The 141884-nt window shown below is 47.0% G+C and overlaps 5 protein-coding genes across 9 annotated transcripts in view; 1 reads left to right on the forward strand and 4 right to left on the reverse strand.

Moving 5' to 3' along the window:
* GLUL (glutamate-ammonia ligase) overlaps positions 1-9147 on the reverse strand; it is a 9235-nt gene extending 88 nt beyond the window's left edge. Inside the window, exons 1-7 of the mRNA XM_077824969.1 lie at positions 9029-9147; positions 6681-6871; positions 5149-5310; positions 4066-4212; positions 3413-3540; positions 2987-3186; positions 1-1544 (exon numbers count right to left, since the gene is read on the reverse strand). The exon at positions 1-1544 is cut by the window's left edge and continues 88 nt beyond it. Of these exons, the coding sequence (XP_077681095.1) occupies positions 1226-1544; positions 2987-3186; positions 3413-3540; positions 4066-4212; positions 5149-5310; positions 6681-6871; positions 9029-9147 (1266 nt within the window). The 3' untranslated portion in view covers positions 1-1225. The remainder of the gene's footprint in view (positions 1545-2986; positions 3187-3412; positions 3541-4065; positions 4213-5148; positions 5311-6680; positions 6872-9028) is intronic.
* A 17416-nt stretch (positions 9148-26563) lies between these two features.
* Positions 26564-60118, forward strand: RGSL1 (regulator of G protein signaling like 1). The gene is made up of 23 exons (XM_077825347.1): positions 26564-26624; positions 30392-30474; positions 32675-32749; positions 33539-33668; positions 36537-36641; positions 36915-37076; positions 38845-39845; positions 41012-41074; positions 43535-43766; positions 44250-44318; positions 45136-45243; positions 45715-45823; positions 46848-47041; positions 48179-48296; positions 49617-49713; positions 50258-50387; positions 51376-51556; positions 53630-53768; positions 54488-54612; positions 54795-54907; positions 58512-58607; positions 58938-59001; positions 60082-60118. Exons 1-23 carry the CDS (start codon positions 26564-26566, stop codon positions 60116-60118), a joined length of 3492 nt encoding a protein of 1163 aa, XP_077681473.1.
* A 5871-nt stretch (positions 60119-65989) lies between these two features.
* Positions 65990-71222, reverse strand: LOC144268676 (2-5A-dependent ribonuclease-like). The gene is made up of 4 exons (XM_077823795.1): positions 71015-71222; positions 70711-70843; positions 66388-66503; positions 65990-66178 (listed from the first exon to the last, which is right to left on the reverse strand). Exons 1-4 carry the CDS (start codon positions 71116-71118, stop codon positions 66172-66174), a joined length of 360 nt encoding a protein of 119 aa, XP_077679921.1. The 5' UTR covers positions 71119-71222; the 3' UTR covers positions 65990-66171.
* A 7828-nt stretch (positions 71223-79050) lies between these two features.
* Positions 79051-102729, reverse strand: RNASEL (ribonuclease L). Of its 5 annotated transcripts, none has more exons than XR_013346831.1 (8): positions 101800-102015; positions 84844-86506; positions 84426-84514; positions 83747-83964; positions 83499-83634; positions 81815-81981; positions 79722-80213; positions 79051-79402 (listed from the first exon to the last, which is right to left on the reverse strand). XR_013346831.1 is itself a non-coding variant. In XM_077823792.1 (8 exons), the coding sequence occupies exons 3-8, from the start codon at positions 86291-86293 to the stop codon at positions 80075-80077; spliced, it is 2199 nt and encodes a 732-aa protein (XP_077679918.1). In that variant the 5' UTR covers positions 86294-86506; positions 90402-90561; positions 102550-102729; the 3' UTR covers positions 79051-80074. The 5 variants fall into 5 exon arrangements, 4 of the variants coding, with proteins under 4 accessions (XP_077679918.1, XP_077679919.1, XP_077679916.1 ...); XM_077823792.1 differs by lacking the exon at positions 101800-102015 and adding exons at positions 90402-90561; positions 102550-102729 and having other exon boundaries at positions 79051-80213; XM_077823793.1 differs by adding an exon at positions 90402-90561 and having other exon boundaries at positions 79051-80213.
* An 18334-nt stretch (positions 102730-121063) lies between these two features.
* On the reverse strand, positions 121064-125746 carry RGS16 (regulator of G protein signaling 16). Its single transcript, XM_077824383.1, has 5 exons — positions 125706-125746; positions 124216-124317; positions 123225-123286; positions 121562-121728; positions 121064-121264 (listed from the first exon to the last, which is right to left on the reverse strand). The coding sequence occupies exons 1-5, from the start codon at positions 125744-125746 to the stop codon at positions 121064-121066; spliced, it is 573 nt and encodes a 190-aa protein (XP_077680509.1).
* Positions 125747-141884: the final 16138 nt, after the last annotated feature.

Below are 141884 nucleotides of genomic sequence, written 5' to 3' on the forward strand. Positions count from 1 at the left end.
AACATTTGAACCCACTAGGCATCCCCCTGAGAGAACTTCGGGGCAGCCTGGGGACAGCAGGGGAACAGAGCCCCTTCCTTAGAGTAGTCCTGGCTAGGTGGCAGGCAGTTTGTGTGCCAGGACATACCAACAGTTAACACTAATGGTCTCTGTAAACTGTACAACTTTAGAAACCCTAAAACATTATTAAAATCTAAAACTTGTTTCTTTTTATCAAAAGCTCTGCTTTAGTGATCTGCTAATCCCACTGGAAAATAAAACACTCATGACCCCATTGCTAACACAATTAAGTTGACCAGCCAACTCATAATTTAGAACATCCTCCTTGTGTTTCAGCCACGCTACGCGCTCACATCAGCTTGAGTTTAATTTACGATAGTTACCGCTAGCTTCCAAGTGCTGAAACGATGTCCTGCCAGGAATGGCAAAGCCACACTCCAAACCCTCCCCTCCTGGACACCCCGCCCCCCATTCTACCCTCTGCTCTAGCCCATGCTGGAGTTCTACCTCCAACAGTACCTTCAGGAACCCTGCCTGCTCTAGCTGGCCGAGTTATTGGAACGTCATTTTTTTTTTTAAAAAAAATGTATATATATAGCTTTCGTTTTTACATTTAAATATAAAAAAATACTACCCACTCTGTGTTATACACAGGAGATAGAGTGGCTTCCAATGACAGAGCAGGGAGGAATTTTGCTACCAGCTCCCACATTTAGCTGTGACAGTAGAACGCAAGAAGACGCCCAAAAGTCTTATCAAAGCCAGAGAAAGGAAATTTCCCACCACATGTAAGTGTGCAAAGGGGTGAGAATCTATCATAGCTGCTTTACTCCTTTCTCCCCTAATAACCCTAATCCGAGGGCAATTGGTCTATGGAGAGCTTAGTTATGTATGTTATCATGGGAGTTACTCTCTTGGGCAAAACCCATTACAGCCTCTTGTCCATTCACCTTCCTTCAGCCTATCACCCTGTGTCCATGGAAGCCACTGGGTCCTGTCAGACATACAGATGAATTAGACAAAACAGTGGTTAAAATTCTTCTCTAAAGCACACTCCTCCTCTCAAGCATCAACAATAAAGAGACATCGACAAGAACTAAATGCTCCCTCCCCCCCAACACAACACGAGTTACTGGGACACAAAGAAAGTGGTAACTTGTGCCCTCAGAATTACATCTAAAAGGGATGTTTGGGGGGTAGGTGGTGTCTGTCAGGGGCAGTTCATTTAGTTCTTGTACTCAAAGGGCTCATCCCCGGTCTCGCTGAGAAGACACGTACGGATTAGTGCCTCTGTCACAGCATAAGGGTCGCAGTTGGCAGAGGGACGGCGGTCCTCGAAGTAGCCTCTCTTTTCTTGGCCCACGTTTCTGGGGATACGTATACTGGCCCCACGGTTGGCCACGCCAGCAGAGAATTCATGGATGCTGGATGTCTCGTGGAAGCCAGTCAGGCGCCTGGCGTTGTCCAGCCCCCCTTTTGGGTCGTAAGCACGGATGTGGTACTGGTGCCGCTTGCCGAGCTTCTCAATGGCCTCTTCTATATGCCTGGAGACAGGTGGGAGGTTGTGAGCCTTTGGCAAGAACACGGGCTGTGCTGCTCTTCACTTGGCCATGGATAACGTTAGCCAAGTGGGAGAGTTCCTGCCTTCTCCCACGACCCACCCAAAACCACACAAACCCCATGTTTCAGTCCCTTATCTGCAAGCATTCCCATTCATGCTAGTACCAGCCATGGGCCCCTTCCTCTCATTGCTAGTGAGCTACAGTGGATTCAGGTTCCTAAAGTATCACTTGGTTACATGGTTCAAATCTTACTTCCCTACAGCCAGTTCCCCTGCATGTGGAGTTGGGTTTTCCCCCCTCCTTGCCTATTCTGGCCAGTGAGGCTCTCAGAATTTTTTTTTTGGGGGGTGGGGGGGGGGTGGTGAGAGGAGATCCCAAAGGCAGGCAAGACTCACTGACTGAAGTCAAAGAACATTACAGCTTGTGGGGGTGCCAGTTAGAACCAATAATTTGGCTGAGTTGCATTTCCATTAAGTATGCCTGGTACAGCTTCCTTTATTCTTGGGAAGAGAGGTTGTGCTTTGACACGTTTTATTATTTCAGGAACTTATGAGTTCTGCAGGTGTGGTGATAATCTGAATGCACCAACTGAAGTTACGGGAGAGGAGTGGGCAGAGAAATGCCCAAATTGATCCTTAACAGAATTCCATTGTACTTGAGAGTACAACCTGGTCCCTGAAAGTCCCAGACTCTCAAGTACAGTGGAATCTGTAAGCCAGTGGTCTAAGAATAGTCCAATCAGAATCTACTTTCAATATTCGGCCTTGTTTACAGTGAGGCAGAAATTCTCCCTCCTTTGGACTAGCACCAGAAATGCTTACTATAGACGGAATACAGGCCTTTTTACAGAGGTGAGTAATCCAGTGCTAGACAGTGGTAAGAATGGCTGCCCCTTGTTTATTAGCACTTCCACCATTGCTAGTGTTGGTGGAACTGTACCAGTGTTAGACCACTACTGGGGGGAATTTCCTCAAATCTTCAGTGCAGACAACCTCTGAGTGCAACAGCTACAGTGGGAAGGGAGTTCAGTACCCGTAAAAATCTATAATCTCTGGGGTATTCAAGCCAAAAATCTTTTGCATGGAGCAAGAGATGTTGCTATTCCTCTGGAAGCCAACTAGTGCCTCAAGTGCAGTCTCAGCTCTGTAGAAATCTTGCTGCTGTTGGTAAAGCCCACTTTCCCTCGATGAGCTTGCCAGACGGAGCATAGAATCCTAGAATATCAGGGCTGGAAGGGACCTCAGGAGGTCATCTAGTCCAACCCTCTTGCTCAACGCAGGACTGATCCCCAATTTTTGCCCCCGATCCCTAAATGGCCCCCTCAAGGATTGAACTCACAACCCTGGGTTTAACAGGTCAATGCTCAAACCACTGAGCTATCCCTCCCCCCTAAATGCAACTAGCCCAGCTGCAGAGAAACTTACTTGAGGCCTCCTTCCTCCCTCATGGATTTGGTGCTGAAGTTGGTGTGGCAACCGGCTCCATTCCAATTCCCAGAGATGGGTTTGGGATCGAAGGACACGATTACCCCAAAGTCTTCACACACCCGATGTAGGATGAAGCGTGCAATCCAGAGGTGATCCCCCATCTCAATCCCTTCGCATGGGCCCACCTGGAATTCCCACTAGAGAGCAGAGAAAAAAAACCACAGAAATCATTGGCTGTTTGGTGAGGAACCATTTGCTGCAAGGTGCCATTCACCCCCTCTGCACCCTCCTGCACACTCAACGTTTGCAAAGCCCCAGGGTACATACTGACTGTAGCAGCAGGATTTAGCATCGTGAGCTTCTGCATTGCATTGTTGGCCGGGGCCAGCTGACTGCAATGGCTGGTAAAACCAAAAGAGTTACCTGTGCGGGCATCACTTCTGCATTTGTTCCTCCAATTTTAACACCAGCATAGAGACATGCACGATAATGCGCTTCCACAATGTCTCTGCCATAGGCTTTGTCTGCTCCTACGCCGCAGTAATATGGACCTGCAGTGGCAGAGAGCACAAGAAAGGTGAACATAGTCTTCAGTGAACTCAATCACAAGCTATTTGAAGAGCACAGAGTATAGTTAGGAAAGGATTGTCAGAAGGCACAGGTCACAAGAAAGTCTCTATACCGCTTTCGTTTGGGGTAGCGGAAGAACAAAATGCCTTCAGAGTGTGACTCCATTCAGAGTCGGTGGGTTTTGGGCTCCTGCTTCTGAAAACCCTGCCCAACTGGTCATATTTAAATGAATTGCAGACTAATGGAACTATCACTGGATATGAATCTGGTCTATATGTCATAAGATTACCATACAGTCTCTAAAAAGATTACTTTTGTTGCTTAGTTTTGGTCATTGTCAGCATAGCTTTTGGTGATCCAGTTTTAGCAACTCCTTGAATCTTTCGTCTCACTTTAAACATTTCCACTTAATCCCATTCATTAATGATCTATAACATTATGATTTGGGGTTAAATATTCATGAGAGCTCTCATTACTAGTTCAGACATTAGCTCTTGAAAGCTTACCCTGGGGCCCAGGGAAGCCATTGGAAGGCCAGCCAAATGGATGTCCATCCGTCCCAAGAAGAGTGTATTCCTGCTCCATCCCAAACCAGGGGATCTGGTTAGACACCATATCCATAATCCGTTTACAGGTGTGCCTTAGGTTTGTCTCTAGAATGAGAGAGAAGCACAAAGCTTATTAGCTCAGCAATGTTCTCGCCACTGGGCATCCCACTGGTTTAAAAAAAAAAAAAAGTCCGGTGAGCTGCTCTGGTGGAACAGCCCAGATCCTTATCCCACTATGGAAGCTATGACTTGCCAATGTATTGCGGACAAAGCCACTACCATACAGGCTGTCTGGGGGAAATCATTTCCCCACCCATACCTCTAGGGAAGCCCAGAAATTCAGACCCAAAGAGACTGCTCTGTCCCCACCATCATTAGCCAATGTAAGATCTAAGTGGTAGGTAGGACCGCTGGCCTTAAATATTGGGTGCTCCTATTGGTTGGTGGTGCCATCTTATGGACTTCCTTGTACTGTTCCAAAATGTTCTTAGTCTCCTGAACCATATGCTGGCAATCATGTGCCCAGAAGCTACTCATCCATGACCAGGCCTGCATCTCACACGTCAGAGGTTTTTGTTCCCTCAGGTTCACATTATCCCCTCCAATCAGTGATACCACTCAATTCACATTTCCCCACTCCCTTCCATGCTGCCCCATGAAATGATTTCCCAGTCCCCAGATCTCTCCCAGCATTGGAGTTCCTCTTGAAGAGTCCTTCAGTATTTCCAAGCACTGACCCATGTCATACTCCCATCTACGCGTTGCCAGTGACAACAGGGGCTAGACCAGAACAGATAAACATCTAAGTTTCTCCCTTGGTATTGCCTACTGCATCTTGTTTTCTTTATATCTAAGCTCTTCATGGCAGGATTATTTGTAGGTCTTGTACAGTGTTAATGCCTTAATGGTGCTTGGTAAAGTCTTCCATTAACTACTTTTTTACAGTTAGCCCTCCACCCTCCTCTACGCCAAGAGGCAGCAGACCTTCTCACCCCTCCCAGAACTATTGCAGCCGCTCTTGGGGGAGGCACTGCACCATACCTGCTGACTTGCGGTTGTATTTTAAGACCTCACAAAGAACCAGCTTGTTGGGGTCCTTGCGGAAAGGGTCCCGGAACATGGCAGCAGGGAGAAGGTACATGTCACTGTTTGAACCCTCAGACTGGAAGGTGCTCGAGCCATCAAAGTTCCACTCAGGCAGATCTAGAGCAGGAGAAAAAAAAAATTCACCCCTTTATGTTAGCAGCTTTCCAAAACTGAGAGGAGTTCACCAGCAGATTCAGCACAACCATTGTGCAAAAAAAGATTGCTCGTTAAAGGACACTGGTGCACACACACTGTACTTTTTGCTGATTTTGCTCCCACTGAAAGATGGGTGAGGAAATTGCTCTTTGACACCCTGTGGAAAAACAAAAAGCTGGGACATCAGCAAAGTCCAATTCAGCTAACTGCACTGCAGACGTCCTTGACGAACACTTCCTATCTTGTACCCAACACGCTATGGTAAGATGAAGACCCAGATGGGTTTCCCTAGCCAAAACAAAGGAAGTCAGGGAGATGCTATAAGACAAAAGCAATGAGAAAGAGGGAATCCGGTGTCCTCAGTTGTCTCCAGAGTCCTGGACGGCCCTGAAACATGCTCCTCCACATTGATGCAACTGCACAGAGCTGGTGAAGGGAACCTTGGGAGAATGCACAAGGCCTAGAGCTGCCTGAAGGGGGAACATCTTCAGTTTTTGTGGGGAGTGAACATCCCTTTCACACTACCTATGCCCCTCCAGTTGAGCATGGCTTAGGCCCCACCATCGAATACTGCTTTTGCAGGGTGACCACATTTAATTCCTTCACAGCTGCTTCAACTCTGCCCCCATTGTTATCCCCTTCCATGTGCTGTGGGTGCCAAACAAGCTGTGCCAGCCACTTCCTCGGTGGGCGGGGAGATAATTCTGATTGCTCATGCACAGTGCTTTGGTTTTATAACTGTCCTGGCCAGTGCCATGGCAACAAGTGAAGAAATCCAAATGCTATTATGTCAGTCGGGGCTGTTTGTTCTGAGACACACAAGCTCTTAATTACACTGGATAGATTATCTCCCCAGGGCCAAAAGAGATTTACAGGTAAAGAGCCAGCAGGCTGGTAATACCCTGCAGACAGACACCCCTTTTTAGCAGATGGGGACACGTCACCGATTCCCAGCTCTACTTACACTCGGCCCCACAAGGAAAGGAGTGGTCTCCCAGATCTCCTTCCGCATCAGGAGATTATGAAGTGCATCTTGCTCAGCCTGTCCCCTTTCCCAAACACACGCTGGAGTGAGATGGGAGCTATGCACTCAATACAAAGAACTCGAGGGGTGGAATGCACTGACTGTCTCTGGTCCAGATTTCCCCCCCGTGGGAGAGGCACCCTAACTCAGAAAGGAGCTTTGCCTTCCAACTGCACAGCAGTGTTTTGCAGCTCTGGGGTCAGATGCTCGACCCCAAGCCAAGCCCTATATTGCTGCAAACCCACTGGGTGCAACTGCTTGTAGTCCCAGCATTCGCTTTGCGTCAGTCACACACCTGCCCTCTTACCTTCAATGCTCTTGGGCTCTTGGTCCAGTGTCCGGGTTTTACAGCGCAGGTGCTCCCCAGTCCCATCAATCCAGATGTACATAGCTTGCACCTTTTCACCTTGAGGCAGCTTCATGTACATCTGCTTTATAGCTTTGCTCAGGTGGGAACTTGCGGAGGTGGCCATGGCTGCGGGGTGCGTTACTGGGGTCCTGCCAGGAGGGGAGGGAAAAGCCAACCATGAATATTTCTGTGCTCCAAGTGGGTTCTCACACCCATGTACAAGAAAAGGACCACCTGGGAGATCTTCACAGCTCAGCAACAGGAGAGAGATGTGTGTACTGAGTGTCCCCTAGACACTTATGCTAGAATATCCCAGACAGTGTCATAGCTGATTACACCAGTTGTGAATCTGAATACAGTAGATTACACTACAGGAAACAGACAGTGGATCAATACAGCAGTTCAACAACATGGTTTGGGACCAGCTACAATAATCATTTGGCTTCAAAGATTTCCTGTGATCTCAGGATATCCGAGAACTCATCTACTGAGGGGTTGGGTCCTGCCCTGGCAGCTGATGGACTTGTTCTTTTCCCTCTCTAGCTCTATGAGCATTAAAAGATCAACAGCCCCTCAGAAGGGCTCCTTGACTCCACCGTGAACTCTGCACTCACAAAATGCAATTTCAGAACATACATTTTCCACCACTGCACAGAGGTTTTGCCCACTTTAGCTTAGACAGGGCCTTCTGCGGTCCTTCCCATTCCAGTAAGGACCATTTGCCAGAGACAGCCCATTTCCAGACCATGTGATCTGAAGATATACAATACTGTTATCTAAGGAAGATGAGGGGCCCCTAACTACAGCCCAAGGCAAAGTAAGTAACCTTTGAACAGCAGAGACTCAAGAGGCCCCTCAGCCATGGAGCATCTGGAGGCAGGGAGAGCTGTAGCAGATTCAGAGGATGCAAGCTGAGGTCACTGGGGATCTTTTACAGCCCCCTGGCTCTGCATATTCGGGGAAAAAGCCCCTAACTCTGAGAAGTAGCTGCTTTGGCTGAAGACACTGTACTCCCTTGTCCCATATGAGGAATGCAGATTTGCCTCTGTCACACCAACAGCTGTGCTGGGGGTCATGGAGCCCTGCTGGCCCTCGCCAATGCTATTCCAGCCTTCCCAGCAGGCCACCAAGTCGAGCCCTCTCTGGTGCTCTCAGAAGCAGCCACCCCTCTGACCGGCACAGACAAGATTTTGTTCAGCCCCTTCCCTGCCTTTATTTATTTCTTGGCAATAAAAGCAGCACTGCTTTGACTCCAGCCTGGAACCAGCTAGGGTCTCGGAACCAGCCTGCCTCTCCCCTACAACTGGCCAGAAGGCAGACCACCCCCCAAGATACAAACCTCTCTGGATTCTCCTTCCCCCTCCACACTCCCCTCGCTGTCACTTCATTTACTGGCCATTTGATTGCATGCCTCTACCGTGGCAGTCCAGGTTTGGCCCTGTAAAAGCTTCCAACTGAAGGACCCACTGCTGCCCCCCACGGCTTCTCTTTATGGTCAGCAAGAAATTTGGTCTATGGCTTTTTCCTCTCTTCACGCAAATCCCTCCTCTCCGGTTCTCCTTCTTTCGGAGCCTGCACTCCCAGTTTTTTAAGGAAACTGCTAAGGAGCCTTGTGCAGAGCAACTGCAAGGAGATCTTCTGCCTCAGGAAGCTCAGAGCAAAGAGAAGCCCCTTAGAAGATGTAGAACGACCTAGTTTCCTCCTCCCCTTTACAGAGCTAAATCGGAGCTGCCCCCTGGAGTGGCTGCTTCTGGGGCATAAAGCAGCTAAACACAGCAGCCTGGAAAGGGGAGCTATGCCGGTGTACCTGCCCCAGACACCATCAGGAATACAGGTACCACACACCCAGCCGTCCCTTTGTCGTCAGGGCAGGAATCTCCCTGCTCGAGGAATCGGAGACTGACTGGAAGCAAGACAATGAAATAGGGACAGACACTGAGAGGCATTTCAGAAAATGAAGCACAAGATCCATCCTTTTAATACAGCATTGCAGACCCGAGCCCCGTGGGGGACCCAGCCCTGCGGCATATCTCTGCCGCTGTACGAGCGGCCTGCCAGACGCAGGGTGCACGGGTTTAAGAGGAGCGGGGCCACCCTCTAAGGGAAAGCAGCAAAACCCCACATTAAGCAGAGCGTCCTCCCAGCCCACCCCACTGCCTGCGAACAGCGCCAAAGCAGCCCGGAGCACCCCCCAGGCGCGGGGCGACAGCGCATTCCCAGGCCACCTCCCCCGCAAACCCAACCTGACCCAATCCATGGGAGAGCGCGGGCCGACATCCACCCCCCGCCCGTGCTACCTCGCCTACCGAGCAGGGGGCGGCGATGCGGAGGAGAGGCCGGCTGGGTGGACGGACGGGCGAGTGCTCACTTCCCCCAAGACGCTCCCATGCTCGGCTCTGGCGGCGCCGGCTCCCTGCCGGCCCATTTATCGGCTGCCCGTGCCGGCCCCCGGGCTGTCCGATTGGCTTCCTCCAGACACGAGCACGACACGATCAGCTGATGGGCGGCCCCTGGATCCCAGCCATTGGGCCGGCGAAGCCAGGGCGAAGGGGGCGGGAGGGAGAGAGGCGGGCCGGGCCGGCAGAGAGGAAAACAAGAGCGAGCTCCTGCTGGGCTGGGGACTCCGCCTTCTCCAGCGGGGAGAGGAAAACAAGCTCAGGGCGGCAGCGGGCGGAGAATGAGCCGCCTGCTCCTGCAGCCGCACACTGGCTCCTTTGTGCAAGCCTTGGCCCCTCTGCCGGAGCCTGCTCCCCCGGCAGCGCCTGCTGGAGCCCCGCGGGGCGATCCCGGGAGCGGTGTGGGCCGGGCCTCCCTGTGCCCGGTTTCAAAACGAAGGAGGCACCCCAGAGTCAGCGGCCCTGGGCCTCTGCTGGCGCTGCCGCCCAAGGAAGGTGCGGCTCGGGATTTGCATCGTAATTGTGGTAACAATAAAACTCTGTTTAGGGTGAAGTGTCCCCCCCCCCCCCCCCCCGCTTCTCCCACTGGATTCCCAGCATTGCAAATCTCTGGTTGTCTGTTTACACACCCTGTGCCGCTCTTTTCTGGCAAGCAAGAACTCTCCCCAGTCACTTGGTGCCCCTGGGGAGGGAAAGGCCAAGCCGGGTTTAGAAAGCAGGGGGAGGGGGTTATTTTTTCCCTCTGACGGTTCTTGGAAAGTGGGGACAGGATCAACTCTCCCTTCTTTCCAAAGCGTTTATGTTAACAGCTGCCCTTTCTTTATATAACTGCATGCACAAAAACAAGCCCTGCTCGCTAAGCAGGGCAGAGAGGGGAAAGCTGCCAAACTAGGGCACCCATAGTTGGCAGGGGTAGGGGGTGCCAGCTGAGTACCCAGCTTTCCCCCCTGGCTATACAAAAACAACGGAGCTTTGAGCACATTTAATTTAATTTCATATCCTGGCTAGGCAGGGAGGAGGGGAAATGGAGTCAGCAGCGACCAGGAATTCAGGGAGGCTGACATCCTAGGACTCGGGATGGCAGGGAAGCACACAGTGGTCGGTATGGCCTGCTAGAAGGGCTGGCCAGTATTTTTCCATCCTGCGAATGGTCTCTTCTCCCACTTCTGCTCTGCCCTCCTCACTTTCCAGCACATTCATAAGAATCAGGATTCAGAGGCCACTGCAGTGCACCATTTGCATTCAATTTGCCTGACCTCCCCCATCACAAGAGGCACTGGGGCTGCTCCCTGGATTGCTTTAGAATAATCTCAGAATGTGGGGGGAGAGGAGAATGAATTTCTCAGCCCTTAGAAATCCAAACCCTGCAAGTACAAAGGCTCAGAGACCTGAACTTCACCAAGATTCTCGCCTCCAACCGTCCCCGGAAATGAGCTTTTCAGCACAAACACTGCTCTCACTTCTCTCAGCTCCTACCTATTTCAAAGAGGAAATCTGATTGCCACTGCTCCCTGCTCTCTGGGCATCCAGGGGGCACTCTCAGCAAGGTGGTGGCAGATAAGATGGCACTGCACATCCCTAGTGCTTGTTGTAGTCAGAGGGGACCAGATCCTTGGTGGGTACGAAGTGAGACAGTATCACTGAAATTTATGGAGCTGCATCAATTCACAGGTAGTGTGTCCCCCTTAACAGCCCAAATTCCTCCTTGGAAAAGGGGCGGCAGCATTTACACAGGGAGCCAATTATTTTGCACATCAGCTCACACGGAGGGCAATACAAGCATGTTACTTCCCCAGGGTTAGTCCCAAGGCTGATGTCTATATACCCTCCCCATCAGCTGAGTAAGAAATAGGTACACATCATGTTTCTTTAGCATTTTGGAGGAAGAGTCAAGGGACATGCCCCCAGACCTGACCTCCTCTCCTGTCCCCCAACATGCAATTTCCTGCAGCCTAGAAAGCCCAGGTTTAAATGTAGATACAAAAGCAAAGGGATGCATTAAATCCAGCATACCTGTAACCAACTGGCTTGATAACAGGATTTGAACCCAGACCTTTCAGCACTAGCCTGTACTGCTTAGCTATAGCACAACAATAGCCCGCTGCAGCCAATCAAAGCTCTGACGCAGTGCAGTCATTATAGAAGAAAGATTCCACCCCCCTTCTATTATGGGTTAAGCAGGTACTAATTAATACCTGCTACCAGACATATGAGAGAGGTAGTGAGGCTATGACTTGCATTGCCTCAACTCTCCTTTGGTTTTTGTTTCCTCGTCCTTTCTGACGGGTCCATTTCACTCCTCATCCTGCGCATGCATTGTTGCTCTTCACATCCACTACTCAGAAGTTGATGCTGAGTGACCTCTTTTATTCCTGACCCAAACCGTGGACAGATAAACTGGCACGTTATACTGAACTAGAGGCCAGGTCAGATTTGGTCATTTGAGAAAACAGACTAAGTATCAGTTGTTGTGTAGAGACCAGGTCAGTCCACGCCTGAGCCAGCATTCCTGCTGTATAACTGGACTCTGGAGACTGCAGCAGAAAGATCAACCCAGCAAATTTTGTAATTAAAGGTACATTGGACCTGGGTTATATTCAAGTCTGTTTTTCTCAGCTCTGCAGTGAAGGTGCATCAGAAAAATACTAGCTTGGATGGCTAAAGCTTCTCTGAAATAGACAAGTAGTAAGTTGCAAATGAGCTCAGTTTATTGATGCAATTAACCCTCCCCCCCCCACTTCAATCTATTTTAAATCTCATTGTTTTCTAGATTTTAGTTCAAGAGTCCTGGTGTTTGATTAGAGTGATCGGAAGATTCCAGGGTATTAAAAACCTCTTCATGCATTACCTGGCATTTGTCAGTTGATTTCTTCCCCCTGGGGAAATTCCAGAAGAGATTTTCCCCCATTTCTGTTTCCAAGACTCTCTCTGTTATTCAACGCCTGTTGTTTCACATTGGAACAGAGACATTTTCAGTGCAAATAGCCCTGTGCTATGCTGTATTCTGCACATTCTGTTCTGTTCAGTATTCATTACACCTCCCAGGCACTCTTCTCTTATTCAGGAATTGTTTACAAGGAATAGAGAGAAAGGCCTAGCCTGGCAGGTGTAAGGACAGTGCCTCTAGTGAGACCTCAGGGGGAATTACACATTTCCTTAGCCAGCTCCATTTCACTTGTTTACATGCTTGCGTTCCCCTCCTCAGTTACAGTTTATTTTTGTGGGTGCACAGATCACTCATTCCTGATTCCCTCTTGTGTGCTCCACTGACCCTCATTCTAGTCAGAGTTTAATTTTAGAGAAAAAGCCTGTCCAAGAACTGAGAAGATGAGGACAACCGCCATGCCCCACTTAGAAGGGGTATATATCAGCATAGCTCCCCATGTTATGTTTATGTAATGCCTTTGAAAGACAATGTAGCATTTAGGGGGTGGGAAAAACATGCACATTTTTATTCTTTCTTCCTACCCATTTGTAATCTTTGGGGGAATGTTTGTCTTTATCTCCTGCCTCTATCCCCTCACTTACCCAAGCTGTTACTTTGGGCATCTTAAAATATTTTCAGAACAGAGGCTTTGCCATGGCAGGGATGAGACTGGAAAGGACTGGTAATGGCTGGTACATGGAGCCTTTCATCTCTAGGACAGCAATTCCAGTACTGACAATCCCAAGCATTCAAAAAATGACAAGTCAGGCCCCATCATGAGATTGGCCTAAAAATCACAAGAGTTTAAAGATAAGTAGTGTTGGGTTCTTTGTGTATGTCTTCCCGTATTAGAAACTTCACTGTTCATGTTTCCAGGCTTTTCTCTGCAGCCAAGTTAGAAACTTACTGTTTTTGCAATGAAAACTGAGTTTCGTAGGTAATAACGTGACTCCAGAAGTTGGGGGCTTTACGAAAAAAACCTCAAAATCACAAGCTCCACAATGAAATCACGAGAGTTGGCAACACAGCAATGAATTCAAATCTAGCCCAGAGTGGCAAGTGTACAAAGGTAGTCCTGATGCTAAAGCTGAATCCATCAGCACCTGGGCCAAACCCCATTGACTATAGCAGGACCCTGGGCAGGATTAAGTGTCTGCATATAGTACTGGGGCCTTTGTTACCATCTAATGCTGGTTTGGTGCCCTATGAAATGGTGTACTCCCCCTAGTTCTTTTAATACATAAATGGCCATATCTCAGAAGTCATCCCCTCCTTCAGCACCACTCAGCAGCCTGCTTGGTAGTTCTAGCTGAGAAGTCAAGGATCAAAACAGCGTGAAAAGAACATTCTTTTCTTTACTAGTGGCCATAGTTAAGGCTCATTGGCAGGGCAGCTTGCACAGCTACTGCTCATGCTGTAACTATTCACTGGTTAAACAGAGAACCTCAGGCTCCAGGACTATTTAGACTGTAAACTCTGTATGGCAGGGCAGGGGTTTGTCTATTTATTCTGTTTGTACAGCACCTAGCACAATGGGGCCCCAATCCTGGCTGGAGCCTCTAGGCACTAATACAATACAAAGAAATAAGGACAATCTCTGGTATCTTTCACCAGCTCTAAGGTCACTTTTAATAAAAAGATATATTTTTAAATGGAGATACTGCATTAGAGGAAAAAATGGCCCACCTAGCTCAGTGTCATGTCTCAGCCTGTGACCAATCCCAGATGCTTCAGAAGAAGGCAGAACACATCCATAATGCAACTACCTGTTCAATACCATAGTGGAGGGAGGTGAGAACTTTCTTCCTGACCCAGCTGATTACATTAGGTTACATCCTGAAGCATGAAGATTGATAGTTCTTATAATTTGCAATCCTCACCAATGTAACTGCAGATGCAATTCTTAATACACAAAAAACTTAGCCAGGAAGCATTTGGGGCTGCTGTAGATATAACACAAACCCACATAAGCATATCCTCTACTTACAGGCACCTCTACCTGCAGCACCCATTTGTCTCTTGACCAGCCTTTAGATTATTCAGCTAGTCACGCTGTAAATCCCATACCACCAGGGACATGGCTGCCCTGTGCATTTGATTAAGTAATCCAGGGAGGTGGAAGGTCACTGGTTGCTCTCAGTGACTTAAACAGGTGCAGCAGGCACTGACCTTGCATATCTTGCAGCAGATTTTTATCCCTTTGATTTCCGTATCAGGCTGATGACATTCCCAGAAGCAGGTTTTTGATTCCTAGGCACCCAATTTACTTTATAATGAATAAATATTGAAAGAGAGGTGCCGGGCTTGCTTTGAAGAAGCTGCCAGGTCAAGGGTACATGACTGCTGGTTTTGAAGTGATTTTCAAAAGCAGCGAAGGCTAGCAGTTATCTCTGGGTTGCACTGCAAGGCAGGTTCTTGGGGGGTTGGTTTTTTTAAATCCCTCACCTGGCACTGAAAGGCTTAATCAGTGGTTCTCAAACTTCATTGCCCCGCCACCCCCTTCTGACAACAAATCCTACATGACTCAGCCCAGGATGGGGCTGGGGCCAGAGCCCAAGCCCGAGCCCTGCAGCTACACCGCCCCAGGTGGGGGCAGAGCCCGAGCCCTGCCACGCTAGGCTGAAGCCCTCGGGCTTTGGCTTCAGCCCTGGGTCGCAGCAAGTTTAACGCTGGCCCTGACAACCCCATTAAAATGGGGTTGTGACCCACAGTTTGAGAACTGTTGGCTTAGTTGCTATGTTGTGAATGATGCATTTAGGATAGTGGGGAACTGGTGATCTCTGAGAGCAGAGAGGGGAATGTGGGGCCAGATGGGGCCAGGAAAAATGTATGTTTCCTGCACATCCCCTCACTCTTAACTCTTCATCTTGACAGCCCAGTTGCAACTCCCTTTGCTGGTGCATCAGCCTGTGAGGTTGGTTTTCTGCCCCACTCACTTAGGTTCCCCAAAGTTCAATGAGGCAAACAGAAAGGATCACAGCTACTCTATCTTGCCCCAGTTCTGTAGGCCAGCAAAGCCTCAGCACAAAGTCTCTTCTTCCAGGTTGGCATCTCTTCCCAGGCCTCAGAGTTTGAAACTCCCTTCTCTACGCTTTGCAAAAAAAGGGAATTACAACATAAACTTCCTACGCCCCTGAAGCACTCCTGCCTATGGGAGACCCAGGTTTCTAAGGCTCAGGCTGGCCTGAATGCAGGCCTTTAAAAGAGGCAGAACATCAGCGGTGAGCTAGAGTCACTGCTGACAAGAAGCACATGGTTCTTAGGAAGGTGGGGCATGGCAGGAAGATAAAGATCTAGCTCTAAGGGTTGAGGACTCAACTTTGATTTCTTTGGTACATGTGCAAGTGCAAAACATTCCATGTTAGTGTAGCATTAAGGCTGAGAAATTAAACAGACAGTTTGTAAATGCTGAAGGGTTTGCCTAGCAGCGTTAACTTGGTCACACTGTGTATCTTGTATTTCTTCCATTACTGTTCATGTTGCTAAATGTATTCCTCATTGCAGCAGAACCTCACTACTAGTGGCTGTAAGACTAACACACCTTGTAGATTGGCAAGTAAGAGAAAACCCAAAGGCTGGCCTGAATGGATCCAACTGTAGCATCTTGTAGGACCTTGAGTTGTAGATTAACAAAGAGAGAATTAGCAGCATTCTGTTGTGTCTATCTATAATATGACTGAATTAGGCCCGCATGCTGCAAACACTAAGGCCCTGATCCTGCAAGCACTCAAACACATGCTTAACTTTAGGCTTATGAATAGTCCCTTTATAGTCAATGGAACTACCCAGGTACATAAAGTTGCATACATAAGCCAGTCTTTGCAGGATCAGAGCCTTAAGCACATGTGTAATGTAATCCACATAAGTAGCCTCTTATTTGACAGGGTATATGATGTAGTGGCTAACACCTTAGCATGCTTAGACTGAGACTCAAGAGACCTGTGTTCTAGTCCCACACAAAAATATCTCCATTAAGATGGAAGTTTCTATCAGTAACTTAAGAGTAAGACAGGTTTCAGAGCAGCAGCCATGTTAGTCTATATCCGCAAAAGGAAAAGGAGTACTTGTGGCACCTGAGAGACTAACAAATTTATTTGAGCATAAGCTTTCATGAGCTACAGCTCACTTCATCAGATGCATGCAGTGGAAAATACAGTGGGGAGATTTTATATACACAGAGAACATGAAACAATGGGTGTTACCATACACACTGTAAGGAGAGTGATCAGGTAAGGTGAGCTATTACCAGCAGGAGAGAAAAACAACAAAAAAACCTTTTGTAGTGATAATCAAGGTGGGCTATTTCCAGCAGTTGACAAGAACATGTGAGGAACAGCAGGGGGGGAAATAAACATGGGGAAATAGTTTTACTTTGTGCAATGACACATCCACTCCTGGTCTTTATTCAAGCCTAATGTAATCGTGTCCAGTTTGCAAATTAATTCCAATTCAGCAGTCTCTCATTGGAGTCTGGTTTTGAAGTTTTTTTGTTGAAGAATTGCTACTTTTAGGTCTGTAATCGAGTGACTAGGGAGATTGAAGTGTTCTCTGACTGGTTTTTGAATGTGATAATTCTTGACGTCTGATTTGTGTCCATTTATTCTTTTACATAGAGACTGTCCAGTTTGGCCAATGTACATGGCATAGAAGCTGTGTTGTGCTGGCTTGGTAATCTAAATATTGGAATATCCACCAGTGTTTGGGGTTTGTTTGCCCCATTCTGTTTGTAGTTCACCCTGATTGAGTGACCTCAGCTGGCTCCCACAGGCCGCACCGTCACACACCCAAACAACCTTAACTCTGCCCTGAAGTAACACTATGCAGTAACCTTGTGATTAAGACATTTCAGTGCTTGTGGTCCCAGATTAAATTAAACTGATTTTTAAGGACACATTCACTTTTTTCCATATGTTTTAAATTCCTTGTGACCTCACTTATGTCCTTAATTATTGGTATTACAGGACCAGGCTTTTGGCTGTGTAAAAATCAGACTTTACTGCTGTTGTCTTTTTAATTCCAGTGAAAACAAGTTTCATGCAACCCAAACATGGCAGCCATGGCTTGTGCATGAGAACTAGAAGCAAAAATGAAAGGGACTGGTCTAATTTCATGTATGTGTGGAGAGAAATGCACAAGCACAAACAGTGAGAAGCAGACTAATCTTTCAGTGATTTTACTTAGACAGTTTTTGAGGAGGAAGAAAGAGGAAGTGATGTGTTGCCTCTTTTTCCTGCCTCCAAACTCTGGATAAGAGTGGGGGTGCAATGTGACCCGCAATACCGGCACACACTCACCGCCAACAAAGAGGGACTCTCTCACTGGTCCAGAGGCAGGTAGGCTGTAGAACTGATCAATGAAATTGTTTTTAATTGTTCACTTTATTAATATAACTTCATAAGCAAAGTTTTATGAATGAAACAACATTCATTCATAAAACCGGTTACCCCAATAACTGGCTAATTGAGTTTCACTTTCAATCCAATTTTTGCTTAAATCGCTGAAACTTACACTGTTTCAACATTGTAACTTCTGTTCACTGTTTGCCATTCCTTACACTTTTCCATATTGTAACTCAAACCCCATTTTAACGTGTCCCAAACTCCATTTTAAAATGCTCACTCCATTTTGTAAAAGCTTGCTGCAACCTTCATTTTTGCAAAACCCTGCTGTCATCTTATTAGTTTAGATGTGTGAATGAGGTATGTAGGGATGATGGAATCAATCTCCAGCCCCAGCCTGTCCTGATGAAATTAAGTGTAAACACCCAAGGGCTGAAGATGCAGACAACAGCCCTGACAGAGTAAAAGGAGTCCACCCTCAAAAGAAAAGAACAAAAGTACAATTGAAGAACCGTGCCAGGTCCTAGGCTGAAAGTCATGTCTGCAATTGACGGGTGATCAATCACACCGAACCCAGAGGCAGCGTGACACAGCAAGACCTATAGACTCTGGATTCAAACTAAAGCCTACAAAAAGGATGGGTGAGATGGAAGACTTTGAAGGGTAACATTCTGCTGCCAACATGGAAGGGCATTGGTGCATGCCCAACAGAGACCCAGCTCTTCCTTGTGCCTGGCTTACCTGGCCAGTTAGCCGCCATGAGCTACGAACCCAAGCCACGAACTCAAGCTACATTCAGGACTGGTAACTATACAGCAGCTGCAGAACCTGTGTGTGTATGAACGAACGTGTGAATGAATGTGAAACTGAATGAAATGTTACAGCTATAACTGACTGCCTGCTATGATTCTTTTTGTATTCACAATAAATGCGACATTTTGTCTTATCCCCTTTAATAAGGTCCTGCTGGTTTTTATTTTATTGGTATAACAAGGCTGGGGGTTGGGAGGGGTGGAGTGATAGGGAGTGTTGGGTATGATGTGGGGGGAAGCATGGGATTGTGCGTGTGGCAAGTGAGAATACAGCACCATTTCCTCCGTGTAACAACCTGGTCTAGTGTGTGACTTCCACTACCTCTAGAGGTCCCCAGCAAGTGGAAGCCAGTTACTGCTGTCTGGAACCAGCTGCATGCAGAAGTAATGGGATGTGTTTTGGATCTCTACCAAGTGACTGTCAGGTTTCAGTCAGGGATTCTGGAATAGGCGCTGGTTGTAGGGAATGGATTCCCATGAGAAATAACCTCCCCACCCCTCTCCTGTAACAAAAGCATGGGTAAATTGTACAGCTTCTCAACATGTGCAGCCAGCAGCCTTAGAGGGAGCCAGGCATGCACATGCAGCTAGTTTTGCCAATGCACCTCTAACCCTTGGCAGGTTAGCCTTGGATTTAGCAGCAGGTGTGAGTTGTGCCAATTTATATTGGACCAGGCTGAGAACACCACACTTGCTCCCTTTGACTTAGGCAACATAAGCACTGGTTATTGCTTGCCACCGACTTCCAGGTCCAGATCCTCTTCTGTTGTAAATTGGCAACTTAGAGCCAGATTGGTACCTCAGCTGAAGTCAGCAGGCATACACCGATTGCTGAGGATCTGGCCCTCACTTTGGTCATTTACCAACAGAAAGGATGATGGATTTCTTCCTAACGGAGTCATGATCTGAGAGTCATGCATGTGACAATCATGGCAAAAATGCAGTGTCACGCAGAGGTTACCTGGCCCCTCCTGGGGCTGAGATTAACGGAGAGCTCCTGGGTGGATTTGTAATCAGAAATACTTTTTACCGTGTGTCCAAACTGTAACGTATAGCTCTGTTTCCAGCATTTCATGGGGCACAGTGTGTAGCACCTCCGTCCTCTCTGCTAATTAATTAGAATTAGCTGTGTTTTGCTGCTCCATACCTGCCTCAGACTCCTGTGATAGATCAGATTGGAATGGAAGTAATGTGGCCAGATGATGTGTAAGGTTTGGGGAGACAGAGGAATAGTGAGGGGGGAACTTGTGATGTACTCCAGCCTGGACCATGACTGAAGAAGAACATCCTGATTCTTATGGGGGATTCTGATTCTTATCACGCTGGAGATCATTCACCCTAAACTGCTGGCATTCCCCACCTCACATGGCAACAGATCATTAGCACCATGCCTCATGCAGGCACTGGTGGTCCCATCACAATTGGGACAGGGAGCCAGCAGCTGCAGTTCTGAAGCACTGTTTAATCTGGCTCTGGCTGAAGGGACCTGCCAATCCCTTCCTGAGTCTCCTGACTGCAGAGTGATATGAATCACCCCACCTCCCTTGGGCCTCCCTGCTGAGGAAGTAAAAAGACCTGATGCCCTTGCTCCCAGCACCTTCCAGGGACATGAGGAGAACTCGGTTCCTGTTCCTTGCATGGGTGGTGAGAAGAATGCAGAAACCCGGGTGAGTCACTCGTCCATGACTGAATCAAAACGTGCCAGGAGTCATCTGTGGTTTTGCAACATTTGCTGCGACAAACCAAGAACCCCAATCATGATGCATCATGTGAGTGTTGGCAACTGTGACAATGACATTATAGTGCACAAGACAGGCATAGCTCACCAATGCAAGGGGTTGGATCCAATGCCCATTGTTGAAGTCAACGGAAAGACTCCTTCTGAATCAGTGGACACTTGATCAGTCCCTATAAGAAGGCTTTGAAAACCATGAGACCAAGGCAGAGGTTCCAAAACTGATCTCTCAGCCTACGTGTCCCTCACCTGGACAGACATGAGTGTTGGCACTGAGGGGAGGCTTTCTAGCTGGGCGATGCTGAAGAAAGAAAGCAGCGTTCTGATGACAGCACCTGCTGCTCTCATCAAACGTATTGGCTGGTAATGGGCTTGTTAACGGAAATGGGGATTTCTGAGCCTTCTGTAGGTTGCCACCACCATGCTGCTTTGGAAAAGTGAAGTGACACCATTAGCCAAGATGGGAGTCTGGTTTCTACATAAGTTTCACAGGAGAACTTGAGTATAAAACAGTAAATGTGTCCAATTTTATTTCCACTGAAATCCATGGCAAAGCTCTCATTGACTTCAATGGGAGCAGGAGTAGGTCCCATTGCCCCTCCTTCAACAACCCACCAGTACAGAATCACCTTCACAAACCCTAGATTCTAGCTGGTCAGTAGCCTTGGTGGTAGCCTGGCACAAGAACACTGGTTGGAGCTACTTCTCATTACTGAACCCCATCACACCAAATATCAATGCACCACCACAAGGAATGGCTTGTATAAAGTATCAGTATAACACAGCGGGCCCAACTCTCCACCCCACCCAACTCTGTTCAACCATCGTGAGATGGGCACAGTGCAGGGAGCTGGTTGCAGATCCTAGATTCCATGTCATGTGGGATTAGCATAAATCGGCAAAGGCAGCTCTCATTGATATCAGTGGCGTATGGTCCCTCTGGGATGTTACCCCAGTGGATGATTGGCGGTAGCATAGCTCCAGTCTGCCATGCTCATTCCTGCCACCAACCCACCCTAGAAATGCTCCTGCTGACTCCACTGGCTTTACCAATTCTATGCCAGTGGATAGCTCCTTTGCACAGGGAATTCTCCACTAGCCAGTTCAAGTCCACTCTGTCACATGCACAAAGTGGACCTAATGGACCAGAGAATCTGGCCCAGAATGTGTTATGCAGGACACAGCAGGCAGCTATAACCATTAAGATGTTCTTTTCACCGACATCCAATCTTGTGAGCAAACAATGCCAGTGTCCCTTCAGTCTACCAAAAGCATATTCAGCAGTAATGCTGCACCTGCTCAGAAGTGGTAGAATCTTTCGTTGGTGCTGTCGAGGTGGCCAGTGTACAGTTTCATGAGCCAGGGGGAAGGCTGGGTCACCCAGGATCACTACTGGCATTTCAACATCGTCAATGGTAATCTGCCAGTTGGGAAAGAATCTCCTTGCTTGTGCTTTCTGAACAGTCCTGTGTTCTTAAAGATGAGCACATCATGAACCTTCCCTGACCAGCCAACACTGATGTTCATGAAATGTTCCCAGTGATCCACCAATGCTTGCAGAACCATAGAAAAATAGCGCTTTCGGCTGATGTACTCTTTGGCAGGGGTGTCTGGTGCCACAGTAGGGATATGCGTGCCATCTATTGCTGCAGCTTGGGAATCCCCTTGTTGCAAAGCCATCGCCTGTGTCCTGCACATTGCTGAGAGTCACAGGCCTGCATAGCAGGAGACGATTAATGGCTCTGTACACCTGCAAAAAGATGGCTCCTGCAGTGGATTTTCCAACTCCAAAATGGCTTCCCACTGATCGGTAGCAATTTGGTATTGCAAGTTTCTGCAGCGCCATTGCCACTCACTTCTCCACTGTCAGCGCAGCTCTCATTTTGATGTCCCTGTGCTGGAGGATTGGGGTGAGTTCAGCACACACAGGGCTGTCCCTACCCATACGCAAAGTATGCAGCTGTGTAGGGCACCAGGAAATTTGGGGCACCAAATTTCCTGGTGCCCTGTGCAGCTGTGTGCTGTTCCAGCCCCGTCCCACCTCTTCCACCCATGCTCCGCCCCACCCCTTCCCTGCCCCAGCCCCCACTCTTCCCATCCCTGCTCCACCGCAGCCCCACCCCCACTCCCCTGAGGACTGCAGCAAGGCTGGGCCTGCACTCACTGGCAGCGGGAAGTGCAGCGGCCTGGCCCCAGCTGCGCCGCCAGTGAGTGCTGGGGGGTGGTTCCTCCCTGCCACAGAGGGGCTGCATAGGGCCCCAGAATAGCTAGGGACAGCCCTGCGCACACAGATCCAAAAATGTGGCCTTATGCATCCAAAAGTTCTGCAGCCGCTGATCACCATCCCAAGCCTGCACTACGATGCCATCCCACCTGTCAATGATTGTTTCTCGGGCCCAGAAGCAGCACTCCCCCATCTGCAGCTGCTCCGTGAATGCCTCCAATAACCTTGAATTGATTCTCGCTGTGTCCCACAGCAATCTGGCCTCCAAGAAATCGTCACGTTCCCCACAGATTCAGTTTTTCTTCCCGCTCCACAAACACCAGAGGATTGTGCGTCCTGTGCTTGCGACACTCCTGACAATAATGCAGAGCTGTGCAGGCTCCGTGCTTCTGTAAGAGATGGACAGCGAGGAGGGCCACGTAGGTTTGTGGGATTTTTTTTTAAAAGGCACAAAATTATGGGATATACATGACATTATAGGACGGAGACAGATGCACACTGGGAAGTTGAGCCCTTGCTCCTAGTCACCCTGCGTGGCTCATTTCAGCCCCATCACATGTTACCAAAACTACCCACGCTAGGATACGTACACATGGAGCACTGCACTGTGCACCGTCACAAACACTCCCCCGCTGCAGCACCAGCTCAAGAAGTCAAGGATGCGTATGCACAGCACTGTACTAACTGCGGCGACTTGAGGCCAACATAACTTACATCAACCAAAGTTTGTAGAGTAGACGTGGCCTGAGACGATCCAGAGAGATGAAATCACTTGCTGAAGGCCACAGAATAAGTCAGTGTCACTGGAATCAGGATTAAGAGTCCGGACTCCCAGCCGCATGCTCAATCCACTAGGCACTGTCTCCAGAGGCATTGACTCTGTGTGTGCAAACCTGGAGGCTACTGCTAAAACTAACTCAGGGAGACGTGAAAGGAGTGACCTTGTGTTAATGATTCCTGTCTTTCTGCTGATGCATCCAGTGTAATGTGATACCAAGAATCAAAACACAGTTGGGATAAATGTTGAGTTTAGTATTTCTAATCTGATGGTGCCATCTGCTGTCATGGAACACAAATTACTCTTAGCCATTAGAAACTAAGTATCAGAGGGGTAGCCATGGTGTAGCTAGCAACACCATCAGAGGACCCAACTACATCAGCCACATCATCAGGGGCTCATTCACCTGCACATCTACCAATGTGATAGATGCCATCATGTGCCAGCAATGCCCCTCTGCCATGTACATTGGCCAAACCAGACAGTCTCTACGTAAAATAATAAATGGACACAAATCAGACATCAGGAATGGTAACATACAAAAGCCAGTAGGAGAACACTTCAATCTCCCTGGACATTCAATAACAATTTTAAAGTAGCCATCCTTCAACAAAGAAAACCTTCAAAAACAGAGAAACTGCAGAGCTTACAATTCATTTGCAAACTTAACACCATTAATTTGGGCTTGAACAGGGACTGGGAGTGGCTGGCTCACTACAAAAGCAATTTTCCCTCTCTTGGTATTGATACCTCCTCATCAATTATTAGGAGTGGACCACATCCACCCTGACTGAGTTGGCCTTGTCCACACTGGTTTTCCACTTGTAAGGTAATTCCTTTCTCTTCATGTGCCTGTGTATATATTTATGCCTGTATCTATAATTTTCACTCCATGCATCTGAAGAAGTGGGTTTTTTACCAATGAAAGCTTATGCCCAAATAAATCTGTTCGTCTTTAAAGTGCCACTGGACTCCTTGTTGTTTTTATTAGACACTAACATTGTCAGGGTAATCCAGGCCTGCATTTTAACATGATGTCATAGATTCTCAGCAGGTATGTGCTCTGTTTCAAAGAATAGTAAGATTTGTTTACTCAAATCCTTGCTGTGCTTCAAAGCTCAGACAAGACGTTGTAAATTAGAAATAAAATGTATAGATATATAGCCTATGTCAGCATAATTTATGTTGCTCATGGGTGTGAATACACAGACCACCCTGAAAACACAGAAGTTACACCACCATAAGCGCCCGTGTGCACTGAGCTAGCTTCTCCAGCCAACATAGCTGCTGCTGTTCACAGAGATGGTTTTATTATGCCGATGGGAGAGCTCGCTCCTGTCCGCATAGAGCGTCTTCACTCGTCGCTGCAGTGCTGTACATGTAGACATGCCCTTAATGTAAAGTGTCGTAGCAGAACCTTTCTGAGTTTACAGGCAGCCTGAACCAGTAGTTCAGAGAGGTGTGATCTGCCTTACTCATCTCAGACAGGCCCCTGTGGATTCCACAATTAGATGACCATGGCATATGGCATTTCTCCAAGATGCCACAGGATTCTGCATTTTTGCAGTGGAATTCACCATTCTGCAGCTGCCTGGCACTCAACATATCATTTTTAGTCTCCCTGCCCTCCTGGGACCTGCCTTCAGCTGCCTCTCCACCTTTCCCCATAAAGGAGAGCTAACTGGATTACAGTGCAAACTCCCTGCATTGCATGGGCAGCAAGGGGTCTTGGAGCCTGAGCTGGAGTCCAGCTTGCAGCCCGAGAGTGGGCGAAGCCTGAAGTGTAAGCTGGCAAGCCAGGCTACCTAAAGAATAGAGCAGTAGGGGAGATTCAGAAGCCAGGGTGGTGAATTGCTGATGCTGCCTGTGATGTTGCACTCCATATGATTTTATGAAAATATGCTAATGAGTGTGATATAATGTAACTAGAATATGCTTCATGCAAAAAGTCTCTTGTAAGGTATCATTACAAAGCTTATAATTTACTGAGTGTGGTCATCCTATTTGTATGAATGCATCATTCTTGTATCTGAAACTAGAAATATGAAATATAGCTCTGAGGTCCTATTGTAATTATGCAAAGTGTGGGCCATTAATGGGGGTTTGGAATTTTGATGGCTCCCATCAACTAGGACAATTGGTTGTAAATGGCTCTGTTTACTTGCAAGCCTTCCTGTGAGTCAGGCCAAGAAGAATGAAAGCTTGGGGTCTCACAGGATATGTGACCATGTCACCTGGTACTGAAATCCATCTTAAACCTGCTGCTTTTCCATTTAGAAGGAGGGTTGGGGACCCAGAGAGACAAAAGATTCTTGTCTTGTGCCAAAGCTATATAATAAGGGTGTGGAACAGAACAAAGGAGGCTCCAGTCATGAGAAATCCCATAGTTACAACCTGGGCTGCAGCTAACAAGAACTGTAACAGGGGAAAGGATTGGGCCCAGATTAGGAAGAAGTCCAGTCTGTGAAAGAAGCTTATTGGAACATCTCTGAGGGTGAGATTTTAATCTATAATCAGTTTCTTAATGTATTAGGCTTAGACTTGCACGTTTTGTTTTATTTTGCTTGGTAACTTACTTTGTTCTGTCTGTTATTACTTGGAACCACTTAAATCCTACTTTTTATATTTAATAAAATCACTTTTGCTTATTAATTAACCCAGAGTAAGTAAGTAATATCTGGGTAAGCAAACAGCTGTGCATATCTCTCTATTGGTGTTATAGAGGGTGGACAATTTATGAGTTTACCCTGTATAAGTTTTATACGGAGTAAAACGGATTCATTTGGGGTTTGAATCCCATTGGGAGCTGGGTGTCTGGGTGCTGGAGACAGGAGCACTTCTTAAGCTGTTTTCAGTTAAGTCTGCAGCTTTGGGGCATGTGGTTCAGACCCTGGGTCTGTGTTGGAGCAGTCTAGTGCATCTGGCTCAACAAGGCAGGGTTCTGGAGGCCCAAACTAGCAGGGAAAATGGGCTCAGAGGTAGTCTCAGCACATCAGGTGACAGTCCCAAGGGGGTTTCTGTGATCAAACCCATCACACTCCCTACAAGCTCTTCTCTTCCCTGGCACATGTGGGTAGAAGGTGATTCTGTGCTGAGTCTGACTTCAACAGGGCTCCTGCACTGTGAGCTCCTGAAGTGAGGACAGAGCTCATTGGAGGATTGTGACCATAATCAAGAGAAGTGACTGGCTGTATTTTAGGATCCAGTATTTCCTCTGTGGCTTCCACAGCAAATGTTTTTTGTTGGAAGCTGATTTTGCTACAGGACAAGACTGGAAGGTATTTACACCATTTAAGAAGCTGGAGGACAGGTGATGGCCTAATCTGAAGACAAAAGGGTTACAGAGGTCACTAAGGGCCTACTCTGGGCCTTCAGAATCTTTCTTACAGGGGATGATGCTTGAGAGAGAAAGTTCCCAGCTTGATGCTGAGCTTCCCAAGGTACATTTGTAGGGTTTGCAGTTAGAAAAGAAATGATCCCAGATTTGATCAGAGATCAATGAGCGGATGATACACAGGGACTTCCGCAGTGCCATTTTCAGAGTAGCATTGCACTTTCACCAGCTGGTACCACGTGGAACTCTGCAGAGCAGCAATCCTTAACGCATCACAAAGGAACAACTCCCTCTAGAATGGTCTTGCTTGGCAGTGACAACAAAGATCTCAAGGACAGGGGAAACATGAACAAGACAGGTGAGTTATCTGCAACACACTCTTGCTGGAGGCCTTAGCAAGCAATTAAAGAGGGAAAAGTGGGAGCACAGGCCACGGACTCAGGAAATCTAGGTTCCATTCCTGCCTGACACAGAGTTGCTGTGTGATCTTGGTCACTTAAGTGTAAGCTTTCAGAAGTATCCATTAATTTGGAGTGCACATTTTCTAGGTGCCCATCTTGCCTCTGTCCCTCACTTCCATATCTGTGAAACAGGGATAATAATACCTTCATTAATAATGTTCGTAGAGTACCTTTCAATCCTTGGATGGATGGAGTTTCTGAAGTTAATCACTGTCAGTGTAACCTGAGTCACTTTGTCTCTCTTGTCCCTTGACCTGTGTTGGTTTCTGGGAATTTATTAGCGTGCTCTGCAGAAAAGTAGTTAAAGGGTAACAATTTACAGAGCCAGTTCCTCAGCTGGTGTAAGCTGGAGTAGCTTCGGGGGTCAAAGGAATGATTCCTATCCACACCAGCTGGAGTTCTGGCACATGATGTTTTAGTCTTAAAATCTATTTTGGGATTGGTCCTCTCCTGCAGTCAGCCACAGTGTCTCTTTTTTATTTTGTCCTGCACTGACTCATTGATTTCACAGTACTAATGCTATTTGTGCCTGAGCTAGGCTCTTTAATTGTTTCGAGAGTTGCCCTTTGACCTTTCAGAAACTGGGATCCCACACTGGGACAAACTCTGGCTACGTAAAACCTTCTTCAGGATATGTTCATTGCAGAGTTTACTCAGGTCCAGGGACCCAGGAATGGGCACCCTGGTTAGCCACGCCCACCCGCAAGTGTCCACGCTATGCAGCCACACTCAACTCATACCCATGTAGCCACTGTCATGTTTTGGGGTGCAATCCAGACCAGTAAGGGATTATGTCACTGCCTGCCCTGTAACCCTGGATAGCTTAAATGCTCTGCTGCTGTGGGTCATAGCCTGGACACCAACAGCCACCAGACAAGAATGCAATATCCTGAGTGTCTGTGTGCTGCGCAGCTCTGGGTCAGTGCTTCTGACTGCAACAGCCTGCCTACAACACAACAGCCCCACCCAGGTTTGGTTACTCCTGGCAAGATGACCCCAATGCACTTCCAATCCTGAATTTGTACAAAACGATCTGCCCTGAAAGGTCCAGCCCTCTCCTGGACTACTCAGAGAAATGAGGTTTGTTTGCTCCTTCAGAGAGACAATACCCAGCAGCTTGCCATGTTAACTGAAGTTAATAGTCACTTAAATTCAACACAGCACTGGGCTGATTTAAATTAAAATAAACAGCTTTATTAGCAATGTGATGGGGGAATCCTGCTCGTCAAAAGGGGCCATCCTTGTTGGCCCAGTGCAGGGTTGGTACACCCCATCACACAGTCATCAGGACTCCCTGTGGGATCAGATATTGCTACAAGGCAGGCTCAGGACCTTTGGCGAGGTCAAGCAAACAATCAACCTGCAGCCCCTGGGCAGGGCAGAACAAGCAGTCTGTACCCCTGGGTGGGCAGGGCAAACAAACAGTGTATGGCCCCTGAGCCTCCTGGTTGGGACAGGCAATAGCAATTGGGGGTTCTGACCCTCTGGGCAGGGCAGAACAAACAGTCAGTTTGTAGCCCCTGGGCGGGGTAGCGCAAATAAACAGTAGTCACATCTAGTGGAAAGTGGGGAGAGGTAGGGGAACCCAGGCCCATCCTGCTCCACCAGGTTCCAACTCAGGGCCCTATGAAGCTGGGAAATTCCCTGTTAAGGGTTTAAGCATCCACTTCTACTACATTCCCTGGGTCACTTCCTACCGCAAGGTGCACCTCAGGCTTCTTCCTGGCTGGCAGCGGCTCGGTGTCCCCATAAATCTCTGTGGTCGTCTGGTTGTCTGCAGCCTAATCCTGGTCCACAGTTTTCGCTTCTTGGAGTTTCAGGTGTTTCTGCAGGAGCTTGCAACACACATCCTTCCTTCTCCTCAGCCAGCCCAGACTGAGCTGGGATGTCTCCTTTTATCTGTCCCTTCTACCTGGAGCATGTGTAGCAGGGGTAAGGGGGTGTGGCTTCCTGGGCCCACAGTGATTGGTCCCACCCCATTGGCCCAGTGCAGGGTTGGTAAACCCTGTCACAAACAGGACATAGGTTAAGTGAAGCCAAGCAAAAGAAATAAAGGTAGAGATGGTTACAAGCAAACAAAAGTGAAAACATGCATCTAGAAGTCTAATACTCTACCTCGCAAGGTTTCGCTCACCAATTGCTCTTGGTCCGGCATGGCTGGCTGTCTCTCAGTCAGGACCCTTCCTCAGATGTACAAGGTACTGGTTTCTCTTGTCTTAGGTGAAAGCTAAAAATGGAATCTCTCTCTGTTCCTTATATTCCTAAATAATAGTTTTTGTTCTCAAGGTTAGAAAGGCCTCCTGGGGATTTGGTCTCTCTGGTGTGTAGGAGCCATGTTAATTCTATGTGTCTCGGGTTCAGGCTCAAGACAACCCAGGATGGTTTGCTTTATAGCTTTGTTAATGACTAATAGGTAAACTCAGGTAAACCCTCATTTCTTTGTCTAGGACGGACCTGCTTATCTAGGCTGTCTTCTTACGCATCTTCTAGTAAACTTATAGAGAGGGAACTCATAACTTCACATATTAGATTAATACATGCATTTTACAATGAGGACCATTGTGCTAGAACATAAGAGCATGAGTGGCCATACTGGGTCAGACCAATGGCCAATCTAGCTAGTATCCTGTCTTCCAATAGTAGCTGGTGCCAGATGCTTCAGAGGGAATGAACCAAACAGGGCAATTTATCGAGTGATCATCCCCGGTCATCCAGTCCCAGCTTCCGACAGTCAGAGGTTTAGGGACACCAAGAACATGGTGTTACATTCCTGACCATCTTAGCCAATAGCCACTGATACACCTATCCTCCATGAATTTATCTAATTTTTTTAACCCAGTTATATTTTTAGCCTTCACATCATCCCCAGGCAACAAATTTCACAAGTTAACTGTGCATTGTGTGAAGAAGTACTTCCTTGTTTGTTTAAGCCTACTGTTTATTAATTTCATTGCATGACCCCTGGTTCTGGTATTATGTGACGGGGTAAATAACACTTCCTTATTCACTTTCTCCATACCATTCATGATTTTTACACCTCTATAGACCTGCTATTAGTTTTCAAATGATACCTTACAAGGCATATTTTGTACAAACATCTTTGCAGTAGTGTGAGAACAAGGGGGTGCTTAAAGTCACAGCTGTGTCCACATTGGCATTGCAGTAACCCAGGTCAGGCACAATGATAATTTTAGGGCATACCCCAGGATTCTTAGCACCTCACTAACTTGAGCAGCTGTAGGAATTGTTCCACAGTGTACTGTGAGAGAACTTGTCCACCCTTCCCAAGCCTCTTGTGGAGGTGTTCTTAGAGTTTTCAGTGTTACAGGAACCCAATCTATTAAACGTTCTCCTCCTTTTGTGTTCCTTAAACTGGGTTTAGAAGGAATTATTTAAGAACCGTTTTAAACAATTCTCTTTCCTAGTATGAAGACTACCAGGGATTGAACTGGGAACTTCCAGAGCTAAAGGTGTGAGCTGCAGCTTGAGCGTAAGCTTGCAAATTGTGGCTCTAACACATCCATACCTCCTGTAATTAGCACAGAGGGGGCCCTATAACACTCCCCAGTGGGCTACCCTAGTGTTTTAAAATTCATTTTTTGGTTCAGTTTCTCTCCCTCTCTGTAACAAAAGTTGGGTAACTGTTTCTCTTCTCCAACCCTAGCAACGATAGCCTCCAAGGAGCTGGTGGTTCTGCTGGAAGATGAAGTCTTTGTAGATTTTTTCAACACATTCCTGAATCTCCCCGTAAGTTTCCATCTTACAGTTTAGCTCACTCTCTTTCTGGATTCTACCCTCCGTGAGTTTGCAGGTCTTAGGGAACCCTGTGAATTTCAGGCCAGTACTGCTCTGGTAGCTATCCCTACCCCTGCTCCATGGGCATGCATCTTTGGATGTAATTTTGTCAGCTGTTGCAAGCTATGTACGGGGGGGAGGGGGTTAGATGGGCAGAATGTAGTTATCCAAGCAGGACTTTGGGCAGCACAGAAGGAATAACACCTTATTTTTGCACATAGTGCCTGTGTCGTGCTGTCTGGAGTCGCTCACAACAGGGACTGCCTACCTCAGGGCAGACTGTCAAAAACAGGGCAGATGCCCCCAAACTGGTGGTGTGTTCTACAAGTAAGATTTCACCAAGCCAGTAACAGATGTGAACTCCTGGATCACTACACCAGTCTTACCATGGAGTCACAGACAGTCCCCTTAGACTCTCCAGTCTATCTTGCCACTCCGACAAGCTGGACTTAATGATAAATGGTCACTTACACCAAAAATCACAAAATATTCAGGTTGCTCCCAGTCCCAAGAGACAGTCACTTACCCCAGATCAATTTGTGTCTTAGATCTCACACCGAAGACAATGCCTATAGCCAATCCTGTAATAAACTAATTTCAAGGTTGATTAACAAGGAAAAACAAAATAAGAAAGTTATTTAAGGGATAAAGCAAGCAACCATATATGCACAAATGAGTTGCAATCTAAATCCCAAAGATGACAGAGATGTGGTAGTTTGTCAATTCAAAATGTCTTCCAGGGTGGACCCAGGGATTTCTGCCTCAGTTGGGAGTCTCTGGCCCAGTGAGACTTCGAATAGCAAAGAAATGACAAGTTTTCCTGTGTTTTTGTTTTTTATTTCCTTCATTCAGCCTCCAAGTCCATAGGATAGGTCTTGCACATAGCAGTTCCCAGGTGCAATAGGGCCATTTACCAATCCTTTGTATTGTGATATTCCTTGACGGCCCATCTGATTTTGATGGTCCTTCTGGACAAGCGGTGGAGGGTGAAGGAGAAACACTCTTTTCATATGAGTTCACAAGTTTAGAGCAAACATTTTCAAAGCCATAAAGCAAACCTTACCTATTTCCTTATAGCATAGAATACAGATATTACAAATAAGATTAATGCATGCAACAACTTATAAGCATCCTGTAGAGTCTAAACATACATACTTATAACACTAATACCTATTTTGAACAACACTAACACATAAGTGAATTGGTGTGGTCTCCAGCTATGAGTTTGTCTGTTCTTAGCTAATGCCTGAAGCCTTGGCAAGAGCTGGTGCCTGGCCTGCCAGCGTCACAGCCTGTTCGGACAATGATTCAATACTGATCAGAAAGAGTGAAAATATAGACTCAACTCCACCACTTCCAGCACCATCAGTTTCCCTGAGTATGTCTACACTGCAATAAAAGACCCCCCCGGTACCAAGTTTCAGAGCCTAGGTCAACTGACTGAGTCCCATAGAGCTAAAAGATAGTAGTGTAGATGTTCGGACTTGGATGGGTGCTGAACTGCTGGAGGTGATGTCTTTAGAGATGTCAAACAGAAATTGTGACTGCTGGTGGGAATTAGGAATCCCTTCTGCCTTACAAATTTCTCCAGAGCTTGTTCCTAAAATGGCTACTTTTGGGCCTAGTAGGACAGAGCTCGTGGAAGAGAAGGAATGAGCTTGTGAGTTAAGTCTCCCAAAGACTGGCTTCAAGTCCCGGCTCTGCCACACACTTCCTGGGTGACCTTAAGTAAGTCACTTAATCTGCAAAGTGGGAGCAATCATTCCTTTCTCCCACTCTTTGTCTGTTTAGACTGTAAGCCCTGTAGGGGAGGGGCTTTACTCACTGTACATACAACACTAAAACACTAGGGTACCTAGGCCCCGCTGTAATACAAATACATCACAGACCACACACTGAGAACAGTGACTATAGGGAGGGGTGCATCACTTTGGTTTTAAACAGCTATTTCATTTATTATTAATAATTGTGTCTGAGGAGTATTGCTGCTTACCCACGAAAGGTTGGAAGAACTCTGCATGACTTGGAAGAATAAGTGGTGAGGATTGTCTATAGGAAAGATGGCTTTTCCAGGAGGAGTTATTGACTCCACTAATCAGCCCCTCCCCCATACCCCAATCTCTCTCACTTCTCTCCTGTTCTTTCTTCACAGGTCTTTGGCCAGACACCCATTTACATGGCCAACATTTGCCAGTGGTTCCTGTGGCCAGAGTTACCATGCTACCTGGTGAGTCAATAACCTTCTTAGCATGCCGTGGAGGGCTGTTACCTTCTACAACAGGGATGGGCAGAACAACTAGAGTTTAAGATTTCCAAGGCTGACTCTCTTTCCCTTTTGTCCCCTCCTCATGTTTATTCCATTAATTGATTTATTTTAACATAGGGAATCATGTTCTTTGTGAATCCTGGGGACAATCAGGAGCACAAGTGATCAAGGCCCTGATCGTGAGGAAGTTCCATGGGGCTTGATCCAAATTCCCTTGAAGTCAATGGAAAGACTCCCATTGACTTAGGGGGAGTAGGATCAGGCCCCATCTGCAGAAGTTTCGTTGAATTTGATAGAACAGTGTGGAGCAGAACATTCCATCCTTAAACAGGATAGGGCAAAACCAGGAGCCTTCACCCTAAGCCACCTCCTGCAGGGTCTCTTCTCTCCACTGCTACAAGCAGGATTCGCCTGTGCTTTGACACCATTGATCCCTGCTGTTCTCACTGGGGACCCTGCTTCCCCAATGCTCCAGCTGCATCATCACCACCTCTTCCTCCCATTGGTTTCACTGACAGGAAGCAAATCCCTGTCCCCCTAGGTGTAACCCCATTGGGATCAATGGGGTTTACGTCCCACAAAATGTTTGTTACCCTGAAGAGGTCATGAAAAACAAGTCCTACCAGGCTTTGAGCCCTGGGAGTCTTACAGGCCCCGAGCCCTAATGGGTTCTCATTTAATGAGGTCAATGGAGCTACACCAGGGATAGATCATTCCTCACAGTCTAATCAATCTTTGGGGGGAATACAGGTGCCAAAGTACAAAGGCTTATTGACATGGATGGAAAAGTACCGGCTGCCGCACTTCTGTGAAACCAACTTGTGTCTTCATTACATTCTCTGTCAGGAGCTTCTCAGTTTCATTAGATCCAAGGAGGCAGGTAAGCAGAGGTGACCTTAAGCACAAACATTCTAATGCAGGGCAGGATTTCACACGTCAGCAGTGCTGTACCCTGACTCCGTTCAGTTAAGGTGCTCACCTCTGGTGCATGCTGACTGAGGTTTGGAGAGTTGGAGACGCATTCTGCACTAGGTCATCGTGCTTATAAAATGGTTGCATTTTTTGTAAATGGTTTCATTTGTGTAGGGGAAAATATTTGTAAACGGGAAAAAGGCTCAAAAGGGGCATTGTTTATTGTAGCAACTTACATTGGAACCCAGTGACTTCTCAGTCTTGGGGTCTTTAATCAAGACTGGATGTCTTTCTAAAAGCAAGGCTCTGGCTCAACCAGACGTGGTGGACGGGATGTAGGACTCACTGGGTGAAATTCTATGGCCTGTGTTATGCAGGAAGTCAGACTGGTCCCTTCTGGCCTTAACACCTGAGGACTCTATTCTGCCTCAGTGATTCCAGGTCAAATGTGCTCAATTCACACATAAAAAGATCGTATTCCTTCTACTTTTCAAGCTCCTCTCAGGCTTGAAACCGGCAGATATTGGAGGGAGGGAGAGAGAGAATTTGCTGGCAGTTCCTCTAGGAGTCACTCAGCTACTATGGGCATGAGCAGTGGTGCAACAGTGATTTTTTATGTGCAGCTACTCCACCTCTACAAGCATGGCCCCACACCTACGATGCCTGCGAGGTCACTCTGTGCTGAGGAGGCTATTCTGGTCTAGAAACCGTGGTTACAGGAAGGGGACTCTGACAGGCTGAGCATGCAGAAGGGGTGCAACAAATGATACCCTGAACCATGGAGCAGAAAAAGCAAAAATCAGAAGAGCACAGAACAAAGTGAAGGGACTTGCTGTAGTTGGTTGTTCTGCTCCAGTCCTCCTTTCCCCCTCTCCATAAGTTACATTCCTTTTGCACGCCCATGACTGAGGGTTAAATTGCTGCAAGTTGCCCACTTCACCACTTACACCTTTTTTTGGCATTTAAAATCATTTACCACTTGAACCCAAGTCTAACTTGCACACTCCCATTAAAGTCACCAGCCAGTCAATTTCTCCCTAAAATCTTGATGGCAATTGCACCCAAAGGTGGACTGTCCACCATGATGCTTGAGATGCTGAAATAATCCTCTCTTATAAATGTCCTGAGGTGACCTGGTTTTTTCCTCATCTGAAGGAGCAGCAACCATTTAAAAATGACATCTTTTGAATGATCCTGGATAGAAACGAATGGTAAATGCCCTTGGGAGTCCCACTGTTCCAGTGACGTATAGTAGGTTTGGTGGGTCAGGAGATAGCCCTGATTTAGGCTTATTGGTGCGTTATTTCTTGTCTGCTGTGTCCTATGCTTCTAAAATAGTGTCCTAGCCTGTGAACCAGCCAGTCTGTGTCATAGTTGCAGCAGGTCTGAATCTGGGCCATAGTGTTTACCCCAAAACACGAGGACAACAGCCCATTTACCAGGGAAATGGAAAGCTGTTGAAAGTGAAGACAAATGGGAGAAAGGCAAACAGGATCCTCTTGGTGTTTCATGGGGCACAAACGCATAGGGCCAGATTAATCTGGTGTAACTCCAGGGAAGCCAATATTTAATGCAGTCATTGGGTATAGAAAGGTCACCCACCAGCCAGTGCACCTCTAATGACTGGGCACAGTGTAGAAGCCTCTTGGACTCTGGTGGCCCTTGTTGATGGCCACTCTGAGCCTGTAGTGGTTGTCCATTCTCATAACTCAGCCCTCCAGCCACATGGTTTGTCATCCCACCCCTTCTGGGGTAATAGAGAGCCTAACAAACAAACAGTACAATGACCTTATGCCAAGTCTTTAGCCCCATACCGGGATCACTAGTTCTTGTTTTCTTGCATCAGGCAGGCTTTCACATCCCCTTCCTTGGAGGCAGGGAGGGGAACCCAAGGCCTCCCTCTCCTCTGGGTTCCAACCCAGGGACCCTGTACTAAGCAGGTAAGATCTGCTTCCCTGGGCCACTTCCTACCTTCATTGACCTCCAGGCCCCTCTCAAAGAGCAGCTGGTTCTAGCATTTTGTCCTTGGAGGTTCTGGCTCCTTGCACTGCTTCCTCCCACTTTGCAGCTGGTGCAGTCCTCCCCAGGTTCCCGGGCAGCAGTCACTCTCTGGCTGAGCTCCAGCCTTTTATCCCAACTGGTGCTAGTCACATAATTCCCTGCAGGTGGGGAAGTAGCTGCTCTGCCTGGGTGGCTATTGCAGCGCAAGGTCCAGACATCCTGGATAAACTTGGGTTATACCATGGATTAACTTGGTCCATGTGGTTCAACAAAAGCTCAGAATCAGAATGTCATTATCAGAAGAGCTGCAAAGATAGCTGAGCCATGTTCATCTTGTATTATAAAGTCAACAGGAGCAAAGTTCACACCAGTTTGATCTTTCCTCTGCATCTCAGGCTTCTTCTTGCAACCTAGGTTTAATGTTCAACACCAGGAAGATTTGAAGGGAAGCTCCAGTTACGATAAAAAATGGGAGCGGGGACGGGCTAACTCAGAGAAGGAGATGGCAGGGTGTGGAGGGCATGTGTGTGGTTTTACATGTCCATATGTTCATGTGCTGGGTATCACTAGTGGGAATTCCAGCTGAGCATTTGCAACTGGCTCTTATTTGTTCCAGCTGGCAACTAGGTTTTGGAACAGGGCCAGGGTCCATTGGCCTGCTGGCTCCTGGCACTGCTGGTCCTCCAGCAGAAACTAATAAAGATCACTTGAAGGATTCTAGAGGGGTCTACTGGAATTTCACATCACATCAGAAAGTATTCGAGCATAGGGATGTGTTTGCACATGCACATGCTCGAGTACTTTCTGATGTGATGTCTTTCACTTTCTCTTGCAGCAGAGATGCTGAAATGGAAGAGTGCAGATCAATGGCTGCTCGAAAAGTGCATTAGCGGTAGCAGGGGAATGTGGCGCTTTCGTTCTTTCATCCAAGGAATGGCAGGTGACCATAGAGAGCTTCCTTCGTACCGCCCCCTACTTCCCTATGTAGCCATACATTTGTGCAGAGTGGCAATCCCTGCATCTGGACATTGGGATATGTAACTTTAAGGCGGGGCCACTAAAGTAGTTCTACTAAAGTAGAACTCTTCTACTTTAGAATAGCACCTGCCTGTCTCATCAGCAATGCTTTCAGGGGATGTCTCTCCTGCACGCTCTCCCCACTTGCTCATTCCTTCCCTGCCATTAACCATTGTGCTGTGTGTCTGACCCACAGGGGAAGAGCTGACAAAGTTCTGGCTTGCTGCAGAAAGGATCTTGGAGATTGACGAGTCAGATGTTGCCCAGCGAGATCTCTACTTGTCTCTGTTCCAAGTGCTGAGGGCCACGCATTTGCAGGAGGGCTCCACAGTGGTCAGCCTCTGCAGCATGACCATTGGTAAGGAGAATTTGAGACTGAGAATCCGAACTTCCAGGAGCAACAAGACTTCAGTGCATCTGTTCACTTTCTGGTCATGTCCAGCACCCTACGCTTGGCTTGAAGAGCTGGGGATAGAAACATGGGGTTGTATTTACAACTAGGGAGTTGATGAGCATGGAGTCAGTTCGTACAGCTCCACCTTGCAGAATGGACATCAGTATCACTTGGTTAGAGATCTCATAGTTCCAGAGATACCAGCACTCAATGAACAATGTGACCAAATCATGGGCGGCTGGTATCATAGGCTAGGGAAGGCTAAGCATCCCCAAACTGCCAGGCGTGGCCCCATCCATGCTCCACCCTGAAGCACCCTCCCCCATCCCGCTCTTCCCCCATGGCCTCACCCATGCTGCTCCTTTTCCCACCCTCGCTCAGCCTCTCCCCCAAAGCCAGCAGGCACTGGGGCTGGGGCTGGGGCTAGGGTGGGCAGGCTGGTGGGTTGGGACTCTCAATGGCTGGGGCAGGTGGGCCAGCGGCCCAGGGCTCAGGCCAGCCATGGCAGCTGGGGCCAGCTGGCCTGCAGCCTTAGACTTGAGGCGGCTGGGGCAGGTTGGCCGGATGGTGGGCCAGGACTCAGGGTGGCTGAGGTGGGGATCCTGCGGCCATGGTTGGGGGTTTGGGTGGGACAAAGGGGGAGGGCCAGGAACTAGCCTCCCCAAACAGGGGGCTCACGCACCCCGCATAGACCAAATACCTCTTTCACCCCAGAGAGGGCCATTCCTCCACCTGCTCAGGCTTGAGGAGCAGTGATGGAGACTAGAACTGACGGGAGATGGAAAGGAAATCCATTCTCTTACCCAAGGGAGGGGAGTTGTTCCAGAGCAGAACTGAAGGAAAGTGGTGGAGCAGAGAGGGCAAACACAGGAGTGAGAAAAACTGGAGACTGACTGGTCCTGGCATCCTTTTGAGAGAGTTATTCCACCTCAGCCTGGGTGAGGGCTTGTGCGGCCCATCATCAAACTGGTACAGTAGTCAAGCTAATCTAAGACATTAACTCACAGAAAGCCCTGGTGGGGTTATCACCCTGCCACTGGGCCCTTTCTAGATGAAGGTGTATGTGGAGCAGCCGGAGTCTGATGTACCGAGCAGAGGGCTGAAAAGCAGTCAGCTTGCATTCTGCTGCTGACTCTGCCACTGAGTCACTGTGTGACCTAGGTCAAGTCACTTAACTGCTAGTCCCTGTGCCTGCATTACCCTATCTCGAAAACAGTGGGCAGTAATGCACTTCTACCTTCCTGTATAAAGTGCTTTGAGTTCTGTGGATTACAAAACACTCTACAATGCAAAGTATTATTATTGCTGTTATTTCCCCTTGCTTTAAACCATTGTCTTGTGGCTGGAAGCAGTGAGCTATTTTGCTTGCTGACTGCCATGCTGTATGCCGGGATTGTGCACGTATACAAAAACGGCCACAGCGCATGTGTTGCTTTGTCATGGAACAGATAAACCACAATCAAAAATCCAAGTTTTAAAAAAATCATTAAAATTAGACATCCTTGCAATAGCTTTGTGTATGTGCAGCTTGCAATACGAAATAATGGAATGAGGAGCACTGTGCAGGCTGTAGGACTCCTCTCTCCCCTGCCGTATTTACTCATCACTTCTCAAGAACCTACTCTTGCAGGGTCTGATCCAAAGCCTACTGAGTTAGCGGAAAGACTGCCATTGACTTCAGTGGGCTCTGTATTAAGCCCTTACTTTTTACAATTCTCCATGCCCTTTTCAGAGTCGCTGTTGAAGATCTCAGGCTGGCACCCTCAGTACATCAGCACCAGGAGGGAGATCCTGAGTGAGATGCAGAAAGTAGCCCTGTTTAAGATCCAAAGTTATTGGCTCCCTAACTTCTTCATTCATTGCAAGCTGAACATAGAGAAGGAGGAGGCCTGCCAGCCTCTGTTGTGGGAATACCAAGAGCGTTTATTACAGGTGGGCTCAAAGGAGAAGGCAGTGTCTCCTGCACACACAATGAGTATTAGGAACAGCCGGGCTATGTCAGAGCCGTACTCCAGTAAAAAAGCCAAGAAGAAGATCTGGGATCTCGTAACTGGTGGAAGACAACCTCAAGAAACAGAGAAACACGGAAGACATGGGCTGCAGCCTGAGGGGCAGCCAAGCTCAGACTGGAGTGCAACTAGTCTGACAGACACGAAGCAACCACCTCCAAAAGAGGATGCCCTGGGAAAGACTTCTGTGTGGGCACAAGATCCAGAAAGGGCTGTTAAAGATATGGAAGAGGCCACTTCTTTCAAAACACCCAGCCCTAATGCCCAGCTGCCTCTTCAACTGGAGGAGACTGGCAAAAGGAGAAGCCTCTCTGATGTACGCACTTCTACACCCATTGCCCAGCTGTCTTCACTGCTAGCCCTGAAAAAGATAGTCAAATCCTCTTCTTCTTTGGATTTCCTTCCTTGGGCACTTAATGCCGACAGCTGCGCTGGCCGTCCCTTCGGGAAGTTCTTGAAGAGCAACAACTATGCTGTGGAGACTCATCTTTTGGATCTGTGGCACGATCTGGAGGATTTTCTGCACATGTTGCTGAGCTCCAGCAAAGAAGGCAGCTTCCTCCTGCGCCATTTGATGGGTGAAAGGATATGTGAGATCTACTTAACAGAAAGCAACCGCCAGCACCTTCCCCTGAAGCCGAACACTCTCAGGAACTTGCAAGATCTTCTGCCTTCTGGAGAGGTCATTCCTTGGATATTAAAAGCACAGGAAGAGATTTGCAAGGTAGGAAATGCTGCCATGATGCTAATGCTGGGAAGTGTGATTGACATTCTCAGAGTGTTGGGCTGCTGCTATGCATGAATGGAAGTCATCTGTAACATTGCAAAACTGAGTACTTTGGTGCCTGACGATCCCTTTACAATGTGCACGGGACACATGCAAACACAGTACCTGGAGCTTCTGACTTCTAAGGTCCCATTGTACGAGGTCAAACTCTGAACCAGACACTCCAGGAGGGATTATTCCCAGAAACACAAAAGGCTAAACTTTCAAAGGTTAGCACCTACATTTTGCTCACAAAACTTGCGTAGGCAGCTGTTGTGCCTGATTTACACCTGCAAACAGAAACTGGGGCGTGCAAAATGGGTACTTAGATGAGCAGCTACCCATTTGCGAGCCCAAATGTAGATTTTGCAAAAGCAGCTTAAGGCCTACTTAATGAGGATGGTGCTTCAGTTCAGAAGTGAGGCAGAGAAAGGAGAGTAGAGGTGCAAGAGCACACCATGCTGCACACTGTCTGGTCAGGAATCCGAATTCCCCAAGGATGCAGCAGATGTTATTCTCTGTTTGGTAGAGGTAGTGCTGCCTCAAGTTAAAAATGACCTTCCACATGGTCTGATTCCAAGACCTTAGCTCTTGCTCTGTGGACCAGGTAGAGGTGAGTGGGGAGCTCACTAGTCAGTGTGCCCAGCCAATAAAGACACGTGAGCCAGGGGGCTGGATGGTGTGGGAAACTGTGCTAGGGATCCTGTCACACTGAGGCTGGTGTTCTCAGTGTGATGTAATCTGTGACTGAATGCCATTATAACCATAGCTATTGGGTAGCCTATGCAAAATGACTTGATGGGCTTAACTCAGTCTACGTCACTGAAAACACCCTTCAGCTGGCCCTTTAGCCAAGGACCGAGAATGAATTCCCTTTTCCCCCTAGCCAAGGCCCTTCCAGGTCAGCATTGAGGCATATGGACAGGGTAGTGTGGGGCAAGCCCACTCTTGGGCCACCTGGGCTGTCCTTTATGGCTCTGCAATAGACTCCTGCATCCATGGAGGGTATTAGTCCAGCACTATTCCCAGCACTACACTGGTTTTTCAAAGCACTCCCTGGCAAACTGAAAGCTGAGAGCTTTCAAAGCATGTGCTTACAAAGCATGTTCTTGTTGCCTTATCAGATACTGAGCTTCTTCTACGATGACTTTCTTGCTGATGATGATGAAACGTTTCTTCATTTTGTGGTAAGAGGAGGTTGTGATGCGGCTGAGGGACTGGAAGGATGGCCCCTGGCCGGTGTGCCTGAGGATGTTTGTGTCCCTTTGTGCACTGCATACCCATGTGTTCTGAGCATACAATGACTGTGCACACCTGGGGAAGGGTTTGTGTGAATATTTCCGTGGGTGCATGTAGGTGTGTGTGTAACAGACACTCTCTCCAGCTCTTTGGAGCAGCGTTCCCGAATTCCTTAGCCACTAACCTCTGAAATTTAGCAGCCTATTGGTGGTGTTTTGAAAGAGGCCTTGCAAGAGCTGTCCGGAGAATTGCCTGACCAAAAACTACCCAAGAGTAGCAAAAAAAATAACCTGTCTGGGCAGGAAACACAACAAGGTACCAATCACATACACAAACCAGGGGTAGGAAATACAGTGAGTAACTGATACATTCTTTAAGGACCCACCTCTTTTCCCTTGCTTATAGCAGGTGCTGCCATTATTACACAAAGAGAAAAAAGTCTGCACACACAGACAGGTGGCCCTGCAGCCAGTAAAGGCCTTCATTATGGGAGGGGCAGCTAGCAGTTTTAACTGTGCTTTACTTGTGTTTATGGTTTTCACATGTTTTTTCACTGCCTTAAGGAACCAAATTACATGAGTTCTCCTCTTCCCGTGGCATTGCTCTGAACTGGTGGTTGAAATTCCACAAGAAGACCAGATCTCATGGAATACCAGCCCCGTAAATGGCACCTTGAGGCAAGAATGCCTCTGAAAAACATACTTTCAAACAGAAGTGCTAAAATATCCAGGTTTATTTGGATTCCTGCAGAACCCACATGGGCCACCCTGCTAACGGAGGCCAACATTTGCAAACTGATGTTTCCTTTCGAGTGTCTTGGTTTCGGGTTCCAACCTGAGATACCTGGGCCTTGGCTTTAAAAGGTGCTGAGCACCTGCAGCCGCCCTTTCCTTGGGTGCTTAGCGTGTCTGGCTGCAAATCAGACCTTCGTTTTCTTAAGCTGGGTACCCCAAACCAAGGGCCACTTCTGAAAATATTGATCTTGGGCCAGTTTTACAAAGGTATTTGGGTACCTAAAGATGCAGCCAGGCACCAGGTGGGATATACAGAGCATGTAAGCATCAAAGTCAATGGGATTTAGGCTCCAATGTTCCTAAGTCCCTTTAAAAATGACATTTAGCATCCTAACTCTGTTAGACCTTGCAACACTCAGCAAAGCAATGCTTGAATACCTTTAAAAATCTGGCCCTTATTAATTCTAATGGTTGTAAATTAATTAGCCAGGTACTTAAGTATCCCCTGACAGGAAAATTATCTTTCAGATCACAGAATTGGCCCATGAATGCAATTAGCACTTCAGCCGGTGCTAAAACCCTGAGGTCTGCAGGGTATGAAGCAACTGGGCTAAGTTCGTCCTTGGTGTCATGCTATGGAATTTGGTGGAGTAGCACCAGGGATAGGTCAGGCAGCTTGTGGGCATATCTTAAAATTTTCAGGTAAAGGACATTCTAGTCCTGTTGCCTTGTGAAGCATCCAAATTGCTCACTTAATGGTTAAGGGCCCAAACCTGAAGCCAGCAGCAGGGCCTGAAGGATATAGTTTGGCTGCATGGGGAAGGGGAGAGACTCTGCTGAAGCCAATGAGGTCACACAGGCGTAAAGGAGGGCAGAATTGGGCTCATGGTGTCATGCAGTGCATCAGCAGTTTCAGCCAGTCACAGGGATGGGCTGTTTCTCTCCCAATAGCACTTTTTGTTTCATGAGTTAAATAAAATGCCATGAGTGTGCCAGTGTCTGAATGATATGAGCATTTTTTATGTTACTTACTGGATACTCTAAATTAGACTACACTTCAAGGGCTAACAATTCTCATGCTTCAGGGCACATCCGGATCATCAATTGCTGTCAGGAAGACACATCCTCTACCTTGTCCTCCCCATTATTATACAACTAGGTGCATTATGAGGGTTTCCCCTTCATAATGGAGAGGAAGGGTGGTCTTGTGGTTAAGGCACCAGACTCAATAGACCTAGGTTCATTTCCTGGCTCTGCCGCAGACTCCATGTGTGACCTGGGGCAAATCATGTGGTTTCTCTGTGCCTCAGTTTCCCATGTAAGACATGGGGATTATAGCACACCCTTTCTCCCACTCTTTGTTTCTTTTGCATATTTACATCATAAGCGTTTCGGTTCAAGGACTGTTGCTTTGTGCAGAACCTAGCACAATGGGGCCTCTGTGTGCTACTGCAATATAAGCATCCAGCACCAGCAACTGTCCGAGCCTTGCCTATACTAAAAACAACCACTCGCGTTTAAGCGCAGTATGACTGTGACCATCTTACAGCATGACTAGCTGTGCAATGCAGCTGGTGCTCACGCCAGCGGAGAAGCTACCGGTGTGTTCTCGTGTAGCAATTTCGAGAATGTCATCTGGGCTCCAGCAATAATTCTCCACTCTTTTGGCTGTAGTCTCAGAGGAGCAAGGTCCAGAAGCCTGTGGGAGAAGAGGAGACTTATGGAAAAGATGAACACCTTCTGCTGGCCAAGAGGATAAACGAATCCCTGACTCTGAGCCAAGCCTTATGTGGAGTGAGGGACTTCGAGACACTCTCAGAGGAGCACTGGCGATTCATAGCCACTCAGGATCTCACAAAAGGGGGATCGATCCAGGTTGAACTGGAGCCTGTTGTGCGCAAGACAGGTAAAGGGAGTCTCTTCTGCGGGCTTGGACACAGTCATTTGAGTGGGAGGCACTCATGTCAAGCTAGAGTAAGACTGAAATACACAGTGTAGGCAGGGTTACAGTGATCCCTATAGGGAACCTGGAAAAAGTGGTTTCCCTCTAGCAGACCTTCTTCAGCTGCTTATTGGTTGGAAAAAAACGTTAAATAGTTGACAACATTATTTTGCAAAAATGGTGGCTGTTCTTCCAACCAGCTTCTAGAGTTAAAGTGTTCCAAAAAAGGGTCTTAAAACTTTCAGCAACATTTTTTCTGCATTTTTTGGACAAGCTCTGTTGCTTGCAGCCACCTTGAACTTTGATATTTGGGGCTGAAATTTTCCATGCCTGGCGTCAGCCTCACAGCAAACCTTTTTTGCAGTCTTTCTTTGTTCAGCTTTTCTCTACAAAGAGTGACGAAAAATACATGCGGGCCATGTTTTGTGACCCTTTATTTGAACACAGCTCAGAGGGAGATGGCAGACAATTCAAACTTGGCTGAGATGTCAGCCCACTATGGTGATCTGGTGAAAGGTGATTTTGATGATACACGTCTCCCATCGTGTAGGGTGTCTGAAGGTACATATGGAGTGGGAGCCCATATGATATGCCCAGGAGAGTATGGAATAGGGGCAGGGCTTTGAGGTCAGGGATGCCTGAGTTGTAATTCCAGCTTTGACAATGACTCACTGGATCAGATCCCCTCATGCTGGGACAGGAGGAGCAAACTGTGCCTCTTTGCACCATCCTGGGACATTGCACCGGGTGGAGGCCGCAGCAGGAACGCACGGAAACCCATGGCCAGTTGCCCTGGCTTCATCCCGCGTCTTGGACTGCCGTGGCCCCCTAGTAGAGGGGAGGTTATAGCAGTGCCACGTGCTCTCGCCCAGCGGACTTCTGCTGCCTAGAGCCATGCACAAGATTCTACGCTGGCGAAAGCTGTTGTAGACCCTTGGATTAATTTAGCTCACTGTGTGACCTGAAGAAAGCCATTTAATCGCCCTGTGGTTCATCGACTGCATCTGTACACTGGGAACAGCAATACACATCTTGAAGGGAGGCTGGGAGACTTCAGTAATGTTTGGCAAGTACCAAGTGTTACTAAACCTGTCATTATTAAGCAGTTTTGGTGAAGCCTGAGTTTCTGTGGACCACCTGTCTTGGTCATTGCTCATCGCAGTGGTGAGTCAAAGGATCAGGATAGAGAAGGAATCGGGGGGCGGGTGGGAAGACTAGCACTCCTGTGGATATAACACCATGAATTATTTCCTCAAGCACCTTCCCAAGGCTGACTGGTAACCACAGGCGGAACGAGTGATTAGTCCAACCCCTTTTCTCTCTGCCCCATCAGACTACAGGAGCATGACGTTCGAGGAGCTGACCCTCAGGAATCCTTCGATGGCTGTAGAGCTGTTAAGTGAGGACTATGAGCTCTTCTGCCGCATGTTTCCCTCCCTTGGTGAGTGCTTATGAGGGGCTAGAACCAGGGCAGACTTAAAACAAACTCATGGGCAGAGAACAGCAGACACAACCTTGAAGGACTGAGCCCAGAAGGCACCCTGAGAGGATTAGGCTGAGGAGAGGCCCACCTGCTTGCTTCCTGTGGTTCAGGTGATCATCTCCAGAAGGAAGTGGGAGAGGAGAGTCCTGGCCCCCCAGAAAGGCCTGCACTCCAGCACCCTTTCCCAGAGTTTAGGGACAAGGAACACTTCCCAGCAGCCAACCCCAAAGGGACCTGACCATATTCAGGTGACAAGCTCCCACAGCACAGGCTCTTCTGGGCTGGCCTCGTGACATGAATGTCATCATGGTGGGTTTGGAGATTGCCCAGAGCCCGCTGGGTTCCTCCACCTGGAGGCTGAGTAAGTCTGTGCTCTCTGCGACATGGCTCCCAGTAACCATGGGCCCACATCTCTTCTCTCTGTAACAGCGTTCGATCTTGAATGCGAAGTGAGGAAGACTGTTCGCTCGAGCAAGACAAGTCTGTCCCTCATGAGGAAGGGGATCCCCATATTAAAAAAGCCCTCTCTAAGACCCAGGTACAGCACCATGCGTCATGGAGCTTTTCTCCTTTTTACCACCTCCACTCTCTCTGGCGTCACATTTTCTAACCCCCCAAACACCTGCCATCTGATTCATCTTCCTGTGGAAGCAGTCCCACCTGCCTCAGAGTAGGGCTGTCTCAGACAGAGACATTGATATAGCTGGGATCTGGGCCGTGGAATGTGGGGAGGAGGGGAAGAAACTCTGTATCCCCCACTCCCTCCACACACCCTCATATGCAATCTCACATCTCATCTACTTGTACAGGAAACATCCAATTCAGCCTGGAGGGCTGAATCACTACTAGTTACCCATCAGGTGGAACTGTTGAGCATCATTAATAAAGCTTCCTCCTCCCCTCATTCATTTATTTCTCGTACCTGTCTAGTTTGATTCCCTGCTGAGCTGATACTCCTTCAGCACAAGGGCCAGTATATGGCCTGGGTGCTGCTGATCACTTGTGGGTTCCAAGGCAGTCAGGGCAGATGCCTTCAAGTGCACAGCTGAAGTCTAGTGAAATTAACCTTGCTCCCACCTTAGTTCTCTGGTTGGGATCTTCTGTTAAGCATGGAAGGCCCAGAGCCATTGGGTCAGATTCTGCTGTCTGGTACACCAGTGTAAATCCAGAATGACTCCACAGGCTTCAGGATTTACACTGGTGTAACCCAGGTCAGTATTTGGCTCAGTTGCTCCCTTTGGTGGCAGCCAGGTGTGGTAAATTCCACTGATGCTGTTGAGTGATGGGTGGATTCATCTGGTCACGTGGTTCTCAATGAATCAGTAGCTGGATAGGAGGCACACATCTGTTTTCCCTTGTTACAGAGAAGACGTACTCTGCCAGTGCCTTCATCAGATCCCATGTGCTGAAGTCCCCAAGCTTTCTACCCTCTCACCATCATTGGGAGTCTGACAAAAACTCCCTGTGCCAATGGAGATGTGGGTGCAGGGCTCCAGCTCTTGATCAGGGTCCAGTGCCCTGCCATAGTGCTGCATCCTCACCCAGTGCCTCCTCCCCACCAGGTATCTCATGGAAGTGCTGCACAACCCCGGCCACCTGGAGTTTTTCAGGCAATTCCTCAAACAACATAATGCTGAAGCCCCACTGCTCTTCTGGCAGGCGGTGGAGAAGCTCAGCGCCGAGTCCAACCCCAAGGCTCAGAGGGCTTTGATCAACAGTATCCTCAAGAATTTCTTCCACAACAAAGTGCCTGCTGGTACGCAGACTCCCTACTCCACAGATCTCAGCTACCCAGGAAGGCAAATGTGATCTAGGCCACCCACTAAGGTTACTAGGGAAAGGGATGCCCCATCCCAGAGTGATTTCTCTGGGCACAGGGCAGCGCCTAAGCTCACCATCCCAGGAGTGGCCCGGACATGCATTGTGCCGCAGACACCCGTGGAGTACAACTCACTCCCGACTTCCCTATTGCTCCAGGGTGGGAGGGAAATAGTAATTTGTTGCTGGGCCTGCCCACAGCAAGGTAGGACAACCCCCCTGCACCACCTCAACTGGTTGGTGCATTGGTAGGGGAGGGGAAGCCGGCGCATTGCCCACTTACTCCAGCATGGGGAATACGTGGGCACACAGCAAGGCTGTGGCGGAGCTGCTACTCTCCCTGATACAATTGTACGCAAATCAGTGAGGATTCTTGACCACAGGGAGCATCCTCAGCTGCCCTACCTAGGGCTGGCTTACGATGCTGTTGTATCACTCCAGCACCACAACGGGACTTTAGTGGAGGCAGAAGGTCTGGCCTGTCAGTAGGCATTTCCAGTCTGCTGTGCCACAATGCTGCTAAATCCAGGGACCTTGCAGCAAGATTTGGATCCAGCTTGTAGCAGAGTGCACAGGACCTTGCCAGCTCTCACTGCCCAAACCAGTGGGGCATCTGCTCTTCGGGGACTCTAATTTTCATCTCACTGTTTCCTGAGGTTCCTGCTCTTACTGCCACACAGATTTCTAGAAGAGACCACTATGATCAGCTAGTTTGACCTCCTGCATAGAATTTCACCCTGTGATTCTAGCAGTGGAGGAAATTATTCTTCCCTACTGTATCTTCTTTAGATGTTTTGAGCTCAGTAGTGTCACTTGCAAAGTGTGTGAGGTGCCTTGGTACTTACGTGGCCTGCAGACTTCTTCATGGATTAAAAAGTGATATTATAAAAGGGGAAAATGCCAAGGAAGGAGGGAAAATGTATTGGGCAAATGTGGTGGAGGGGATAGTGATGGTGATGGAGCTCCTGGACCTTGTGAACACTAGGGATGCAAATTCATGGAGGGCTCAGGAGGTCCTTACAATGATAAGAATGTCTGGTGCAGATGAGAGGAGGTGACTGTGTGTCTTTTCTAGAGGAACTACTGCAGTGCCAAGCTTCCATCATCAGAGATATACCCAAGGCCAGCCTGGTCACCAGCTCCATGCTATTCAGAGCACAGAGCTTTGTCCTGAAAGCAATGGAAGAGAAATGGTAAGTAGTCCTGGCTCATTTCACTTTAACGGGGTACACTTACCCCTGAGGTGCCTCTTTGTGGCTGCATCTGGGGATTCTCTCTCGCCTGGTCTGGTGCCCCTTTCCCGCAGTTGCCTGCACCATGGCCTCTCTATCTCTCTGGGACTTGGGGTGCTTCCTCTTCGTGACTCAGCCTTACAGCCAGGTCACTATTTGGTCCTCCCCTTCTGGGGTCTTAAAGTCCCACTGGACAAGCTGTCCATATGCCATGTCAGTCAGTCTTTCAGGCCAAGTCCAGGTCCAGTGCCACTTCCCCAATGGCTGGTAGGGGAACCCAGGCCTGCCCACTACTATGAGTTCCAGCCCAGGGACCCTGTGCCTAACAACCACAGTCTATGCAGTCTCTGACTCTGTTGCTGTTTCCTTGGGCTCCTTCCTAATTCACTTCTCTATCTCCTGGCCCACCTCTGGGTTTACCAGCCCAAGCTTCCTCCACTCCCAGCGCCTATTCCCCCCTCTCAGCTTCTTGCCAGAGTCTGTAGTCCAGGACAGGATCCCAGGGTTTACACTCCCCCTCGAACTCCTCCTTGTCCCTAGGCAACTTCCTTTCTCTCTAGGGAGTGACTGCAGAGCCCCTCCCTGCAGCCCCCTCTTGCTCTCAGCTTCCTGGCTTTACTCAAGCCCAGCCTTCCCATGCCTAGCTGGGCTTCATCTTCCATTAGGCTTTATCCATCCCTGGCTCTCCTCCAGGTGCAGCCTGTAAGGTTAATTGGCCCCTTTTAGCTTGTTTCAGCCTTGTGAGGGGTGGACGCCTCATCATACTTCCTGAGAGGCCAGTGGCATTGTTGCTAAGCTTGCTGGAGGTTACACACACACATACTCTGTAGGAGGATACACCTAAGCAATGGCCAGAGTGCTGAGTCCGTATTCTGGCACAGCTGTCATTGAGGCCGACAAGGGTTTTACCTGTATAAGGACAGCAGGGTGGCTCATAACTTTTCATACACAAGTGTGTCTGTGATATATTATAAGGAGCAGGCTGAGCTGGTTCTTGCATTGCTGGTGTTACCCATAAATAGCAGCCCCCTGCAGCAGCAGAAGCTGGTGAGGAGGGGATCAGAGGATGATCAGTTTCACCCTCCTCATCAATTTTCACTGCAGCAATAGAAGTGATATCCAGGGTCACTGAGCATTCTGGGACTGGGCCCGCCATTCCCCCCACTACCTCTCTCCTCCTTGTCTCTGCCTTCACGGCAGTCTCCTCTTAGCATTGAAGTCCATTGCTTTACTGACTGACTGGTTGCCACTGCTTTCTCTAATACTCTCCCATCCTGGCAGGTTTAAGATGTACCAAGACTTGTACCCTGGGAGCGATATTTTAGACACTCACTTTGTCACGAGGCAGGGGAGGGGATCCTTCATAACGGACAAGCTGGTAAGTAAGGATGGCCTGCACTCCGCCTGCTGATACCCCAGCTAGATCCCATAGCACAGGCCCGAGAGTGGGGAGGGGCTGTTTTCTCTGTGGATGTGTTGATGCCAGTGGGCTGAGGGGTCATGCGAGGCTGCAGAACAAACTGTCTTTGTCCAAAACAAGAGATTTAATGTGTAGAGGCCCTGGGCTGTAAGCTCATCTGCGCAAACAGACCCCTGTGCCCATGCAGAGCCCCACTGACTTTCATCAGGAAATTCATTTAGCGTCAGCATCCCCTAGGGTTCTGACTGAAGCCCAGTGACATTCAAAAGCAATGACTGTGGCTCAGTGGGGTCAGTAATTCCACTTAATGTGGGGATGCATTTTGGTGCATTAGTTCAGAGTGGCAGGTCTGCCTGGGCACACATCCCCAGGGAATAATCAGGATAATTAGACTGAAGGCATTCCCATCAGGCCCAAAGTTATTTACTGCCTCCGTTCCCTGCCTTGCTTCCCCTCCCAGTGCTGTACATAGGCTGACTCTCTCCATGCACTTTGCCCACAGAAGAGAGTGTGGTTCGTGCTCCAGGCTTTCATCAGGAGCATCTGCAAGTTCAGGAGGGAGATGAACAATTGGAAATCCCGCAAAGACTTTGAGGACTTTCTCCGGAGAGAGCTCGTAAATCAAAAAGAAAGTATGTCCAGATCCCGCTCATTCTCCTGCCTACCATTGTTGTCTCCTGGGGTGAGCAGACTTTAGGGGAGGCAATAGCAGAAACCTGGCAGCTTGTCCCCTGCTGTCATTTTCTTACCCGAGGGTTCTCTGTTGGAGGCATATAAGAGGCCAGGATACCAGCTGGCTCAGAGGGAGTGAAGCAGCTGTGTTGTTCTCTCCATAGCAAGAATCTGCTCCACCCAGCAGGAAGTTAGCCACTGGAGAGGGGGAAATCCCATTTGCTAACCTGGGCAGGCAGCTCTGCAGCTGGCCACTCAAAGTGGCATTTTATTCAGCTCGTGCTATTTGAGCACCCGTGTGAGGAGATGGGCAGCCTACTTTAGGCACCCATTGGGCACTATAATGAAAAATCAGGTCCAAAATGTTTAAAGCAGTAATTGTACTGCATAGCCCCCCTGGAAGTTCCCTACACCTTACATTTTCAACTCATCTGAAGACAGCACCCACCAGCTGCTTCTTGTATGTTCAGTAAGTCTGTGCAGTGACTTAGTACCTGGCTTCAGCTGTGAGTATTTCCTCCATGTGATGGTTTAGGGTGTAGCACTATGTAAGTTCTTTCCCTGTGATTTAGAGTAGTGCTGAGGGGCAGGAGAGGTACGGGGATTAGAGAGTAATGTGAACTATAAGGGCTCCGGATGAGCCCTGTGTGTACTGGGGGAAGTGTACAGCTTGAGGATTACAGGGCCAGAGACACCAGCAGCAAACTGTAGACAGAAGAGTAGAGCACTTTAGGTGGGGGTGAGGGTACAAGATTGCATTGTCGGGGGACTGGGTAAATTGATAGAGGCACACACGTGGGCCTGAAATGAGGTGTGGCTCAAACCCATTAGTGCTGGCCCTGTCATCTCTTTGTCTCATGCTCACACTGTCTATCAATTTACCCAACATCTGGGTTGCAGGAGCTTGAGGGAGATGAGTTGCTCAGGTCTTCCCTTGTCCTCACTCAGACTTGCCCAGTAGCTCCGTGCGCAGTAACATTGCCATGTCTAGCCCCCGCCAGTCCATGCCGGCTGCCAGCGTGGGAGAGGATGTGGAGGTGATACAGGTGAAGCGCCGGCTCTTTAACCAGCGGCACATTTCCATCAACTTCCTGGTCAACGACCTCAGTTTTTACCTGGAGATTGAGAAGTAAGCATGCCCACCCCGTCCGTTTGTTTCAAATACCTTTCGATTTTTCCTGCCTTGCAGCGATAAAATCCCTGGCCTGATGGGCTGGCTGAGACAGAGCGGCACCGCACACTGGTCTGCTGGAAGAAAAGGAGGACTTGTGGCACCTTAGAGACTAACCAATTTATTTGAGCATGAGCTTTCATGAGCTACAGCTCACTTCATCAGATGCATACCGTGGAAACTGCAGCAGACTTTATATATACACAGAGAATATGAAACAATACCTCTTCCCACCCCACTGTCCTGCTGGTAATAGCTTATCTAAAGTAATCATCAGGTTAGGCCATTTCCAGCACAAATCCAGGTTTTCTCACCCTCCACCCCCCCACACAAATTCACTCTCCTGCTGGTGATAGCCCATCCAAAGTGACAACTCTTTACACAATGTGCATGCTGATCTGTTGCTTACACTGCAGTGATGTGGTGCTGGGAGGCACTGCACTCTGCTCCCTGGGCAAAGAGACTAGACCCAAAGGCCTGTTCCTTTGCACAAAGAAGCCCCCTTTCCACAAGCCAGAAAGGAGTCTTGGTGCGAACGAGTACCTGTTGCTGAGTGCTCTGCAGCGACACCTGTTGGGTGATCAGGGAGCGGCAGTGACAGAACACTGAAGAATGCTCACTTTCAACCTCCCAGCCACCACAGGAATGGCAGTGACACAAGCTGCGTTTCTTCAGGGCAGGAGGTTGTTAGGGGGAGGGGGGGGGGGCAGACAAGTCAAGCCATGCTACCTGTGTCCGCATTTTGTTAGCTTAACTGTGACCCGTGCACCGCTGGTGGCCTGCAGAGAGTGGGCTAGTTACACACTACTGGTTGCTGCTCCTGGTTTGACATTCGGTATTTTCCTGCTGGAGCTTGACACAGGGATGTCATGATGGCCAATGGGAGGAGTGGGAAGCACAAGACAATCCCTCTGCTGAGGTGTAGTTGCCCCATGAAAGTATCCCCCACCCACCTCTGTCATTGAGTGACTCACCACTGGCCAGGTGTGGTGTAGCAGGCTCTGGTCTGGCACCTGCTGCGGGACAGCTGTTCCAGCCTAGTGGAGGTCTGCCTCTTCCAGTGACTCAACCCTCTGGCCAGGCCACATCCAGTCCCACCCCTTCTGGGGTAGCAGAAAGTCCTGCAAACACCAGCCTGATGTCCTTAGGTCAGGTCTCCAGTCCTGACTCTAGGCCCAGTGGTCTTTACATCCCTTGTCTCCAGGTTTCCCAGAGTCCTTACTCTTTGTATGGAGGTATCATGCCACCTTCCTCAGTGGCCAGGATGGGAACCCAGGCCCTCCCTCTTCTCTGGGTTCCAATCCAGGGACCCTGTGGAAGCAGACAAGGTCTACTCCCCCAGACTCCTCATTTGAGTGCTTCCTACCTTGGACTTCCTGCTGCCCGTTTCTGGGCTCTGTAGAGTTCTTTCCATTTCTTGTGGTGAGCGATACTTCTCAGTTTCTCTCCCCCTGGTAGTCCTGTTCCTCTTTGTCAGAGCTCCCCTTGGAGGGACTGCTCCACCCCTCTGTCTTCCCAGTCTCTCTCCTGGCCTGTTCCAGTGTTCCCGTGTCAGGAGAGGATCCCCAAGGCCTACTCCCCCACCTCCACCCCTGGGTTTCCTCTTTCCTCTACTGCCCTGAAATCCTGCCCTTGGCCCACAGGCCTCTCTATTGACCAGAGAGGGACTGCAGAGTTCTTACCTTCTCACTGCAGCTTCTTCACCTCGTTGTAACTCCCAGCTCCTCCCCAACTGGGCTTTATCTTTAATTGGACCTGGCCTATCCTCCAGGTGCAATTGGGTGTATTCATGACTCTCTGGGTCCAATTAACCTTTTCTATACCAGTGTGGCGTATACACCCTGTCACACTCTCTTTGGAGGAAGGCATGTGCCACAGGGCAGGGGGTGAATGTTAGTGGGAAGTGGGCATCTAAATCCCCTACGTGGCTTAGAAAATCTCAGCTAAAAGCCACATGTTGTATCATAGTCTGAGTAGACAGCCACGCCCATACCTTCTCTCTTAGACATCCCTTTCCATTTGTCCTGGCAGGTTTTGTCACCTGGCTGATTCGGCCGCAGTGCTTGCAGCCTGGGGGATGTACACCGAGAGGGATGTCGCCTTTCTTAAGACCAAAGTGGCCACGATCGCCAAACTCTTCCTGAATTCCGAAGTCCCTCCTAAACTGCGGGTAGGACGCTGTAACATGCCCTGCATGCTCACTGCCAGGGAGGCCTGGGGCCTGCAAATCATTGCCTGAGAGCTTGGGGGTGTCTGGCTCAGGGAATTACTAATGGGACCCAGGTTTCAATCTGTTCCAGCTGAACATACTGCAGTTCTGATAACTTTGGCATTGTGTAAAGTAAGTTATTAGCTTCAATCCAAGTCCTAATGGAGAGTGTCCATCGTTACCAAAACCACTCTCACAACTGACGCTAATTGGTAATCCAGAGAGTGTGAGTGAGTGGGCGTGGTAACTGAACGACCATCTAGACATAGGCCCCTCTGGTCAGGGCTGAGACACAGTGGCTGGCTTTACAGTCAATAGAGAAGAGCCTTTCAGTCCATATTCACTAGAGATCATTCATACTCTCCCTCCCCATTACGGTGCACCTCCCCATGGCACACTGCTGTTTTAACCACCTTTCTTTTAAAATCCCTTTTAAAAGCATGGTGAGGGAAGGGGCAGAAAGGGGATTTCTTTGGATTTTGGCTAGTTAGCCAGGAAATAAACCGAGACCCTGCTTGGAGACCTTTGAACTGTGACCAGGGCTCTATAAGTGGAATGCAGAATCCTGGAAGGTGCGAGGGCAGGGTGGAGTTACTAGAGGTGTTTCTCTCTGGGATCCAGTAGGGATGCCACCCGTGCCTCAAGCCCTATTTATGAAGTGGTCTCTGTTCTGTGACCAGGTGAACATTTCTGATGGCCAGAAAGATTTAATCCGGAATTTAACTTCCAGAGGGGTCCTGGATCGCAGCCTCTATCATGTGGCCTTGCTCAATGTCTTCCCAGTTCTGATACACTTCTGGAAAAGGTAAAAATCCCTCTCTTTAGGGCTGGGCGAGGAGGGTGCAGAGGTGGGTGTCGGGCATTTTCTCGCCTTACCTCCTTCCAAAGAAAATGTGAGTCCGAATGGGACATTACCGCTGGCTGTATTCCTCAAACGTGTTAGACTTGATTTGCTGTCTGTCCTTAACGTTAGCATTTCCCCTACAGATACTGTAACTGGAAGTCAATGAAGTCCTTCCGCAGGTACCCGAAGATAAAAAAATATCTCTCTCCACTCCCTGCTAAGACATCACCTAGGACATCCAGTATCTTCAGTGGGGGTAAGCTGAGACTGCCTCTTCCTCATCCTCTCTCTTTCTCTGATGTGTTCGCCATGTCACGTATGCTGCACATTAGTCCTCTCAGCCTTGCCCATCCTCTAATGCCTCAAGTAGTGGCTCACCAGTGGGTTCTGTATGAGAGGCAAAGTTTGATATTAAAGTACCTTCATTTGGTGAGCATTTGCATAGATCAGGCAGCTTTCATGGTGTAAACTGGATCAGGTCAGGAAGGAATCTTCCTCCAGGTAAAGTGCTGCACAATTGTCTAGGGGAGTTTTTTTTGTGAAACATCAGGTAATGATATAGATACTGTAACTGAAGCAGAAGATTTGAATTGATGGATTAATATTGATCTGTCAATTCCTGTCTTCTTATGTTGGGGATCCTTTTCAAACAGCATGATGGTCTCAAAACAACTAAGGCCTCTCCCTTCATTCCCTCCTGATAGCTCATGAAAATCCCTCAGTGGTAAGTCCCGTAACTGTACATCTGCTGCTGAATACAGAAAGTCAAATCAGGGTCATATCCATCAGATGCACTTTCTCCACACTAAACACACTAGATTCCTTATACCACGTCCCAAAAAATATTCAACCCTTCAAAACAGAAATTAAACCAAATTAATTCTGGTTTGCGAATTTGCTCCCAGATAGGTTCGGAGATGAAAGCAGATTGAGGAGTGATTCATCTCTCATGTAACTTCGCTGACATCAGTGGCATTACACCAGGGCTGAACTGATCACTTAGAATGCAGAGAAACTGCAGTAAGGGTTTGGGGGTGATACTCACTAGAGTTCAGGTGTGAAGTGGAGTGACTGGTATAGAGTACATTCTCCTAGGGATCAGGGACAATTTTCACTTCTCAGCCTGGCACTTAGTACCAGCTCCTTTAAGAACCAAGCTATGAAATAATATTAAGACATTAGCACTAAAGTGGTTGTCACTCCCTCTGACAGCTTGGATTCCTCACTGAGTATTCATGTGGCAATTTTCTAATTGACTTACCACTTTTAATCAAAATAGTCAATTTTTTATGAAAAGAGGGAGTTTTATTTTCTTTAATAGTTAGAATGGAAAACTGAGAGTCAGGAGTCTAAGGTTCTGTTCTTTCTACTACATCATTGAATGACCTTGGTCAAGTCATGTAACTGCTATGTCTCGGTTTCCCTGCATATAAAATGAAGATCTGGAGCCTTGATTCTCTATTTTGTTACAGCAGTTTTATGTGGCGCTATTGATCTGAGTGTTGAATCAAGCCCATTGATGTCTGTTGAGATGCATATCAAGATGTATTGACCAAGGCCAAACAGAACTCAATATTTATCCCAAGGAACAATAAATGTTATTTTCACTCAAAGTGGAAGTTACTATGTGTAACCACAACAATCTCCCTTCCTTATTTGTTTGTGGAATGTTTAAGGCTTCCGAGACCAGCTCCTTAACACATCATGGCTCTAGTCCCAAAGTCAGGATTATTGACCTTCCAAGGAGCCAGACAAAATTTGATTCATCACATGATTATTCTCAGCCAAATATCAGTCAAAATTTCAATTGCACATAAAAAGACTTAGGGTATCTACCTGACAGGGCTGTTTGGGAGGGTAAACAAATCTTCATAAAGAGCTTTATGGAGAGAGCTATATGCAGTACATGCAAATTATTACAGTCATTAACTATTTCTGTTCCATGCTGTCCACACCCAGACACCAGAGTTCCTGTTAAAAACCATGATGCTTTGAGATGTGACCAATCGTTATCCCAGTATTCAAGTGTTGCTCTGTACTGGACAGCAAATGGAATCTGTTGAAATGGCACTTTGTTCCATCCCATCATGGCCATAATCCAGCAAGGAGTGCCAACTGGCCAGACCCCTGTGCCTGCACAAAGCTCCTTGCAGGACTGGGGCCCCTAGCAGAATCCAGACTCTGTAGCTAAGGCCTTTAACAGGCTAACATCCTCACTAGATCCAGCAGAGGATGGTGCATAAATCACTCTGACCTGCGTATTATAGCTATTCGCTGTATTTGTGTCAGTTTCTAGAGCCGCCCATTAAATGAGAAGAATCATCTGTAGTTATTACCAGTGTCCGCACTGCAAAGCTGAGATAGTGGTGGGAGAGCAAGGCAGATTCTCTTCTGCTTCATGTCATCCACACACTTGCCAGCCAATCTCTGATGGCGGAATCTGTATTGTTGGTGTCATTGTATGATGAGGGGAAAGTATCCAGCTGGATTTCCAAACCCAGGATAAAACTGTATTTTAGGCAGTCAGAAAAATCTTGTTTCGACTTGCAAACTGAACTGTTTCTGCTGACTTTTGCTAAGATACCTTGCTGATCGTGATCATGCCCTAAAGTAAAAGCTTTGCCTAGTGAGATTACTGACAGGATGGGTTAAATAGTTTTTAAAAAAAGAACTCTAAAATTACTAGGAAAAAAACCCTAAATATATATTGATCACACAAAAGCACCTTTATTTACCTTAGTTTATTTCTGGGATTACAATCACTGCGGAGAAGTGGCTGAGCAGAGCAATGCATCACAGCATGTACATATTTTAAATTCATTTCTCTTCCCAACCCCACTCCCCTGGGGTGCCTCTCTTTCTGGGATATTCCCAAGGAAGAGACTTGAAGAGACTTTTCTTCCACCTGGCCACATGGTGTCACTGTTGCTCCACTTGTGCCTTATTTTGTCATCAGCAGAGGACTGGGCAGCTTCTGGTACTCAAAGTGATGTCTCACCTGGGATTGTAGCCTTTGAGGATGTGGTGAAGGACCTTCTTTAGGAAAGCTTGAAAAACGTATATAATTCAGAACTTCAAATCTCTCATTCAGGGAGGGAGAAATTCAAATGACATCTGCCACATGAAGATGAAGATAGTGCTTCATCCTACAATTTGTAGAATAAACATGCTGTTCTTGTACATACACCAGCTGGCTGGCTCCATGTATATATCGGACTATGGATGTGGCTGGGCATGTGTGGCAATGTGTTAAACCGTGTGGCTGTGTGTAAAGCTGTATGTCTTTGTGGCTCCATGTACCACCTTCCTCTTTCCCTCTCCATTCACACAACCAAACAAACCACCTTGAACAACATCCGACTAAACACAAGGCCCCATATTCTGTCCTTCAAGACCTGTACCATGCATGCGACAGTCAGTAGCTCCTACCCCTGTTGATCACCACTGCTGCAGCAGAACCTAGGGCAGGAGGTGGTTCCCTCTGTTATTCATTCGTCCTCTCATCTGGCTTCATTGTCTGTGCCTGATGTTCAAAGAGAACAGGCTACAACAACATCAAATGAGATGCTTGTTGGATTACCCTGAGCCGCTTCCTTCCCCCTCTTGCCCAAGGATACGTGTCTATGTCACAACCCAGTCATTTAATATGGGATAGGGAGGGGGATGCAATCTCTCTCTCCAGTCCCCCCTCAACCCTGTCTGCCAATCCAGATGAAAGGAGCCGAAGAGGCCTGCGAATTTGTGTGGGAGCAGCTGGGTGATAGAGCAGAGGAAGGGGGATCTGTTGGACATGCATTAGAGGAGGATCCTAATGCTGGAGAAGTTACGGTGGTGTATTGTTTTGCCTCCTCTTTCAATAGAGGACCATCCAATCATTAGGTTCACGCTGCTCAAGGGGATCCAGCTGCTGCTACCTCAGCCTCGGGAGGAAGTGGATTCTTCTACAGAGCAAAAGTGTAAGTAACTTTGCCCCTAAGGCTCTCTGACCTGGGAACCGAGTGCCAAGTGATGAGGAAGGAGCCTGGGAAATCAGACTCTCCTGTCTCTAGTTATTCCTGTGCCCACCTGCGTAAATGCTGTCAGGCCACCTTGGGAGCATCATGTCCCCCTGCTGATCTCTTTACCCCGAGGAGAAGTTAGGAATGCTCTTTCTCTAGAGTTCACCTTCCTATCTGCCCAGGAAAAAAGATGCTTAGATGTTAGAATGCTGCTGGTTGCTTGTGTGGAGGGGACCTGCAGTGTGATTTTCAATACATGACGGAAAGTTCTCTTGGGTTTTGTCTCAGCATCGTCTGGAAGCCTCAACTGGAAAAAGCCCCCATCTGGCATCTGCGTGACCCAACAGATCGGGTAGGTAATGACTGGGAAACCTCATCTCCTTCCATCCAGACCCAGTGTGAATGCCCAGCATGAGATGGGAATCACTCGCTTCCCAAGCTGAGTACAAGTTGTGTGGGCAGTACCAGCGCCCTGTCCCCCCAGCCTACCCCAGGCACAATTAAGAGTGGGGAAAGTAACCCCAGCTGAAGATGAATACAGAATAAGGGGGTAACTTACTTTATGCCCCTCTCTGCCCCTGCACAGATGGCACAGAATGAGCATTAGATTAGATTATTTGATGTGGTTTTCAGTACCTAACATTTGTCTAACGGTGCCCACCACAGCATCCATCTAATTCATCAATGTGGGGAACAGAAGGGGATTGTTAGAATAATCTTGCGATTAAAGCACTGGACTGGGAATCAGGGGATCCTGCTTCTGTTCCTGGCTCTGCCACAGACTCTCAGTGAATTAACTACTCTCTCTGTGCCTCATTTTGCCATCTGTAAAGTGGGGATAACAACACTTCCCTCCCTCAGGCATTGTGAGACTAAATCCTTGGAAGGCACTCTGATCCTGCAGCGATGGGAACATAGAGGGACTCCAATAGACTGTATACTCTCCAGTGCTTTGTCCAGTTCTGTTCCAAACGGTCCAATGGAGAGAGTTTGGGAGATTATACCCAGTCCAAGAGACCTCGCCATTGGGATAGCTTCTCTGATAGTCAGGCTTTTCATTTCACTGCTTCTGGTTAAGAGCCCTTGGACCATTCTGAACTCTAACTCCAGAGGATAAAGTAGAAAGTAGGACTAAGTCTAGATAGAGTTGGGATGGGCTGACAAATAATATGTATGGACACATGCTCATGGACCAAGGACCAGGGCCAGGAGGGAGTGGTGGGACATGTTGAAACTTGTTCTGCTTTTGAGGAAATGACTGTATCCATGACAACATTTGTGTCATACAAACCAAAACTCACTAGGGTGGGATTGTTGGCTTCTCAGCTTTGTTGCAATTCCAGTGCATTTGTATAGTAGAGGGTGGGTGCCCTCCTGTCCCCCACCCATCTTGAATTGGCACTGCCTGACGTTCTTGCTCTTTTTCCTTCAGGCAACAGCTTCAAGATGCTTCTAAAAAGCCATCCTAATCCATCCCCGCTTTCACTGTTTGAGTGAGAGCAACTGTCCCTCTCCACCCGGAGGCTGGCTCTGAAGACACGGCAGTGCTGCAGGTCAGGACTGAGGTGCACTAGCAGGGCCGTGGTGGGAGGTCTGGACTAGAATATCAGGGGTTGTGACAGTTCAGGCATTAGGTGCTTTGGCAGACCTATGGGTTGCACAACACCTGTCCTCATAGTCCTTGGCTGTGGACAATGATGGCATCTTCCGCCTTCAATAATGTTCTTTAATCCCTGGCCCCTTCCCCCCTAAACAAATAAGTGGAAGCAAAAAAAAGAAAGAAAGAAAGGTCACCGGGAGGTAGGTAGCTAGGCCTAGGCACTAGGATGGCAGGGCCTGCTCACCCCTCCACTTGGGGGACAATAGCAGAGAGCAGCCAGCCAGAAACGCCAGCCAGGGGGACAAGCACAGCCAAAGCTGGGACCTCTAGACATCGCAGTCAAAACTGTAGCTGGTTCTGACTTGCTCTGCCCTGCCCTGACTGGCTGGCTGTTTGCTCAAACCCTCCCTCTCCCTCCTCACAGTATCTTCACCTCACCTTCAGTCCACACCTGCCCCTCTTAGCCTCTCCTCCCCTGCCCTGTCCCCTTCACCTCCCTTTCCATTTGGCTGATCCCCTAACTAAGTAAAGCCACTCCTCACCCCGGCCTAAAATAGTTGTGGAATGAACATGACGTTTGCTGCCATCCTGCTGATCACTCCGCTTGTGTGTTAGATCCCTTCCCGCAATCTGGGGCTGTCTAGTCTATTTAGACAAGTTGTCTCATTGTTTCCTTGTACCTCCCTGTCTGTCCGTCTCCACCTGTTGTCTCATCTTGAGATTCTAAGCTCTTTGGGGCCGGGGCTGTCTTTTTGTTCTGTTTGTCCAGCTCCTAGAGCCGTGGTCCATGACAGGGGCTAGTAGGCACTTCCGTAACACCAATAAATAATAATTAGTAGGTTTGCTGCTTGGGTGTATTGATTCCCCAGGTGCAATGCTCTTGTCTCAGTTCTCAGAGGGAGTTGTTCCAACAACTCACACAAAGTAAGCGGGCCGCCTCTGTGCCTTTGAAGCAACATTGAAGGAAAATCTGGTCTCTCTGTAAGTCATTGTCTACCCTGGGGATATGCCCCTGTTACAGCCACCAGTGGCTAGCCACCAAGGTAGCTGCACCAGTGCAAACCCCTAGTGCGGGCAGGCAAAAGCTCTACAAACTACAATTTGCACTGGGAGAGCTTGTGACTCCTTGAAGCCTGGGCAAGCTTCATCGTTGCTAACCTAACTGTAGTTTAAAGCCTCTTTGCCTGCCTAGTGCAGCTACTGTGCTGGCCGAAATCCCCAGTGTAAACAAGGCCTAAGGGAGCTGTGTCCGTCCCCCCACTATCCTTCTCGCTTGTTAATTTCCCAGAGGTCATTGCAGCGTGTGATGTAGTGTGTTTTTCCCCTCCACAGAGACAGCGGGAAGCCTAGTGCTCCGATGTTATTAGCGGATGCTGCAATGGGAAAAAAGTTCTGAGTTTCAAGAAACATGCACATGCACAGAGAAACTTTCTGCTCAGATGCTAACCAGTGCAGAGAATAAAAGGTTCTGTTTCCTTGATCTGTTCCTAGTACCCTTCTGTCTTCGTCTAAATAAAACTAGCAGAGCAACCTCCACAATGAATTCCTGTCCCTTCACACTCTGAACACACCATATGAGCCTCTGAATCCATCTCCTGTTCTCACTTTCATCCCCTCTTTGGAGATGCTACAGAACTTCTGGCCCTGGGGCATTTACACCCTGTTAGCATAGACCAGACAACTGTTTCCCCCCCACCCCCAGCGTGAAGGTGGCAGTGGGAGGGAGGGGGAGGAACAGAGACCTTGGCTTCCAGAAGCAGCCGGCAATGTCTCTGTGGCCCCTGGGGGGAGCCAAGGGAGTCTCCGCATGCTGCCCCCGCGCCGAGCGCTGACTCCGCAGCTCCCAGGAGCCAGCAAACAGAGCTGTAAACAGGGGAGTTTCAGTGGGAGTTCTGTTGGAGGAGAAGGTATTTGTATTTGGTTTTGTATTTGTATTATTTGTATGCATAGAGGCTTGTAGGGGCTTTGTGCTGGGAGAGAAGCTGAGCCCTGATTAGGGGGCGGGGCTTCTCTGACTAGGGGTCCTATAAAGGTAGCCAGCCAGCGGCACAGGAGCCAGCAAACAGAGCTGTAAACAGGGGAGTTTCAGTGTGAGTTTGAAAGGGGAGTTTGTCTTGTGGTGCATGTTTGGGGTTTGTTTTTGCTGTGGGTGGTGGGTTTTGGTGTGGTTTGTGTTTCCCAGATTAACAGGATTTAGGAGGAAGACTATGACAGATACAGAGGCAGCAGTGGGAGTGACCCATGTCATGGAAGACACAATGAAGATGGCTGGATGTGGAAGCTGCGGTATGTACATGATCCTGGAGGGGGTACCTGGTAAGAGTTTTTTGTCTGCATGAAATGCCATCTGATAGAGCTGATGGAGGAAAAGATCTGAGGATTGGAGATGCACGTGGAGACTCTGGTTGAGTTTAGGAGGGGGTTTGAGTGGATTATGGAGCAAAGACATGAGGCAGCTGAAGGGAAAAGCTCAGACTTGCAGATGGAAGCAGAACTGAAGAATTCTGAGGGGAGACTGCTGGGTGAGGAAAGTGGACAGTGGAAGCATGTGACTAAGAAAACCAGGCAGAGGAAAAGATGGCTAGTGAAGGAGAAATAGAGTTCAAGAATAGATTTGCAGAGTTGGAAAATGAAGAAGGGGCTCAGCAGGTGGTCACTGAAGGTGGAAGGGCAAGGAAGAAGAGAAGAGCGGCTAGTCCTATAGGAAAAGGGGAAGAGTCAATGGAGACTACACCAAATATGAGCCTCAGGAGGATACAGGATGTGTTGAAAAGGATTACAAGGGAGAATAGGAATGGAAAGAACTTGCAGCCAGAGGGAACAGGGGATAGACTGGAGAATAGTACTGTCACCAGGAAAAGGCAGGTCTACATGACCGGGGACTCCTTACTGAGAAGAATAGACAGGCCTGTAACCAGAGCTGATCCAGAGAATAGAAGGGTGTGCTGTCTTCCAGGTGCTAAGACACGGGATGTAGACCTGAGGTTGAAAAGGATCCTAAAGGGAGCAGGAAAGAATCCACTAATTATCCTTCATGTGGGAACAAATGATACCGGTAGATTCTCACTGGAACGTATCAACGGAGACTGCCAGGCTGGGAAAACGCTTAAGGAAATCGAGGCTCAGGTGATCTTCAGTGGGATTCTGCCTGTTCCTAGAGAAGGGCAACAAAGGTATGACAAGATTATGACTATCAACAGATGGCTCAGGCAGCGGTGCTATAAGGAGGGCTTTGGGATGTATGGCCACTGGGAGACATTCATGGACAGGGGACAGTTCTCTCGGGATGGACTTCATCTGAGTAGGGAAGGAAATAGACTTCTAGGATGGAGGCTGGCACAACTGATTAAGAGAGCTTTAAACTAGGAATTTGGGGGAGATGGTTGGGAGATATCCAGGTAATCTCCACGCTGGATTTTAGCATTGAGAGGGAAGAAAACAAAGTAAAAAAGGATACAGTCGTGGGTAGGAGAATGGACATAAGGAGGAAGGGCAGTGTGGATACCAGTCTAATAGGTCATACTGGCTGTAGAATGACCGTGCCTAATCGGGTAAAGAATGTAAGCGAGGCCAAACAGCAAAAATTAAGATATCTGTACACCAATGCGAGGAGGATGTCACCACAGGATGACTATGAGCCGCCAATGTGATATGGCCGTGAAAAAAGCTAATGTGGTCTTGGGATGCATCAGGCGAGGTATTTCCAGTTGAGACAAGGAGGTGTTAGTACCGTTATACAAGGCACTGGTAAGACCTCACTTGCAATACTGTGTGCAGTTCTGGTCTCCCATGTTTAAGAAGGATGAATTCAAACTGGAACAGGTACAGAGAAGGGCTACTAGGATGATCCGAGGAACAGAAAACCTGTCTTACGAAGGGAGACTCAAAGAGCTTGGCTTGTTTAGCCTAACCAAAAGAAAGTTGAGGGGAAGATATGATTGCTCTCTATAAATATATCAGAGGGATAAATACTGGAGAGGGAGAGGAATTATTTAAGCTCAGTACCAATATGGACACAAGAACAAATGGATATAAATTGGCCATCGGGAAGTTTAGACTTGAAATTAGACCAAGGTTTCTAACCATCAGAGGAATGAAGTTCTGGAATAGCCTTCCAAGGGAAGCAGTGGGGGCAAAAGACCTATCTGGCTTCAAGATTAAACTCAATAAGTTTATGGAAGAGATGGTATGATGGGATAACATGATTCTGGCAATTAATTGATCTTTAACTATTCATGGTAAATAGGCCCAATGGCCTGTGATGGGATGTTAGATGGGGTGGGATCTGAGTTACTACAGAGAATTCTTTCCTGGGTATTTGGCTGGTGAATCTTGCCCACGTGCTCAGGGTTCATATTTGGGGTCAGGAAGGAATTTTCCTCCAGGGCAGATTGGAAGAGGCCCTGGGGGTTTTTCGCCTTCCTCCGTGGTATGGGGCATGGGTCACTTGCTGGAGGATTCTCTGCCCCTTGAAGTCTTTAAACCATGATTTGAGGACTTCAATAGCTCAGACATAGGTGAGAGGTTTATCGCAGGAGTGGGTGAGTTAGATTCTGTCACCTGCATTGTGCAGGAGGTCAGACTAGATGATCATAATGTTCCCTTCTAACCTTAATATCTGTGAATCAATGGGAGCTGCGGGGGCGGTGCCTGCAGGCAGGGGCAGCGTGCGGAGACCCCCTGTCCTGCCCTCGCCTAGAGCCGTTGCCAGAGAGATGTGCCAGGTGGGAGCCGCCCGAGGTAAGTGCTGCACCCATCACTCCCTCCTACACCCCAACCCCCTGCCCCAGCCGAGAGCCAGGACTCAAACTCCCTCCGAAAGCCTGCATCCCCTCCTGCGCCCAAACTCCTTCCCAGAGCCCGCACCCCCTCCTGCACCCAAACTTCTTCCCGTACCGCTCACCCCCTCCCACAACCAAACTTCCTTCCAGAGCCCACACCCCCTCCCGGACCCCAAACCTCTGCCCCAGCCTGGTGAAAGTGAGTGAGGGTGGGGTGAGAGCGAGCAAGGGAGGAAAGGGGGGATGGAGTGAGTGGGGGTGGGGCCTCAGAGAAGGGGTGGGACAAGGGCTGAGCATGGGGGGTTGGGGGTCCCTGAAAATTTTTAAATCAAAATGGGGATCCTTGGGTTGCTGAAGTTTGAGAACCACTGGCTTAGACCTTTGTTGTAAACAAACCTCACACAGGAGTGAACAACAAGTTCCCAACACCCCGTGGCCTGGCTACATGAGAGTTACTCTATAGCGAGGCCAGGATTGCTTGCTCATGTCACCCCGGCCTCTGTGGGGCAGGTGTAACCAACTAGTTCTATGCCTGATCTGCAGAGGATAAGAGTCCATTACAACCCTAGCTAGAGAACTTTAGCTTAGCTGTAGCAGCCCATGCATTTAGCTCTGAAGATCCGCAGTTCAGCCTCCCAAGTTGTTTGAGGGGAGTGCACCTAGAACTGTGAAGAGAGAAGATATGATGCAGGGAATTGAGAGCTTTCATAAAGATACATCAGCCTCGGGGCCAATGAAGGCCTTCTCTCCATTCTGATTAACACTGGCAGAGCGTGCTTGTGAAAATAAACTGATTAATTTGAGTTCCCAAACTGGAGATATTTACCAAATAGATAATTAAATCCCACCAACCTCTGTCTACACAGCGCAAATGCTCATAGACATAAAATGTCAGATCTGGAAACCGGTCAACAAAATACTGTGATGGGTTCTGGATTATTTCCTTGAACCTAGAATAGAAAACGGATGATTTTACGTGGGGCATCTCAATTCATTGAGAAGTATCAAAGAAGTAGGTTTTCCCACTTTTTGCTTCTGCTAGTGAAGTTTCACCAGCCTTGAGAGAATTTCCTGAAAACCGACTAAGGTTCATGCTCTCCCTGCTTTGCGTCTGTGGCTTCTTCCATTCTCACCCTAGTTCTCATGCCCTGGAATTTAAAAAAAAAAAAATCACTTCATGGGGGGAAGAGCATTTGGCCACTAGTTTTCAAAATCTGGTTGCAAAATGCACTTAAAGTTGTTTTTTGTTTCTTTATAATGCTGGAAGTGAGAAAAGGACCTCCTCCACCCTAAGTCCCCTCGCAGCCTCCCCGAAACAATCTTCATCTGGGACATCAATCCCGATATGACCACTTACCATTGTGGTTTTCCACCATAGTGCGCCCCGACATTTCTGATTAACCTCAACAGGTCAGTGACAGTATCTTCATAGGGGCGTCTCTTTTCCATGTTTTTCAGGACATCTTGATCAATCTGAAAAATGACCCATAAGAGATCGGTCACTCCATGAGGTTCCCATACCACAGAAAATACTCTCTTCCTTCCCCCTCCTTCTTGTCCTCTGGCTACTGCAATCTCCCACACTGGAAACAGAGTCACTATCCCATTATTTCTTACATTTTCAACAGAATTGACCACACCTATTTTATAGCTACAGCGATAGTTAATGCTGCATAATTGTTTCCATTGTAACCCCCTAAAAATCTGTTGCGCCACGTCATCCCTTTGTACCTGATGAACCGGTGGGGGGAGAACAAACTGAATGCGAGGTTTAACCATGAAAACTATGGACTGAAACCTCAATTCAGGTAACGCCTCTGTTTCAGGACTCTCCCAGCCATGGGCATTTTATGGGTAAAATTTTCCAAAACTACTAAGTGACTTAGTTTCTTAAGTCCCATTTTCAAAAGTGTCAGTCACTCAGAGCTCTCCAAAACTTTTCACATCTCAGGCTGAAATTTTCCAGGTTCAGTGTCTGTCTGGGGATGAATTGGGCTGTTTCTGTTTTTTCACAGAGTATGAGCTAAAACAGTCCCGCTGTTAAGAACATGTAAAAAAAAAAAAAATTAAGAACCTTCCCTATTATAAACAAAACCACTGCCCAACCTTGCAACCCCTGAGAGCCAAAAGGACGAGATCAAAGAAAGTTGAAATTTAGCTGGGAGAAAATAGACCTATGCAAAGAGAACTACCGCTGGTGACTTGTGGTTTTGTTTCTGCAGAGATTGCAGGGTCTTGAAACCACAGTTTGCACACGCACAGTGCTTTGTACAAGTACAGGGTTTTTTAGCCACTCTTAGCAGAGTTCTAAATGCAGGCATGCAGCACTACATGTGTGCTTGGCTAGCCTAGATGCACTGTGAGCATGCACAGCTATATTATGCATTGAGGCCCCAATATCTGTACAGAGACTCACTGAAGTGTCATAGGGGGCTACCCAGACCGAGCAACTTACACAAAGGCCTCAGTGAGCGTACATTTACTGCACACCAAAAGTGTTTGTTCCAACAGGCAGGGCTCCACACAACCTTTTGCATTACTGACTAAGGTGCACAGTCACTGCACACCTGATATAGAGAATTCTGATGGGTCAAAACCATTCTAAGTTATGGAATTTTTTTCCCTTTGAAGCCATAGGAATACCATTCAATGTCAGGAAGTGCCACAGTGAAGACTGTATATGCAACCTTAACTAGCCTTATACCAGGGGTCAGCACCCTTTCAGAAGTGGTGTGCCGAATCTTCACTTATTCACTTTAAGGTTTCGCGTGCCAGTAATACATTTTAACATTTTTTAGAAGGTCTCTCGTTATAAGTCTATATATTATATAACTAAACTATTGTCGTATGTAAAGTAAACAAGGTTTTCAAAATGTTTAAGAAGCTTCATTTTAAATTAAATTAAAATGCTGATCTTACGCCGCCGGCCCGCTCAGCCCACTTCCAGCCTGGGGTTCCGTTCACCTAGACCGGCAGCCGGCTGAGTGGGGCCTGCAGCTGGGACCCCGGCTGGCAAGGGGCTGGCAGCCAGAACCCCAGACCAGCAGTGGGCTCAGCGGCTCAGCCTGCTGCCACTCAGCCCGCTGCCGGTCCGGGGTTCTGTCCACCGGCTCCTGCCAGCCAGGGTCCCAGCTGCCAACCCCACTCAGCCCGCTGCCGGTCTGGGATCCTGGCCCTGCCCACATAGAGTGGGTACCTACCTTCTCCCTGGTTCTAGCCCATTCTCTTCCTCTCTCTCTCTGCACTGAGCTGAGGGTGGGAGTGCACTGAGCACAGGGCTGGGGGTGAAGGAGCAGGCGGGGGGTTGGGGTGTAGGGTCTGGCCAGGAGCTAGAATGAGGGAGGGGGCTCAGGGTTTGGGTGTGGAGTGCTTACCTGGGCAGCTCCCATTTGGTGGAAGGGGTGCAGGTTGGAATGTGTGGGGGGTGCAGGAGCTCCCGTTTGGTGCTCAGGGTGGGGGTGGGAGTGTGGGGGGTGCAGGAGTCAGGGCATGGTGTGTGGGGGGTACTGGAGTCAGGGATGGGGTCGTGGGAGGGTGCAGGTGTCAGGGCAGGAGGCTGGGTATGTGTGAGGGGGGTGTAGGGGTCAGGGCCGAGGGCTGGGAGTGTGTAGGGGTCAGGGCCGAGGGCTGAGGTCGGGGGGGCAGGGGTCAAGGCAGAGGGATGGGGGTGTGGGCTAGGGTCGTGGGGGTGCTCCCAGCCCCTTGCCCAGAGCAGCTCACGGCAGGGGGCTGGAGGGGATATGCCCTGATTCCACCCCTCCCTTCCTCAAGGCCCCGTCCCCACCTCTTCCCTGGAGCAGCACGCGCGCTGCGGCTCCACTTCTCCCCAAGGGCCATCAGCTGATCGGCGGCAGGGAGGGAGAAGAGGAGGGGCAGGAACCCAGCACGCTGGGGGAAGAGGCAGGGGACAGCCCCCAGGGCGGGGGGGCGCAGAGAAGAGCAGGCCGGGGCAGGCAGGATTGTTAATGGCACGCTGCTGCCTGTCGGGGTCCTAGCTGCTGGCCCTGCTCAGCCCGCTGCCGGCCTGGGTTCGGCAGCCGGCTGAGTGGGGCCGGTGGCTAGGACCCGGCAGGCAGCAGCATGCCATTAAAAATCGGTTCTTGTGCCATCTTTGGCACGCGTGCCAGAGGTTGCCAACCCCTGCCTTATACATAATGCATAGTATTCAGGACCAAATTCATGTAACAGATTTCAGAATTTGGCTCAAAGACTCTAATTACGTTACATACTATTTCTCAAATAATACAACACAACACTGTTTTCCCCCCTAGAACCTTGAAACGTGCATCTTGTAAGGTATGCAGTGAGGGCTTGATCCCTGACACCTATGGAAAGGCTTCCATTGACATCAATGGGCATTGGATTAGGCCCTGTGAAGCCCATTCACTACATATCTTCAGGCATACACAAGGGGGCAGAGTTAGAGGAATGACGGTTTTATGGTTAAAGCACTGGACTGGGACTCAGGAGATCTGGCTCTGGATTCAAGTTTCCAGCAGACTCCCTGTGTGACAGACTCCCTCTGACTCTCTCTGTGCCTCCATTCTCCATTTGTAAAATAAAAATTATACTTTCTTTCTCCCACCTTCTCTCTCTTGTCTATTTAGATTGTGAGTTCTTGAGGGCAGGGATTATCTCTCACTAGATGTTCATGCAGCACCTAACGTGATGGGGCCTTGGTCTTGGTACAGGCTGCTAGGTACTACTTTAATACAAAAATAAATAATAATTAGCATTACATGTGTAACTTTAATTTTGTCATTTCCTAATATCTGAGTGCTCAAGTGTGCAACCTGCATGATAGTATGTGGGGGAAGGGATTTGGAATGAAAAAATGGCAAAAACATATACTTGAAAAGGTACAAAACTGATGAAGTTTTCAGATATTTAAAATATGAAATGGCAATATAGGAAAAACACAATGCATTTTCCTAAGAAGAAAATATCTAAAGTATATTTTAAATATCAAATGTATATTAGCAATTTGGCAAACCAATTCAGATTCCATTTGGTACAGGAATCCACTGATAATGAAGTTATTTAGTATCAGTGCACTGGAAGAATATGTATATTGGATGATGCCTTGATTATGTGTCAATTTCATTCTGCCAAATCCCTTGGTTGGCCATTAGCTGCTTTTGATCACTAAATCAAGTAAGCTTTGGCAAGAGGTCCTCCATTTCACTTTGCAATGGACAGGCTGAGTAATAAACAGCATTTATGGATTCCTTCGGCCTTGCCACCAGCAACAGGTATCCTTGTCTTTGAAGACACGGTGGACACAGAACATGAGCAAACTGAGAAAAGGTTGAATACAGGCAGTAGTCCAACCAACCATCAAGCAGAAAGGACTATGATGACACTACCAAAAAGAGAGAAAAGGAAATTAGTCTTGATCCACAGTAAGGAATCTGGGCTGAGACATCTGTGGCCCACATACAGAAAACCTTTGGGCCTAGAGGTCTTCAGGGACACCTTTCCTAGTACAAGCTGCCTATTGTTATTTATTTTATGATTTAAATGCCAGCAGTGTGCTGGGTGCTGTATAAAACACTAACTGACAACGGTCCTAGCCCTGGAACATTTGCACTATACAACAAAGATAGAGAGAATACAAGACACAGCAGGAAGCCTCTTTGGAGGATTATTCTTAATATATAATTAGCTGATTAAAGCTTACCTTCTTAGTCCACTGGTAGAAGTGCTTCTCAGTGGCTGCCTTATTGCAACTCAAAGCTTTCACAATCTGGCTCTCAGAATTGCGTTTTTCAATGTCTGGATTATTCCCGACATCCACAAGAAACTCAAACCTGCTGTGGAATTGAAAGAGAGGAAGGGATGGCCTTCAAGAATGTGTACCTCCTAAGGTGAGTCAGGGTCGTCATGGCACATTTATTATCCCAGAGCTGGGAGGTTATGGCAGGAGCATTGCAGCTATTGTATCTATTGTTTGAGATCCTAGAACTATTGTTAATGACACTTACCTCTCATGGGTCCAGAAAAATGGATGGTGGATCAAGTCTCCTAACTGAACTGTGTTTCCTCCATGGGGGGAGACCAAACTTCTTATGAGATCTTCAATCTCCATGTGACCCTGCAAATCCGTTGGACATCTTGCAGCCACATCCTCTCCATCAGGTCCATCAAAAGGGACCTCACCCCTTGTTACAACATATAGGACCAACCTTCCGAGTGCCTGAGCAGGAGAACAAGCATCAGAATATTTCACTTCCAGAGCCAAAACCTCCAGCAGAGAGAGCATATAGGGTTTGATCCTGCTCTCCTTGAGTTCAGAAGAAGCAGTACTGAGCTCATAATCCGCATAGATTCAGTTATATGTTCATCCTATGGGCCAAATTTTCTTTGTTCTGCTATTCTCAAGAAACAGCAAGTACAGGGTCTTTACCAAAAATAGGTATATGAATTGATAATATCTCCCACTTACAGTATCCCTTAAAAGAAGCTGTTTTGATACTGAAATCAAGGTTGTTGGGCTTTTTAAAAAAATGCTGCATGTAAAATAATGGAATCCGTGGATCAAGGTTAAGGTTGTTGTGTTGTAATGAAATATACATTTCTTTAGACTAAGAAAGAATAACGTGCTTACGTTTATTACATGGGTGTAAGATGTTATGATGTTTTAACTATTCACTTCCTTGCTGTTAAAGGTTTGGGTTTTGTAAATGATATGGTAGTTAAATAAATTGTTGATACTTAGCAACCTTCACTGTTTTTTTCTGTTTGGGAGTTGGATGAACAATTGAACCAGTGGATTAACAATTGAACCAGTGGATGAACTGCTTTGCCTCTGGTGTATTCCCATAGGCCTAAATCCTGCAAAGGTTAACACGTGTGCTTAACTTCACACACCGTGAGTGATGCCACTGAAGTCAATTGGATTGTGGCCTAAGGCCTATTTTATGTATCTGTTACTCTTCCTTTATTGTGCATGTAATATAAGGAAATGACTTGTCCTTCAACAGTTTTATTTATCTTTTCTCAGTGAGTAGGTTGCAACCCCAGGGAGTCCTGAAAGGTAACCAGGGGTGTCATGAGGCATTGAAATTTTTAATTAGAATCTAAAGCAAAGAAAATCTCACTCCCAATTCACCTTACCCTTCAAAATCAAGTATTCTCTGTCAACCTCTCAAAACACACACACAAATAAATTTATATAAGCTTAGCATTATCATCGATACTTTTTTATCCTTACATTTACTATAAAAGTAACGAGGTTGCAACATTTTTTTAACTTTCCATAGGAAGTTGTCAACCTGAAAAGGTGGAGAAACATTGATCTACACTTAAAGAAACTAAAAATTAACTTAGCTATAGCTTTGCAGCCAATTTTTGTCTGTTTCATTTGAAGTGAACACTAATAAATACATTACAGCAGTCAGCCCAGTTGCAGCTTAGAACATGCTGGCCATTTCAACCAGAATAGCAGAGATCCTCTTGTCAGATTAGTGCACATTGTAAATAGCAACTTGCAATAGCTCAGAGGAAAAAGTCTTCAATGTTCACCTCTTGTAATACCCAAAGGCCTTGCTTCTGATGGGGAAAAATATCCTTTTCTATTAAAAATTCCATTTTCCTAGGAGCTATGTCAATTTCTTGTGATCTATGGCAAGAAGCTGACCAGCTCCTGGTCAAATTGCCCATATGCTGCAGTGTGCTGTAGGTGTCACGGCCACTGTATTTTTATATCAAGTTTAAAATAAACTGAAAACAAGATACATAGAAAAGACTATGGGCCAGATTGTCTCCATCTGTGTGAAAAGCAAAGGGATGGAACTTTGGGTTGTAAGATTTTCATATACATTGTTCCACTGATGGAGTTACGTTTCATCTCCTACCCCCACAGGGAAAAGCAACTTCCTACCAATAGATCTGGCACTTGGCAGCCCCCTTCCTCCGAAGCTCCTTGCCTGCATGGCTCCAATGGACTGGTATAGCAATAAAAACAATATAGGTATAAAAGCATGAAAAAAAAATCACAAGACATAGATCTAGCCAGGGAGAGCTGGCTCTGTCTAAAGAATAGATTGCAGTGCCACAACATGGCTGCAACCCTTTGATTTCTTGGCTGTTTCTGACACATCATTATATTAGCATGTTGAAATTAAAGGATCAAGAAGGTCCCTTATCAGAAGTGACAGAACAATCCATTTTTTCTATCACATGCACCTGCAATTTGTATTTTTTTTTTTTTAGAAGCATTGGAAGGTCCAAGAAATCAAGCCATCTGATTGGCTGATGCCAAATTGATTTCCTGTCAACAATACTCTGACCTTCTGCATTGTCTATTTCTACGTAAGATTCTGCAGAGACCAATAACTATATTGTTAGGTTGGGGGTTGTGTTAACCACTGCCATTTCTTCTGTATAAATGTAAGAAATAATCGAGCTCCTTTATGGAATAGATAGCTGAAACAATAGAGACCACCACTCAAAACACCAGCCATGCAGATCAGGTCAGAAACTGAGCTACATGGGAAGAGAGGTTTTGAAGTGTATTGTTTGTTGGAGTAGGACTTGTGGCGGGGGGCAGAAACCCACAGAAGCAGACAGAGAAGGCAGCCAAGGCACAGTCAAAGATGCGCTTACAGCCTGACGCTGACAAAAGCTAAGAGACAGCACTTTTGGGTTGAGTGCTGGCTGGGCAAAAGGCTTGGGACTGTGAGCAAAGAAACTGTCGCCAGCTGTTTGATTTCTTTTGTGTTCAGGAAAACTGGACTTTATGTGCATTCTTTGTAAATAAGCAGGCGTGCATCAAAGAAATACCTGGCTCCATAATTTATTTCTTTTCCTAACAGAATCAACTCACAAGACCCCAAATGTTAGCTAATCACTTGGCTCAAAAGGCATAACCACATGTTATTTTTGTATGAGCAGAGCAGGCTAAGATCTCTCCCCCCAGGAAATTAAAAAAAAGAAAGAGACTAGGAAAAAAACAGAAAAGAAAGGGCAGAAAGTTGAAAAACTGTAAACATCAATGTACAAATGTCATACACCCCAATCCCCTATCCCAGCCCTGAGCCCCTCATCCCTGGCCCCTCCCCAGAGCTCGCACCCCCAGCCGGAGCCCTCACACTCCTGCACCCCAACCCTCTGTCCCAGCCCTGAGCCCCCTCCCACACTCCAAACCCCTCGGCCCCACCCCCACCACATGAATTTTGTTATGTGCACCAATATGGAGGTGACGTGTCACACATCACCTCCATATTGGTGCACATAAGAAAATTCATTCCACACTAGTGTGGAAAAAAATTAGAGGGAACACTGCTGAGTGGGGCAGAGCAGGGAGCATGCTTGTGCCTAACCCTCTTGGCTAAGGCAGCCAGCAAACACAGTCTCTCAGGCAGGGGTAGTCAGTAGGCGGACCACAGTCCAAATCTGGACAGCCAGATGCTTTTCAGTGGACACCAGGGGCAGAGGTGACGTGTGGGCAGGACACACAGGGTCATATGTCCTCCCCCCCTCACATTTCTCCAGACGCCTCTGGCAGCCCTGCTCTCAGTGTGTCACTGCAGCCTGGGGAGGGAGCAGGGTGGCTGGCTGAGCTCCCCCCCCCCCATGGAGCTGCTTCCTCTTCTCTGCAGCTGGAGTCCCAGCGCTGCTGTCTACTTCGCAGAACATCCAGACCAGCGTGCGTGGGGGGGGGGGCGGCAGGGGGGGCACTCTCAGGCACAGAGATTGGAGCGGGGACAAGGCACAGGGCAACCCCTCAGCAGGAGAGGGGGTGGAACAGGGCATGGACCAACCCCATGCGCAGTGTCCCCTTTTTCCTTTTGGAAATATAGTCACACTGCGCTGAGGATGGGGGGCACATGACCTTCCAGAACCTTTCATCTGTGTCCCCCCATCCCACTAGCCACAGCTACATGCTGCCTCTGCATGCAGGCTGAAGCTGAACTGGGGCTGGAGCCATGCGAATCCATGCTCGTGTTCTGAGTGGTCCCTGGTGTCGACCCATCCCACCCCAGTCTCGTGCCCCCCACCCAGGAGCAGTTCCTGGAGCCTGCCCACCCACCCTGATCTCACACCCCTGAGCCAGCCCTGCCATAGGTGCCAACTCTGTGGGTGCTCCGGGGCTGAAGCACCCACGGGGAAAAAATGGTGGGGGCTGAGCACCCACCAGTAGCCTCCCTATCAGCACCTCCCCCTCCCCCAGCGCCTTCTGCCCAACAGCGGGTGCCTCGCCCTCCTTCCCAGCGCCTCCTGCGATCAGCTGTTCCGCAGCATACAGGAGGCTCTGGGAGGGAGGGGGAGGAGCAAGGATGCAGCAAACTAGGGGGAGGGGGAGGAACTGGATGGGAAGAGGAGGGGTGGGGGTGGAGGTGGAGCAGGGATGGGGGCAGGAAGAGGCAGGGTGGGGCCTTGGGGAAAGGGGTGGAGTGGGGGCAGGGCCTGGGGCAGATCCAAGGGTCAAGCACCGCCCAGCACTTTAGGAAGTCGGCACCTGTGGTCCCCGCAGCACCCCCACCCTGGCCTCATGTGCTCTTCAGCCCACGCACCCAGCCCCAACCGGCCTCTTTCCCTCCACAGTCCGCCTCCAGTCACCTGCTTCTGCCACATCCTGGCCTCCTGCCATCTTCCCAGGGCTGCTATCTGGAGTCTCCTTGGTCCCTCCCACTACCCAGAGCCCCCTTCCTGCCCCTCTACTATCCCAGCCCCGAAAGGGGCATCACACTGCTGGCTGGATCATAATCCAACAGCTTCACCTCCTAGCTACGAGCTCAAAGGTACTCACGCATTCACATCCTGCTTTGCTGCCCAGGTCCTTGCCCATACCCATTCCTCCATCCTCATTCTCCCCACCCCATCTCTGCTACTTGGCTCAATTGGGAGCACGGAGGAACACTGCAAGAGGGGCAAAGGGTAAGCAGCAACATCAGATGACTCCGGCCCCAGCCCCTTGCTTCCCATTTTCAGTTGAGGGAAATAAGGTCACCTAACTCTCCAGGCAGAGCGGACGGGAAGCTGGCAAGCAATCAGGGAGCTTGTGGGGTTAACAGGACAGACCACTAGCAACACACAGGCCCAGGAGTGGCGTTGGCAGCAGGGGGGTCCACCGGGTCCCAGCCCAGGGGGTTAACAGTGGTGGATGGGTGTGCCACTGGGTCAGTGGGGGTCTACCCACAACACGCTGACTCACTCTCTGGCAGCAGAACCGGATTGGAGTCTGGTCCCCCAGGCTACTTCCTACCACAGTCTGTGGCAGAAGTCTGGGTGTAGGGCCCCGTGGTCCAAACATCCTTGTCTCCTCGGGGTACTTGCCCACTGGCAGCTCCTTGGGGCCCTTGTCTGCCTCCCCTAACTGCAAGGCATTGGTCCACTCAGGGGCTGGGCTGGGATCTTGCAAAAGCTCCCTAGAAGCCACATCCTCTCCCTCCCATGACTCAGCAGCCACTGAGCTCCAGGGCTCTCCTTTTCCTGGCTCTCCTGCAGAGTGTTGCAAATATAGGAGTACACTGAACAGCAATGACTTTTGACATTACTGTAGGGCATGGGGAGACCTCCCCTTTGAAACCTTTGCCCGAGGAGCCCTACCTCTGCAACCCTATCCCTATCTAGAGGGCCCTACCCTTTGGAACCCTAGCACTAGCCTGGGGAGCCCTCCCCTCAGGAACCCTGATCCATATTTTAGGGCTTCTCAGGATAGGGACCCTGACCTACCAGGGGCAGTGAGTTATATGGGCCCATGGTGCCCGTGCTCCAGCAATATTCAGAGCACAGGGACCCAGCTCCACCAATGTTCAGGGCAGGGTCTGTCCCCCAGCCCGCCCTGCCTCCCCCAAGCGTAGGCAGCCTATGGCTGCCCCCTGCAGCTCCCCTGCGCACTGCCCTGCCGGCTCCCAGCATCAACTGCTGCCGCAGGGTCCTAGTGCCCCCCAAACACTAGTGCCAGGGCAGGCTGACCCAACCTGACCCTGACCCTGACCCTGCCCTTCCGCCTCGGACAGACGGACTCTTCCCTTTTCCAGTGGGACCCTCCACCAGCAGTCACCGCTCCTGCCCCATGTTGGGCAAGGGGCAGCCCCATCCCCCACCCCCAGCAAGGCTACAATGAGGGGCAGCAGCAAGGAAGAAGGCGCACACATGATGGCAGTTTCACCCCACCCCACCAAAAGGGAGGCAAGGGGGCTTCCTGGGCCTGAGAGGGGCCCTAGGACTAAGTACAGTGACAGTGGTGCAAGGTGCTGTGCTGCTGGGGCGGGGGGCCCTCCCCCGGAGCTTGCTGCTGCCAGTAGGGGGGGGCTGGGGAAAGTTCTCTTCTCTGGCCCCAGCCGGGGGCAGCCTGCCTCCACCCCAAACTCCTCAGCCTCAGCCCCGCCCCACCACAGAGCCCACACCCCCAGCCAAAGCCCTCACCCCTCCCTCTCCCCAACCCTCTGCTCCAGCCCTGAGCCCCCCCTTGAACCCCTCATCCCAACTCACCCCAACCCACCTGAGCCCCCATCACCATGAACCCCTCATCCCCAGACCCAGCCCACACCCCAACCCTCTGACTGAGCCCTTCCCACACCCACGGGTGAAAGTAAAATACAGCTCTTACCAGTACCGGTCCCACTCTTCCCCCTCCCCCGGAAGGGGCGGGGCCAGGGGTGGAAGTAAGTTACATTTCTTACAGGTACAGTCCAAACACAAGCAACCCACCTCCCCTAAATGCTTCATGGATCCCTCCCATTGCATGACTTAGCTATAGAAAATAAAGCTACTATTACTACTACCAAAAAGAAAAGGAGTACTTGTGGCACCTTAGGGACTAACCAATTTATTTGAGCATAAGCTTTTGTGAGCTACAGCTCACTTCATCGGATGCATACTGTGGAAAATACAGAAGATGTTTGTTTTTATACACACAAATCATGAAAAAATGGGTGTTTATCACTACAAAAGGTTTTCTCTCCCCCCACCCCACTCTCCTGCTGGTAATAGCTTATGTAAAGTGATCACTCTCCTTACAATGTGTATGATAATCAAGGCCATTTCCAGCACAAATCCAGGTTTTCTCCCCCCCACACCCCTCCCCAAACAAACCCACTTTTCTGTTGGTAATAGCTTATCTAAAGTGATCACTCTCCTTACAATGTGTATGTCTACTACCAGTACTGTCTGGAATAAAACTTTACTATTGCAATAAGCCTGAAAACGCTCTGTCCCATTTGTTTGTTTCCCTCTCCTCCTCCAGCCAGGCTGCCTACAGGGCTAGGCTCCCCGTTCCCCAGACCCCCGCACTCAGCAGGGGCTGCAGCAGCTCCCCTCTAGCTTGGAGCAGGGGGACTGGCTGAGGGAGAAGCCTCCCCAGGTAGCCTGCTGCCTGCATAAGAACAACTGAAATTTAGCTGTTTGCTCCAGGGGCTGAACCGCCATTCAGGACTATTTCTGATTTCCTTGTTAATTTCATTCACAGTTGTTGGAGGTGGGGCCGGGGGAAGGTGAGACCAAGGCAGGGGCAGAATACAATAGGCATTTTACTGCACAGCTTAAATCCAGAGCTAATAAAAGCCAGTGGAAGGGGAAAACTCACTGTCACATTGGTTTCTTTCCTCCCTCCTCCTCCAGCCAGACTGCCAGAGAAGGCTAGGCTCCCGCCCCCTCAGCAGGGGCTGCAGCGGCTCCCCTCTAGCTTGGAGCAGGGGGACTGGCAGAGGGAGAAGCCTCCCCAGGATGCCTGCTGTCTGCATAAGAACAAGTTTAAATTTAGTTGTTCACCCCCTGGTCTGAACCGCAGAATTAGGTGCTATTTCTGGCTTCCTTGTTAATTTCACTCAAGGTTGTTGGGGGGGGGGGGGTACCAAAGCCTGGGCAGTTCTTTTCTGCCCCCTGGATGAGGCAAATACACAAAAAATACAATCAAAATCAGGAACCATTTCCAAGTTCAAATCTACCATTTCCTCCCCAGCAGAGGATCATGGTTGTGATGTCCAAACTGCTTGCAGATCCTCTTTGAAATGTTACTGTTTAAAAGAAAAAAAAAAACAAAACAAAACATGGAGAACATGGTGGGAAGATGTGTTCTGATGATCAGGGTTTATTTTGGGCAAAGCAATTTTGGTAAAACAACTAAAGATTCACAGGGAAAGCAAATAGCCCCGTAGACAAAACCACAAAGGGACTGAAGGGGAAAACTGGATATTCAGTTAAATTATTGTGCCTCCTTTGAAAGAAATAGTAGTTTTCATTCCATCCTCTTTATATATTGAATTAAACACCTGAAATGCCCTTAGGACATTGGGGGTCAGATCTCTTTTTGTTTTGTGGGTGTCTGTGTCCTGCAGAGTGCAGAGGCTGAAATTGACAAAACTTTCTCTAAGTATCTTGTATATTTCATGGCAGCTATTCTGGTTGTCCTTCATTCACCCAGTCTTCCCCTACTAACAGCCACCCATTGGTGTGCCCCCTGCACACTTTTATGTGCCTGGGAGGGAGATTAAACAATCCTTGATATCTGACTTGCTAGATCTAAATCTACTCTTATTCCAGGTATGTTCTCAATGTATCTGTCCAGTATGGATGGATCTCTCAGAAAAGATAGCTCTTCAGTGTAGGAATCGGACCAACAGCCCCCCAGGAGCAAGATGCCATGAAGCAGCACACATTAAGCAGAAGTTCCTGAGGTGTTAGCTGCAAGGGTGCAGGGGGCACACCAATGGGTGGCTATTAGTAGGGGAAGACGGGGGTGACTTTCCCAAAGCCACATAGTGAGTCAGTAGTACAGCTGTGATTAGAACTCAGGGCTACCTACTTCTCAACCCTCTGCTCATTTCACCAGCTTACATTTCCCTTCTAGCACTTAGTTCTAGCACTTTCCTCAATGTAATTGTCCTCCATGACCCCACTGAAACATAGCATCTTTACCGCTGAGTGCTTTAGTGCTGAATCCAGAGACCAGATCCACTGACTGAAATTCCAATACTCTCTGCCCTCCCAGCCCCTTCCCCACTTTGTATGACACTTTTTGGCAGCTGAACGAAACGGTCCTGAAAAGGAAGTCAGTCAGTGGGATTCAGCCATATAACCTGAAGCAACAGAACATGCTACAGCTGAGAAAGACACTGAGGGCTTGGGAAATGCTTATGATGCTGTATGCTGCGTAAACGCTTGTAGACATAAACTGTCAATTCTGGAAACAGGTGCAGGAAATACTCCGAGGGCTCCTTGATTATTTTCTTGACCCTGAAACAGAAGAACAACAATTGATTTTTAACTTGGGAATCCCCTACCCTGCTAAAAAGTGTCAAAGGATCAGAACAAATGGTCAGGTTTCCCCATTTGTTTCCCTATACAGTGAAAGCCATTTCAACAGCTTTCTGAAAACAAGAGTAAATTTCCTAGAAATGATTAATATCCATTATCCCCCTGATCTGACACATTATGCCTTTGCTAATCTCTCCCACTATCCTTCTATTTCTCCATCCCACGGGACTAATCTCTTCATGGATGAGGGGCCATTTATCTCATTATTTTCAAAATCCTCATACAGACCAATCATCAAAGCACTTTAATAGGGCATGTCTTCACTGCAGATATAACATGGGTGACTGGAACCTGGCTTAACCTAGACAGGGTGTGAGCACTGCAGCCACATAGCAAAGCACACTTGTGTTACCGTGTTCTCACTGGTGTTGCACTCCCCTCTGTGTGTTACTAGGACTTCTGAAATCATATCCTCTTTGTGCTGCAATAAGCAGAGCTGCTCTATGATACTTCCCCAGTGCATTGCGGGAGAACTTGTCTGTCCTTCTGGGCCCCCGTGGGAAAGTTTGGAGGACTATCAGCACGGCAGTAATTTAGCCTGACTCCTCACTGCAAAGTGGGTAGAGAAGCATGGGCTGAAAGCACCACTGAACTTGGGCAACAGAGTTTCATCTGTGGGTGGGAGGAGGGGCTAATGGCAACACCTGAGTAAGAGCTTGAGTTAACCCTGCAGTGAAGACAGACCATGTAGGAGGAGAGAATTATGATCCCTTAGCAGCAGGACCGATACTTCGTAATTTATAGATAACGCACCTAAGTACTATAAAGATAAGTGCTTGAGAAATACTTAGGTAGATGAGTTTTTTAAATGTTGGATATAATAATGAAAAAAACTATAGTACAAGCAGCCCATCCTGGGGCTGTTTGTCATAGAAGGAAGCACCAGCATCCAGTGAAAACAGAAGGTCAGGCAACTGATATTCAGAGATGTCCTGCTGCAGCATCACACCATTGCATTAGCCGAATCATCATCTATCCCACAGAGCTCTTCCATATTATGATTCTAGCATGTGTTTCTCCTGTTCCTAAAGCATGAGGACGTGGAAATAGTTACATTACTTCTCTGGAGATGCCTGGTAAACAACACAACGGAACAAGAGCTGCTGATCAATGTGTGACTACAGGGATGATTTGGAACCAAAAACTAGTTCAGAAGCATCTTGATCGTGTAAACTGCCTTTGGGTGGTGAGCCTGGGGTTATCTATTGTTAGTATTGGGACTTTCATAATACGATACACTGTATCCACATAATATTATTCTCTGCAACTACAGAGCACTGTGCTGCTGGAGAGCCTCTCTTTCATAACCTGGACACGCTTTAGTTTATAACATGCTGGAGTACCGGGAAACGGTCTTTTCCCCACACCCTGCATATTTTTACCCTTCTTGAATGGCAGCATGTCCTTCTGAAGAAAGGATTCCTGCTCTTACACCTACAGGGACTTGCAGCCTTTTACAGACAGACAAAGATTCCTAGGGACTGTTCATCCCTGGCACGGACTGTGAAGCAATCACTTACTTTTCTTCCTTCTCATCAAAATGCTCGCCCATGTTCCTGATGAACTTCAGTAGGTCTGTGACATAGTTTTCATATTGTTTCTTCTTGTTCTGGTTCTGGTTCTTGTTCTTGTTCTTGCTCTTGCTCTTGAAGGGGCCGAGCATGCAGTCCAGAACCAATTTGTCAATCTGAAATAAAACACTCTGGATTATTCCATCCCATTCACACATCACAAAACAACAGCCTCCCCTGGCTGCAGTGGTCTCACTCTGCAGAAATATCATACACATGCATTTCTCATAGATGGAGCAATATTTTATAGCACTTATATTAAAATGTATGCTTAACAACATACAAAATTTGTATGGGTTTATCTTGTTTGATTCCCCTCTGGGTTCACCAGGGTGTGGATTTGTTAATCTTCACGACACAACGCATCTCTTTCCCAAATGCCCTTCTCTTTGCACAGCCATTTGGGGAAAAGCAGAGCTGAGAGATAGACAGGCATGATTATTATTATGGCTGTCATCATGATTTAGTGCTAGATCTTCCGGGGTGTCTGAGTTCTACTGGGTGAGAGGGACAAAGGTGGTTTTGTATCACCTTTCCACCCTCATAGTTGTGGCACTATTTGGAAAGGTCCATGTGGACTACAGTACTGTCCGAGGATCGCCAGAGCTCAGAGTACCCTGGCCATCTGCATTTCCACTTCAAGAATGCTCCCTACACCATGCAGGCTAGGAACAGGTGTCACAGAGCTGATTACAACATTTTTATGACACCTGGATATTTCTATGTCCAAGGGGAATCCTCAGTTACTCCATTAGGGCAGCCCTCCATCCCGTGTACACCACGGAAGAGGTCTGAAGGGGACAGAACTTGGGCAGAGGATCTGGGTGGTACACTGTGTAGCTATGGTTTTTTACTGTGTTGAAACTGTGAGGCACATGGGGCCTAGGATGGATGCCTATGTTAGTCTTTATACATTAATTCATTAAATAAGTGAAAGCTGTCTAGAGATTTGTCTATATTAGAAAGTTTTGCCATTTTGACTATATTGGTATAATTAAAGCAGCAACCTATCCCCTGCTGTGGACAGTTATATCCATAGAAAAGTGCCTTGTATCAGTACAGCTTATTCTGGTTCTGGAAGCGAAAATAGGCTGTACCTGTATAAGGCACCTTTATACTGATGTAACCGTGTCCACATTAGGGCTCATACCAGTACAAACACATCAGCTAAAATAACAGCCCTGGCCTACAGTTATTTACCCAGATAAAACTTTTAAGTGTAGACAAGGTCTAAGATTCTTCTGTACTGCACTCATTGCCATTGCAGTCAAGCACCTTCCAAGCTCAAATGCTTTTTAACAAGTTCCCTCTTTTCTCCTCCCTTTGCACACCCTCACTGCTGCAGTCCAACACAGGGAAAATTACTCTAACCACCTTCTCCGTTTAAAAGGCTGGTCACAACTTAAGCAGCAAGTCGCTAGGGTGATGTCTACAAACCACTTTCTGGAAGCTCCGTGTACACCACTCCAGCAGACAGTGACAGTAATTTTTAAATCTCTTAGATTTGATTAGATTTTGCCCCCACATTGTCTGGATACGGATGGAGTTACACTTCCAGTTAAGGTTTAAAATGGGGCCTGTAAATCCTGTAAGAAAACTTGCTCCTTGTGCGTCCACAGCAAAAACAGCTTACCTGCTCAGTCCACTGCTGAAAAGGGTGCTCATCACAATTCAAAGCTTTCAGAATCTCACTCTTGTTGTTGTGATGTTTGGTGTTGCAAGTTTTGATATCGCTTTCATTCCCAACATCTCTCAGGAACCTGTACCTGCTGTGGAATCAAAGGCACATTGGGGATGGCCTGCTGCACTGATTCTTGACAGAATGGGGCAGCCAGCAAATCTGCTGTTTGAGGGTTTGTAATTTTCATTCATGGCACTTACATCTGCTTGCTCCAGAAAAAGGGATGTTGGATCAAGTCTCTCAGCAGGTTTTCAACTGGGATTCCTTCATCAGGGGAGACCAGACTTTTCCTTAGGTCTACAGTCTCCTCGTAGTCCTGCACATCCTCTGGACAACTTGCATCCAGAACGTCTCTATCATTTTCCTCAAAGGGGACCTTACCCAATGTAACAACATACAGGACCAGCCTTCTGAGTGCCTGAGCATGAGAACAAATGGCTGTTTCACCCCAGGGCAAACAACTTCCCATCAAAAAGAAACAGAGACAGACAAACTATCTTCTAAAATCAGCACACTGATTGTAAAATCAGTACACTGTGTGTACACTTGTGTGTATGTGTATGGCAGCAATCACGTCATGAAGTGTTTGTATTAGAGAGCCCACCACACTGACAGCATAGAGCAAAATCAGGGAGAGACTTCCAGGGTTTGGAGAAAATCTTCATTCCTAATCACTGTCACTTCCTTGTACTGTGGTCTCTTGTGCTATGGGAATTTCCAGAAACCACGCTGTTATACATTTCCCTTTGAATATGCAGGAAGATCAGCTGATTCGCCCCAAGAAAGCAAAGAAAATAAATGAACAGAAAGAAGTGAGCAAAAGAGAGAAAAGGTGTGAGGGGTAATCTGAAACATAATTTTGGTTTAATGGAAAGTTACCTTCAGGTCTTTGATTATAACATCCTTCTGTCCTTCACTCAATCTTTTGCTCTTATCAAAATCCGCTAAGCGAACTTTACCAGCAGCATCTGACAAAATAACAGGAACAGTTAAATCTATTGTCTGTCTTTATGTGTGTGTTGCGCTCCTTTTCTCTAGTACCTGGTTGAATTATTCGCATGACCCCAGAATTCTTTGGTAGATTATTCAGTTGGATGACCTGATCTCTCAGTAGGAGGGCAAAACTAATGTGATACTTATGGCTGCTATACTACATGAGCACGAATGCACACACACCCTCTCTGCGCAAAAAGATCTCTACACTGCTGACGTATACGGTCAGCTCTATAATGCCTCACTTTCTCAACTATGGGCAATAGGAGAATAGAGTAAGAATGATAAGAACACACAAGCTAACCTATCAAAATGTTACGTGGGTGTAGATCCTGATGGCCAAATCCAAACATGTGTAGTTCTTGAACTGCCTCAAAGAGTGTCTTAAGAACACTCTTGCAATTCACTTCATTCTCTGATGCACTCAGGTGTTCTTCAAGGTTCTTCTCACAGAGCGAGAGGCACAAGTACAGGCAGGGTTTCTTTTCCTCAGCACCAAAAAGCTTTACTAAATGGTTGCTGGTCAGACATTGTTCAAGGCACATTTTCTCTTGTTTAGCAATTTCTGTGCCAATGCAGAATATCTTCACAGCCACCTCCTTCCCATCAAAGAGTCCCAGGTAGATGCCCCCTTGGGAGGTTCTCTGAATCCTGAAATCATTATGTTGGAGGATTTTAAGTTTTCCAATCATAGGACGATACATGTTGTAGAGAACCTTCAGCTGCTCTCCCCAGCGTTTGCTGGTGGGTTCCCAATCTTGAGGTTGACTTGGACCAGCCTTGGCGCCGTACTGGCGAAGAAGAGCTGCCATTTTCTTATTGTATTTCCTATTGACAATCCCAATAAGGTCCCCAAGGTCAGTCCTTGCCCCTTTTTCACACAGTAGCTTTGCTATTTCGTAATAGTTTTTCTCTACAGCTATCACCAGTGCTGTTTTGCCCTCTCTGTCAGCATCATTGATGTCAACTTCATTCTTCTCCAATAAAGCTTTCACCAAATCCAGACTTTGTATCTCAACTGCCAGCATGAGGGTAGTTTTCCCATGTTCATCTCTTCTGTTCACATCAACACCACAATCCAGCAGGAAATGAACAACTGGGGCAATAGACTCCCTTGTCTTGTTATCACTTGAAAGGAAGGCATGGATTAAAGCATTCCTGCCCTGGTTGTCACAGATGTTCATGTCAGCCTTCATCTCACTGACAAGAATTTTTACGACTGAGAGGTGGCCCTCCGTGGCAGCATCCATCAGGGCTGTTGCCCCACCTTTATTCAGTGTTCTTTTCTCCTCGTTAACCACCCTCCGTAAATTCACATCTGCCCCATTATTGTACAAGAATCTTAAGGCCTCCCCATTCCCATAGTGTGCAGCCTCCATAAAGGCTGTGAAACCATTGTCATCATACTCATTGATTTCTGATCCCTTAGAAAGGAAGAGCTGTAAAAGTCTCACATTTCCCACTATCCCTGCTACAAGAAAGGGAGTGGCACCGTTTTTCTTCCTAGCACATGGATCAGCACCCTTCTCCAGCAGAAGATCAACAATCTCTTCCTGATCAACCTGTACAGCGCTGTGCAGAGGTGTCCAACCACCTCCTACCTTGAAATTAACATCTGCTCCTTCCGCCAACAGCTCCCGGACTTTCTCTATTGAATAGTTTCGGACAGCATCATTTAGCAGAGAGGCTTTGTCTGCTGCTGTTTCATTTCCGGAGGTCAATACCTCTTCCTGGCTGTTACCAGTGTCCTCCATCACTGTTAAGATAAGTGGCTGTGCTCTTGTTCCGTGTCCGTTTCAGATGGAGATTCTTCAATAAAATACTTCCTGGGCTCTCCTTTAAGATGGAAGGCATGGATTGGTCAGTGCCTTTGTTGTCAGGACATGAATGGAGTTTTGCTGATGAAGTGCACCAAGTGTAGTTGAAGTGTACCCAGCTCCAAGGGCTCTATGCTTCACATATTCCACCTGATTAGCAAAGAGAGAAAACAAACCTGTTTACTGATTCTTAAGACTTTACAGTTGTGCTTGATAGGTGATAGTTAAGGCTACCTTTTAGTCACAGGTATTTTTAGTAAAAGTCATGGACAGGCCATGGGCAGTAAACAAAAATTCATGGCTTGTGACCTGTCCATGACTTGTACTATACCCCTGACTAAATCTTGGGAGTGCTGCGGGTGCTCGTGGTGGGGCTGGGGCTGCTCATGGGGGGAGGAGGGGAGTAGCCTGGGGGACTGTGGTCTAAGACTGCCCCAGCAGCAGCTGGTGCGACAGGCCCAGGGGCTGCCTGAGCTGCTTGGGCAGCCCCGGAGCCAGCCGCACCAGCCACTCCAGAAGTCATAGAGGTCATGGAAAGTCACGGAGCCATGACTTCCATGACAAACTCACAGCTTTAGCGACAGTCTTTCAGAGCCGTGAGTGAGTGAGAGAGAGTGTGTGTGTGTGTGAAGGGGGATTATAACAGATATTCTCTGGGTCCACATGCAACAGCCCCTGCTAATTTGGTTCTGAGTTTCTTATCAATACAGATTGACAATCATAATGAATTGGTAGGGGTGGAAAGAGTAGTTTGTACCTTCAGGCACACACCCAGTACTCTTGGGTGTTCTTGTCAATGGGGAGAAGACACCCCAAGAAGGGTGTTTGTCATTAGATGTTGAGGGTACTTGGGTTATATAAATATGGCTCTGTGTATTCTTCAGTTCTGAAGCTGCTTGTGTTCCTACAGAATTACTCTCTGTACAGAAGAGTGCAGGAGATTCCAATCTTAAATTTTCAAAACATAAGATTCTAGTCATCATGACTCTGAAGATAACCTTTCAAATATGATCTGAACAGAAGCTGATCTTAATTGGATGGTGCCTCTGGAACGTAATGAGGAAATTTAACTATTCACCCCCAGTAAGTGTATTAGAAAGATCCAGATACGGTGCTTCTCTGTAACTTTTACATTCTCCAGATGCTGCTGCAGAATTTTCAGTTCACTCCAGAAGTTAGCACTATAATGCCACAGAAACCATAGGTCTTGCTGTGAAATTTAGGTTAAACTTGCTGCAAAATACACATGGCCTTCATTATATGCACCAAATACCTGATGCTTCCTGTTCTTTGTTGAAGAATATAAGTATACACATATCTATTACACCATTCAGTTTTGGACAGGTGGCTATGCCCTTAGCCCAGTGAAGAGACCAGTCAGAAAGCAGTATTAGACAAAAAGTCCCACCTTACCTCTGCCCCCTTTCTGCCCAGTGAGAAGCCCGTATTTGTCCATTAGACTTTCTTGACCCTTTCATCATTTTCTGGGGTCAATCAGGAAGGAATTCAGGGTCTGGAGGCACACCTATCACTGACAGGCAACTATCAGAAAGTCTTTAAGAATAGTGGGCACATTTAAGACTGTTTGTCCCCCGAGATATAAAATGGGCCATTCGTTTAAAATTTAGGCGTATCATAATCAAAATGCAAGTAAGGCTTTACAGCATTATATGCGAGGACGGAAAAATGGGACAACATGAAATTAAAAAGGTGTCTAATGAATACTCTCCAGAATCAAAGGGTATATTATTCAGTTAAGGTTTGTTGTTGTTCTGTCTTATGGAGGAAAAGAAACCGAGTAACAAAAGTAATAATCTCTTTTCCCCTTTAAAGAGAGGTTATAACGGTTACAGAACAATAAAATTCAGCCTAACTGTCAACAGTTGTTAAACATTTTTACCAAGGACTAGCTCCTTCTGGGCTTGTTTGTGGATCTGACAGAAAAGAATGATTTCAAAGGGAAACTGGCAGAAAAGCTGCAAAGTCTTAATTACAGGAAAAGTTTAATTCACATAAGCTTGATTGTCTTCTGAGAAAACCAAATGAATCGAATCACGTATCACAGTTTTTGTTTAAAGAAGTTTTTTAAATGTATAATTAAGTTGCTTACATATGTTTGAGTTACTTCACAGTATTCATTTTCTACATCTTTTGAGACATACTGTAAAAATAAAAGGCTCTTCTCCGAGCCACCAAAAAAAGCTACAGCCTTGTTAGAGGAACTATTACCAAGAGTCTTATCATATAAAAGGGGGAAAAACAAGAGAGTCTTGAAAAAGGGTAGAACAAAGATTCAGAAGTTTCCTTATTGAGCACCGCCCCAGTCCTACTGACAACATGCTTCTATTCTGCCCTCTTTTCCTGATTCATGTCATAGAGGGCAAGTGTTTGTGGGAGTTAGCGAACATGCTGCTTTTTCAGGCGGTGCTGCCACTCTCTCTCAGAATGAGGGAAAGGGTTACTACATATCTTAGGGGAAAAAAACAACGAGGAGTCCTTGTGGCACCTTAGAGACTAACAAATGTATTGGGGCATAAGCTTTCATGGGCTAAAACCCACTTCATCAGATGCATGGAGTGAAAAATACAGTAAACAGAATATATATTATAGCACATGAAAATATATACTATTGTAACCATTCAAGTTATGTATATGTCAGGCTTATTGTTGGTTTTGAAAAATATTTAATGGAAAAATTGCTCACAGCATTAGGTTTTTGACATAAATTGTAAAAAGAGGCTCAAACTAAGTGATCAATAATAAGGTCAACTTAAACAGCAGGTATACCTAAACTTGCATTTTGTTTCCCCACAAATTACCGTAGTCTTTTTTTTTTGCCCACACAATCCCACCCGCAACAAAGTACATCTCTACCCTGATATAACAGTCCTCAGGGACCAAAAAAATCTTACTGTCTTATAGGTGAGACTGCGTTATATCAGGGTAGGGGTTGGGATTGTGTGGGCAAAAAAAAAAAAAAAAAAAAAAGACTACGGTAATTCGTGTTACCGCAAGTGGTTCCTCTGCGCCCCCCCCCTTTACTTGCTGAGGTCCCCCCCACCCCAGCTCGCCTCCGCCTCCTCCCACGAGCATGCCGCAGCTCCGCTTCTCCTCCCTCCCAGGCTCACTGATTGGTGCGGCAAGCCTGGGAGGGGGGAGAAGCAGACCTGCAGCGCACTCGCGGGAGGAGGTGGAGCGGAGGTGAGCTGGGGCGGGGGGGCCTCAGCAAGTAAGGGGGCGGGCTCAGAGGAACCGCTCCCCACCAGCTCACCTCTGTCTCCTCCCCTGAGTGTGCCGCCGCCGCTCCGCTTCTCCCCCTTCCCTTCCAGGCTTGCCGCCGCCAATCAGTTGTCTGGTGCGGAAAGCCTGGACGGGGTTGGGGGGGAAAGCGGAGTGGTGGTGGTGTGCTCAGAGGAGGAGACAGGTGAGCTGGGGCGGGGAGTGGTTACTCTGCACCCGCCCCCTTACTTGCTGCGTCCCCCCCGCCCCAGCTCACCTCCGCTCCTCCCGCGAGTGCGCTGCAGGTCTGCTTCTCCCCCCTCCCAGGCTTGCCACACCAATCAGTGAGTCTGGGAGGGAGGAGAAGCGGAGCTGCGGTACGCTCGTGGGAGGAGGTGGAGGAGAACTGGGGTGAGGGGGCTTCAGCAAGTAAAGGGGGGGGCGCAGAGGAACCACTTGTGGTAACAAATTTGGATATAACAAGGTAAAGCAGTCCCACTCCCTGGAGTGCTGCTTTACCGCGTACTATCCAAATTCGCGTTATATCGCACCACATTATATCAGGGTACAGGAGTACATTTTACTTACTCCCACTTTATGGCAGTGGGTTCTGCAGGACCCCATTCTCACTGCAGGGCTCTACCTTGGTTCCTATTTATCCTTCTTGATGCTGACGCTGATGATGAGGATTCTCTGTGTTAATTACAGTACCACCTGCAGCGTACAAGGCCCTTTAGATCAGAACATGGAGAGGACACGGCCTCTGTCCAACCAAGACGTGCTCAGAGCAGAGCCAAGCCACAGGGGAGAGGTACAAACGTCTTACCTCACTTCTCTGCTCCCCTGATCCATAGGAATGTGCCTGACATAAGTCAGAGCAGCCTCAGTGGTACTCTGACTCACAGCTGCCTCCTGTAGACCGCTGCATATCACTTGGGCACAGCATTCTCCCAGCACACCGTGTATGCCAAAAGCTGTGAGCGAGGCTGGCGTACAAAGCAATATCACGAGTAAGACTAAGCTGTTGAAGTTGTGAAGGTTACAAGCCCTGCTGCCAACTCTGACATCCTACTGCACTTCATACAGTTGCTCTCAGTCCCCCTTAGCTCCTTTCCCTTTGTATTTCCGTGAGCAAAACACAATGGGCACAACACCGTCACAAGCAGCTGCTGTCATTAGCAGCAAGGAAGCAAAACTAGTAACTCACCCCAGCACCCTTTCTCCTGAGGATGGAGGTACTTGCTGCCCAGCATCTCCACAGCCCCGACCTGCCTCCCTGTCTGCTGTGTCCCTGCACGCTGAACCCATATGCCAAGCACTCACCTTGCTACAACATCAGAGATCTGCAATTAGCAACCAGAGTTCCAGACAAACAACTCAGCTCAACGGGGCAAAGAAGGGGTGAGGAATAGAGGGCTGGGCATGGGAGAGAGGAAGAGAGACAGTAAGAAGTGGATAAAATGAAAGTGTAAATGAGGGGAATGAGAAACAGCATGAAAAGGAATGGGTTTGGGGGGAGGACCACAACTGCAGGGGGAGGTCGATGGGAGAAGGTAAATGTGAACATAAGGACTTTTCTGTGATATTTTTCCTACAACACGTAACAGATAATTCTAATGGACTATTTACATGTTTCTACACCTAGAGGCAATTTTCTTCCAGCACCAGATACACACTAAATCCAAATTTCAAGTCGTTGTGTAGGATGGTTTTGTGGGGATAGAAAGGCATGGATTCCTTCCTGAAGACAAGGAGCTGCAATGGGGCCTCTCCATAATAGTTACTGCAGCCTCAGGTCTCTAGTAGTATCTGCGACAGTTTGCACCATTTTCCCTGGCGGGGAATGGCCTGTGGATCTGCTCCTATCCCTCTGCAAGCTGGGGCTCAGGAGCTGGGCCTCACAGGTGCAAGAAGAGAGGATCAGCTGCACCAAAGGAGGGATTGTGTCATCTATAAAGATGGTGCTTGCTTAAAGAAATGTATTGAAATGTAAGCAGGGCCGGCTCCAGGCACCAGCTTTCCAAGCAGGTGCTTGGGGCTGCAATTAGAATAGGTCGGCGGTCCGTGTCCCGCGGCAGCAATTCTGCTTTCAGCTCCACCGCTTTTCCCACAGCTCCGGCTTTTGGGGGGCAGCTCCGCCGCTTTTGGAGTGGCGGCAATTCGGTGGCGACTGCTTGGGGTGGCAAAATTGCTAGAGCACCCCCTGAATGTAAGTAGCCCAAAAATGTATTTCCTAAAAAATAGGCTTGACAATAGTCAAGAGAGGCCCTACGTCATGCTGTAAACATGTTTTGGTCCTAACTGGTTTTAACAAGCGTTTTAAATAAAATGTAAATGTTTTCAAAAACACGATCTATACTGATTGTTAGCTTAGCATTTATGCAGATGTTAATTAAGACAATACTTCATATTAAATAGACAATAAAAAATTACAGAATATTTCATTATAGTAGTGGAAATATAAATACGGTAAAGGGTAATGTTAATTCATTATAATTGGTTAGGAAAAATGTAGCATGCCGATTTTAGATTGGCGCACCCATCCACCATCAAGGTCCTGTTAGAAAAAAAATTATTCCCATTCTTCCCCTCCAGGGATTAATCAGCCCTGCATGCATCATTTCATCTTAAAATGTAAGCATGATATGCAGTGTGTACTTATATTCGTTATTTTATTTTAAATTAAGTCTTTGATTTTATCTCTCATTGTGTCATTCGCAGTCCTCCACTAAATTAAATAATCTGTAATTGCCCTGGAGGCTTGAACCATAAAGAATTCAAATTGGTTTTATTCCTTATCTTTAAAGTACTAATTGGGACAATATAAATCAAAGGTTACAACAGGGGGGTGAATTCTGAAATTTCTCCTTCCACCACCCAAGTGGAACTGCACACAATTCTGCCATGTCTTAAACCCTTCCCTAATCTAGAGATGACATGACAGACAGCCACACTAGCTCCAACATAGATTCAGCAAAGGTTACCAATTATCAGTAAATGTAAGACCTGTCAGTTAAAACAAAACAGTGAAAATTACCTGCCAGAGTCATGACTGTCTAAAAAAACATGTAGCCAGAACTACAAATGGCAAGATACTCTAGAACAGTGATTCTCAACCAGGGATACGTACATAGAGATCTTCTGGGATGTACTCGACTCATTTAGATCAGTGTTTCTCAATTTGAGGGTTGCAACGCCCAGGGGGGTCATGAGATGGGTTTAGGGATGACATTGGGGCGGGGGGCGGTGCAAACAGGGCAATTGTCTCGGACTTAATGCCACAAGGGACTCTGCAAAGCTAAATTACATGCTTCAGCCCCAGAAGGCAGGCCTCAGGCTTCCGGCCTGTCCCCCAGGGCCCTGGCTTCAGACAAGGCTCACAAATGAAAAACAGGCTTAAGTATCACACTGAAATGTGAGTACAATCAATTCATTTTATAACGATATGGTAAAAATCAGAAAGCAAGCAATTTTTCAGTAAGAGTGTGCTGTGACACTTTTGTATTTTTGTGTCTGATTTTATAAGCAAGTAAAAAGAAAAGGAGTACTTGTGGCACCTTAGAGACTAACAAATTTATTTGAGCATAAGCTTTCGTGAGCTACAGCTCACTTCATCGGATGCATGCAGTAGAAAATATAGTGGGGAGATTTTCTATACACAGAGAACATGAAACAATGGGTGTTACCATACACACTGTAACGAGAGCGATCAGATAAGGTGAGCTATTATCAGCAGGAGAGAAAAAAAACCTTTTGTAGTAAAACTATTTCCCCATGTTTATTTTCCCCCCCCTCCCCCCCCGTTATTGTTCCTCACACGTTCTTGTCAACTGCTGGAAATGGCCCACCTTGATCATAACTACGAAACGTGAGCTGTAGCTCACGAAAGCTTATGCTCAAATAAATTTGTTAGTTTGGGAGACTAACTTCCCAGACATAGACTGGAGGACAAGTGCTAGTAATAATAATAAAAAGAAAAGGAGGACTTGTGGCACCTTAGAGACTAAGCTGCCACAAGTCCTCCTTTTCTTTTTGCGGATACAGACTAACATGGCTGCTACTCTGATACCAGTAATAATGGGGCTCAATTTTCCTGATGTGATAGCTGATAGATTCCTTCATCAAGTAGTTGCTAAACCAATAAGAGGGGATGCCATTTTAGATTTGGTTTTGGTGAGTAGTGAGGACCTCATAGAAGAAATGGTTGTAGAGGATAATCTTGGTTCAAGTGATCATGAGCTAATTCACTTCAAACTGAACGGAATGATAAACAAAAATAAATCTGCGACTAGGGTTTTTGATTTCAAAAGGGTTGACTTTCAAAAATTAAGGAAACTAGTTAGGGAAGTGGATTGGACTGAAGAACTTATGGATCTAAAGGCAGAGGAGGCCTGGGATTACTTCAAGTCAAAGCTGCAGAAGCTATCAGAAGTCTGCATCCCAAGACAAGGGAAAAAATTCATAGGCAGGAGTTGTAGACCAAGCTGGATGAGCAAGCATCTCAGAGAGGTGATTAAGAAAAAGCAGAAAGCATACAGGGAGTGGAAGATGGGAGGGATCAGCAAGGAAAGCTACCTTATTGAGGTCAGAACATGTAGGGATAAAGTGAGACAGGCTAAAAGTCAAGTAGAGTTGGACCTTGCAAAGGGAATTAAAACCAATAGTAAAAGGTTCTATAGCCATATACATAAGAAGAAAAAGAGAGAAGAAGTGGGATCGCTAAACACTGAGGATGGAGTGGAGGTTAAGGATAATCTAGGCATGGCCCAATATCTAAACAAATACTTTGCCTCAGTCTTTAATGAGGTCACATGGGGAATTATTAGTTAAATTGGAAAAGATGTGGATCAATAAGAAAATTGAAAGGTGGATAAGGAATTGGTTAAAGGGGAGACTACAGCAGGTCATACTGTCAGGCTGGAGGGAGGTTACCAGTGGAGTTCCTCAGGGATTGGTTTTGGGACCAATCTTGTTTAATCTTTTTATTAGTGACCTCACCAAAAAAAAAGTGGGAGTGTGCTAATAAAGTCTGCGGATGATACAAAGCTGGGAGGTATTGCCAATTTAGAAAAGGACCGGGATATCATACAGGAGGATCTGGATGACCTTGTAAACTGGAGTAATAGTAATAGGATGAAATTTAATAGTGAGAAGTGTAAGGTTATGCATGTAGGGATTAATGACAAGAATTTTAGTTATAAGCTGGGGACACATCAATTAGAAGTAATGGAGGAGGAGAAGGACCTTGGAGTATTGGTTGACCACAGGATGACTATGAGTCGCCAATGTGATATGGCCATGAAAAAAGCTAATGCGGTCTTCGGATGCATCAGGCGAGGTATTTCCAGTAGAGATAAGAAGGTGTTAGTATCGTTATACAAGGCACTGGCGAGACCTCACCTGGAATACTGTGTGCAGTTCTGGTCTCCCATGTTTAAGAAGGATGAATTCAAACTGGAACCGGTACGGAGAAGGGCTACTAGGATGATCCAAGGAATGGAAAACCTGTCTTATGAAAGGAGACTTAAGGAGCTTGGCTTGTTTAGCCTAACCAAAAGAAGGTTGAGGGGAGATATGATTGCTCTCTATAAATATATCAGAGGGATAAATACTGGAGAGGGAGAGGAATTATTTAAGCTCAGTACCAATATGGACACAAGAACAAATGGATATAAACTGGCCGTCAGGAAGTTTAGACTTGAAATTAGATGAAGGTTTCTAACCATCAGAGGAATGAAGTTCTGGAACAGCCTTCCAAGGGGAGCAGTGGGGTCAAAAGACCTATCTGGCTTCAAGATTAAACTCAATAAGTTTATGGAGGAGATGGTATGATGGATAGCCTCATTCTGGCAATTAATTGATCTTTAACTATTCATGGTAAATAGGCCCAATGGCCTGTGATGGGAAGTTAGATGGGGTGGAATCTGAGTTACTACAGAGAATTCTTTCCTGGGTATCTGGCTGGTGAATCTTGCCACATGCTCAGAATTCAGCTGATTGCTATATTGGGGGTCAAGAAGGAATTTTTCTCCAGGGCAGATTGGAAGAGGCCCTGGGGGTTTTTCACCTTCCTCTGTAGCATGGGGCATGGGTCACTTGCTGGAGGATTCTCTGCCCCTTGAAGTCTTTAAACCATGATTTGAGGACTTCAATAGCTCAGACATAGGTGAGAGGTTTATTGCAGGAGTGGCTGGGTGAGATGCTGTGGCCTGCATTGTGCAGGAGGTCAGACTAGGTGATCATAATGGTCCCTTCTGACCTTAATATCTATGAATCTATGACCCTAGCCCAGGAAGGCCTACTGATAGGAACCCCAAACCTAGCTCCAAGTACCCCACCCCTAGGAGCCCTACCCATTGCAACCGTAACCATAGCCCCATTTATTCTATCCATAGGAACCCTAACTCGGGGGGGCGGGAGCCCTACCCATAGGAACCCTAACACTGGGGAGGGGGGGAGAAGGGACCCCTACCCAATGCAAAGTCAACCTGAGGAACTCCTTGCCAGAGGATGTTGTGAAGGTCAAGACTATAACAGGATTCAAAAAAGAACTAGATAAATTCATGGAGAATAGGTCCATTCCTGCCTAGCTAGGATGTCCCTCGCCTTTGTTTGCCAGAAGCTGGAAATGGGCGACAGGGGATGGATCACTTGATGATTACCGGTTCTGTTCTGTTCATTCCCTCTGAGGCACCTGCCATTGACCACTGTCGAAAGACAGGATACTGGGCTAGATAGACCTTTGGTCTGACCCAATGCGGCTGTTCTTGTGTTCTTAGGAACCCTAACCCTGGGGGCGGGGAAGAGACCCACTCATAGGAACCCTAAATCTGGGGGAGGAGGGAAGACTTATCCATAGGAACCCTTACCCTAGCTCCAAGTACCATACCCTTAGGAACTCTAATCCTCGGGAAAGAAGCCCTAATCAATAGGAACCCTAACCCTTGGATGGGGAGCCCTACCCATAAAAATCCTAATACTAGGGCAGGGAGCCTTACCCTTATCAACTGTAAGTTTCCACGGTATGCATCCGATGAAGTGAGCTGTAGCTCACGAAAGCTCATGCTCAAATAAATTGGTTAGTCTCTAAGGTGCCACAAGTACTCCTTTTCTTTTAACTGTAACCTTAGCTCCCTTAACCTTATCAATAGAAACACTAAGACTAGGATGGGGAGCCATACCCACAGGAACCCTAACGCCAAGTATCCTAACCTTAGCCAAACAAACCATAGCTCTAAAGACCCTACCCATAGCCACATAAACCTAGCTCCAAGTACCCTACCCTGTAGCCCACTGGGCTAGATTGCCTTTATTATATTCACTGCTTTGCATTATATTCTGCTTTGTGTTATATTCAGCAGTAATGCAAGAAACCTACAGGCCTGTATCCTGTAAGAGATTAGCTTCAGCAAGTTAGCATAAGGCTTTAGGCCTATGAGCTTTGAACAGATAAACTTTGCACAGATAAACGGCCCAATGGCAACCCCAACTATTGGGGAGCTGAACATAGAGTGTTTAAGAGGAATTTCTGACCACAGGAACAGGACCCAACTACAAGAATGTCATGCCAACAAACTGATGTTCTTAACAGGTACAAGAGCTACATCTGTAGATACCTAACCACAAGAGGCCCATGGTAATGGATTGACATATATGATAATAAGTTAAGATCTTTGATATACTAACCTATACAAGAAGGACACACCAAAATTAGTAAGGTGAGGATATACAAATAAGGAAAAAGGGAAATACCCCTACTGAATATGCATCAAACATAGCGGTGTCAGCATATCGTATTATAAAAGTTGCATCCCAGCCTAGGGGCCGTAGGAGAAAGAGATGTAGTCCTTGGGAGGTGCCAGAATGATGGCCACTGGTGATGAGGAAGATGATGGCTAACATTTCAGATTGTTTCACAACGGATTGTGGGAGTATATGGATGTGCAGATGTACATTTGTAGTATCTCTGTCTTACTGAGTTGGGCTGTTTGTGACTGTGCTAAATGTATTCATAAACTATTTTTAAATACAGAAGAGTTCCTATAGTGTGAGTGTTCCAACTGCACACATTAGGGTTCCCAACTATATAATAATTTGAACAATACTGGGCCTGATCACGGGACAAGATCCTGTCAACCCACAAAGTGATAACTGGGGAGTCTTAAGAAATCAATGTAATTAATACATAAGCTACAGTTCAGGCTACAACCCATAGCAACCCAAATGCTAGGGTGCGAACCCTACCATAGAAACCCTAACCCTAGCTCCAAGTACCCTATCCATAGCCGCCCAAACCCTAGCTCAAAGTGCCCAATCCCTAGAGATGCTAACTTTAGGGCAGAGAGCCTGACCCACAGGAAGCCTAACCCTAGGGCGGGGAGCCCTACCCATAGCCACTTAAACCCTTGCTCTAAGTACCTTACCCCATGAATCCTAACTCTAGGGCTGGGAGCTCCACCCATAGAATCCGTAACCCCAGCTGCAAGTACCATACCCATAGGAACCCTAACTCTAGCCCAGGGCATCCTAGTCTCAGAAACCCTAACCCTGGCCCGGGGAGCCCTCCCCTTCCAAACCCTAACCCTGGCCCAGGGAGCCCTACCCTCTGGAAGCCTAACCCTAGCACATGGAGCCATAACCTTTGGAACCTTAACTCTAGCCTGGGGAGCCCTACCCTTTGAAACCATACACTTAGCGCCTGGAGTGTTATGTTTTGGAACCAAAACCCTAGGCCCAAGAGCCCCACGATCTGGAACCCTGTCCCTATCCCTAACCATAACCCCGTAAGCCATACCTTGGGAACCCTCACTCTAGCCCAAGAAGTCCTACCATCTAGTTTAGATATGCCCACTAGTGGCAGCATGTGGCACTTACCTATCTAACACCTTTAATCATCAAAGCACTTTATACACACTAGCCAGAGTTGTCAACATTTGAAAATGGTTTCAATGGACATTTTCTAACTAAACTGAGATCTAGCTGATGAGATCCCAAGCTCTGGAGGGTTGTGTGCATATTCTGCTGAGTGTGAGGTGATTTTTTCTTTTTGAGGAAGAGGCAGAGAAAAGTGCCTGAAATTCAGCAAAATAGGCTTCGAACTATCTAGTGCCTGGGCCCAGCACGTGCATGACTGGAAAAAGTGTCACTTGACTATGTCAAATCGTTCCTCTCCCCAACCTTACAGTTCTCTCTTCCTCCTACTCTCCCTCCTCATCTCCATTCACTGCTTCTTCTCATGCTGGAGGAGTATCCTACTGTGTAAATACAAGGTAAAACGCCTTGTTCAGGATCTCCCCCAGGCAGGGCCTGGACTGGCCTCCATTTTGCCTGCATTGAGTGTAGATGTGCTCAGCAGGAGCTTAGGAGGTGACGCCTGTACTTAGAGAGGCCTAAATGGTCACACCAGGTACAGGCATCATCTCCCCTTCCCCCAAGCTCCTGCTGAGCACAGCTGAGCGGCACCCAGGTCTTCAGGACCATGTGGTGATTCTCAGAGCTCATCACACCTCCTCAGCTGCTAGAACGATTCTTCACCAAGCCACTTGCCTTACACCAGGGGTAGCCAACCTGAGCCTGAGAAGAAGCCAGAATTTACCAAAGTACATTGCCAAAGAGCCACAGAAATACGTCAGCAGCTCCCCCACTCCGCTCCCAGCACGTCTCACCCACCAGCAGCCTAGCCGATCAGCGCCTCCCCACACCTGCTAATCAGCTGTTTTGTGGCATGCAGGAGGCTCTGGGGGGGAGGGGGAGAATCGAGGGCATGGCAGGCTCAGGGGAGGGAGTGGGAAGGGGTGGAGTGGGGGCAGGGCTTGTGGCAGAGCCGGCGGGTTGAGCAGTGAGCACCCCCGGCCCATTGGAAAGTTGGCGCCTGTAGCTCCAGCCCCAGAGTCGGTGCCTAGACAAGGAGCCGCATGTTAACTTCTGAAGAGCCGCATATGGCTCCAGAGCCACAGGTTGGCCACCCCTGTCCTACACCCTGTGGCCATCTCTGGGAATTGCAGCAGCTCACAGGCCTGGAACCCTGGAAGAAACTGAAGTTACCTGGGACTTAATTGCAAATAGGAGCAACAAAAATTATTAAAAGTCTAGAAAACATGATCCATGAGGGAAGATTGAAAGAATTGGGTTTGTTTAGTCTGGAAAAGAGAAGGCTGAGAGGGGAACATGATAACACTTTCCAAGTACATAAAAGGTTGTTACAAGGAGGAGGGAGGTAAATTGTTCTTGTTAACCTCTAAAGATAGGACAAGAAGCAATGGGCTTAAATTTCAGCAAGGGCAGTTTAGGTTGCACATTAGGAAAAACTTTCTGTCAGGGAAGTTAAGCACTGGACTAAATTGTCTAGGGAGGTTGTGGAATCTCTGTCATTGTCTAACCTGCTCTTAAAAATCTCCAAACACCTGTCAGGACTAGATAATACTTAGTCCTGCCGTGAGTCCAGGGGATGGGACTAGATGACCTTGAGGTCCTTTCCAGTCCTATGATTCTATGAAATAGAGAAGCAGCAGGGGCATAGCCGCCGTTTTTTATTGGGGGAGGAAGCTAGAGTTAAAAAAAAAAAATTACTATTGCTTTAATGAGTAGTTTTGTACCATAGCTAAATTTTTCCACTTTTAATAGAGACAGATGAGCTTCTGTTCCAAACTCTGTGTTTCCTTTATTTATTACTGCAATCCCTAACATTTTGGAAGGGCTAAAGACCCTACAAGCTCCCAGGTCATATATCCATGGGCAGTAACCTGGAGGTAGAAGGTCTAAAGCAGAGTGCAAACTCAGAGATGAATGACGGAGCACCAGCATGACAGAGGATATCCTGAAACAGAGAGACACCTGCTTCCACAGTATCCAAAAGAAGAGGGAGTGTGAGAAGAACTCCTTCAACTATCAGCAACAATAGAGCACTCATCACTAAAGAGTAATGAGGAAAAAAACTGTCCTTGAACCCTAGGAGAAAGAGGGGAGAAAGTACAGACAACATCATGCGACAGAGAACCCTCTCAACTCTTCAGGTATGGGCAGTAATGACTAATGGATATAGGGGATCAGACCTCAAACACATCAGGAAGCCCAGTCCCAGGCAGATGGCTCCCAGCTCTGACATCGCTGAGGTGCTGGCTCCTTTTAACACTTTGGCAACACTCATCATGCTGATAAAGCTTTATTGAGTGGATGGTGTCAGTCTTGCCTCTCCACTTTCAGATGTCACTGGTCTTCAGTGAGAAAGGGACAGCGAAAGCCACTGCAGGAGGATGAGGGAGGGAGCACAATGGCTGACCTAAGCAGTGTGCATCTTCTCTGGAAATACTGTCACTGTGGCCCAACTAACTGCCTTGGAAAGAGGAATCACTATCTTCCTGGATTTAATCATTCCTCTGCTCATGGCTCATCTTGTACTCCTTGCCTTTGTAATACAGCCAGACTAAAACTGAACCATCCCTTCAACCACCTGTAACCACAGTTGCCAACTTCCACATGGTAAATAAGCACCCTGCCTTTCACAATAAGCCAAAAATCAAGCTAATCCCATTTCAAAACAAGGCAATCCCCAAGAACCCCAACACTCTATGTGACTAGCAGGGGCAGCAGGTTTGTATAATTTTTGGTGGTCCCCAGAACGGGGTCAAGTCATGCCCCCCCCCCCCCCACGTCCCTAAGGGTCTGGGAGGAAGTTTGGTGTGGGAGGGGGAGGTCATTTGGGTGCAGGCTCTAGGCTGGGGCAGGGAGCTGGGGTGGGCTCCAGGCTGAAGGTTGGGGTGCAGGCTGGGGCAGGGGGTGGGCTCTGGGAGGGAGTTGGGGTGTGGGATCTGGGCTGGGGCAGGCAGTTGGGATGCAGGGGGCAGGCTCTGGGAAGGAGTTTGGGTGCAGGGTCTGGGCTGGGGCACAGGAGGAGGTGCAGGGGTGGGCTCTGGGAGGGAGTTGGGGTGTGGGATCTGGGCTGGGGCAGGCAGCTGGGGTGCAGAGAACAGGCTCTGGGGGGGAGTTGGGATGCAGGGTCTGGGGAAGGGGGTTGGGGTGCAGGGTCAGGGCTGGGGGGCAGGGGGTGAAGGCTCTGTCTGACAGGCTCTGGGGTGGGGTAGGGCAGAGCCAGGGATGAGGCGCTTAGGGCGCAGACAGGCTGCCCCAGGGATAGGGCCAGAGAGGAGGACTCCCCCCAACCCTCTCCCCATCGGCAAGCTCTGGAGGAGGGACCCCATCTCTTCCCACACTCACCCTGCACTCACCGCTGTCACTGCACTTGCTCCTTGGGCCCCTCTCCGGTCCAGGAAGCCCCCTTGCCTCCCCTGTGGTGGGTGCCAGGGGGGCTGCCATCATGTGTGGCCTCCTTCCCTCACCGTAGCCTCATTGGGAGTGGGGGATGGGGTTGCCCCTTGCCCAGCGGCAGCTGGGGGCGCGGATCACAGGGTCAGAGACTGGCCGAAGCCCAGCAGCCGTGCAGGCGAGTGAGCTCAACCCCGCCCAGCCGGAAGTGCCTTTCGCAAGGGGAGGGCTGCCGCGGCAGCGCAGCCAGGGCGGAGCAGCAGGGCAGCCGCCCTCTTTGACGCAGACGGGGACGCTCCAGGGTCTGGGGGAGGCGCGCGGGGAGCGGCAGGTGGGGCCCGGTTGATGCTGCAGGCAGGACCTGGGGTGAGGGGAGACCCGGATCCAAACATTGGTGGAGCTGGGCCCCCGGCCCTGAATATTCCTGGAGCCTGGGCCCATATAACTCCCTGCCGCTGGTGACTAGATTCCCCCCGGCATGCAGTCTGGGACTGTGGTGGGCCCGCTGTGCGCCCCGGACTCTCTCCCCCTCTTGCCCCTGCTTGTCGGGAGCCGATCAAAAAAAGAAGCAACAAGCTACAAGCCAATTAAACCAAAAATAAGCCCAGTTTCTGTATTCCCCCCTCCCCCCCCCCCGCAGGGTTGACATGTCTGCCCGTAGCCCTTCTCTCCTTTTGTTTCCTTTAGTAAGGCACCACAGACCAGTCACTCACCTCCCTTCTTCCTCAGACAGCTGCGGTCCCACACAGCAGTGTTTGCCTAGTTGTTTGTTCAGAGTTCTAGCTGCACAGCTCAGCAAAGAGAAGGGAAAACAGAGGGTTGGACTGCAAGGGATGGAGAAGAAAAAAGCAGAGAGAGGAGGAGAGAAAAAACAGTGCAAACAGAGTAATGGAGGAGAGAGACGCGCCGAGGGCTCAGCTAGGTATTTTAGTTTCATTTCTCCTGCAGTGTCTTCGGAAGGAAGTCAAAGACTTCCTTATGGTCTTTTCCTTTATGACACATCATAGATAATTCTAACGAATTGATATGTTTGCAGTGTAAAACTTTCATCAGGGTTCCTAGCTGTTGGTACACGTATAGCCTATCAGTACAAGAGACAGCAACAATTGCCTACCAAAGACAAATCCATCCAAAAAACTGTAGGTGTCTTGGCAAGTGGCAAGGTCCTCTAGGAAATGCTTGCCTCTTATCCAGTTTGTGTCCTGTGTATTTTCAGAGGTGAATTTAATACAATATAGTTTTCAGATATAAGTTGTCAGCTCCCAAAGCGAGAATGCTCAGTCACTACTCTGCTCCCTGACTCATGCAAAACAGACTCAGGAAAATAACCCCAAAAAAGTGTGTAATCTGTAAACACTAAGTAATTATAAACAGAAGTATTGGAGCTATTATTAAAAATGGAAAAAAATCAGAGCAGATTTTCTACCTGGTTCTGCTCCCTTTTCATAATCAGGAGCATACATGGAGAAGAGACTGGCCACAAACCCCTCGCTGTCCTCAGTGAGCATAGAGCTGGCTACACTCCCCTTCTCACAGCCCCCAATGCAGGGGATATGGACTAAGCACAATATGCTCCAGCAACTTCCAACTGGTGTTTGGTCTCACTGAATAATGAGGTTGCCATCTGCTGGTAAGGCATCCTTTAGGAACCATTGGCAGCTCACGCATTAGAGTAGCCCACAGGCTGCTCTATTTTACACCCTGGGCTCACTGGAGAATCAGGGCATCATAGCTACTCCCTACGGATTATCCCCTCCCTACTACATCCAGTGGGAGCTGGTCATGGCAGAGCTCTGGCACCTTACGTTTCCATACAGTCAGGTTCTTTCTATAGTTAATCTCTACTCTTTGGTTTTTAGAAGCTGCTGAAATGTTAAAAGAAAAGGAGTACTTGTGGCACCTTAGAGACTAACCGATTTATTTGAGCATGAGCATGAGCTGAAATGTTGTCATTAAAAATGTGAACAGACATTTGTTTTTTTCCTAGCTGTTGGTAAACCAGCATTCAGTCACTTACACATAAAGGGCCTGTGTATGCTATTAACTGTAAGGACCTGGGACTAGAACTCAGATCTTCAGAGCCTGGGGTAGCTGATAGTCCCACAGTGGCACCAGGAGACTACGCTAAGCTCCACCCAGGGAGCACTGTGGAGAGAATGCATCACAGGATGTACCACCCACAAGACAAGGAGTGACAGAACCTGCAGCCCTCTGATTGGCCAAGTGCCCCTTCTTAACCCCAGGAATTGTTCAGGCAACCATACGGACCTTGGTCTGCTACAGTGCCAGACTTTGCCTTGTCTCCTGATCACCAGTCTTTGACTCCAGCCTGACTTCAGCCCTGATTCCTGCCACTAAATTCTAGCCCAGTGCTGCTCTGATCTCCAGTCTCTAACTCCAGCCTGACTGACCCTGACTCTTGTTTATAGGATCTGGCTTTGTGATGCCTGGGTCAGGCACTAGGTGACCGACAGCAATTGAAGTACAAAGTCAAGGACAAACCAGGATTGGAACCCAGAGTCTAGTACAAGCAGGGCCTGGAACAGAGACAGACAGGCACTCTGTGTTGTTGTTCAGACAGCTCCCCTTCATGGCTTCCTGGTTTAAGTACTGGTATGGGCAAATCAGGGGGCTGTGAGGGGCTGCCACTCAGGTCTTGCTGGTAGTATGTTCTGCCAGCACCAGCCTCACAGGGTCCTCCTGTAGAAGCTTAGCCTAATCCTCCTGGAGTGATGTGGAGGTGTTAGTAGCCCAAAACCCCCATGGTGCTATGTTCCCGCCCTGCAGGACCTTAACATGATGTCATCTTTCACCATTTTTCATGTTTGGTAGAGTATTATTAATCCATGACAAAATGATGCGAAAACTATAACAGTATAATTTACATTTGATACCAGTTACCTCAAGATTAACAAAACAAGGCACTAACATGTTGATATATTAAGTCAACTGTATTAAGATAATATGTTCTGAATTTTGTTTTAACCTTTAAGACAATAAAATACTCACCCAGAAGAGAGCAGGCAGAGAATTTAGTTCATAATCCAACACCACATCCCCATCACAGAAAATGTTTCTATTTACACATCAGTCACTAGACATTTGTTAGCATACACACTTCTGTATCTTCTTCAAGTGATAGAGAAACTGTAATCCTAAGGTGTTTCTCAGGATCATATTAATTAGGGCTGTCGATTAATTGCAGTTAACTCATGTGATTAACTCAAAAAAAATTAATCGTGATTAAAAAATTAATAGCGATTAATCACAGTTTTAATCACAGTGTTAAACCATAGAATACCAATTGAAATTTATTTAATATTTTGAATGTTTTTCTACATTTTCAAATATATTGATTTTAGTGACAACAGAATACAAAGTGTACAGTGCTCACTTTATTTTTATTTTTGATTACAAATATTTGCACTGTAAAAAAACAAAAGAAATAATATTTTTCAATTCACCTAATACAAGTACTGTAGTGCAATCTCTTTATCATGGAAGTTGAACTTACAAATGTAGAATTATGTACAAATAAACCTGCATTCAGAAATAAAACAATGTAAAATTTTAGAGCCTGCACATCCACACAGTCTTACTTCTTGGTGAGCCAATGGCTAAGAGAAACAAGTTTGTTTACATTTACAGGAGACAATCCTCCTCTCTTCTTATTTATAATGTCACCAGAAAGTGAGAACAGGCATTTGCATAGCACTTTTAGAGACTAACAAGTTTATTAGAGCATAAGCTTTCATGGGTTACAGCCCACTTCATCGGATGCTTAGAATGGTACACACACACACATATATATATATATATATATATATACACATACAGATAAGTTGGAAGTTACCATACAAAATGTGAGAGGCTAATTAGTTAAGATGAGCTATTATCAGCAGGAGAAAAAAACTTTTGTAGTGGTAATCAAGATGGCCCATTTAGACAGTTGACAAGAAGGTGTGAGAATACTTAACTTAAGGAAATAGATTCAATATGTGTAATGACCCAGCCACTCCCAGTCTCTATTCAAACCCAAGTTAATGGTATCTAGTTTGCATATTAATTCAAGCTCAGCAGTTTCTCGTTGGAGTCTGTTTCTGAAGATTTTCAGTTGCAAAATTGCCACCCTTAAATCTTTTACGGAGTGGCCAGAGAGGTTGAAGTGTTCTCCTACCAGTTTTTGAATGTTATGATTCCTGATGTCAGATTTGTGTCCATTTATTCTTTTGCATAGAGACTGTCCGGTTTGGCCAATGTGCATGGCAGAGGGGCATTGCTGGCACATGATGGCATATATCACATTGGTAGATGTGCAGGTGAATGAGCCCCTGATGGCGTGGCTAATGTGATTAGGTCCTATGATGGTGTCACTTGAATAAATATGTGGACAGAGTCGGCATCGGCCTTTGTTGCAAGGATAGGTTTCCTGGGTTAGTGTTTGTGTTGTGTGGTGTGTGGTTGCTGGTGAGTATTTGCTTCAGGTTGGGGGACTGTCTGTAAGCAAGGACTGGTCTGTCTCCCAAGATCTGTGAGAGTGAGGGATCATTTCTCAGGATAGGTTGTAAATCTTTGATGATGCGCTGGCGAGGTTTTAGTTGGGGGCTGAAGGTGACAGCTAGTGGAAAAATTGCTCACAGCATTAGGTTTTTGACATAAATTGTAAAAAGAGGCTCAAACTAAGTGATCGATAATAAGGTCAACTTAAACAGTAGGTGTAGCTAAATTTGGATTTTGGTTCCCTGCAAATTACCATAGTCTGTTTTTTTTGCCCACACAATCCCACCCACAACAAAGTACATTTTACTCACTCCCACGTTATGGCAGCAGGCTCTGCAAGACCCGTGGGATCCCATTCTCACTGCAGGGCTCTACCTTGGTCCCTATTTATCCTTCTTGATGCTGACGCTGATGATGAGGATTCTCTGTGTTAATTCCAGTACCACCTGCAGTGTACAAGGCCCTTTAGATCAGAACATGGAGAAGACGTGGTCTCTGTCCAACCAAGATGTGCTTAGAGCAGAGCCACAGGGGAGAGGTACAAACGTCTTACCTCACTTCTCTGATCCCCTGATCCGTAGGAATGTGCCTGACATAAGTCAGAGCAGCCTCAGTGGTACTCTGACTTGCAGCTGCCTCCTGTAGACAGCTGCATATCACTTGGGCACAGCATTCTCCCAGCACACCGTGTATGCCAAAAGCTGTGAGCGGGGCTGGTGTACAAAGCGATATCACGAGTAAGACTAAGCTGTTGAAGTTGTGAAGGCTACAAGCCCTGCTGCCAGCTCTGACATCCTACCGCACTTCACACAGTTGCTCTCAGTCCCCCTTAGGTCCTTTCCCTTTGTATTTCCGTGAGCAAAACACAATGGGCACAACACCGTCACAAGCAGCTGCTGTCATTAGCAGCAAGGAAGCAAAACTAGTAACTCACCCCAGCACCCTTTCTCCTGAGGATGGAGGTACTTGCTGCCCAGCATCTCCACAGCCCCGACCTGCCTCCCTGTCTGCTGTGTCCCTGCACGCTGAACCCATACGCCAAGCACTCACCTTGCTACAACATCAGAGATCTGCAATTAGCAACCAGAGTTCCAGACAAACAGCTCAGCTCAACGGGGCAAAGAAGGGGTGAGGAATAGAGGGCTGGGCATGGGAGAGAGGAAGAGAGACAGTAAGAAGTGGATAAAATGAAAGTGTAAATGAGGGGAATGAGAAACAGCATGAACAGGAATGGGTTTGGGGGAGGACCACAACTGCAGGGGGAGGTTGATGGGAGACGGTAAATGTGAACATAAGGACTTTTCTGTGATATTTTTCCTACGACACGTAACAGATAATTCTAATGGACTATTTACATGTTTCTACACCTAGAGGCAATTTTCTTCCAGCACCAGATACACACTAAATCCAGATTTCAAGTCGTTGTGTCGGATGGTTTTGTGTGGATAGAAAGGCATGGATTTCTTCCTGAGGACAAGGAGCTGCAATGGGGCCTCTCCATACTAGTTACTGCAGCCTCAGGTCTCTAGTAGTATTTGCGACAGTTTGCACCCTTTTCCCTGGCGGGGAATGGCCTGTGGATCTGCTCCTATCCCTCTGCAAGCTGGGGCTCAGGAGCTGGGCCTCACAGGTGCAAGAAGAGAGGATCAGCTGCACCAAAGGAGGGATTGTGTCATCTATAAAGATGGTGATTGCTTAAAGAAATGTATTGAAATGTAAATAGCCCCAAAAATTTATTTCCTAAAAATAGGCTTGACAATAGTCAAGTGAGGCCTAGTAAAGTAAAGTAAAACAAGTTAGGGCATAAGCCTATGTCGTGTTGTAAACATGTTTTGGTCCTAACTGGTTTTTACAAGCGTTTTAAATGAAATGTTAATGTTTTGAAAAACACTATACTGATAGTTATTAGCTTAGCATTTATACAGATGCTAATTAAGACCATACTTGATGTTAAATAGACAATAAAAAAGTACAAAATATTTCAATATGCTAGTGGAAATATAAATATGGTATAAGGTAATGTTAATTAATTACGAGGTGTTATTATAATTAGAAAAAAAGTAGCATGCCGATTTTAGATTGGTGCACCATCCACCATCAAGGTCCTGTTAGAAAAAAAATTATTCCCATTCTCCCCCTCAGGTCATTAATCAGCCCTGCATGCATCATTTCATTTTAAAATGTAAGTATGATATGCAGTGTATACTTATATTCATTATTTTATTTTAAATTAAGTCTTTGATTTTATCTCTCATTGTGTCATTCTCAGTCCTCCACTAAATTAAATGATCTGTAGTTGCCCTGTAGGCTTGAACCATAAAAAATTCAAATTGGTTTTATTCCTTATCTTTAAAGTACTAATTGGGACAATATAAATCAAAGGTTACAACAGGGGGGTGAATTCTGAAACTTCTCCTTCCACCAGCCAAGTGGAACTGCACACAATTCTGCCATGTCTGAAGCCCTTCCCTAATCTAGAGATGACATGACAGACAACCACACTAGCTCCAACATAGATTCAGCAAAGGTTTTTAAGTGAGGTGAAACCTAGGATACGCAAGACAAATCAGACTCCAGAAAGGGATATAGTAGTCTGGAAGGGTTGAGAACCACTGCTCTAGGACAATAGTCCCTGAACTGTGGGGCACGGCCCACTAGCGGGGCATGGAGGAATGTTCGGAGGGGTGCACAGTGGGGACTGGCTTAGCCCCCAGCCCAGGGATGGGAAGAGAGCACCACCCAGCCCCGCTTTGTCCCAGCTGCAGCTCCACTCTGCCCCCAACCCAGCTCCAGCCACAGCTCTGCTCTGCCTCCAGCCCCAGCTCCACTCCAACCCCTGCTCTGGCCCCACCCCAGCTCTGCCCTCATTCCCCCTCTGCCACCAGGTCAGCTCCACCTCTGGATCCGGCTCCTCCCCCATCCCCAGTTCTGCCCCCCAGCTCCACGTTCAGCCTGAACTCTTCTGCTGAGTAATATAGTAGTGCAGTAATAGAGGGGGCCTGGACAGATTCCATTACTGGTAAGTCGGGGGGGGTGGGCATGACAGGAAAACTTTGGATACCACTGTTCTAGAAAATATTTTCCTATTATCCTGGCGTGAATTTAATGCAGAGAGAATTATCAGAATCAAAATGGGAACATGTACAGATAGAATGCTTAGTCAGAAGCTGCATTTTCTATCTTTGCTGTTCTTTTCTCTCCCCTATTGTGTGTGTGGTTTTGTCTTCTGTGAAATGGGATTGGATTTAGGAACAATAACGATGACGATTAGGATGATGTGATGGGGTGTTCAGCCCACACTTGCCCAGAAAGATGGGGGGGGGGGGGGCTAATTAACCCAACAAGCCACAGCTGAGGGGAATTAGGTAGCCAAGTAATCCTCTGGCTGAGTGAGGGAGCCCAGCTGAGGAGGAATAGCTAGGTTGAGGCTATAAAGGCTGGGAATTGGCATCAGAAGGTAGAGTAGTTTGCAGTCGCTCCCTGGGTGAAGGGAGGTAGGTTGGGACTATAGAGGGTAGACCACAGTTACTTCCTGGAAGGATGGGATTGGGAGGCTGGCAAACCCAAAGAGAGGGGAAGGTAGGAGAAGGGTCGGGGGAAAGCAGCGAAGAATAGGAATGCAGGCCTTATCTGCTGACTAGAGGGCCCCTGAACTGGAACCTGGAGTAGAGAATGGGCCTGGGTTCCCCTACCAGCCACTGGAGACATGGCACAAATGAGGGAAAGAACAATGGACTGCCAGGGATAACTTGTTCTGGAAAGATTTTGATACCCCCTGGAAGGGAGAACCACATACTGTCTCTGCTGAAAGGCGGAGTCATGTAGAGGAGGCTGTGGTTCCTGGAGTGAGTTTGGTCCTAGGGTGAGAAGATGACAGGAGAACTGCTACCAGAGGAGGGCCCAATGCTTGGCCAGAGCTAATCCCTGGGGTGACCAGGAAGAAGTGCCACCTGTGTTGAGTGAACCCTGTGAAAGGAGACCACCTATGCATTCCCGGAATATTGGACATTCTAGTCCTTCCAGAAATGGTGTGGGGCTGCTCCCATCAGTGTGGCATTGCACCCACTTGTGAGACCTTGCACACACGGTGTGTGTAAAGTCATGCCGCATGGGGATGCCATTTTGCAGTGTGCGCCACCCTGCCCTTGCTGGCATGACCTCACATGCACAGTGTGTGTGAGGTCATGCTGCGGGACAGGGGCGGGGTGCATGTGGAACGGCATGCTCTTCAAAATGACGTCCTCTGTTCGGTACTGGACAAAACCACATCTGGTTTTGTCTCAGTCCTGGATGTGGGACACACGAACCAAAAAGAGGACTGGCTGGTTCAAAACCAAACTAGTGGCCTCCTTAGCAACAACAACTCCAGCCCATCTCAACTAAGATTTTCTTTTTTGCCAAAAAAGGATAGTTATTGCCATCTTTAATACCATCGAGAGGCTGTCAAATGGGGCTGTGTGCATCAGGTATTGCTCCAAAACTCTCTCCAGGGAAAGGGAACACGGGATATTGTGAAAATGAAAGGCCTACTTAATACTTTACAATTCAAACACTAACTGTTTTTCTTCTTTTCTATCTTTTTAATAAAAGGTTAAAGAAATATTTAATGATCTGTTTGCCATAGTACTAAGCAGGCTGAGGTCTCTGCATACTGAACTCTGTTGAAAATTATTTTATGTAGGACAATGGCTAGGTCATGTTAACACCTTTTACACTTTGGGCCCCATACTCCAACTAAATCAGGGGTTGGCAAACGTTTTGGCCCGACGGCCACATTGGGGTTGCAAAACTGTATGGAGGGCCAGGTAGGGAAGGCTGTGCTTCCCTAAACAGCCTGGCTCCTGTCCCCTATCCATCCCCTCCCACTTCTCACCCCCTGACTGCCTCCCTGACTGCCCCCCTCAGAACCCTCGACCCATCCAACTCCCCTGCTCCTTGTCCCCTGACCACCCTCCTCTTGGGACTCCTGCTCCTGCTGGGGAAATGGGGTTGGGGTGTGGGGGCTTGCCCTGCCCTTCTCCCCTCCCAGCATTCCTGCTGGGGAGCGGGGTTGGGATAGAGGGGCTTCTCCCACTCCACAGCAGGAGCGCTGGGAGAGCAGGGCAAGTGTACCTGTCACTGCCCCATCAATCTGCTTGTACGCTGTGCCCCTTCCCCTACCCCTCATCCCGCTCCGTGTCTTTTCAGACTATAGGGCATGGACTTTGTCCTCCTATAAGTCAGTGCAGAGCCTAGCATGGTTTGGACGCTACTGGAATAGAAATAATGAAAGGCAGACATGCCTCCCAGGGCAGTAACAAGAGGGCACGGCAGGTAGGAGAGAGGGTTCCAGTTGTGTCACCGACAGGGCAGATGGAAAGAAAGAGGGGAATGGACCCTCGGAAGGGGAGTGAAAGAGAAAGAGGGACACATGCTTCACAAAGAAGATGGAGGAACGACAAGCAATGTCTCACCAAATGCTGTAAGGGAGAGTGGGCTGATGATACCCCCTCAATCACACCAGCTGGGAGTGGCAAGCCACTTGGCTCCCCTCAAGAAAACTACAAAAAGTATGAGAAGCCAAGGTCTTTTGGGAGGAATGATTGTTTTGGAAAGCTCAAAGAGCCTGGTGGGGGGGCTCTGCAGTTTTGCAAAACCTTCTGAACTTGAGGTGGCGTATCCAAACCACTCTCAGATCCTAAACTTTTGGGGATCTCCCCTCACTGATTTTTTGATATGTGTTTTTTGCAATGTTGACTGGGGGGGTTTCCATGCTCTCCTGTTTTCAAGATTCCCCCCCCTCCCCGTCCCAACTATTTAATTGTACTCTCCAGTCAAGAAAGTTCTGAACTAGAGATGGGAGGAGGTAAATTGGCTAGCTCTGGGAAAGGGAGTGAGGAGGGGGAGGGGTGAATAGAAACAGGAATGGGTGTGACTCACAGAAGCCATCTCTCAAAGGGGACGGAGAGTGCATGGGTCAGCTCAGAAGAATGTGATGTATTCAGAACTTTGAGCAAAGGGTGAATTACAGGGACTTTTTTCTGAAGGCAAAAATTACACAATGTTCTTCTCAGGTCTTAGAGAAGGTCAACATGATAATACAGTTCCCAGGACCAGTCATGCCCAGTTGTGATTTTGAAAAGCACCAAGTAAAGGTTCCTATGGGAATCTCAAGCACAGAAGGCTGAGTTTTTTTCCGCTGGGTACTGATTCTGAGATTTGAGTTTGTTTCTGAGTTTTCAAAACCCAGAACCAAATCTTGTTTTCTGATTCCAAATTCACAGAGCCCTTTCCCTGGGAAACTGTCAGACTTTATTGGAACCAAACATAATCACCATGTCCAAATGAAATACTGATATAAGGGTTTTGATTATATTTCTCAAGTCTTTTTAGTGTTTTCATAGCTTTAAGTCCGTAAACAAATTAAGATTGGAGTTTGCTAGCAAAGGCTGTGCCCATGATTATCACTTGCAGAGTGCCAGCATGATTTCCATGAATATACTGGTCAGCTTTTATTCCAGAGAATCTTGCTAGAACTGTGATATGAAATCAGACTGCAAACTTGATGATGTGTGTGACGTTATTGACATGAACTGTAACCGTATAGATCATTGTTGCAACCAGAGTCCTATAGTTGCACCTAATCTTGTAAAAGGGAGGTCAAGTAAGGTGTCTATGGAAAGGTTGTAATTTGCTGGTTATGTTTATGCTGTCTGTAGGGGTGTATCATTTTTGTATTTGAAGTTATGAATATTGGTTATGTACTTGTATCTCAATGTGTTTGATTCTCAGTAGCATCAGTGAAGCATTTGGTCAGCTTCTTGAGAAAGGACTATTCTTAGTAAGTTCCCAATCAAGAAACACTTAACTGACAATGGACTTTGGGAGACGCCAATCTACATCTGAGCTTTCCTGGGAACGTTCAAACTAACATGTAAATAATGTAATAACATGTAAACTGGCCACCAGGAAGTTTAGACTTGAAATTAGACGAAGGTTTCTAACCATCAGAGGAGTGAAGTTTTGGAACAGCCTTCCAAGGGGAGCAGTGGTAGCAAAAGAATCATAGAATATTTGGGTTGGAAGGGACCTCAGGAGGTCATCTAGTCCAACCCCCTGCTCAAAGCAGGACCAATCCCCAATTTTTGCCCCAGATCCCTCAATGGCCCCCTCAAGGATTGAACTCACAACCCCGGGTTTAGCAGGCCAATGCTCAAACCACTGAGCTATCCCTCCCCCCAAGACATATCTGGCTTCAAGACTAAACTTGATAAGTTTATGGAGGAGATGGTATGATGGGATAGCCTCATTCTGGCAATTAATTGATCTTTGACTATTAGCAGTATGTATGCCCAATGGCCTGTGATGGGATGTTAGATGGGGTGGGATCTGAGTTATTACAGAAAATTCTTTCCTGGGTGTCTGGCTGGTGAGTCTTGCCCACATGCTCAGGGTTTAGCTGAGGTTGGGAATTTGGGGTTGGGAAGGAATTTTCCTCTAGGGCAGATTGGCAGAGGCCCTGGGGATTTTTCGCCTTCCTCTGCAGCGTGGGGCAGGGGTCACTTGCTGGAAGATTCTCTGCCCCTTGAAGTCTTTAAACCACGATTTGAGGACTTCAATAGCTCAGACCTAGGTTAGGGCTTTGTTACAGGAGTGGGTGGGTGAGATTCTGTGGTCTGCGTTGTGCAGGAGTCAGACTAGACTATCATAATGGTCCCTTCTGACCTTAACGTCTGTGATTCTATGAATGGTATCAGCCTTCAAAAAGCTGAATCATTCATGGACATGTGACTTGCCCAGGTGGCTACAAACTCCATCTTGTTGTTGTGATTTTGCACAGAAGAACAAAGGGTTTTCTGCCTACAAGAAAAAAATATAAAAGGCCCTGGAATCCTCTCCATTTTTTCTTCAGCTGGCTCAAGAGATGGCCTCTCCACCCCCAAGAGATGCCTGAAAGAAACTGGAACGAAGGACAGTAATTACGAGGGTGTGAGTGATTGCTGGATCCAGGCCATAAACTACAACATTGGTCTGAAAAGGATTGAGCCCAGACTAGGAAGGAGTCTAGTCTGTGAAATAAGCTTATTGGGACCTCTCTGAGGGTGAGATTTACCTGTATTCAGTTTCCTACTGTATTAGGCTTAGACTTGCATGTTTTGTTTTATTTTGCTTGGTAACTTACTTTGTTCTGTCTGTTATTACTTGGAACCACTTAAATCCTACTTTTTATACTTTATACAAAATCACTTTTGCTTATTAATTAACCCAGAGTAAGTAAGTAATACTGGGATAGCAAACAGCTGTGCATATCTCTGTCTTATAGAGGGTGGACAATTTATGAGTTTACCCTGTATAAGCTTTATACAGAGTAAAACGAATTCATTTGTGGCTTAGGCGCCCAGAAAGACTGAATACTGGGTGCTGGGAAAGTCCCTGTTAACTAAGAAGCCCCTGAGCTGAGTGGATCTTAGTTTCAGTGTACTGCAGAGAGGTGCGGCCCAACCTCGCAGTCTGTGCTGAAGCTGACTGGAGCGTCTAACTCAGCAAGACAGGAGTATAGGGGCGCCTGTTCCGGCAGGAGGGTTGTTCTCAGTGGTATCCCAGCACATCTAATGACAGTCTTGAGGGAGTGTCTGTGACCAAACCCGTCACAGTGACGTATTCGAGCAGGATCTGTGCACAGCCAATTGCTTTGAGATACTGGTGGTGGTTTTGAGTGTGGTGGCTGGAGAACAGACAAAATGGTTACTGGTTTATTTTCTGTTTGTTTATTTTGGGTGAGGGGAAATAAGCACAAGAAATCAGGAAAATGACTGTCAGTAAGGCAGCTACAAAACTAGAGCTGGCCAGACTGGAAGCAGAAGAGAAGGCAAAGGACCGTGAGTTTCAAATGAGGCTCAAAAAGCAGAGGCAACCAGGGGGGAGACTGCACAGAGAAGGGCTATGGAGGCAGAGGCAGCCAGAGAGGAAGCTGCTCACAAAAGAGCCGTGGAAGCCCAGAGGTTAGTCCAACAAGCTGCTCAAGAAGAGAGGCAGAAAGCCCTGGAACTCAGACAGCTGGAAACTGACGAAAAAAGGCAGGAGAAGGAGAGAGAGAGGCAGCTAGCGCTGGAGTTAAAAGACAGAGAAATACAGACCCAGATTGAGATCCAGAAGCATGAACTGAGTGTAATGGAGTGGAAAAGACAAAACCCTTCAGCTGCTGGCTACACTTCCCCAAAAATCCATAAATGGGAGCGGTTATGTCTGCAGTATGATGAATCCAGTGATATTGCTGAATATTTCATCACCTTTGAGAGACTGTGCACTCTCCATGCGATTCCTGAAGATCAAAAAATGACCACTTTGGTTGCAAAATTGACTGGGAAAGCTCTGGACATATTCAAGAAAATGCCTCTTGATGATGCTTCAAACTATGGTAAATTTAAGGAACTGGTTTTGAAACAGTTTCAGATTACACCTGAAACCTACAGGGTTAAATTCAGGAGTCTTGAGGAAGTTTCTGTGACCCAACCCATCACAATGCGATTTCAGCCATAGTGGACAGAGCATTGTTCACCAAGGACCAAATTACGCCCAGTCCAGTGATTTCACTGAAATTATACCAGGGATGGATTAGACCCCATATTTTAAAAAGAAAAATGGAGAGTCAAATTCACTGCCGGCATGAGTGGGCTATAACTCCATTGACTCTATTTACCAGTAGCGAATTTGTCTCTAACTACCTAATATGTAAAAAGAGCTACCTGACAGCCTTTTGTTTTTGCTTGAGTATCGCTCATATAGCATTAAATTTTGCCCTCTGTTGTACCAGTGTAAATTTGGAAGAACTCCACTGACAGTAATTGAACAGAATTTGGCCCTATATCACTCTCTTAATTTTTAGAGACTATTCTTCAGGCTCTTGAAAAGATTTCAGTTGCCTCTTAAATATTTTTTCTTCTATGGTAATTTAAATATTTTGCTCTATTTAAAGATTTTCTACACTAATTCAGTTTCAGATTAACCTTTAATGAGTATTAAGAAACAGTTACTTTTCAGTTAGGAGCTTTAGTTTAAAAAGAAATCAAAGTATTTTTTTTTCTCCTTTAACACTATTTTATTGAAAATCCTCTCTGACCCTTTCCTTGCTGTGTAACCTAACAAGAGCGTTCTGGACATCTCTCAAACGTCTTTCCTCTCCTATGCAAAAATAAGCCAGTATCCAAGTACAGTGAATCTAATTTATCTACTCATTAAGGGAAACTACATTTAATAAAAAAGGAAATAGAAAATGGGAAATCAAAAAAAAATCTATGCCTCAAATGGGCACTTGGCGGTGGCAGCAGCAGAGAGTTAGAATAGGAAAGGAATGGTCATACTTCATAATGTATCGCTGAGTTGAATTTTGGATTCTGTACACTAATATTTCAAGGGTTGGGGGTTTTTTGTGGGGGGAAGTTGTGTTTTGTTTTGGTAAAAGCAATAGAAGATTTAAAGAAACAGCTGCTGGTAAAGGACATTTTTAATGAGAAGGAGCAGTCTGGTCTCATGGTGTTAGCACAGGATTAGCAGCTGGGACTCCAGAGTTACAATTCTGTCTGACACCAACTCCCTCTGAACTTGAGGAGTTTGAGGCTCTGCCCTGCTCACTACATCCTCCCTCCCTCCATTGCTTGCTCTCCCCCACACTCCATTCATTTTCACCAGGCTGGAGATGGTCCCTTTTCGATCAGGTGTTCCAGTTGAAAACCGGACACCTGGCAAACCTAGTTTACTTATTTTCTCCTGCTTTGGTTTCCCCTGTGTTAAATGGGAATAGTAGTACTCTTCATCAATCTCATACAGGAGTTGTGAATTGTAAATGTTTGTACAGTAACTCACTTAAAGTCATCCCGGTTAACGTTGTTCCATTGCTGATCAATTAGGGAACATGCTCGTTTAAAGTTGCACAATGCTCCCTTATAACGTTGTTTGGCAGCCGCCTGCTTTGTCCACTGCTTGCAGAAAGAGCAGCCCTTTGCAGCTAGCTGGTGGGGGCTTGGAACTAGCATGGACCCGCAGCTTCCCTAAGTTCCCTGTGTGGCAGCCGCCCAGCAGGCTATCAATTGCTGGCAGTTCAGCTGTCCCTCCCTGCACTGCCATGTGCTACTCCTGCCCTCTGCCTTGGAGCTGCTCCCAGGAGCCTCCTGCTTGCTGGGTGGGGAGGAGGAAGAGGGGGGCTAATATCAGTGTGTCCCCTCTCCTGCCACCCGCTTACCCTATCTCCATAGAGCAGGGGTGGGACACGGCAGGGCTCAGGATGGAGGGAGCTTGCAGGTAGTAGCTACTGTCTCAACTTCCTGATCTAAAAAGGCAGTGTCCTTAGAGTGGGGTCAGCATATGTAAAGGGGCAATGCGTGTCTCTCTCTCACACACAGGGTGTGTGTCTCTGTCTGCCATGCTGTCTCCCCTCCCTCCATTCATGCTGCCTTGTAGAGTGTGAGGCTACATTAACAATGTGTTAACCCTTGAGGGCTCAGCCGAGTGCTAGTTCATCATTTAGCAGTAAGGCATTCCCTGGGAAATATCCCACCCTCTCAACAAGGCTTCACAGTCATCACTGCTGTGTACAGTATTAAATTGTTTGTTTAAAACGTATACTGTGTGTGTATATATGTATATAATATTGTCTTTTGTCTGGTGAAAAAAATTTCCCTGGAACCCAACCCCCACATTTATATTAATTCTTATGGGGAAATTGGATTCGCTTAACATCGTTTTGCTTAAAGTTGCATTTTTCAGGAGCATAACTACAACATTAAGCGAGACGTTACTGTAAAATAACTTTGAAGATGAAAATTGCTATAAGAGGGCTAAATATTATTAATGAACATGTTCTTAAGCTTAATAATTACTTTCATCATCTTTGGAACTGGTTAATTTCTCTTAAATAAGACTGCTATCTTGTGAAAAATGTTGTCCCCCTCCACCTTCCATTCCTTTAGTGTCTCTGCTTCTGGTAGTGTAATTGTTTTAAAACAACATTGTGAGTGACATGCAACCAATGTGCGCTGTTGCCCTAAACTACAATTTATGTCCCACAATCACCAATGCAAAAAGAGTGTAATTTAAAAACAAAGACAATAGGGAAGCTGTCTCAATATTTTTTATTTCCTAATAATAATAAATAATGATATTGTGTTAACCATGCAATCAGAACAATGTGTATCTCAATAGCATTATGAAGGTAGTTCCAGTTGTGAAAATAAATAATAAATATTAAAGCAGCTAGAATCTCTTGAGAACCCAGCTGGAACCCATGAAGACTCAGAGGTAGAATTGGAAGGAAGAGGAGAGGAGGATGCAGAAGGGAGTCCAGCCACTAGTTCTTGAGATTCTTGAAGCCACTGGCCAGACAAATTGCAATAGGAGGACACCACTAGTGATCCAGGGCAAATTCTCTGTACTTACTCAGGCAAATGCTCATGGAAGTGACAAGGAGGTTGTTTGGGCAAAGAATGAGTGTCAACTGAGTAAGGATCTCAGGATTTGGCCTTTGTGAATAAATTGCTGCAGGTAAGATTGCACTATGCTTCTGTCTTACCAGGAAAGTTTGCTCAAGGCAGGTTTTCAATGAGACAGTGCTGAAAACACCTGAGCCCGAGCTACACTAGTATTTATACTGTTACTAGCACCAGTGTAGCTGCACCCTCCGTGACTGAATAATTATCTAATCTAACTAACGCATCTGTAAATACCTAATCAGGGTGGTTCTGAAAATCAAGTTTTGTGCCAAAAGTCTCAGCAAATGAAATGTGCTACAAGCCTCTCAGGAAAGCACTGGACAGCAGCTTCTGGTTAAATGTGTTCTTTCACTGTCTCAGGTTTCAGAGTGGTAGCCGTGTTACTCTGTATCAGCAGAAAGAATGAGGAGTACTTGTGGCACCTTAGAGACTAACATTTATTTGAGCATAAGTTTTCGTGGGCTAAAGCCCACTTCATCAGATGCATGCAGTGGGGAAAAAAAGCTTATGCTCAAATAAATGTGTTAGTCTCTAAGATGCCACAAGTACTCCTCGTTCTTTCACGGTCTCAGAGCTTTACGCTCACAGAACTCTATTTTGTGTGGATCACTAAATGCAAGTAGCCTGCTCAGTATTCTGCCTATTGATTTCACCAGGTAGGGGACTTAAGCCCAGATTTAAAACCAAGGGAAATCTCTGTATTTCCTTTACCACATTTCCTTCAAGGACCTATTTTCCTTTCTCTGGAGGAACATGCATGAGAAACACAAATTCCATTAACCTACTGGGGGGAGAAGGGGTCTATCTCCTAATCTATATTTTGCAGGGTTCCTTTCATGGCAGCTGAGGCAGAAGCACAGGGGAGAAGGCATGGTCTTAGCGAACTTCTTTATTTGAAGAAGGCATGTAAAAAGAGGAGCCCCTGCACAGTCAATCACAGAAGGGCACATTTTGCAGGTGAAAACACAAATGATAAAAAAAAAATTGGGAGTTAGTAGCCTAAATACCTTTAAAAGTCTGGCTCTTTGGGCCTTTTTAAACACCATTCTCCAATTCCACACAGATAGTAAATCTGTCAACCCTCCTCAATCTCCCCTTTCCCATGTCTTCTAAAAAAAACAATGCCAGCCCTGACCACTTAGGACTCCAGCTGTTGCCACACTTGTGCCTCATCCTTTGACTGTATTGGCGTTCTCTCTACCTACCTGTCTTGGGTTTTTATGTAGTGCCTGTCACCATGGTATCTAAGGACTGTGGTATCTACAATAAATCCAATTTCAGTTGTAAGCTCCTCAGGGCAAGGGCGTACCCAAAGTATGTACTTTGTAAAGTTCTGTGCTCATCTATGAAATTTTATCAATAACAATAATAAAAAGTGGGACATGCAATCCAAGATTGCACACAACAATCTACAGGACCAAAACATGAGCTCGTGTAGTTTATGTGAGGGGTGGGGAAATGTCCATGCTATGCTGATGTCTTATTGGAAGGAGGTGTAAAGGATCTCCCAGAGCATGCATGGAAGAGGGCAGAATAGAACCTGAAATCTCTCAATCAAAACAAAGCAGATGCAGGATTCCTGTGGCTGAAAACCCAAAGTTGTGCTTGCATCTTTATGATTTGAGATGCTGGAAATTCCAGCTGGTGCAAGAACATGCAGACTAGTGTGGGTTCATCGGCCACAGCACTACAGAAACTGCAAACTTCTGAGCTCTATGTATAGTTTGTAATTTTTGTCGGTATAGAGGCAGGGTCTTGAGAGCAGACTGAGGCTTTCTCTCATGCAGACAGACATGCATAAAGTTCAGCATCAGATGGTGGACAGTTTGGGGGGGAATTAAATCTGCTCTGTTTTCAATGGAAACTGCCACTCGATGGAGCCTCTCATCCAGCTCCCCTCTCTCTCTCTGCTTTTAGTGCAAGTCTCTTCTTGCATACTTTTCCCCTACTGCCCGTCACTGGAGTGCTTGCTTGCATGTAAGCAACTGTCCACCCATATCTCTCTCCCAACAGTTCCCATTTCACCATCTCCCATCCCCATGGTGCAGGACAGGTGCTCTTCATTACAGCTCGGAGGTACATGGAAGCGTTGGAGGTCCTGGGGATCCTGATAAGGATAGAATCCCAGGACTTCAGCCAAAACCCCACTGCTCAGAGCTCTTTCCGCCTCAGTCACTGTTTCTCAGGCTCCTGCCTCTACCTTTGCTTCACTATGTGGCTCTTCCCCTCACCCCCCAGTTTCTGGCAGTACAGGTAACTTGGATCAGGTATGCAACCGCTTGCTGGTGCTATGGCTGGTGGCTTGCTCTGTTAAGTCCTGGTAGGAGGTAGATTTCAGGAACCTGGGATAGGAATCCTTCTCCATCAAAGTGCGGGTTTTTGCCTGTGCAGCATCGAAACAAGAAGAAGTGGCAGCTGTCAGGTTCTTCTGGGTTATTTGTCTGGTTTCATGGTCAATATTCACCTGTGAGGAAGGACAGGACACACAATATTCTTTTTGTGAGGGAACATTACCATATGGAAAGGGAAATGATTTCCCTCCATAAATAAAATGGGGGCATGACTAAATATTATTTATGGTCTTCTGGGAAATCACATGATGTGCCTTCTATAGTAAGACAGCGTTTGGTGTGTGGGAACTAATTTTCCCATGGTATGAGTGGGGGAAGCACATTACTGTCACAAAGTTATATTAAATAAGTGAAACAGTTCTCAATTCCACACCCATACCATAAAATACAAAGCTAGAAATAATTCTGACCTCTTTAGGTGCTTCATTTTGAACAAACTCCTTAAAGATCCTGTGGGCCTTGGATGACAGTTTAGTTTTTGACCGGGACTTTTTGAACTCCTCACAAGCCAACCAAAACTCTAGGTTCTCCTCACTGAACTCTGTTTTCAGGAAGGCATGGAATGTAGCCACCCCATCTGTGAAGAACAAGGAAAATTAGATTTAGGGGTGGAAGAAGGGGGAAAGGAAGGAGCTTCATACAGCTTTGGGAGATAAAGAATGCTGCCAGGTTTAAAAATACATTTTGCTTATTGAGTAATGTAGCATTATTGAAAAGTCTTTCTTTGGGAGTTAAGACCATGACATAATAAGATTCTACTTCACCCTGGACAGATTCCACCCTTCTCAGATTGTTTGTTGGCCTGTGGGTTCCAATAAACCACCTTCCCACAGACAAGAATGGAATGGAGCACACCCAGTGTCTCCATCACATTCTGCATGTCTGATCTTCTGTAATGGTTCTCCAGAGTGTAATCCCTGTGGCTTTGGAACAGACAGATAGATCTACAGAGATCTATCTAGGTATATATATGCCCTCCACGAGTATCTGAACAGATCTGAGTGGTGACTCTCTCCTTCTTGGCTCTGTTGTACAAGGAACAAGTCACAAGTAGTGCAGAAGCACCCATGCTTCATGTTCAAGAGAGTATGAAGTCACACCTCTGAATGTACTTGTTAACCAAAACAGGTGACAAAGTTTGGATTGTGCTCCTTGTTTCAGCCTATCAGTAGAGAAGGGCCTCTCCTCCGTGGAGTCATTTCTATCATGTCAGTAACATTTTCAGTCCACTTTAGTTTTAAGATTTGTTATTTCTAATGTCACTTATTTAATAGTCTAACTCCTGGGCACTGCGGCCATGTAGGAAGGAAATAACCCTCACCTGATTCCAAAGTGTATCCCTGAAAAGAATTATGTGTGTGTGTGTTTGTGTGAGAGAGAGATTTTCTTACTGGGACACTAGTGCATAGCACAGCGGATTGCAAGTACAGACAGTCTGGACGGCAGGATGGATATACTAAAACCACACCGAATCAGTACCTCTGGCGTTTCCTACCGTTCTGGAGGAAAGCTGTTGAATTCTCCCTCTCTACAAAAATTCTGAATGGTACAAGCGGTAGCATTGCTCTCAACCCCAAAGTTGTTGAACAATATCAATTTTCACGAGTCTCTACTGAATGTGCATTGAAACTGGGATGGGTAATAACCTTAGCCTGCAGGACAATTTACAGTCCAGGTTTTGACAAAGTGATACATCCCACTGACACAACATCAGCATGGTAACGTTTATGCCCCAACAACATGGCATTGCATTGTGACACAACGTCTCTGCCAGAAAGAGGACCAAGCCTGAAAAATGGCAACCCTACTTGGCCATGCAGCAATTCTGTTTGGTTTTTGCCCAGCTTGTTCAGACAGTTATCTGCTCCACTGTCCTCTTTTCATCAAAGCAATACTCTCAGGAGGGAGAAGGAAGCAGTTCTTAAAGACTGACCTTTCTTTTATTCTAGTCTGAGAATGGGCAAACATTACCTATTATGCTGAGCTTACGCACATGGTTAGTCCTTAGTCTCCCCTCCCACTCAGTCTTGTGTACTTCCCCCTCAGGCTGTCATACAAGAGACTCATACTCACTTTTACTCTTCAGCAAGTGATCAAAGGACTTCTTCCATTCTAGTGCTTCCTCTGAGGAGTTTCTGGAGAGGAAAAGTAAAGTGAAGTATTAACCTTGTTTTATGGAAACAAACTAACAAGTATTCAATCTGGCCAAAGTCTCAGGGATAGAAAAGCTCTGTGACAGAGGCAACTGCGTTTAGGGGAAGAGGAGAGGATTGCATCACTCCATAGAAAACTAAAGTAAGAGACCCAGCAAGCTCATTACCTCTGGGGTCTTCTCCTCCTTTCTTTCTCTCTTTCTTTCTCCCTCTCTTACTCTCCCAGATGACTGGCTAGATCTTAGCTCCACAGTGTAGCTATGGCCAGTTGTTTTTCCTATGTAGATATTCAAAAGAGCAAATTCCAGCTGGTACAAGCTCTGGCAAAGAGTTTGCCTTCAAATAGTGAGGGTCCTGGTTCTAAGGTTGACTACATTCCCCAGACAGAGTCCAGCAGCTGGTTGGGGGACTCCAGTAATCAGTTAAGTCCACTCTGGTGTCTAGCCTGAAGCTGGAACACCACACTGTTCCAGATGCCACGCGCTAGGGCTCCTCTTGTCCAGTCTGGTTTTATGACTGGTAAAGTGGGGTAATAATCATTCCCCTCTGAAAATTTCGGGGTGGGGCTTAATGGGGGGAGAGCTGTGAGTTCTCCTGATGTATTGTGCTTTCTTCCTCATATGGAGAGGGGCACGAACATGATCCAATCCCAGTGCAGTCTTTGGGGACCAGTATAACTCTCTCATAGGGTGATCAGATGTCCTGATTTTATAGGGACAGTCCTGATTTTTGGGTCTTTTTCTTATATAGGCTCTTATTACCCCCACCCCCATCCCGATTTTTCACATTTGCTGTCCGGTCACCCTACTCATGATACAGTGCTCTACTGCTGTGTTCTCTTTCCTATGTCCACCCATGTACAGCAGCAGGGGGCCTGTGCTGAGTTGGGGGAGAAGGCAGGCTTGGCTTACCTCAGTTTGGTGCCCTGCTCAGATGTGCTGAAGCTCTCAGCCTCATGTCCCAACTCCGGTTTATGAAGCAGGATCCCTAAACGAGTCTTGAGTTGTTTGGCTCTGAAAGACAGAAGAGGAGCAGATGGGTATGGAATAGATACTAAGAGGCAAGGAATGGCCACTAGGGGGCGGAGGTGCATTCTCATCAAACTAAGGGACGGCCTGTTGTCAGGACAGCCTTTTTACATTACATCCTTACAGAAAAATGCCACAGGATGCAATTAGCTGGCACTCTCTCTGAATCCAGCATGGATATACAGGACCAAATTAAACACGGCTAGAAGCAGGCACAGCTCCACTGACTCTAGTGAAGTTTCAGCCCCTTATTCCTCTAATTGGCTTAGCCCACTGTTATCTTTAGTATTAGTTATTGTGTTCCTACTTATGAATTAAAACCTTTCTTCTCCAGTCCCACCCCTTGCCACCAGAACCCACTAGAAAACTCTCAGTAGCTCCTTGGGAGATGGTTTCTTCTATACGCTTCTCCTGTATGCACATACAGAGCATGTGTGGAGGTGTTTGCCTGGTTAGTGTATAGCATAGAGGCAGCTGCCTGCCCTGTATGGCCCTTTCGTTATCCCTCTGACCAATGGACAGGGTGAAGAGGAAGCCAATCTCTGCTCTGATCTCCTGATCCTCTTGTCCTCAGTACTTTTCCCTTCTGCTCTGGAGTCTCAGGGAAAATAGTGAAACCGCTCTCTTCTCAACAGCAGTATTGAGACAGCTCCCCGTCCTGCTGTCTCTGCCACACTATGCAGACAGCCCCATGCCACAGTGTCTCTGCAACACGACTGAACTATCTGTGCCACCTGGTCTCTGCTGCAGTACTGGTTGCAGCTGCCTGCAGTGGCGTCTCTATGCCGCGCAGAGACAGCTCCGTGCCACAGCATCTCTGTGACAGTATTGAGCCACCTCCCTGCCAGTGCATCTTTGCAACAATACAGACACAGCTACCTGCTATATCCCTGCTCCCTAGAGTACCATCCCTAAGAAAGGGTACAGATCAAATGTTATTCATATACTGCTGCTTACACAAGTTGTCTCAGAGGACGGTTATAAAAATAATCAATTCAATGCCAAACAGGTAGCACAAGACTCTGCATCCACATCATTGTTTATTTTAAATATGTTTGCTGCTGTCAGGGCAAAGCAAGTTCTGCAGTTGAAGGGGATAGCAAGACAAACCTCAAGCATTAAAAAAATATAAAAGCAGCACTACCCCTTCATATTGCTTACCCCTACATTCCCCTCCTCCCTGGTACTATATTGCTAAACTATATTGCTTAAACCATTGTTAGCTAGGATTTAAACACAGTTTGTGTCCCAGTTTTACAAACACAGCATCATTGCCCATGCAAAAGGGGCCGTAAGGTCTGGTACAGAATTTAATATTTCTGTATCGACAAGTCCTTTATTTCCCAGAGTCCCTGTATTTCAAAACCTCTTACCTTTCCAAGCAGGTGGAAAGTGCAGCTAAACCCCGGCACATGCTGAGAACTGGGCAGGCAGGAGGGTAGGTAGCTGACAACAGGTTTCGTCCTTGTCACTGGAATGGAAAGCAGCTGCAGTAGTCCTGTGCTGTAGCCTGGAAGCGGGGCCTGGGAGCTGTGCTTTATATCACATGGGAAGTGGGAGGGGTTAACCACACACAGCCCAGCCTCTAGCCAACCAAAAGCTCTGACAGTAGTAAGAAAAGATGATAATGGTTTAGGTGGGTTTCTTTTGTGTGTTAAGAGAAGGAAGTGCGGGGAGAATCAGAGCTGTCCTTGAACATCACAGTCCTAACCTGTTCCCAGATAACAGGAAAAACAGATTAATTTCCACCTATAAACTATATCTGCTATGTAAACATCAGAAGCCATTACTGCCCCTAGACTGTCTGCCATGAAATAAGGAGGATATGCTGTTACAGGTGTCTGGAGAAGGGGAAGCTTTTCTTCTTCTTAAAATAAAATAATCTGTTTAATATACAGTATATGAAAAGCAGTTATCAGCTAAGTACCACTGGCTGGAGACCACTTAGTCCTGTCTGCACTACAGATATGAGCATGTTGGGAAAACACCAGGTACAATGTGCTTGTCCTCACCGGGGTTTAAACAATGGGCCAGATTCACTGGTACATTCCGGCAATTTTGCACCATTCTGGCATAAGTAACTATAAACCCAGTTTAAATGGTTTACAATCTCCAGATCAGTGCAAAGCAGCCGGAGCATGCAGGTGAAACTGGCCTAGTGTCTGCCTTACATAGTCAATAGGGCAAAATGGTGTTTTAACCAGGCCTCCAAATCATGCTATACGTCCAATTGTGGCACAACTCAGAGACACTAGTTAAAACAGGGTTTGGCGTCACCTATATTTTGAAACCATGCGGAAGGACAACCTTAGTTATCGTAACCAGATCCCCTGATGTGGTTCAATGTGTAGTGTACACTGGATCATAGTTGCAGACTCTGTTTCATTCTGCTCTGCATGTGGTGAAGGGAGAGAAGGAGAAAAGACACCACGGTAATAGGCACAATGTAAGAACCTGAATAGGAGAGAACAGAAGAACAGAGATAATAAAACAGAGGAAAGAGAGAATGGAGCCCGAGATAAAGGCAGAGGAGCTGAAGAGAATGGGGCAAAGAGATAGAGAAAGAAGGTCAATTTTCTGAATATTTATCATGGTAGGGGACTGTACTGAAGCCTGATATTGCCTCCACATTCCTACAATGTTATAACAAGCAGAACGTCACTCCCTCTAAGGCCACGCCAAGGGCTCCACTGAACCAGCCAAATGCGTAATAAAACAGCTTCTGTCATATTGTGCTGCAGTGCCGGAGAGAGAAAGGGAAGCAAGAGAGACCTGCAGATAGAGATAAATGGGAAACAGGGATATAGCAGAGGATAGATGGATGGATAGGATGCAACTGCCATACCAACATTCTGTTTCAAGCAGTGACTAGTATCAGATGCTAGAGGAAGGTGTAAAACCCTTGTGGTGGACAAACATGACAGACAGACAAGCAGAGTCTAAAGCTCTCTGCTGTGGAAATGCAGTTCTCTCTCTGAGTAACACCTGCTCCCTCTATTACTACAATCACCGTGACAGCTTTTGGACATTAATTCTTTGTGGTTCCCTGTTTTCGTTGCATTCTCTGGGCATCAGGGTTCATAATATCACAGCTCTTATGTTCCTCATCTTTCAAATACAAATCTGTGAGCCGTGATTCTAAAACCATCTGCTCCTTCCTTCCTGCCTCTCAACCAGCCCCATGGCCACTGTGAGCCCATCCACTGGGTTGGACATTTTTCACAAACTCTAACTACTCTCCTCTGCGTCTGTCCATGGGCTGCATCTTCCACGACAGCCGCTCACGTTAGACTGCCTAAGCTGCACCATCTGTGGTGGCGGCAATGCAGCGTGATGGAGATTTCAGTCTGTCTGCTGCAATAAACTCAGGACGTCTCATTTAAGCTGCTTCAGCAGCACCTGTGAAGCACGTTTTCATCTTCCTAGCTATGTCTGTCCATCCAGCAATGGAATCGTAGAACTGAAGTAGTATACAGGAAACAATAAATACAATGAAATAATGATAAGGGGCCAGATTCATTGGTAGCAATGGGTTGCTTAACTGGTCTATTATACTGGATTTATAGCTGCTTTGGATCACTGGAACAGCTGAAAATATTCAGAGCATACCAGTGACTCTTGCCCTTGATATTTGTCATAGACCCTGTACTGTCTTAGACTCCATTCCACAGGGGCACAGGAATCTGGTAAAGATCGGTCACTTACTAAACACTGCATTCAGTCTATTCCAGGGTAGGGCGGTGGCCGTGATGTTTCCTGGGAATACCCAGGGCTATGAGGACCTTGCTACCACCTGCCCTTAACATGAGGTAACTTTGTGCCTGCTGTGGGTGAGCTCCTAACTCCACCGGCCAGGGGCTACACAAGCAGTGCCCCCTCTTGGCCTTGCAGGCCCTACTGTCACTCTGCAGGTTAGCGATAGGCACACTCCACCCCTCAAGCCCTCTGAGCGTCTCCCTGGAGTATCCAGCCCCTGGTCCACTGGACATTCTCACTGTTCAGAGCCCCTGTTTCCAAAGAAAGAACACCCTAGTAGTCACTCCTTAGAACTTCACTTTGGATTAACACACAGCACTCGGGCATGTTTATGGTGAAATCAAGCATATGTTTATTTAACAACACACAGAGATTCAAATAGAAGCAAATAGAAGTATCGGGCGCAAATGCTTACATATAAAATAAAATCATAACACACATTCTAGAACCTAGAACCTAATCAACAAGAAACCCTTATGTCTTGTAAAGTAATACTCACCCCAAATCCTTGCAGCGCTTTACAACCAAGCTGGATATGACCCTCCTTGTGTGGGACAAGCACGCTATCAATTTCCCTCCTTGGTGAAGGAATCAGTGTGCCTCCTCTCGCATTCTGTGATATAACAGACCAATCCTTTGTCTTCATTCATAAACGGGATGTCCTCTGCTGTCTGTTTCTTCCTGTAGATTTCTTCTTTAAATTTTGCAGTCTCTCAATTCGTACCTGGCTCAGTATGCAACTGGGCATACAATACACAAATGGCCAGACAGGGAGATAAGTATCAGTTATCTCCTGCCTGCAAAGAACATCTCTGAGGTAACTCATGGTGACCTGCCTTAAGCCCAAGACCTTAAGAACCTAATTTTTAGTATTGATTCATAACTCCTTAAATATTACCTGTGCATACATTTCACAATGATTATGACAACCAGTGGGCTTCTGGCTCTCAGTAGAGACCTCACATGCCATCCCTTGTGCCTTCTGTCAGCTGGCACTAAAGGGTCCCTGGAGCATAGGAGCACACAGGAAAGTTCAGATCTTTCTCCTCCCTTAATTCCTAAAAGCACTGGAGATATTCTGAAATGGGATAGGTGTGTAGCAAACTTGATAGGGTTAACGCTTTCTAGGTACTTATATGGCCATCTCTGTAGTATCCGAGTGCCTCACAAACACCAGTGAATTTATCCTTGCAGCGTCTTGATGAGGTAGGGAAGTAGTGCTACTCTCATGTTACAGATGGGGAACTGAGCCACAGAGAGTTTAATGCTGGGATTTTCAAAAGAGCCTAAGGTAGGGTGACCCATAGGCGCCTGGGTGCCCTGCAGCTGGAGAACCCACGGGGAAAAAATAGGGAGTGCTCAGCACCCATCGGCAGCCCCCCATCAGTTCCCTCCCTCCCCCACAGTGCCTCCCGCCTGCAAGTGGTCCCCGTGGATCAGCGCCTCCCTTCCCCCGCCCCCCCCACCTGCTGCAATCAGCTGTTTTGCGGCGCACAGGAAGCTTTGGGGGAAAGGGGGGAGGAGCAAGGACAGGGCATGCTCAGGGGAGGGGGTAGAAGTGGGCGGGAAGAGGCAGGGTGGAGGTGGAGCAGGGGCAGGAAGAGGTGGGGTGGGGCCTTGGGGGAAGGGGTCGAGTGGGGACGGGTCCTGGGGCAGAGCTGGTGGTTGAGCATCCCCCAGCACTTTGGAAAGTAGGTGCCTGTGGGGTGACCAGATAGCAAGTGTGAAAAATCAGGACACTTTTTGTGGCGGGTGGGGGTGGAAATAGTTGCATATATAAGACAAAGCCCCTAATATCGGTATATCTGGTCACCCTGGCCTAAGGGAGTTGAAATGTAATGGGAATTGGGCATCTAAGTACTTAGGCACCTTTGGAAATCCAAGGTGAAGAGACTTGCGCAGGGTCACACAGAAAAGTTGCAACAGAGCCAAGAACTGAGTGCAGCTCTTCTAAGCCCCAGTCCAGTGCTTCAATGAGAAGACCAACCTCTCTCCTCCATGGCTCTCTTTAATAAACTAGTTTAAGGATTTTTGTTTGTTTGTACTTTAGTTGTAGAGATATATGTTCAGTGCTGGGGGGGTGTATGTTAATGTATTTCCTGTGTTTTAAAACTGGGATTTGAGCTGTGGTTTCCTATGTGTTTCCCCTTGTATATGGGTTTCTCCTTGGGTTTCAAGGAGTACAAAGGAAATGGAGGAGTGAATATGTGATGGATGCAACACTACATTTGCCTGGATATGTGTTGGAAATTATGGGGATCTGGCTGCATGCTTCTTCATATTCCCTTTTTGTTGCGTACCATACTGATCAAACAACAATAAGAAGACAAGCTTAAAAAAGACTACCTGCCCTCAGCCTGTAATGTTTGTTCTCCTCAGTAATCTGCATGTTCCTCTCCATTTCCTCTCCATTCTTCTGCTCAGACACACAATGAGAAAACATCCACCAGCTTGCTTCTTCTAGGAGGAACTGCTGCTGCAGCCACAGTGCTGCTTCAAGGCACATGAGCTGTCTCAGACTCTCCTGGGAGTACTGGTTATGTGTCTGCACGTGTGCTTGGGGCACGGGCTGCTTCTCAGAGTACGTTAATGCTTGCTTTGCTGTGATGAGTTCTCCGTGTGTGTGTGTGCATGCATATGTTTATGCTAGTAGCTATGTCTGTGCATGCATGATGGATACATTCGTTTGTATGCACATGTGCGCATGTGTAATTGTAGGAGGGAATCTGTGTCGCGCTGAATCATAGAACCATAGGGTTAGAAAGGACTGCCAGGGTCATCTAGTCCAGGGGTTCTCACACTTCATTGCACCATAACCCCCTTCTGACATAAAAAATTACTACACGACCCCAGGAGGGGGATACAAAGCCCAAGCCCCACCACCCTGAGCTGGGGGGCTGAAGCCAAAGCCCAAGGGCTTCAGCCTCAGGCAGGGAGCCTGTAACCTGAGTCCCACCACCCATGGCTGAAGCCCTCAGGCTTTGGCTTCGACCCCAGGTGGTGGGGCTTGGTCTTTGGCCCCAGGCGGTGGGGCTCGGGCTTCGGCTTCAGGCCCCAGCAAGTCTAAGCCAGCCCTGGTAACCCCATTAAAACAGGGGCATGACCCACTTTGGGGTACCGACCAACAGTTTGAGAACCGCTGATCTAGTCTAACTCTCTGTATGTATATCTTGGGGTATCCCTGAGTATATTAGTGGTTGCATTCTGATGTCTAAATGTGAATGTGTTTTGGGAAAGTGGGGATCACATGGTTGTGTAAAGAGATGGTGAAAATGTTCACAAAGTCAATTTTTCTACATATGAATTGTCCATAGACAGACTGATTTTTAGAAGTTTGTTCACTATTCACAATTGTTTGAGAAGCAGATTGGGCAAACACATTTCAGACTGTTAGTTACAAGTATCCTGTGACTGTTCCTTGCTCATTCTCTGAGCTGAGTGATTGGTCACCGAAGTTACATAGGGCCTGATTTTCATAACTTGTGAACACACATAGCTCCCTTTGGGTTCAACAGAATTTTAAGTGCTAAAAATAAGTCCTAAAAATGAGGCCCGTAGCATTTTTCATCTCCCTGATTGGATGCCTATAACTTTTATATTTTCCAGTATGAATACATGAACATTTGCTGAACAAAACCTTGCTCAATTTATTGTTCACAGATAGCAAATAAGAAGGGCTTGCAAATACTGTTGAATCAAACTCACCAGTTTTATGTACACAAATGTTTGTGGATACTTGTACAGTATGTTTCCAGCTTCAGCTGTATGTGTGTGTGCATATAGAATCCGAGGAGACTAGGTTTGTGTGTTGCTTTTGTAAGAGTATCAGTTACTGTATTTTAGTGGATCAGTACGTGTGTGTGTGAGAGAGAGAGTGAGCAGGTATGTCCATATGGGTGGATCCTTATATCCCTGTGTGTTATGAAAAGAACCTGTTTGTCTGTTGCTTAAGGTTTTTCTGTATTTGTGTGAATTGTGCCTCTCTGTGTATCTCAGTGGCTTTGCGTATTAACTGTAGACACTGCCCTGCATAACTGCAGAGACCCTTGAGGAGCTCATATCATAGAATCATAGAAGATTAGGGTTGGAAGAGACCTCAGGAGGTCATCTAGTCCAATCCCCTGTTCAAAGCAGGACCAACACCAACTAAATCATCCCAGCCAGGGCTTTGTCAAGCCAGGCCTTAAAAACCTCTAAGGATGGAGATTCCACCACCTTCCTAGGTAACCCATTCCAGTGCTTCACCACTCTCCTAGTGAAATAGCATTTCCTAATAGCCAACCTAGACCTCCCGCACTGCAACTTGAGACCATTGCTTCTTGTTCTGTCATCTGCCACCACTGAGAACATCCTAGCTCCATCCTCTTTGGAGCCCCCCTTCAGGTAGTTGAAGGCTGCTATCAAATCCCCCCTCACTCTTCTCTTCTGTAGACTAAATAACCCCAGTTCCCTCAGCCTCTCCTTGTAAGTCTTGTGCCCCAGCCCCCTAGTCATTTTTGTTGCCCTCTGCTGGACTCTCTCCAATTTGTCCGCATCCCTTCTGGAGTGGGGGGACCAAAACTGGACATAATACTCGTGGTATGGACTCACCAGTCCTGAATAGAGGGGAATAATCACGTCCCTCGATCTGCTGGCAATGCTCCTACTAATACAGCTCAATATGCCGTTGGCCTTCTCGGCAACAAGGGCACACTGCTAACTCATATCCAGCTTCTCATCCACTGAACTCCCCAGGGCCTTTCCTGCAGAACTGCTGCTTAGCCAGTCGGTCCCCAGCCTGTAGCGGTGCATGGGATTCTTCCTTCCTAAGTGCAGGACTCTGCACTTGTCCTTGTTGAACCTCATCAGATTTCTTTTGGCCCAATCCTCCAATTTGTCTAGGTCAGTCTGGATCCTATCCCTATCCTCCAGCATATCTACCTCTCCCCCCAGCTTAGAGTCATCTGCAAACTTGCTGAGGGTGCAATTCATCCCATCATCCAGATCATTAATAAAGATGTTGAACAAAACTGGTCCCAGGACCGACCTCTGGGGCACTCCGCTTGATACCAGCTGCCAACTAGACATTGAACCATTGATCACTACCCATTGAGCCCGACAATCATATTTAGAATGCTTTCCCCAATTTTAAACTGGAAGGATGTAAACTTAATATGAGTTTAGCCAGGTATGGTGTGTGTGAGATCGCGTGATTGGGAGTGGAGGAGCGGCTGGGCGGAAGGCAGGGGAGGGGAACAACCATGCCTGTGTTCCTATCTACAGGTTTGTTGCATGCTCATTTAATACCCTCTGCAAACTGTCCTTTATGTTTTAAGAAGTCCTTAAGAGGTTTCAGTATTCCAACTAACCACCTGAGCCCGGGAGGCTGAGTATTTATCACCGCTATACAGAGCTAAGGTGTGAGGTCACACATGGCTTTTCTGCTGCAGTCAGTAGTCCATTATGACAGTTAATGTGCTCCTTTTCTTTTTGCAAATACGGACTAAAACGGCTGCTACTCTGAAACCTGTCATTAATGTGCTAGGAGCCCCAGAGGCTGCTATTGAAACAACCACTTCAATACAACTGCACTAAACCGATATAATATTGTACTTATGTAACGGGAGAGGGAAGGAGAGGTGTGTTTCTCTACTCCCCACTGCACCCTGCTTGTCTCTGTTTGTATTCTGCAATCTCCTTGGCAGAGGAAGGGGGGGGTGTCTCGCCATTAATATTAATTGTGGGGGTGGGGTGGGTGGCTTGCCTTGTTAGCAATGACACCAGGTAGCGATCTCCAGAAATCAATGTCACCTCCTCCCCCACAGGCTCTTTCTGTTTCTGCTGAGTGTTTATTATCTCTCAGAAAGAAAGGGAGGACTTGTGGCACCTTAGAGACTAGCAAATTTATTTGAGCATAAGCTTTCATGAGCTACAGCTCACTTCATCGGATGCATTCAGTGGAAAATACAGTGGGGAGATTTATATACATAGAGAACATGAAACAATGGGTGTTACCATACACACTGTAACAAGAGTGATCACTTAAGGTGAGCTATTAATTGTATTCAGTTTGCAAATTAATTCCAATTCAGCTGAATTGGAATTAATTTGCAAACTGGATACAATTAATTTAGGCTTGAATAGAGACTGGGAGTGGATGGGTCATTACATAAAGTAAAACTATTTCCCCATGTTTATTCCCCCCCTTCCACCCCCCACTGTTCCTCAGATGTTCTTGTCAACTGCTGAAAATGGCCCACCTTGATTATCACTACAAAAGGTTTCTGCCTAACCCCCCACCCCTCGCTCTCCTGCTGGTAATAGCTCACCTTAAGTGATCACTCTCGTTACAGTGTGTATGGTAACACCCATTGTTTCATGTTCTCTATGTATATAAATCTCCCCGCTGTATTTTCCACTGAATGCATCCGATGAAGTGAGCTGTAGCTCACGAAAGCTTATGCTCAAATACATTTGTTAGTCTCTAAGGTGCCACTAGTACTCCTTTTCTTTTTGTGGATATAGACTAACACGGCTGCTACTCTGAAACCTGTTATCTCTCAGACAGGAGACAAGGAAATTTCCAAAACTACACTGTGTCATTGAGTGCAGCAGCCAGCCCTGCCCCTGGTGCAAGGGTTGTGGACAGTGAATGAGGGAAGGGGTCAGTGGTGAGCAGTACCAGATGGGAATTTCCACAAAGAGTTGTCACTCTGGCTCACGGAAAGCCGCATGACAGAGACAAGCCGTCCCCCACATCTTTCCAAGGGTTTAATACACAAAGACTGGAATGGGAGTGGCATCTCCCCAAGTTTTGTCACAGGTCCTCTGCCATCTGTACCTACAAACACAGATTAAGCTCATGGGAGAAAAACAATTGACAGGGAAGTGTAAACCATGCTGGATTTGTGGATGTGTGCTACCATTTCATTTAGCCTTGTCAACTATGTCCCACTCCACCACTCAGTTGTGGGTCTGCCCTTTAATGTTAGGAACTCCCCCCCAACACAACCCTTCTCAGAACACAAATTTTAGGGTTGTGGCAGGGGCAAATCAGAACTGCCCATTATGCCCTTAATTCACCCCATCCTCCTACTTCCATCAAGGAGAGCATCTTCCTGAGAAGGCCCTGCTTTGCCAACATACTGAGATCCATGCCTATTGCATGCTGTAAACAGAGCTACCCACTTTATACCTGCAGGAAAGCTAGCCTGCTGTACGTGAATTAGTGTTCATGAGTTCTAATAATATAAGGGTTAATTGTCTGCATAAATTATGGAAACACTACTCTGTGAACTTTTCCAGAAACAGACAGGAGTGGAGGAGCTTCATCATTGCCCTAACCTCCAGAGGCATAATAGGAACATTATGATGATGACTCTGTGAAATTGCAAAGGCACAAATGGGGAAGGTCTATGTAGCGTTGCAAATCTGCCCTTAAGTTGAAGAGCACTGATCAGTCCTAGGACAGGGTAGAGAGGGCCAGTTCCTGCCCTCTGCTATGCTGATTTGCTGATGTGGAAAGAGGGGATAGGGACCCTTCCTGATCCTAAACCCCTGCCAAGTAGGAGATAAGTACGATTCCATTCTAGTGTTCAAGGCTCACATGCATTTCAATACACATGCTGCAGATTGTGGTATGTTTGCTGATATTACACAGTGAATGCAGGTTAAGGCATGTTTGCAGAGAGATGTCCTGACTCTCCACCGTATTGGCCTATTTGTAGACAGTTGCCCCTCTGTGAAGTTAGTGCCAAGTGGGCATTAAACCTGGTGCCTGGATAAAGTTTGTGTGAGTTGCAAATCTTGCTCCTGTGGGAATTCTGCATCACACAGAATTCATGGCCCTCGCAGATTTCTTTGCTTACCCACAGAAAAGTGACTTCTGACTGGGAAGCAAAGGGAAGCCACAAGAGCAGTCATGCACCCACTCCCCGGCAGTGCAGACAAGTCAGTTTGGACACTCAAAGCAGCTTGTAGAGACATAAATAACTTCCTGGGGGTGGGGCCTGGGTAGTCATGCGTATGAGAGAGAGCGAGAGAGAGAGAGAGAGACCCTGTCCCTCTCGCTCACTATTGCAGCATGCTCGGTGTGGAGGGGCAGGGCTTTGGGGTATTTCTGAAGAGGTAGGCGTGGGGCAGGTTCTGTTCCCTCAGGCAGAGGAGAATGTAGCAGCCTTCCTGCTTAGTGAATTGTTCCCATTGTTCTTAGTGAATTTCCTCCAGCATATAAAACAGGTGTAAAAATTTTAAGGCTCCTTTACATTGTCAGAGTGGTTTAAGGGAGCCTTATTGTAAAGGACAGTATGGCCTTATAAATGCTTATGATGTTTTAGTGATTAGATCTGGTCTAAATTTCTGGACTGAAAAAATTTCCTATCAATATGTGCTCCATGAACTGTTTGATACTGACCTTTTTGGAGATGCTCAGTAGCCAGCGTAAATTGTGAGTTTGAGTCCCCAGCCCTCACTAGCTCTTCAGTTGCCTATGATGTAACAGTGAGCATATGGCTACATATATTTGTTGACTAATAATTAGAAGTAAAGGGTGACTGGGCAACAAAATGGCAGATGAAGTTTAATGTTGATAAATGCAAAGTACTGCACATTGGAAAGCATAATCCCAACTATATATATAAAATGATGGGGTCTAAATTAGCTGTTACCACTCAAGAAAGAGATCTTGGAGTCATTGTGGATAATTCTCTGAAAACATCCACTCAATGTGCAGCGGCAGTCAAAAAAGCAAACAGAATGCTGGGAATAATTAAGAAAGGGAGAGATAATAGGACAGAAGATATCATGTTGCCTTTATAAAAATCCATGGTACACCCACATCTTGAATACTGATGTATCTCAAAAAAGATATATTGGAATTGGAAAAGGTTCAGAAAAGGGCAACAAAAATGATTAGGGGTATCTAATGGCTTCCGTATGAGGAGAGATTAATAAGACTGGGACTTTTCAGCTTGGAAAAGAGACAGCTAAGGGGAGATATGATAGAGGTCTATAAAATCATGACTGGTGTAGAGAAAGTAGATAAGGAAGTGTTGTTTACTACTTCTCATAACACAAGAACTAGGGGTCTCCAAATGAAATTAATAGGCAGCAAGTTTAAAACAAATAAAAGGAAGTATTTCTTCAGACAACGCATAGTCAATCTGTGGAAGGATGTTGTGAACGCCAAGACCATAATAGGGTTACAAAAAGAACTAGATAAATTCATGGAGGATAGGTCCATCAATGGCTATTGGCCAGAATGAGCAGGAACGGTGTCCCTAGCCTCTGTTTGTCAGGAGCTGGGAATGAGCTATGGGGATGGATCACTTGATCATTACCTGTTCTGTTCATTCCCTCTGGGGCACCTGGCACTGGCCACTGTTGGAAGACAGGATACTGGGCTAGATGGACCTTTGGTCTGACCTAGTAGGGCCATTCTTATGTTCTTATGTCAAAACTAGCTACATTATTATTAGACAGAGGGGGTTCGGTGATTTCCTCCAGTGCTCCCCACTCCCATTCTCCATCCATTGTATTGTAATTTAAATAAATCACCAAAATAATTGAAACTAGCTGGATTATATTGCATTATTTTGACAAATAATATGCAGAATTTTGCAGAATTCTAAAATATTGTGCTCAGAATTTTTAATTTTTGGCACAGAATTCCCCTAGGAGTAAAAGCTATTATAGAGGAATTCTATCCAGTCATATCTATGAGAGCCATGCTCCATGTCTGCCCCTCTGCTGATGTCCCCTTGTGAGACACATCTCTTTTCTTGCTACTTTCTCTGTACTGCCTTTTTTGTACAAGATGATTGCCTGGCATGTAGATAATGGAAATTGCAATCTCTCAGCAGTAGGTGTGGTTTGGATTAATCAATGTATTCCCCAGTAGATTAGGAAACAATGAATGGGACCCAGATTTTTGTAGAACACCTTTTCCACCAAAACAGTTTCTACAAGCTGTCTGACCCATGTTCATCTTAGCGTTGTTAGTTTCATTTTCCAGCTCAGAATTATTTGTCTTCTAACTGCTGTAGGATCTGTGTTTCTATCTATCAAGTGCAGTCTTGGATGTGCAAAAGAAAGAGGGCTGAGTTTTGAAATGTGGGCATGAATAGAAGGTAGAAATCCCTACTTCGGGCTTTTAAATTAGCACTTGGCAATATAAATTTTTATTTAACACATCTACCATAAGTGCCAATCTGAGCATCAAAATATGGAATCTGGGTATTCTATCAAAGTGTCTAGACAACGCAAACACTTAACCTGTACTACAGTAGATATATGATTAGCAACCCACTGCCCAAAATTTAGCTAATAAAAGGCATCTCTAATGCTTCCTTACTTACAGAGCCTGTAAATCTGCAGATATCTGCTTTATATCCATGGACCATGTTTGCAGGTCACAGATCGGATGCAGATACAGATTTTGTATCCACGCAGGGCTCTACTTACTTGTACCTTACATCTGACAATAAGCAGAAACTTCGCTTAAAGCATGCAACCCTGTGCAGTGTGAGATATTTTAGGTGCAGCGATCTATGATACAAAGCCATTTGTTTAGCATTGTGAGACAATCTTTTAGTTGTATTACATATGTGTACACACACTTTTTTTGCCAATTTAAATCTAATTTAGGGACAGGTTTATTGTTTAATTTAGCTAGCAGGTCTATCACAGCTCTATTCTTAAATGCACACGTTATCAATAGTGGATTTGGAACACAAAGTTTATTCTGCATTGTAATTTCTCCGGATAAATTCCTTTCTTGTAACTCTGCCTTGCCTTTGTTAGTGTAAAACTCATCACTCAGCTGCAGGCACTGGAATAACTCCACATTGTGTATCCCAAAGAGGATGTTTAATCCTGAACTCTTTTAATGTTTCATTTCCACACTTTCTCTGTTTTTGAGCTGTGGCTGAAAACAGAACTACAGAGAGGCGTTGTTCTTATGATATTTCCTGACCATCTGGAAGTGGGAGGTATGGAAAATTTTATGAGCATGCACCTTTGATTCTTCACAATTGAGCCGGAAGAAGTTTGGATTATTCAGATACAGGTTAAATAAGTATCTTCTGTAGTTTAAGAACCACATCCTCAGTTTATGTAGATCAGCATAGCTCCATTAACTTCACACTAGCTAAGGATCTGGCCCTATGTGCTAGAACTAAAAAGCTGAACTAAACACACAATGTATATATGAGGAGAAACTGACGACAGGATGTATGTGTGTGCGTGATTTAAAAAAAATCAGCAGAGTGATCAAGTGGGGAAGCATACGGTAGAGTTTATTAGTGTCATGATTTTTGTTTAGAATCTTTTTTTGAAAGATCTTTCATGTCTGTGATGCTGCATTGTGGGGAAGACTAGGGTTTATGGAGTTGATTTTCAAAACTACCTAAGTGATGTAGGAGCACAAGTCCCATTGACTTTCAGTAGGACATATGTTCCTAAATCCCTCAGGTGCTTGTGGAAATTCCCCCCCTAGGACTTTTTGCAGAAGTGTCTTTTCAGGAGGACTTAAAGGAAGGGGTTGAGTCATGGTGAAGTGGGACAGGGAATGGGCCCCAGGCATAGGGGACTGCATGGAAGAAAGCTCAGGGATGAGAGTGGGAGACAGATGCAAAAGGGATGTGTAGCGGGGTGGACACCCACTCGGGCCCAGAAGGGTTTAAGATAGCCCTGGGAGAGGGCCTGGGGCAGGAGAAGAGTTGGGCTGATTGGCAGAGCAGCTGCAGCTGGGGGCCATGCCCCAAACAGACCCGGTGGGCCTTATAAAAGCCAGGGAAGCCAGGAGCAGAAGAGTACTCTCTCTCTAGTTCTGAGAGGGAGGGACCTAAGCAGAGTATCCAGATTGGTACAGGGCTGGGGAGCTCCAGCCAGAAAAGCCCTAGGCTGCAGCATAACATTAGGCCCAACAGGTACTGGGGTTGCAGGGGACAGCCCAAGGTTAGACAGAGGCAGCAGGTCCCAAGCCAACCTTGCCTGTGATGAGTGGCTCATACTGCAGTCTGCCCCAGGGTGTGGGGGCTAGCTGGTGACTGGCAGGAGCCTATGACTGAGGCAAGGTAGGGATAGTGGGTGGAGGGCTCCCCTGGCAGAGACCCAGAACTGTGGGGTACTGCCAGGGAGCAGCACCCAGTGAAAGGGGCACTGGGGTCCTGGGAGGGACATAGGAGCAAGCAGCAAGGTGAGACGCTGGCCTGAAGAGGGCGCTCCAGAGGCTGGAAAGCTAATTCCCCGAGATGACCAGCAGGAGGCGCCGCCTGTGAGTCTGCACCCCGTGACAGGATGGTTGATCATGCAGTGTGGGTGGAATGCAGGAGCTGAGAGGGAAATGGAAATAGATGAGAATGGAAAGGCAAGTAAGAGCCAAGTTGTGAGGACAAGGAGCTTAAATGTATTGTGAATGGTGAGGGGAAACCCCTTAGATGCACCCACTGCCGTTTATAACAGTTCTCACTCTGCAATGAACAGGCAGATTCATTCATGGGGAAGCCGAACACTCACTTCTGAAGCCATGAGCTCTGCTGATTTCCATTGATTATCAATAATAAGCATGAATGTAATGTCCTGTCTTTGTATGGCGCTTTACAGAGATTAAAACAGGCATGGCTCTGTCCCAAAGAGCTGTCAGTATAAAATCGGAGAAACACTGAAATCAAAGATAACAGACAGTGGATGGCAGAAGGGAAGGAAGAGAGTTGAAAGAAATCATTTTCATGTGTGTTATAATATAAACGACTTACAATTTTTGGTCACTTTTAAATGCAGATTGAGGTAAGACAAATGGTAGGTATAGATCACTCGGGAAAGGGAGCCAACCTTGGAAAGCCTGGTGAAAGCAGAGGGTTTGAGGAGGGATTTGAAAGAGCAGCGAGTGAGGATGTTTGGCACCTAGAGCTGCAGTGGGATCCCGGGTACAGGAATATCGTGAGGGAAGATATGAAGGTGAGAGAGGGAGGAGGTGGTAAAGGAGGAACAGGCCACAACCACAGGCAGTTAGATTCTCACATGTCTACATTTTCCTGCCCTTGGCGCACCTGAATTTGAGCAGGTAGCCTGGACGCCTTTGATGTTTTCTGCCATGTCTGTCTTCACCCAGACTTTCTGCCTTTCAGCCGTGGAGTGTTTGGCAGTGTGTCTCTCATTGGCCATCCGTTCACTGACTTTCGATTGCTATGGAGACTAACAAGTGCTGCTTCTAAGTGGGCACAGCCAGGGCATTGTTTCTGTCACTGGGACCTTGTAGGATGCCGTGACCCTGTAAGATACAGCAACAGGATGCTGTGTCTTAAAGGACAAAACCACTCATGTTTTTGTAAGCTGTTCCTATCCTTCTGCTCCCAAATTCCATTTCATTTGGCAGTTGCTGGCATGTCATTTTAACACACCCAGGAAGCCACTGGGCAGCAGTGATCCTGGAGCTACTGCTCTCTGTTGGCACACTGCTGCCCAATAGCAGAAACCACAGGGCACATGGGTGGCTGGAGCATGTCCCTGTGGCACAATGCTCTAATGTAGCAGCAGCTTGCAGGAACTGCATCTTGGCTGCACAGAGCAAGCAGTATCTCCTAGGAGATCTCAAGATCTGAGTCCTGGAGGCAGTGTTGGGGGCCAGCTGGAGCTGTTAAGAGTGGATTTCTGGCATAGTGCCCAGAGCAAGAGGCATTCAGTCCTGGCAGAGTTCTTAGAGGCAGCAGGTGCAAACAGGAGCCAAGTCCCAACAGAGTGCTCAGAGGGGCAAAATGTTCACAGGGGCTCAGATGTGACTTTTTTTTTTCACCTCCTGCTTTAATTTAGAGCATTTT

The sequence above is a fragment of the Eretmochelys imbricata genome, chromosome 8 (assembly GCF_965152235.1).
Source record: "Eretmochelys imbricata isolate rEreImb1 chromosome 8, rEreImb1.hap1, whole genome shotgun sequence".
NCBI classification, from domain to species: domain Eukaryota; kingdom Metazoa; phylum Chordata; order Testudines; family Cheloniidae; genus Eretmochelys; species Eretmochelys imbricata.

What these genes read in the sequence shown, in the direction of transcription:
- RGS16 (XM_077824383.1), bottom strand. Translation starts at nt 125,746, where the DNA reads ATGTGCCGGGGTTTAGCTGCACTTTCCACCTGCTTGGAAAG. An exon ending in GAGCAGGGCACCAAACTGAG is followed by an intron (nt 123,287 to 124,215) that starts GTAAGCCAAGCC and finishes TTTCCTCTCCAG; the next exon opens with AAACTCCTCAGAGGAAGCAC. An exon ending in TCACTTGCTGAAGAGTAAAA is followed by an intron (nt 121,729 to 123,224) that starts GTGAGTATGAGT and finishes TGTTCTTCACAG; the next exon opens with ATGGGGTGGCTACATTCCAT.
- RNASEL (XM_077823790.1), bottom strand. Translation starts at nt 86,293, where the DNA reads ATGGAGGACACTGGTAACAGCCAGGAAGAGGTATTGACCTCCGGAAAT. An exon ending in TTTTTCTGGAGCAAGCAGAT is followed by an intron (nt 83,635 to 83,746) that starts GTAAGTGCCATG and finishes TTGATTCCACAG; the next exon opens with CAGGTACAGGTTCCTGAGAG. An exon ending in TTTGATGAGAAGGAAGAAAA is followed by an intron (nt 80,214 to 81,814) that starts GTAAGTGATTGC and finishes CTTCTGTTTCAG; the next exon opens with GGTCAAGAAAATAATCAAGG.
- LOC144268676 (XM_077823795.1), bottom strand. Translation starts at nt 71,118, where the DNA reads ATGGAGATTGAAGATCTCATAAGAAGTTTGGTCTCCCCCCATGGAGGA. An exon ending in TTTTTCTGGACCCATGAGAG is followed by an intron (nt 70,844 to 71,014) that starts GTAAGTGTCATT and finishes TCAATTCCACAG; the next exon opens with CAGGTTTGAGTTTCTTGTGG. An exon ending in TCTACCAGTGGACTAAGAAG is followed by an intron (nt 66,504 to 70,710) that starts GTAAGCTTTAAT and finishes GTCATTTTTCAG; the next exon opens with ATTGATCAAGATGTCCTGAA.
- RGSL1 (XM_077825347.1), top strand. Translation starts at nt 26,564, where the DNA reads ATGGTCTTGCTTGGCAGTGACAACAAAGATCTCAAGGACAGGGGAAAC. An exon ending in CCTCTGCAGCATGACCATTG is followed by an intron (nt 37,077 to 38,844) that starts GTAAGGAGAATT and finishes TGCCCTTTTCAG; the next exon opens with AGTCGCTGTTGAAGATCTCA. An exon ending in TGCGTGACCCAACAGATCGG is followed by an intron (nt 59,002 to 60,081) that starts GTAGGTAATGAC and finishes TTTTTCCTTCAG; the next exon opens with GCAACAGCTTCAAGATGCTT.